The sequence below is a fragment of the Dicentrarchus labrax genome, unplaced genomic scaffold (assembly GCF_905237075.1).
Source record: "Dicentrarchus labrax unplaced genomic scaffold, dlabrax2021, whole genome shotgun sequence".
In the NCBI taxonomy this organism is placed as follows: domain Eukaryota; kingdom Metazoa; phylum Chordata; class Actinopteri; family Moronidae; genus Dicentrarchus; species Dicentrarchus labrax.
The window spans coordinates 12,132,133-12,236,761 of NW_026136703.1; the positions used below are offsets into that span (position 1 = coordinate 12,132,133).

General features: G+C 42.7%; 6 protein-coding genes across 9 annotated transcripts; 1 reads left to right on the forward strand and 5 right to left on the reverse strand.

The window, feature by feature from the left end:
• Positions 1-12,360: 12,360 nt before the first annotated feature.
• On the reverse strand, positions 12,361-37,797 carry tmem260 (transmembrane protein 260). Its single transcript, XM_051395698.1, has 16 exons — positions 37,201-37,797; positions 34,167-34,198; positions 32,452-32,603; positions 23,761-23,938; positions 23,520-23,633; positions 23,111-23,290; positions 22,937-22,977; positions 20,709-20,795; positions 19,493-19,601; positions 18,897-19,069; positions 17,498-17,669; positions 16,606-16,745; positions 15,814-15,990; positions 14,616-14,669; positions 14,261-14,345; positions 12,361-14,092 (listed from the first exon to the last, which is right to left on the reverse strand). Exons 1-16 carry the CDS (start codon positions 37,307-37,309, stop codon positions 13,832-13,834), a joined length of 2,064 nt encoding a protein of 687 aa, XP_051251658.1. The 5' UTR covers positions 37,310-37,797; the 3' UTR covers positions 12,361-13,831.
• A 6,422-nt stretch (positions 37,798-44,219) lies between these two features.
• Positions 44,220-56,692, reverse strand: peli2 (pellino E3 ubiquitin protein ligase family member 2). The gene is made up of 6 exons (XM_051392042.1): positions 56,378-56,692; positions 51,290-51,419; positions 48,798-48,899; positions 47,703-47,900; positions 47,341-47,529; positions 44,220-47,219 (listed from the first exon to the last, which is right to left on the reverse strand). Exons 1-6 carry the CDS (start codon positions 56,452-56,454, stop codon positions 46,641-46,643), a joined length of 1,275 nt encoding a protein of 424 aa, XP_051248002.1. The 5' UTR covers positions 56,455-56,692; the 3' UTR covers positions 44,220-46,640.
• Positions 56,693-59,991: 3,299 nt separating this feature from the next.
• On the reverse strand, positions 59,992-78,715 carry ktn1 (kinectin 1). Of its 4 annotated transcripts, none has more exons than XM_051388974.1 (36): positions 78,557-78,715; positions 73,192-73,886; positions 72,770-72,928; positions 72,544-72,657; positions 72,306-72,436; positions 72,086-72,190; positions 71,846-71,986; positions 71,567-71,673; positions 71,067-71,211; positions 70,320-70,416; positions 70,014-70,198; positions 69,807-69,875; positions 69,684-69,721; positions 69,473-69,563; positions 69,063-69,131; positions 68,920-68,957; positions 68,668-68,761; positions 68,397-68,465; positions 68,266-68,303; positions 67,763-67,853; positions 67,536-67,648; positions 67,335-67,431; positions 67,065-67,105; positions 66,882-66,972; positions 65,972-66,058; positions 64,320-64,409; positions 64,106-64,192; positions 63,907-63,996; positions 63,729-63,821; positions 63,543-63,611; positions 63,311-63,394; positions 62,787-62,870; positions 61,536-61,619; positions 61,324-61,419; positions 61,111-61,221; positions 59,992-61,018 (listed from the first exon to the last, which is right to left on the reverse strand). In XM_051388974.1, exons 2-36 carry the CDS (start codon positions 73,883-73,885, stop codon positions 60,989-60,991), a joined length of 3,822 nt encoding a protein of 1,273 aa, XP_051244934.1. In that variant the 5' UTR covers position 73,886; positions 78,557-78,715; the 3' UTR covers positions 59,992-60,988. The 4 variants fall into 4 exon arrangements, with proteins under 4 accessions (XP_051244934.1, XP_051244926.1, XP_051244950.1 ...); XM_051388966.1 differs by having other exon boundaries at positions 72,544-72,660; XM_051388990.1 differs by lacking the exon at positions 65,972-66,058 and having other exon boundaries at positions 72,544-72,660.
• Positions 78,716-79,099: 384 nt separating this feature from the next.
• msh4 (mutS homolog 4) lies at positions 79,100-86,187 on the reverse strand. The gene is made up of 20 exons (XM_051395936.1): positions 85,818-86,187; positions 85,373-85,528; positions 85,129-85,292; positions 84,905-85,015; positions 84,238-84,353; positions 83,978-84,151; positions 83,707-83,879; positions 83,544-83,611; positions 83,274-83,348; positions 83,050-83,114; positions 82,790-82,959; positions 82,560-82,696; positions 82,306-82,409; positions 81,623-81,747; positions 80,679-80,879; positions 80,452-80,570; positions 80,233-80,361; positions 79,845-80,019; positions 79,669-79,757; positions 79,100-79,413 (listed from the first exon to the last, which is right to left on the reverse strand). The coding sequence occupies exons 1-20, from the start codon at positions 86,026-86,028 to the stop codon at positions 79,216-79,218; spliced, it is 2,760 nt and encodes a 919-aa protein (XP_051251896.1). The 5' UTR covers positions 86,029-86,187; the 3' UTR covers positions 79,100-79,215.
• A 1,319-nt stretch (positions 86,188-87,506) lies between these two features.
• On the forward strand, positions 87,507-88,949 carry vcpkmt (valosin containing protein lysine (K) methyltransferase). The gene is made up of 5 exons (XM_051395937.1): positions 87,507-87,798; positions 87,997-88,110; positions 88,241-88,313; positions 88,413-88,532; positions 88,626-88,949. The coding sequence occupies exons 1-5, from the start codon at positions 87,542-87,544 to the stop codon at positions 88,728-88,730; spliced, it is 669 nt and encodes a 222-aa protein (XP_051251897.1). The 5' UTR covers positions 87,507-87,541; the 3' UTR covers positions 88,731-88,949.
• An 8,020-nt stretch (positions 88,950-96,969) lies between these two features.
• Positions 96,970-99,608, reverse strand: arf6b (ADP-ribosylation factor 6b). Its single transcript, XM_051393685.1, has 2 exons — positions 99,468-99,608; positions 96,970-99,217 (listed from the first exon to the last, which is right to left on the reverse strand). The coding sequence occupies exon 2, from the start codon at positions 98,540-98,542 to the stop codon at positions 98,015-98,017; it is 528 nt and encodes a 175-aa protein (XP_051249645.1). The 5' UTR covers positions 98,543-99,217; positions 99,468-99,608; the 3' UTR covers positions 96,970-98,014.
• Between the last annotated feature and the right edge of the window lie 5,021 nt (positions 99,609-104,629).

The window sequence follows — 104,629 nt, forward strand, 5'->3', positions numbered from 1 at the left end:
ATTAATTACACCTGTGTGCATCATGTTATGAGCCCCAATGTCTATTGCCAGTACTCACACTTCATGTCTTATCATTATAGCTCAGCCTACTTTGATTTCTGATGATTTATTTTATAAAGTGGACACTGCTGGCTACTCCGTTTACACCTGCGAGCCAGTGCTGCCATACGCAGCATCAGCATCTTTTTCATGGCAGACATTTTGGCTGGTCATAGCAGGAACAGCACAGGTGTAATTGACAACATTAAAAATGGATGCATTCCATTTAGGTGAGTTAGAAATGTTCCAGGGTCCTGGTACTGTGCATGCTGGTACTGTCATGACTTACTGGGACACTCGATGGTACCGAGCCATCGTAAAACTAAATTTGTATCCCATGTGCTATTCTAAGTCAAAATTTCTGCTGTGGTAATGTTTGATCATGTTTCTGCTGCACATTCACTGCATGCTTCCTGTGAATGCTGCTCAAAACAACTTTAAAAAGTAACTTTACCCTCTTCTGCTTCAACCGTTTTACTACAGGCTAGAGGGAAAACTACGAATATTCATATTCACAAAACTATAAAAAAAAAAATCACCTCACAGAAAAAAAAGCATTCTAATGGGGGAGCACTTTTATCCAGCCCCAGGCAATGATCCTATCCTGACGTGCATTTGTCTTATTGATAGTGGTTTCGTAGAAGAGGAAAAAGCCTGAAACTATGGTACAATATTGCTGAATTTTAAAAGCCAGGGCTTTCTAAAGATAAGACTGTCTGTCAGCAGATACCAACCCAGCTAAGGGTTTAAGCTAAGCGTGCTAGTTCACAGTACATAGAATGGAGTCCACTCATATCGGGGAGCCTGTAGAGGAACATCATTCCTTTTATACCATATATGAATATTGATTTACCATTAAATGTCCAAGAACATCTGATGGCCCAAAGATGATTCCCTGGTGTGTTTTTGTCTCCTGTGTTTTTTACTTAAATTCACTTATTAAAGAGAAAGCACATCAAATGAGGCTACCAGTGTAAGGCATTAGTAGTAATCATTTTACAGTAATAAAATTACTGTAGTGTAACTAATTACAAATACATTTCAGTAATAATATTACAGTGACCCCCCCCCAATATATTATAAATATTATATTAAATATAAATATTATATTTTTATATATTATTAATTATAAGCCCCTACTGATTTGAAATCAATCGTGGACATTACCAAGCAAAACTAGCTTACCAGGTGTGCTTTTCATCCGGACTGTAACTTTTATGGATTCAAAGGCTGTAGAAATAAAGTGCTAGTTTGAAACCGTAGCTGCGCCGCCTGAAATCTGAATTTTGGGGAGAAAGGGGGTGTAGCAGAAAAGTAATAGAACTAGTAGTGTAACTAATTATTGTTGGCAGGGAGTAAAGTACACAAATTACTTTTGAAAAGAGTAATGAGTTAATAAAATGTTTCGAGTAACAAGCCCAACACTGGAGGCTACTAACAAAGCACCATATTTTACAGTACAAATTAATTTCTGGCTCAAGAACAGAGCCAACTGCATGAACAAACAAACACAGCAACAGTTGCCTGCTGAAGAGTTGGTGCTCCAGGGCCTGAGAGCCAATATGGCCCTCAGGCAGAGACAAAAAAAGTGCTTCTCATAATGGAGGCCAAACATTTAATATGGCTTAAGGGTTAAGAATCTTTAAGAGAAATCTTCCGGGGATAGTCAAATCCTCCCTTCTTCATCTTATACAGCTAATTTGACAGTTTCAAAATCCCTCCATCCTGATCAATTTTACCTCTCTTAATCCCCCCCTTTCCCCCCCTCCACCTGTTAGTCTATGTTTGCATGCGTGCCTCCCGCTCTCCTGAGAGCATATGGGGCAGTGGCTGACCCAGGGAGTCGTTGAGTGTGGGGGACAGATGCAGCCTCTTCTCTCCCCTCCCCCTCCTCCTCGCCCCCTCCCTCTTCGTCCACCCGCCACGACCAGGCCTTCCCTTCTATCCACCTGTTTAGGTCACAGACCAGGGGGATGAGTGGCTGTGCGCGTGCCACACCAGCGGCTTGGCCAGTGCGTTATTATCCCACCCAAGACAAAAGGGTATTTAGGAAGGCCGGCTGCCTGCCCAAGGGGAACACAATGCCATGAGGCTGGCAGGCCTGAGGACTCGGGGCCGTCGATCATGTGCCCGCTTTATGTGAATGAGCGTCAGGGGGCATCTGTTGTGTGTGTGTGTGTGTGTGTGTGTGTGTGTGTGTGTGTGTGCGTCTAACCTGAGGTATTATGCCAGACAAGGGGGCAGGAGACAAAGAATATGACGTGTGCGTGCATTTTGTGTGTGTGCATGTGAGGCGAAGGGGGGCATTTAAAAACAATTGCATCTATTATAATTAAATGAGGTCTACACTTGAATACATTGTGGTCTAACAGGTCAACTTCTGCTGCTAGCCTGCTAATGAAATTCATACTGGAGCACTTATAAACTTCATAATGTATGCTTTTAACTGATTTTAATTAACTACCAACTGATTTTATTTTTTGAAAATATCTTGGTTGAGCTTTATAGTGAACAACGGTGCACTTGGGAGTAATTGTAATGTGTCAGTATAACTGAAATGTCACCCTTCTACAAGCTGATCCAAATCTGTGGTTGAATATTTATTTAATATATTTTTTAGAAAGCAAGTCAAAACATCCACCTCCTTTTATAGAGGCCTATGTGATGAAGTTTATACCAACTTCCACTGTTTACAATAAAGTCACTAGATGTAGTAAGATTCTGACTACATTTCATATCGGTCAGTGCTGGCTTCAGTCCTTGTAGTCACTCATATCACTTCACAGATCAATATAATTGATCAGTTCAAACAAGCAATGATTAGCTGCTCCCCTCTGTTCCCTCATGACTGTGCTGCTGTGTGGTTCATGAACTCCAGTAGAGAGCAACGTTTTAATCAATCCTACTTGACCTATTTGGATCTCTGTTCGATGTGTGATGTTGCTTTGAAACCTTTCTTATAAAACTGGTTAATAATAATAATAATATAATAATATAATAATATAATTAGCCCTCTTTAAAACTGACATATCATCAGCAGCAGTCAGTTGAGGTAAAATGTTCCTAATATCTGCATTCTAAGTCTTTATAATGTGGTATTCCTGTTATTTTATCCACTCCCTATATGCCGGCTCTGAAAGCCCATTTATTCATGTGTGTTTTTGTTTAGTCTAGACAATGTTACATCATTCTGGCAGACGTGTTTGTATGTTATTGTGTCTATTGTGGCTTACTACATCGTGTCATGCACTCTCGTCAGGCACGGTTACACATGGCTTGTGGCGCCCTGACCTACAACACCCCCCTCTTGTTTGTCAGCGGTTGTTTGGCCTACTTTCATAAAGACAAACACAGCCATTTGTTTTGTTTTGTATTTCCATGAAAATGGAATAAACAAATGGCAGGGAGGGGGACAGTTGGAGTTTTTTTGTAAGGGGGGGGGAGGTACATAACTGAAAAGAACAATTTCTGAACTCTCACTAATAAATAACATATAAAAATAAGCAACAACAAAACAAGGCAACAACTTGCTTGCTAAACGTTAACTGTAAATAATGAATAGATACTTATATTTATAGAATTGAAAACAAACTACAGTATAAGTTACGCAACATGTATTCTGACAATCAACAGGATAAATAAATAAATATAATTTTTACTTTATTTCTCATCTCGTGGGTCTTCCCTGAACTTCTGGGCACCAACTGAACCGCAGGCCACGAGACCAGCAGACCCTCAAACTGAACCAACCCCTTCCTCCCCCTTTTCTCTCACTCCATGGACAGTAAGGATGCTACAGTTCATTAATGAGTATGCTCCATAGCTCTTTAAGAGTCCTTAATTAGTGGCACACTGACACCAGCCAGCCATGCACCAGGAGGGGCATGCTGGGAAGATGGGGAGGCACACTGGGGGGAGGGGAGTTTATAAGCCCTCTGTTGGCCTCACTGTTATAAAAATACAACTTGTTAAAAAAATCACACTGGAATTATCAGTCCACGAAATGGATTCCTAAAGAAAATCAATTGTTTTGACACAAGGAACTTGATCAAACAAAATTGATTAGGTCTTTGAAAGGGTGTGACACAGATAGCACTCCAAGGCTAGGCAATGGACTGTAGCAAACACATGTGATTGAAAAGCTTTAAATGGGTGTCAAACAAGCGAGACATAATGTTTGACTTAAATTATCAGCAGTCCCACAGGACGCTCCTGGGACCGCTCCCCAGAGCAGGGTGTGTGTGTGGAATACAAACAGGGGATTCACCAGTGACCAGTGGGTCAGTGCTGGAAGAGGGACGGGTGCCGGTTGCTCCTGTGGGACTTGGCGACATTCCTGCAGCAGCTTTTTTAATTTGCTGGACATGACCCCCCCTAGCAAGCGCTAACAGGACAGACAACACTTCTAACATACAGCCACAGTCGCTTTGAGTGTGCGTGTGTGTGTGTGTGTGTGTGTGTGTGTGTGTGTGTGTGTATGTGTTTGCAGGGCAGGTGGGGGGTGGGCTGTTGTAGGGTCCCAGATGGGTTAATAGGGAGTTTAGCATCGGGATTACAATGCAACAGTGTGGTTTTGGATTGAGTAGTTATTTCCCCAAGCTCACTCTGGCTCCTAGTGCTCACCATTGCTAGGACAACAAGACAGCGTTGTGGTTAGATTTACAAATAAATAAGACATTAACAATATACTGACCAAAATGATCACAAAATACAATATTGCAATTTCACAGGCCAGTTTTAAACTAAAAAGTATTTATTTAACCAAAAATAATCTGTAGAAATCAGTGTTTATCCACAATACTAAAAGGTATTATCTGTTTATAATATACTAAAATAATTTTACCAAACCATTTTAGGCATCATTATCAGTCGCTAAGTCTATATAAGTGATAAAAAAAACAAGATTTGCTCCCTCTCATGGCCATAGCTGGTTATTACAATTTTTTAAGGTTAAGATGTAGGGTTATAATAATAACCAAAAGACAGTTGGTTATGTTGACAGCATGTTTTTCAGTCATTCTCTACTCCATCCTTCTCCTCCCCCCCACCAGGAACACTCCATCAGGGTGCTAGACTAATCTGTTTGTCAAAACGTGTCTTGCCTCTGCACCCTACACCCCCCTCTGCCTCCCTCCCTCCCCAGCTGCTGGCCATCACAGGTCCAGCTCCAGCACCGCCAGCCAGCCCAGGGAGATTGAAATGTTAGGGGCAGGTACGACAGCTCCACTAATTAAATTCCCCAGGTTAATCCCTGCCGATCCCCTCATCACACTCTCCCACCAGGCCCTGCAAGGAGACAGGGGGCAGAGACCGGGGGGAACAACAAACAAACATTCAACACTCACAATGGGCACGAAAAATGTAAAAACTAAATGTGAGGCTGAAAATGAAAATACGGAAACACTGCAAGAGGTGGGGGTGGTTTAAACAAGCAAATATGTGGACAAACATGTGTCTATGTGAGGTAGGAGACGCTCAACATCACCAAACAAACATGAGCAGACTAACGCATCCAAAGCATAAAACTCATGATGATAATCAAATTGAACCTAACCAACAATTTCCATGTTGCCAACCGGTGTGACTGTGCCCTCACATTCCCAGGACTAGCCTCAGACCTGTCATCATCTCAGCATGTAGAGTGGCCTTATGTCTGACCTGTGCCACTGTACCACAGAGGACAGCTGACATGCTGACCAACAACTAGCAAACTATGTGACCTTGGCAACATCAGAAGAGCTACATTCCACCTCCTCGCCATCTCACAAGTGCAGGGCGCAAAAGTGCAGAAATTACTTTCCATTTTTTATAGGCTTTTATTCTGAAAGAGACCATGAATTGGTCATAAAACCATCATGCAAATCAATACAAATGACCGTGAAGAGGTAAGGAAAGCTTAATTTGAAGGCGATCAATACTTCACACCACTTCTGGAGTACAGGAATTTAACAATGAACTTGGTGAGAGCACTGACCTTATCTTCCTTTCTACACACTAACAAAAATGTACTCTTACTAGACTGAAAAAATAAATAAAAATCTGTATTGCCTCAAAAACAGCACTACAGAAAACAATATTGTGTTTATTATTGCTCTTTGGTAGTGAATGGGTGTAGTGAGTACAGGAGAGTAGATTTAAAAGGTAATGAATAGATCAGGTGCTTCTGTACATAGTGGGTTGTGGTGTTGAAGACGTGGGTGTATTACACAGTGTGGGCGTGCTGCGTCACACACACCACGCGCCTGCGTTGTGGCTTCGCTCAGAGGTGTAATGCCTGATTAGGGGATTACAGGAAAGTGCTTCTTTGCAGTTCTGTGAGAAACAATTATTAACATGTTGGTGTCTCTAATCCTGGATAAACACAGCTTTTCAAGAACAACAGCGAGTCTTTCTTCCCCCCCATTTTTTTTTAAAATCCGTGTTTAAACCCCGTAGTCACTTGAACTCCAAAGCCTAACTAATACCAGCGGAGGAGACAGGCCAGTCGTGTGGAACACTGTCATTACAAAGGTTGTGCTCTTGGTGGAAGACATGGCTGGCCAGCAGGCCTTCACATCAGAGGGGAAATCCAAATTTAGCTTGGGGAGGGAAAAGCATTGTGCTGAGCACTGCTTGTTGAAAGGGCATTAGACTGAAACATGTTCACAGCCTGTAATCTTTTATTTGTTTGTACACTTTCCTCATGTAATCTGCTTTCTACTAATGCAGAGACGATTTCCTAAGTCAGGCTGCGGGACCGTGGATAACAGATCCAGGTGGGGTAGTATCACAAACACTTACAGCAGGTTGATGCTGCACGCTACTGAAATTTAACATGCACACGTTTTTATCTGCTAGCATGAAAATGTTGATTTGGGTTTGTTTAAAACACTTTCTACATATGAGAAGCAGCACAGGCTCTATAGGATGCTATCAGGTTTTTTAGTTATAACAACAATTATAACCATTAGCTAACCTGAAACAGTATATGGCAACAGGTTACGACAGTGACCTCAATAAGACATTCTTGCCATCAAAAAATCTTAAATTATTCCCCTGTTATAGTAAATGAAGTGTGATTGAACAAGATTAATTTCTTCCAGAGCTTGTAAATAAATTTATAAATAAACTAAGAAACAAATCTAGTGATTCATGAACTAAATTGGAGACAATTTAGTGCCAGTTATGTGTGATAAAAGTCAAGCAGGAAGCAATCAACACACTGCTGATTCCTGAGCAACCGATCTACCCCCACACACATATACCTGCACACACACACACACACACACACACTTTATCATTTCAGTGTTGCCTGTGGCTCTGAAATACAGCACATCAAAACAACCTGTAAGTTTCATTTCCGATACCCTTGAACCTGCTGACTGGCCAAACTGTCCACTAGCTGACACTTTGAAGAGTACCTCATCTCAGTTCGTCTCTCCTGCCACCATTCTGTGTAGTCCTGGGAAGAGATGATTGATGATACATTCACTAACATGGCTCCTATGAACAAACATTTAGTCTCCCAATCTATATAAATATTAAGCTAAGAAATAGGAATTATAAACTTTAATTAATGGTGGAAAGGATATTCTGTAAAAACAAAAAATTAAAGGACTAGTGGGTAGGACTAGCAGTGTAGCAGCAAATTATACCTAATTTAGAATTTATTGTGATCATGTCACTGCACTTTTATTGACCTGAGTGTCCACCATGGTTCCAGTCACCTCATTTCCACAGAAGAAAGGGGGCAGGACGAGTACAGTCCTAAGGGTGCTGGTGCTGGTGTGCGATGTTGGAGATGTGTTGTGCCCATCTGGCAGGGCAGGGTTTAGCCCTAATCCCAGAGCCCCTCGGCAGGGGAGCCCCAGTCTGTTGATCACTGCCCCCCTGCTGGCTCCTCTACACTCCTGACCTCCTCATCGCACAAACACACAGACCCCTGCAACAAGACAACAAGTCTACACACAACATCAGTGCATAAACTGCAGCAAGATTGGTTTACAAGACTGTCATATTCCACAAACATCTTTCTAGGCATGTGTCAATATTGGGGGAAATGTTTTGATGTCCAGTAGCGACATACAGGCTTAGGTAGCAGCTCCAATATACAAATACAAACAGACACTATGAAAGACACGAAGGAATATGACCCCAACCAAAAGGAAAACACAGAGAAAACATATAAACACACACAAGCAGAGGGCACAGAGACTTGTTTTTGTGAGGCAATGTAGAAAACACATTTATCATACACGCAAGTAGAGACCGAGTAAATATACACACACATAATTACAAAAACATAGACAGATAGGCAAACACACAAAGACACCCAGAAGCAGTCACCCAGCCATACACACCACACACCTAACCACTGATAATCCCCTAGACACAGGAACACACTCATACACAGACACACACATACAGAGCATCATTATGTTTATCACTGTGAACCAGCCCACCGACACCCATCACTCTAATTCCATTTGTCTGTTTAGATTCGTTTTGCTTTAATCCTCCCTTGTTTGTGCACATCTGCAAGCACTGCAATAGTACAGACACAGTGAGACTGGGAACAAGAGGGAAAGAGACAGACAGAGAGAGAGGGAGCTCACAGGGAGCACTCTTCCCCTCCTGACATCCTGGTCCCTGTAGCTCCAGCAGAAGGGGCAGACAGGCGTATCTCCTTGCCCAGGGAGAAGCTCCCTGTCCCAGCCACGGAGCCGCCGCCAGGCCCGCAGGCCCCTGTAATCACTGCAAACAGTCAAACATCCAGTCACACAGGCTCTTACACCAACACAACATTACAGGCTTTTTACACAGTATTACACCACATCTTATTATCCCATTCAAGTCCCTCTATTAGCTCAATTGGATGGTGGGATTTTCATTTGTAAATTGGGGGATTTTAGATTAGCTTGTCTGTCAGCGATGAAATGCCCCCTGAGACTGTGAATTATGTGACCAATCACATATGAATCAATGCTTACGCATGCTGTAGTGCATGAATGGATAGTGTCAACGAGAGGAAATGAAACAACTTTAACCTAGATTATGCACTGTATGCACACTACATCACAGATTAAATCAATGCGAGCATCACTGCTGTATGGTTGCATGGTCATAGATTAGATTCACTACAGTCTTAAAGTCATAATGCTAAATACAGACATATGAATTGGCCTTAATGTGTCAACAAAATATGAATGATACCATTTTTGTACAGCTGACAATAAGCAGTGTTAGCTTTTATACTGCAAATAATATTCCGGTCTAATAGAGAATTATTGAAGAGATAAATATTAGCTGCTATACACACCTAGCAGCAACATTATGCAGAACTGAAGCCGGTTGGTTGAAAGGAGGCGAATGAATTACCCCTCTTCCTCCCCAGGCCTTCCATTCAGACACGGAGTGAGAGAGAGAGGGAGGAGAGAGAGGGGAAAAAAAGGCACCCCGAGCTAGTCGAGAGACCCGGCAAATTATGAAAATGCCTCTCTGTGTCCTAAATGGAGGCCGAGCTCTTTAATGTGGCACAAAATTAGAACCTGGGGGAGGAAGTGTGGCCTGCTTGATTGGCGAAACCCCTCCTGGTCCACTACCCTCCTCCTCCCCCCTCTCAAAGCACACAGAGATATTATCCTGTGGCTGGTGGCACTCTCTTGTATTGGGGAAACTGAAGGACCCCAGAGAGAGCCCAGGGGCGTCCATAAAGGTGCCTAATTTGTCAGTTTACTCCTCAATTATTTAAATAGATCTAAGAAGGGAGCGGAGAATGGGGCTTTTTCTGCCTCTTCGCAGTCAAAGCAGAAAGAGACCTTTCTCCACGGTAGCCATTTTCAATTGCGCTTTGCACTGCTGTCTTTGATATACAGAAGTGCAGTAGTGGAGAGGGGCTGTATCAAATAAACAAATGTGTGTACACAAGATAACAACGGGAAGTTGGGGATAATATTCAGTTTGCTCTGAAGAACTCAAAGTTATTTCACATTTACAGATTAAAACAAACTTCACGAACATGTGCACACAAAGTACACAGACACGTTAACATTGTATGTGTCATACACACACACACGTGCATTTACACATCTATCAGTGAGGATTTAGGTGAGGTTTGAATATACAGCGAGGACCCTTTGTTACTCATCCCTCTGCTCCTCCGTCCATCCACACTATCAGTTTATAACCCCCCCCCATCCTATCAGTACCCCACACCCAGCAGGAGTACCAGCTCACACAGCCTGGCAATGCCAGCTCTCAGCCAGAGAGACCACTGGAGGTATGTGGGGCCCGGGGCCAGAGATTACCAAGCGGTTGAAGATTGAGCCTGGAAATGGAGATGTCGCATTCCACCAACCCTCTGACCTCTAATCCCTCACATATCTACCTCTATTGTTCGGTTTGTTTTACTAGAGGAGTGAGGCTATGCGGGCTGAGGAGGATGAGGATGCTGTGAAGGTGGAGGGGGTCCACACAGGGTCCTAAGGTGACCTTATCTCTCACATGCGTCTGGCGGAAGCAGGTAAAGGACCCTCTCTGTGTCTGAATGCTTTGCCACAAACGCCTATTGAGATGAACTCTCATCTGTGCAACAACAATCACTTTCAATAAGCTCTATATCAGCAGCGATGCCAGCACTGGGTCCAGTGGCAGCACAATAGTCTGGCTGCGCCTACACAAAGACGTGAGCACCAAGACAATGGCAGAGTCCTTTAAATTCAGGAAAGACACTTACAAACAGTGAACACTTTGTCCATTTGGACACAATAGCAACCCAAATACAAACAGGGAACACAATGGAGAGCACTACAAACACCTGGACAAATAAACTCAGTAAAACTGCAAACAAACTGTACCTGACATACAAACAGTGGCTAACACACACTGAGAAGCACACACATCAAGAGTGATAGCAAACAAAAACCTGAGACATGTCAATCATGACATGATGTCAACACAGACTGACCATAATGGGCCTAATTCTACCCAATACACATTGATGAGTCCATAGGAAAATAATTTATTTAGGCAAAAATAACAATAGCTTTAATTATGTTAAGAGATTTTTAAAATTACGGTTCCACTGTGTTGAAAATCTACAGTCAACCAACTGACAAGAGCTGCCATTTCAGATAAACCTGCAACTTAGTACACTAGAATAACAACAATCCCAAGCTATAAATACGTGTGGAGTTTGGTAGCAGGCATTGGCAACCCCAACAAAGATGGGTGGCACCTCGTAAACATCCTTGAAACAGGTTTCTCATGCTTAGGAAAGGGATCTGCGGGCAAAGTTTTTCCAGAGTGTGAGATTCTGCAAAATCTGTGGCCAGCTCAGTATATCATGCCTCTCACACCCTCCATTCTCTTCCCAAACACCAACCAACACACCCCGGCCCTCCGCCTCCCTCCACTCCAAGCTTCCATCCAGCCAGAGAGAGGAGAGGAGAGGAGATAGGCCCAGTTGCTAAAGCTGTCTTTTCAGCCCCTGCTCCCGCTCAGTCTATCTGAGATACACAGCAAGCGGAGGTGTCGCTTTTCCGCTGGCATTTCGGACAGTATCTACTTATAGACGGGAGAAAAAGAGAAAAGAAAAACAGAAGGGGTATTATCAGGGAGGGATGAGAGCAGCAAAGGCATTTTGTCTTTTTATTCCCCTCCTAAGCCCTGGGCTTTGCTCCCAATCCGATTGGTCGATACGGCCAGGGATGTAAATGAAATGCAAAGAGGAATAAGGCTGGCTTCCCATCTCCAGTGTGTGCCCCCCTAAGTCCTCCGCCCCTCTTTCTCTGTCTTGCTCTCTGGGCTGTTTATGGTGTTGTGTTTCTGTCTCCCCATTCACAGACTTGCTGCTCTCCCTGTTTCCGTCTCACCCTCCTCACTCTGCCTCGTCCTCCTCCTCCCCCCTCGCTCCTCTCTCGCTGCATCCCTCCCCTCTCCCTGGCTGGGCTCACAGCTCTTATCTCCTCAGACGCCCCACATTCCAGCGTTGCCGTGGCTCCCTGCCTGCATCCCTGGTCACGGCGATTCCATGGGTTCCCACAATCCTCGGCAGCTTGCTGATTTAGGGTGGGCAACTGACTCTCAGAGACAGGGGAAAGGAGAGGAACAGAGGGGTTAGGGAAAGACAGGGTGAGAGGGGATGAGAGGGTGGGAGACAAGAGAGGGATGACAAAGGGGAGGACAGGAAGAAAGTAAAGTAAAAAATAACAAGAGGGCATGAGACAAGAGACGGCAAATGATTGCGATGTAAACACAAAAACAAAAAACAAATGGTTGAACCGGTATGATCAAAATTTGTAACTCAAAAGGTCTACTTTACTGAGGAAAAAGGGTCCAAAATGTGTTAAAATAAACAGAATCTTTATTGAAATATTTTAATCTGTAGAAAGCAGAGTGACAGTTTTCTGTTTTTTTTTATGAGAAACCAAACCATCTGTGCTATAGCAGGTCGAATCTCATCATCCAGCCAGCTGACAACCGCTAACCAGAACTGCGAACAGAGAGGGCAGATTACATTCTGAGAAAACCACATATTCACTTACTGTCCTTCGCTTTCTAGTGGTATCTCAAACAGCAGGCTCCTTTAGCAGTGTTTTATAAAGCTTATGGCAATACACTGGTTTGACCTCTGTGCGACAAATTTCACAGCATAAGGTTCATTAACATCAGCACCGGCATTTACCAAAAAAAACAAACAGCGTGTTACTGAGGTTTTGGACCCTGACAACACGAGACAAGTGACTCTGGTACGCTCACAGTGTTTGCGTGCTACATCGTCTCTCCAGCAACCCTCACAGGGCTGAAAAGTCCATTTTCCTGTGAGCTGGGAGGCTGATGGTCTTGCGTGTCCCTGGAGTTTGCATGACTTTGTGCTTCTCTCTCTTTCCAGTGTGCTGATCTGTTTGACTGTATTGACTATGTTTGTATGTGGTTCTGGGCAGGGAAAAGGCTTGGGTGGAGATTTAAGCATGTTCACACACACATGTCGACATGCAAACATAAATCAACACACATACACACGTTGTACACAGAAACGCACCTCTAAAAGGGTCCCTGGCATTGTGACATTTCACATTTCATTTAAATCCATGAGGGATTACAGCCCTCCTGTTAGGAAGGAAGAGAGGGGGGAAAAAAACACTCATCGAATCCATTAGTTTTAAACATTTAAAGGACCATCTAAGATAGACTGATGGAAGGATAGGGGGTGGGTGGGTAGTGCTGGTTATGCGGAGTGAGGACTGTGTGGCACAGCACAAGTCTGTCCTAGATTAAACAGCCACTCTAATCCCCCATTTCTGCCCCCAAATTGGTTTTCCCTCAATCTCGGCCTTGCCATCCTAATGTGAGAAAAAGAGAACTAGAGCAGTGGCTGAGGCAAAAATAATCAGCACGTTAAAAACTGTGAGAGCAGAAGAGGAGAGAAAAAAAAAAAGAACGAGATGTAACGATAAAGCAATCGAATGGGTGAGTTTAAGGGGAGCACGCACAGCTTGATTGGGGTCAGTCAGGGCTTCCTGGAGTCAAGCTCTGTCCCTGGTCAACATTCATCAAATGAAGCATGGCCGAGTAGTCGCTCTCTGTCCTTTGTGAGACCAATACTTCTGCATCAGCCCTCCATGCAAAGTCCACACCAAGTCCATTCAGCCAAAAACCTTAACTAAACACCACTACATCATTCTATCCTCCTGGAACACCACCTTTAAACCACAACAAGAAGCACATTCAGACTTCATCCTCTGTGCCTTTCACTTTGGGCTGGGCTTGAGGCGCACTCTTATAGTGCCAGCTCCATGTAGGTCTATCGTTGTTACGGGGCCTGCCTCCGGCTCTGGCGGAGCCTGTCTCTCTCTTTGCGCAGGTTAGTAATGGCAGAGCGTATGGCGGGCGCCTGGGGGTCCGTGGGTTCCTTCTTCAAGTAGAGACTAAAGTGCTGGGTGCAGCAGGTCAGTAGGCTGTCTGGACTGTGGCCCCGGTGACCCGAGCGGAGCAGCCTCTCACAGGCGAGTGCCAAGTTCTTGTCCCAGTTTGGAGGGTAGTCTGAGTGGGCCTCCACAATCTCCTTATACAGCTGCCCAGCAAACACGACCATATACACAGACACGCACAGAAAAGCAGATGTTAAAGCAAATAACAAAAAAGCCACTGAATATGTCATACTTTGCCTTGTGTGGAACTTAAATCTGCCCCATTATTGTATTGTACAGTATTGTTGTATGTTTGTTGAGGTCAGACTCACAGTGTAAGACAGCTCAAAGAGGCGAGCTTTCCCCTCTCCCTGCATCCCTTCTGCCAGGTCAAACAGAAAGAAAGCCGTCTTCATCCTGAAACAAAGCACGCAGGCTCAGGGCTAAGTGCTGGATGGATGAGCCATGCAGATCCACACTCACAGACGCACCACTCCAATGGAGTGATTTATGTAGATGCCGATACCAAATAGAATGTACATGTAGATGCTCTACCACACAAGACTGGTTTATGGAGATGTTCTAGCAGGCTGGTATGAATCGTGACGCAGCTTTTTATCTGCACACTAAAGTATACAACCTCTCCAAAGAGGATACTGGTGTGTTTTGTAAAAAGGTTTACTGTACCTGGCTTGCCACATCTCCTCATTAGCGACATGCTCCCAGGACGCAGGATGGAAACTGTTCACACGTGGAAGAAAAAAAAAAAAGATTTCTTTATCTAAACAGCTTCAGGCGCTGGCTTGTGCACAGTTCCACTAACTATAAATGATTATTTATGTGAATATATTGTTCCACTCAACGGTGCAGGTTTTGATACACTAAACTCAATGTTTTCTGCATAAACATTAAATGACTGAGCAACAATACCAGCTAGCACATTAGACATGGAGTAAAACCACATCTCCCTTTTTCACTTTGTTGACTGTAAACACTTGACCTCTTCTTCAAAAGAATATTTTAGCAGGGTTCCCGAGCTAATATTTGGCTTGTGGGCATCGACGGACACGCTTGTCGTGAGGGTGCGGGAAATAATGTCACAGTATTCAGCCGTGGATATCTGAGTGAATGAAGGGCTGCTGGCAACAGCAACAGAATATGCAGCTTTGACTAATTCCACTTTTGACACAGTTATTGACAAAATGCAATAAGAAACTCATTATTTTTCATCTTCAGTCTCATTTCAAATGGCTGAGGGCCTAATGTCTTGCTTTGGTTGAATTCACAAAGGGCTGGATCACAGCATGAAGAACAGAGGACAACCTCACTGAGGGAAGCTCTGTGGAGTCTGTGGAAGGAGGACTGAAGACCACAGAGAGATGAGGGGGCGAGGAGATGTTGCTGATGAAAGACGCGGTGAGGAGACATTAGCTGAGGTTTATTATCTTTCTGAGTGACTATTTCTAGTTTGATCTACAGATTATGTGTTGTTTTAAACAATGTAACAATTATTCTAGTAGGCTTCACAGAAATTACATCCTGCTAATTCAACCCCATAAACCTCACTTACTTGCTACTGGGCCAGTCTTTACAAACTAATACTGTGGAGATAAACGTTGTTCAAACCCGCAGAACTTTATTTTAAATTCTAGTAGAGCTCCCAGCGCTTCCAAAGATAACAAATAAGGTTGAACTATGGGGAAATGTGTGTAAAATGATGCACAAGACATATACATAGATACAGAGTATCTATATTATTATCAAACAGTGTGGAATAAGTTTTCAACCTTAAAGCTATTTAAGAGGAGGAAAAGAGGTAAACTGTATCTTTAGGGGTTAAACACAATCCAGACACATTAATGATTCTGTATTATCGTGTATGCACCTGTTGTGTGGCTCACTCCAGTTGTAAAGGTTGCGAGTTCGATGGGCCCACTCTTGAGGGTGAAAGTGCCTCTGAACTGGCACCAAGTAGTCACACACACCCATGGGCCAACGAGAGAAAGTACGCTCCCAGCTTGGGTCCCCATCAGGCAGCCCAATACAGGCAAACACGTCCCACCTGCGGCAAAACAATCAAAAAGAAGCTTGCTCACGTCCTCAATCATTACCAGCCCCTCTATCTCCTCCCAGGTAACAACATGAAGAGGCCGATGAAGAGACACACATTTCCTCACATCCCAACACCTTCTAGCTTCCCTCCAGCCTCGTGTTGCTCACCAAAGGCTCCGGCCCTGAGGGTTAATCCCACAGGTCAATGTTGCCCCACTGAGAGAGAGGCATGTTGGCCTGGCAAACACTGCCCCCTGGTGGGCTTGGTATTAACAGGTCTCCAGCCAGTTTCTGGGTTTCAATTCCTCTTGGAGTGAGTGTGGAGAGCAGGGAGCAGCAGTGAGCAGCAGTGAGCCCTCCGGATAAAGTTTAACCAAATCAAGTAGATTAGTCGACTTCTGTAGATCATCAAGCTCCTTTTATGGCCTCAACAGTTCTACAGGCTTATCTTCTCCCAGCACTCAGCGCTGTGTCGACCATCCCACTGATCTCTGCCTCATTAGATCACCCACTTGTTCATTTGGACTATTGTTGCCCTCCTGATTCACTCTGTCTCGATTTTCCAGTCTTCTATTTATCTGTTCAGACCATCCTTTTATTCTCTCTCTGCCCCCCTGTGACTCACTGTGTGTTGTGGGACAGAAACTGCTCCAGACTGAAGGTGTCTTTCTCCTCAGTGTTGATCGGGTCCCACCAGCGGCCAGGGAAGCGGACCCCTGGGTGATGCTGTGCCAGCTTGGCCACATACCATGTGTATGTCATCATCTACAAAGAAGAAGAAGAAACCACCAAGTCTGTTCAATTCTTTATATCCAGAGTGATTAGCGGTAAAATTGCCACTCATACAATTCACTTAGAGAAATGGATTTATTGACTATTTTGAGGTTATCAAAGGGTTGTCTTTCCTTACTTGAGAGTATAAATTTGGAGGCTCTTGTTTTTGACTACTTTATTTTAATTACATTGCTGTCTTAATGGCCTTAAAGATTGTGATGTTGAAAACATATAGAAACTTGTGATTATAATAATGACTACGTACCCAACTAAAAAAGCATGCAAAAGGCTTTTGGACAGGTCAGGCTATAGTTTATGTGTTTTTATATTAATTTCAGTCATTTATCACACAGTCAATGTACACTGCCATTTTACAAAAAATAAACAAACAAATCTTACTTAAAAATAAAGAAATCCTGAATTTTCTCTTTCTTACTTGACAACCTAAAGAAATATTGTCATAAATACAATTTCTCAGCTTATAACATCAAAGACAAAGAAAATAACATTTACGCCATATAATAATGAAAGTATGTTTTTCTAGTGGGCCACTAAGAGTTTTTTTTTTTATACCTCCGTTTGTAATACTGCTTGAACTTAACTGTTTCCAGAGGGAACTTTAACTTTTTTGGTTCTTAAATTAAACTGTTCTTAATAATACTAAATTCTTGCTTTTGATTTGTATCCAATATAAAAACTAAGACCCAACAAAGACAAGACAGTGGAGAAATCATTGCTCTGACCTCCTGGTCGACCAGCCGTACATCGGGCCGTACACCCTGGCAGTAGTATAAGTAGCGCAGGGAGTTTCCAGGCAGATCTCCTCTGGTCAGGATGATTGAGTCTGTTGGGACAGAGGCCAGAAGCTCTCTGCCGAACCTCTCGACCACACTGTTTCTGCTCTGATCACACTCCCTAGGGACAGCACATATACCATCATACTGCATAACATCATCAAAAAACAAGTTGTGTTTACTTGAATTTAATAAGGGCTTGAGTACATCCTTACCCCTGCTTAGGAGTGTGAGTAGAGCTGTGTGTGTGTGTGTGTTTGTGTGTGTGTGTGTGTGTGTGTGTGTGTGTGTGTGTGTGTGTGTGTGTGTGAGAGTGAGTCCCTGTTTGTAGGTACGCTTTCAAGGTGCTCTGAGGGTAAGTTGTCAGTGCCCCCACCACTTCCCCTCTGCAGAGCGCTCTGGCTGCCTATCTAATCGTGGGGAGACAGGTGTGATGGGTCTGACAGCACAGGCCATGCTCTCCCCTTGATCAAAGCCGCTCAGTGATGGCTGTCTGGCAATCCCCAGCACTACGCTGGTGTAATCTGCCTTCTCGGACAGCTAACATCTCAGACTGAGCTCTCTGAGTGGAATCTATGTGCTAACCGTGCCTCTCTTTAGCCCCTACCATGGGGTGAGCAGAGAAAAAACCTGACATGTGGAGTTCAGACCTGCGGTATGAAGCGCAGAGGAGAAACAAATCAGGTTGACTCAGGAAAAACTTATGCATGGGGATTTTAGAAGGAACTAGAATGAGAGGGGAGTTGTTAATTTACTTTAACTTTGCTAAACAGAAGTATTTAAAAGTAACTTAGGACACATTTGGAGCCGGTGTAGCTACTGCAAAATAAATACTGTAAAGTAAAAATGATTCCACAGATAAATGCACACAGATTGTACAGAATCTGACAGCTTTTTGAGATCAGGAAACCAAAAGAAACTTAAGATCAAGTGTTACTTAACACAAAAACACTATTAGCTTGGAATTACTAAAAGCCCGTAAAATTACAATACAATGCAGCTGCAATAATTATGGAAGACAAGACATTTAACTGCAACTCTCCAGCAGTGGACGTGGAACTCTGAGTATATGGGAAGTGTGTTTTTGGCTCCATGCTATGCGATGAAATACTCATCCAAGGGCAAAAAGGACTACGAGTCCTACACTGTTCACCCAAAATGCATTGTTAACACCAACAAAACTTTTAAAACTTAAAGTCAGCATTTTAATCATATAGCCATTGTTTGAAACACAATCTGCTGTTGTGGACCCAAAAAATGATAAGCACGTAACAATATTGCTCTAATATTTCCATGTTTTTATCACACCCAACAGGAAGTTGTTATTGTAACTTAGTGCAATGCTCACCTGTGATTGGTGCTCACCATATGTGCCAGAAGAGCCATGGTGAGGACCCAGCCTGTGGTCTTCCATAACCCCCCACGGCCCAGCCTCCTCTCCAGCTCACTGTGTGTCCGGCTCAAGCCGAGGCCTGCCAGCACACACACTGCAGCATCACTCTGGAGCCAGAAACGCTCAACCTGCAGGGAGTGAGCGTACCCGTGTACACAGACAAACACACACACACACACACACACACACACACACACACACACACACACACACACACACACACACACACACACACACACACACACACACACACACACACACACACACACACACACACACACACACACACACACACACACACACACACACACGTGTCACCGTTTCCTGTAGTTTTTTGGGGGGATTCTCAGTCCAGTCCTAGATTTACTCATAAACCCATTCCAGGATCAGCACTAATATACACTGCTGTTTCAATGCTTTTATTTCAGGGTGTGTGTACTGCTTATACAAATTTCTCATATGTTTACATGTTTATGTCTTTTTAGATCACTGCAGGTAAATGAAAACAATAACAGGTTGGCTTCAAAGTCAGCTGTAAGCTCATAGCTTACCACTCCAAGCAGTAGGGGTTTGCTGATGTCCAGGTTGGCTCTCCAAGCAAAAAAAAGTGAGTAGACGACCAGCATGGCAGTCAACAGCCAGGAAACTGAGCGACATGTCCTAGGATAGCAAAGGCCACTAGTTATTCACACTTATTTTCATTATCTTCATCAATATTGTTCTATTTACTCCCGGACTGGCATTTCCCTATATCTAATCTAATGTATTATTTTGTCTGTTTACCCTGTAAAAATATACTTGTTTTGAAGACGTCCATAAAAATATTAATGCAGGGATGGAGATCACAAGCCCGGGAGCAAATGCACACGCCAGCCAGCTAAGAGGTGCATGATTGATTTTCTAATGCAGACTGAGTCATAATGAGCTGCTGCCAACTGCTGAATCACAAACTCATTACAGTACAGCTGTAAAATGTACTTATACACTAAAAAGAAAACATGTTACCCTTATGGCAATAATCATCATCTGAACCTGAAGAGACACTTTCAAGCCAGAGAAAATGACTTTTGGTTTTCCTGCCAACACATTGATCTGATGGGTTCCACTGACTGGCTACTACAGTAACACCTACTGACAAGTTTATGTTTTTGTTTGGGTTTTTCTTCACATTATGCACAATGGGTAAAAAACAAATGCTGATGTTTTAGTCATAATACTTTGTTTGCTTTATTTAAATAATAGCCACCACAAATTGTATCCCTTTGGCATTCTATTAAATGACCTTGCTCTTTTTCATCTGTGTGTGCATACAGCCAAGTTTATCAAAGTGAACCTCAGGAGAAGGGGGAAGCAGGGGGTAGTCGGTGCCCTACAGAGCCCCCAGGCTTCACTTGGCTTTATCAGCTCCACCCCACAGATCCCAGAAAAGGCACTGCTGTAATGAATTGCTGGATCCCACCGCCACACTGCTACATGCAGATACATACAAGCAGTGATTTACTTGTACACACAAACAAAGCAAATTTTGGATTTGAAAATCCAAAATACACATCAGCCTCTCTTGATTTGAATGTGGAGCGTCGCGACAGCTTGACAGTTAGGTGTCTCAGTGTTTTTTTGTATTCTTTTTTTCGAAGATCAGCATTTTGTCAGCGGTTTTGTTCCTTGTCTTTTACTCCAGGGGGATTAGGTTTTTGGTTGAAGTGGCTGCTGAGATGTGTGTGACAGAGTTTGGTGTTTTGTATGCCGCCGCTTCGCTCATCCTACCTGTCCCATGTGGAGAGGAAGAGGCCGGTTCCTGCCAGCACCAGAACGGGAAGCGAAAGGTCTGCAAGGCAGTGGTCCATCTGAGCCCTGCACACACACACACAAACACACATGTAACACATATGATGGACACCAAAGACAAGCTCAATTACCCTCCCTGCTACTGAACTCAAGGACAGCAATTATTAAATGCCCTCCATCCCCTATCAAAACAAACTCCTTGGACTGTGCACTCCTCCTTTCAATTGGACTGACAGATACGAATGACTGTGTCATCCACCCCCCCGCTGCCCCATCCTCTCCTCACAGCGCCTGTCAGTCACAGAGCGCTTGCTCAGAGCAGAGAGATAGTTTCCTGCCTCTTCCTTAATACCCATCTCTATTTGACAGCTTATTGAGTCTCTATATCTCCCAATGTACACTATGTGCGATGGTGCTCACGAGCGTGTGTTTGCGGGTGTGTGTGTGTGTCAGCTTCTCCAGTGGGTTTACGTCTCCAGTGCGACATGCCTGTCATGTTCGCCTCTCTTCCCCATCTTGAAGGTGTGCTTGTCCATCAAACAGCAGGGGTGATGGGAAGGGGTGGGTGCATGGCAGAGGGGGGGCTGGTAGAGGGGGGTCTTAAGACGCACATGCACCCCCCATCCCGTCAGCTGTAGAAAGATACCACGAGTGGGATGACTGCGGTGGTGGTGGTGGCAGGGAGAAAAGGAGGGAATCGAGTGTGTGTGGGGGGGGGGGTGCTGGAGTGGAAAAATACAATTTCTCCAGCTCTATTGCAGTGTCTGTCATCACAGCTTGTCACGCTTAAACACCAGAGCTGAGTGATCATTTCAAACTGCTGGAGAAACAGAACACAGCGATTTGGCCCTCTAAGCAGGTTCAGTTCTGCTTTGATGGGAGAGAGTGGAATGGGAAGAACAAAAGCTGCTGGGGAGAAGAGAGACGGAGAGAGAGATGGGCTGTAGAAATGACTCTGGGCTCTCAGAACAGATTGGAGAGTCTGTGCTTAAACCTGTGTAAAACACCAGAGCCAGAGCAAGAAGTGGCCGGGTCCTCCATCTCTAGAATATAGTGTACCCTCATTTTGCCTTAGATCAAAGCTTTTCTCTATTGTTGCTTTCCTACTCCATCTTAGATTCTACTGTCTACTTATACACATAGATTCTAAGAAGAAACAGCACACCAAGGTTATATGGACGCGGAGTAAACGGGACAGTATACTCCGTCAGAACTGCTCGTCAGATGGTCCAAAAAGTTTCATAAACATCCTCCACCCACACATTCCCGATGTCTGACCATTTTGGAGGACGTCCGGCTCTGGAAGACTATGACGGGCATTATGTTTTGACATTTCTCTAGACTAAATGATTAATTCACAAATTACTAAAACAAATAGTCACTGAAATAAAATGTGGCGTTTGCAGACGATATGCCACCAAAGATGTCAACATGTCACTTAATTTTAAAGAGCTGTGATTAACCAGTACATACTGTGGATATGTATGAACTCGGTACATACAGTAAACCAGTTCAATTCAATTCAGTTCAGTTCAAGTATTTAAATCAGGGGTCTCAAACTGCCGGCCCGGGGGCTATTTTGCAGCCCTCCTTCTCCCTCCCTCCAGCCTGTGTCATGTCAAAAATATAATATAATTTGGGCGCCCAGTTGGCTCGCCTGGTAGAGCTGGCGACCATGTACCGAGTCCTTGCTGCAGCTGCCCAGGGTTCGAATGTGACCTGTGGCCCTTTGCTGCATGTCATCCCCTCTCTACCCCCCTTTCCTGTCTATCTTCAGCTGTCGCTATCAATTAAAGGCAATAAAAGACCAAAAAAAATAGAATAGAATATAATATTATTTGTTCTGCAAGATTATTATTATTTTTAATATTTTTTCTAGTTTTTTCATTTAAACTACCCCTCCATATGCAATCAAAATAAAAACACAATTCTATTTTTTTTTATTATTATTTCATTTGGTGCAAAACAATGACCAAGGTCAAAGGCTTAAGCATGAGTTTAGCAATGTAAATATTTTCAGAAACACTGCACTTTGCTGTAGTATTTGAATTTAAGTGGCCCTCCTTTTAGATGACAATACCAGCAGTGGCCCAAGCAAATTGAGTTTGAGACCTCTCATTTAAATAATAGTTGTGTTCAGTATTTCAAATGTGTGAACAATTAAGTCAAAAAAGGAATACAAAAAGCTGAAAACTTTGAAAACCTACTTTAGCATTGTCTTCAGGTTTACAGCGCTCTCCGACTTTGCCTGCAAACATTACAATACAATGGATCGATATAAAAGGTTAAAATGTCAAAAGAGAACATATACTGACTATTGGTACATGATAAAAAACATCTAGAGTAATGCGTTTTATTATAGAGGAGCAAGCAACATGTACCAGACTGAAGGTGCCATATTCAGCCCTCAGCAGGTGGGTCAGCAGGCCCGACAGGGTGGTCTGATCCCCCCAGCTCCAGCGGGCGGTGTTGAGGTAGGAAGAGATGGGCAGGTAGATGTACGGCAGAAAGCCAGCGAGGAAACACACTCCCAGAGACACAAAGCGACGCAAAGACAGTTCCTGACAAGAACATTTAGAAAAGAGATGTTCTGATTTTTTTTGCTCCCAGTTAGGATAAACCATTTCCATTTATATAGTGTTTCTTTACTTTCTGTGGTACTATGGGATCTATAATTGTTGACTGCCCACATCTGTACATACAGCAATTTTCTTGCCTGTCTTGAGCTTTCTTAAACACACATTTAGAATCTCTTCTGTGAACTTTTATAAATAAGACCCCAGAACTTACCCTGTGACAGTGAAGTCGGTGAAGGACCCAGGGAATGATGACCACTACATACAGCACCAGGGTGTGCTGGTTACAGAGCCCCAAGCCACAGAACAGCGCTCCCCAATGTGCAATCTGATAAGGTCAAGCAGTGTGGCACTGTGAGTTCAATTTGAAGCTATCTTAAAAAGGTATCTAATGAGTGATCAGGGGAAAGACACAGGTCCCCTTATGTGGGTGGGAGTGTGCCTCACTGAGTTACCTTCCCCCTCTGGGTGGCGTTTTCAGCACAGTGGAAGCTGGCAGTCAAGAAGAAGAGCAGACCAACAAAAAGGTTGTTGAGGGTGAAGACCTCCGCCACCATGGACCACTGCCAGCTCAGCCTGGACACAGCGAACAGCCCCCCAGCTAGTACTGCTCCAGGACCAGGACCTGCCAACCTGACAGTGAGGGAGGAGAGGCCTTCATTTTACTTTGATGACATTTCCTTTTTCACTAAGTGGTTGCTGGAATCATCAAAAAAACCTCTTATAAATATTCAAATATCAATCTTAGCCCTACTTTATGTTCGTAGTCAGTTTTAAAGGCAACAGAACTTCATGTTGTTTTTATTGTAATTTGACCTAAGTTACATTGCACTGACACAAAAAAAAGGCAAAACAACAAAGTCAGCAGCTTCACACAAAATTAAAAAATTGCTGTCAAAGAAGCCACCACTTTCCCCAAACTAATTTAGGGACCCATTATAATCTTCCTTCAACCCAAGTTTGCTTCTCGGACAAGACCTTGAAAAACATTCAGTGAATTGGGCCATTCACATATCATGAGAACTCCTTCCCAAGCAGCCGGTTGATCTCGAGCAGACTGGCATAGAAACCACCGTGGTAGAGATAGCACTTTATCCTCAGCTTCTTAAATATAATGTGTGCACAAAAGTTTCCCCTTCCTCCTCTCCTGTACTGTCTCCATCTCCTTTGCGGTAATTGAAGCAAACTTGGGATAATCTGTCATACGCTAAGACCCACCACTTACTAAAATGAGAGACAGAGGGGGAGAGAGAGAGGCGACAAATGATTGGGAGAGATGGGAAAGAAAAGAAAAATAGTGCAGAGAAGTGTGCGTTAAAGGGGTGAGACAGTGTGCGGGATAAAGGATGAAATAAAGAAAAAGGAAGAAAAAAGTTCAAGAAGAGAGAGGGGAAAAAAGAGAAAGGAAAAAAAAAAACGCAGCCCAGTCCCCGGCATGCTGGCTCTGAAATATGAGCAGGCTCGACAATTAGGGAAGTCAGGCAGTATGGCCCTTTCCACCATTGTGTGGAGTGGCTTAGAGTCCTCATCAGCCTATCAGCTAACTGACAGGCAGAGAGCTGCTCTATTCAGCACCGCAGATACAAGCTGCAGGCCAAACGGCTGCCAGGTCCCTTATGACCCCACAATCCCTTGCCGGTGACAGCTTCAAGCTCCATAGCAAATTAGGCGCTCTCACATTACAATCGCAGAAGACAGATTCCATTAACGGTATCTGAAATTGAGTAGAGAGCAGGCCCGTTATCAGACCTGACTCATAAGCACCGCCATTAATCACAAGGCATGATACCATTTATACATTTCCAGCTCTCTGCCTGCCGCTGTGATAGTCAGCCACAAAAGGCCTGATGAGACTTAGGCTAGGGGAACAATGGAGCTTTCTGAGGAAAGCGCGGTAAATCAGGAAAAAAAGGAGAGGGAGAGCGAGAGGATGGTAGGGAAAAAAAACTCTTGCTTGCTGACTACTTCCCCTTTTTTTCTTGGGTTTTCTCTTTCCTTCTCTACACTATTTTTCCTCTGTGTTCACTGTAAGGCGAGCTTGATGAATGAGTATGTATATGTGTGTGCGTGCACTTAAAAGTGTGGGGGGGGGGGCTGTGTTGGTGGGGCGTCTAGGAGTGGGTCTTAATAAGAGATAGCAGCGTCTTTCTTGCTGCACCGCTCCAGGAATTAGTTGTAACTTGAAGGAAGGATGAAGAACGGTGGGGTGGGGGGCAGATGGGGACTTTTGTTGAGGTGCAGAGACCCCCCGCACCCATAATTTTACCTCCCTGCATGACAATTAACCCATAGCTTATACACCAAGCAGGGGGGCTGCTTTTGGGGTATAACTGGGTGCAGAACAGTCGTGGGGGTCCGCGGACGAGGTTATTACACCAAGTACGTTCCTGCCTCTGAAGCCTCGTCTGATAGACACACGCGCAAACATGGGCACACACACACATTCTTGTTCTTCAACTTCTTTATTCTCCCCGAGTGCCTGACAAATCTCTCTGTTAGAGCTTGTCAGTCCGTAAGAGCCCAGTGATGTGTGTACACTGTAGGCTGTAAATGACCTGTCTGTCTGCGCGGGACCACCTGGGTCCCAGTCAGCCTTCTCAGCCTCTCCACAGCTCATTCACCAGGCTGGCTGCTCCCAGGGCGCAGAGATAAAGCAGGACACATTCTGACACCAGTGTGGCCGTGTTCCCTGTTATCACAACTCAATGCGGTGCAGGATGCCGCTGCTGTGCTGAAATGCTGTGGCTCAGTGACAATGGCCTGGCTGAGACGTGGCAGGAGAATAACACAGCTGACAACGAGACTATTCCACCCTGAACTGATCCACCCTGCCAAAATGTCTGTGTCATCACTTGGGTAATTAACTGAATGACAAATATATGCATATGGCCTGGAATGAAGCACAAACTTGGAAATGGGTAGAAAAGAAAATTACAAATAATTCATGAAAATTGTACAAATAAAGAATGAAAATGATGAAATAGGAAAAATTAGAAAATAATGCAAAACACTTCTGAACACATTTTCAAATGGAAAGATCAAAGGTAAATAAAAAAACAATTAAATGACAATGGCAATGTCCCCTTCAAGGACACAACAAAAGCTCAGTAAAATCACTTTGAAGTGTCAAAATGGGACCTGCCTCATTTACCCCCTCAGTATTTGCCAGAGACGTGCCAGCATCAGTCGTCTGTGCTAAATAACGGCATACAAAAAGCCTACACCAGCACTCTGAACTGAATGAGGCTTCACAATGGAGCTGGCCAAGGGAGCCACTGTCACACACCACCCCGGGGAACAAACAATACCACAGCTGTGCCATCGCGGATCAGCAATGCACTGTTCTCTAACCGAGTGGTGGTTTGGGGAAGCAGCGCTGGAAAAGAATCACACATTCCTGAAGAGGGTAGAGAGCCCAAGAGAGGAGGTGGCCTGCTCGGGCTGAGGCTGAGGTTTCCAGCTGGCCCTTCCTGAGACCCCAGGGCTCTCCTCTGGCCAGGACACTAGGGTACTTAGTAGCTATTATATGACAGTGGTAAGTGTCTGATGCACTGGTTTGAAATTTCAAAGCCAAACAGCAATTGACATATACAAATTTAAGCTTTTAAATGATGAACATAACGTATATGTGTCAGGAAGTCAAATACTCTTCTGTATGGTGTTTTAAAGGCACTTCAATTTATGGATTAGGGCTGAGCAATATTTCAGTTAAATTGTGTTATTACAATATGATCATATCGTGTTATCATTTTAGAAAATGTAGTTGTTTTAATAAACGACACTCCTCCAATTTTACACATCAAGCTTACTTTACCTATCAGAGTACTATTAGCCTGTGAAAAGAGATGCATAATGTATTTTGTTTGTGTTTCGTTTATGAAGAAAAAAATGTTTTTTTAAAGATTATTTACGTGGACTTTTATTGCCTTTATTTAAAAGTAGCAGCTGTAGAGAGACAAGAACAGGACAGGCCGAATAGGGCTGCAGGTTGGAATCGAACCCGGGCAGCATCGGTGAGGACTCATCAGGTGAGCTACCAGGCAACCCGAGATCATCATTATTTTGTCTTGCAATTGGAAACTGAAGCTGGAAAGACATGTAGGGTTAAACAAAAGATGATGTTGAGTTGCATTATGGGAAATGTTGGATCCAGTGTTTTGGTGTCTTGACCTATATTGGACTCTATATATCACAATATCTCAGCCTCTGCTGCTTTGATTTTGACTGTTCTTTTTTTTATGAATCTCTTGTAAGTCCCCGAACTTTATGGAAGTGAAAAACTAATTCCCCGGAGTGCCCCTTTAAATTAATAATTACAAGCAAATTGTAATTAAAGACTTACAAAATGACATTATAATGTTTTTTATAAAAGGTTATTTAAGAGCATAACAGTGCTACATATTTAATTGCACTTGCATTTTATATGTATTTTGCATGAATTATATACTATTGTGCCATCGTTTGCCTATATCATAATATTGATTTCAACAGTCCTTTTTATAGATAAATTATCATTATATCTTGATATATGATATTATGAACTTATTAAGTTGTTCTATCTGAGTGAAATACCCTATGAATGATTGCAGTTCTTTCATATCTTTTTAATTTTTAAAAAGTATCTGGAGTGAAATTAAAACCAATAATAATCACCAAAATATCACATCAATTGTCAATTATCACATTAAGTAATTTTGAGGTAAAAACAAATGTATCCTTTCAGATTTGCCCAGCCCTGATCCTTTTTTCGAACCGACTTTCAAAACAGTATATTTAAATATGGGATGCCGCAACCTAATTTTCAGCCAGTCACCAAACCAGGCACTTCCCTGTCTTTCCTTCCTCATCCGTTGTGCGAAGAGGAGGCTGTCTGCTCGCACAGACAGGAGGGTAAATAAGGGTCCCGGCTCTGCCGCTCAGAAACCCCTCCTCTAGGAGAGCGCTCCAGTGCTCCAAGTGCGTGTAAAATTAATCACCACAATTCTGCTCAAACAATGCAGCCACTGACATGACAATTTCTCCCAGAATGCCATCTTAATCTCCACCCAACACACAAAAATTACAGGAAGAGGGGGGAAAAAAAACAATTTACAAAAATCCTGTGTTTATGCAATTCACTGAATGCCATTTTTATTGCCGCTTTTTCCAACAAAGTCATTAGGCACACACCAGTGATACATAAATGTTGCTGTATAGATTCCATTAACTAATTCTGGGTGAATTGTAATTGCCGAGTCTGATCCGTCTCCGTGCCTGGTGCCTTATTAAGACCGCCTGTGGTGGGTGAGGAATGTAATATTGACGTCCGAGGCAGACACAATCTCGGGCCCACGGGCGAAAGGAATATTAAACTGGTACTGTATTCTGCTGTCTATCTAGCCCTCCTCCCTCCTCCTCTCTATCCCCATCCCATAGCCAGTAATGAGGAAATAACATCTTCATTAGACATCTGTTTAACTGTATTAGAGGATGAGTCCTGAGGGAACCATTGGTCATGCTGAGGATGGGGGGGAGTAAAAGAGGTCTGTTGGACTACAATATGACGGATGAGATACTGCAGAAATGGAACAAAAGGTCCAGAGATTGGGGCCTTTTAAATAGACAAACCTAAAATTGTCTTCTGCATTTTCTGAAGAAAACCGGTATGGCTGGATTCTCTATTGCCAGTTGGGATGAAGATTTTATCCAACTATAGCAGATGTGAGAGGGAGGGGTAGCCTTGCCACCTGCCGGGAGAGGTGAGAACATTATCCAACAAAACAACTCTATTCAGCTGTTTCCAAGACACTACAACTCACACTCAAGATGCTACGCAAATGGCTGCAAAACAACAATACCCACACACATTGCTCCTGACATGACCCCAACAAGATACACGCAACCCCACCCCTGTGGAAAAACAACCCACCTGAGTGAGGAGGGAAAGCGCCATCAGGACCATATGGTGGAGGTCCTTATAAGGAGCTGGGGATGCAGCACAAGGCAGGGGATGGCACCACGCCCACCCTCCGGTCCACTGAGGTATCAGCTGTGCCACATGGGCCAGTTCTTGGCGGGGGAGCCTCTCGCAGGTGTGCATTTTGTTTCTAGGGCCGCCAGGGAAAGGGTAGGCCAAATACGTTTGGTGTGCTTCAACAATCCCGTTACGTAATCATGTGATCAAACAAAAAGTGCTGATGACTGAGTGTTGGGAGGTTGTTTTTCTACTCTGATGGCTGTCAGCGCACTAACGTGTCTGCTCCTGGTCGCTCAGGATAAGCTCGGAAACGGAGAGATATTCCTCCCAGGTAGCAGAGATTCAGAGCAGCTTTAGCAGATAAACTGTGAAACGAGAGAGCACAGAATACCGAGCTGTCTGGATTATCCCGCTATGAAGGGTGCATTCCTCTAGAGACTCATGGCTAAGGCCTTTAGCATTCCATGGGCCAAACATTTCTTTCTGTGAACCTCCGAGTGCAATCGATCGTAATTATCATTACGTCCAGCATCCTCAAAGGCTTGTCAGGCCATGGTGTGAAAACATAAAAAGACATGCAATTTGGCCATCAAACCATATGATCAAGCCAAGAGAAGTGTAATTGACAAATCAAAGGGAGGCTAAGTGTTACATTTAAACTTATGCAAGAGAGAGAAGTGGCTTCCAAGCCTATCAACTTACATTCCCCCACATTAAACACAGCAATCTGGCCGACTAATTTAAATTGATACATCAAAGGCTCGCCATGTTGGGTATACTCCAGATGAATTTCAAGGTCTTACAATTTACTATTTGAGAGAAACTGCCTTCAAGTACCCATATTAACTCCAATATATTTTGCCATGTGAAAATAATCACACAAAGCGATGATTTGTTTGGGGGGGGGGGAAACTTGTCAGCTGATACAAACCTAAAAATAAGAAGCGGTAAAAAAAGTTTATAAGGGGAAAGGGCCAAGAAAAGAAACAAAAGACATTTCAGAACTTAATTATGTTGGGGAAAAGACACAGCAAACTAGTGTCACGGCAAGGACAGAGCAGGTATGAACGGGTGTCAACTGGTAAGTTTTGGCATTTCATCTGAAGGAAAGGCCTGGCCAGAGGATCCCCGCAGGGATGTGGCATGACATCTATGCCAATCTTCTTGGTATGGTCAAAGCACCCAATGCCCTCCATGCCAGAACAGAGAGGGAGGTCCTGACCATCCAGAAACCCTCTCCCCGCCTTTCACCCTCCTCATCTTTTGCCCTCTCCAGTAACCCCTCACCAGGCAGAGTTTGCCAACTGATCCATAGCCACAAGCTCATCCCAAACTGGGCCCTGAGCAGATAATGACTAAAACCTTTTATGCTTATTTTTCAAATTGAAAGCGTAGATTATACGTTCATACTTAAGAGCTTATCTGGTGTGACTATGTGCTCTGGCTGAAGTCCTCACCACCCATCATCCCCTTTTTGGGGCGGTGGGTGGGGTTGGAGGTCCTCATAATGACTTTTAACTTGACCATAATCCAAAATTGGATCTAAATCCCCAGAGATTACAAACAGGGCTACAGTTAACATGCCCACTGTGAGCCAAATATCACCCAGACTGCATGGATATTTTTTGGCCCCAAAATAACTGTCTCTAAATGTCTGGCCAAGAGCTGAGTCTAATTGTCCAATTGACTGGTAACTCATCGAATGCAGTGAGACTAGGGGGACAGTAGGGATACAAATTCAGAAAGCCTCAGAGAAGCACAATGTTCTTTCTATCTATTTTTGTCCTCTCTTTATTCCCTTCCTCTCCCTTGCCCTGTCCGGTCCAAGGCAGAGTGGCTGAAACTGGCAGATTTTGATTCACCTCTGAGAAGCAGAAAGGCGGGGCAGGGTCTAAGGCTGATGCAGTCTGGGCTTAGGGCCAGTCCCCTGGGGAGCACTTCCTCCCCAGCCTGTGCCCTACTGCAGCAGGGATGACCCTGTACCCTGACCTACTCCAGACCACCTGCCACCTAGCACGCACTGGCCAAGCACAGGAAGTAGACTCGTTACTGAGCATCTGGGAACACACACAACTTCCTTTTCACCTGCTTTCCCCCCACAATTACTGGGTCCTCAAAACCTGCCAAGGTGTACAGCAAGAAGAAATTACATCATATTCAACAATTCTCATCCTGAAAGAGTAAATTAGAAGTATATGACATGCTTGGAAATGCCCCAGTATGCATAAACAGTTACAAAAAGGAAAAATGTTGACACTAAGCTGCCACCAACAATGCAATGTGGAAAATTACTAAGATCAGCAAATGGGTGATGTAAGGTAGTGCGGCCAACCATGGGAGATAATCACACACAAAAAGGAAAGGGGTAAAATACTCCTTACATGACAGGGTCGGCAGCAGGCGAAACTGCAGGGTGGTAGATGGCAATGCATAGACCATAAACTGTGCTCACGACTGAGCGAAAGGAGAGATGGTTGAAGAGAGGGGAGAGGGAGGAGCGCAGTTAGTGATCCTCTCCCTCTCAGACCCAGGAGGCAAGAAGGGGGAGATAAGAAATCGTGCCATGTCAGGATTGGGAGCATGCTGGGCAGTGGGAGGGCAGGAGAACAGGGAAGTCAAGGTGGGGGTTGGAGGGCGCGATAATTGTGATATACATACACACGCACACTCACAACGGGTGGCTGATGGGTAAACAGGCAGGGCAGGGTGGTGGAAGGGAGGAGGGCGGCTGGGCTCAGCTCCTGAATACTGAACAGGGGATAAGGGACGACACTGCCAGTCTGTCAGGACCCAAAAATACCATTCTCTGTTCCAGATAGCATGAAGAGGCAAAAAGTCAGTAGGGGAATGTTGAAGACGCCCTCCACTCAAAAAATGCCAAAAACTGTTATTGTTACTCTCCTCGTGTTTGACTTTTGCTATACAGATTAATGGATGTGTAGAGTTTGTCACTAAAAGGCGGTTGTCAGCTTCCTCTGCTTTCCTGTAATCTGAGTTTACACATACAAGCACAAATGTGTGACATCACATCTTGTGTAGATGCCAATTATGAGAGAGAACTAAAAAACCCCTGTGTAGGCATTATTTTTACTTATACACATTCTTTAAAATCAAAGCACAGTAAACACAGAACAGAGGAAAAACACAAACACACCGACAAATGACATAATAAACTATTTAATGTGCCTACCTGCAAACAGAAATGCAGAGGGCACCACAGGCTGCAGCCCCCAGCAGACTACTCATAAGGTTGATGCTGTGGGCTGCAGAGAGCGAGGGCAGAAGACACATAGCCAGGCGAGCTAGTAGGGTGAAGAGAGGGTATCCTGGAGGATGGGCCACCTAAGAACAAAATGACAAAGTATGAAATCCAAATCCAGAGATGCAATGAGAGATAAAGTCACAGCTTCAAGAAAACAGCACTTGAGCAAGTTAATGCTTCAGTGCTTGAGTGAACAGCAGGCTAGGATGGTGAGAGTGCAGATGTTGTACTAGAGATAAACATAAGAATACAAAGCTAGAATGAGAATATAGGAGGTAACAAATAAGGAAGAGTGGAGCAGATGGTGTTAAGGAGCAGTAGGATGTGTTATTTTTACTAGCCCCTTCTGACGGAGTGTCAAATCTAGTGGCTCTGCCCTCAGTAGATGCCAGTAGTGGTCTGCTGTAGAGCTGCAGTAATGGAGGAGAGGCAGACACGCCCCGCCTGGCATGACCGCAAAATAACTCTGCTATGATACCAGAGCCCTCCTCTGCCTCTTTTCACTTCTTTTCCTCTGGCCTCTTCCCAAGGACAGTGCAGCTCCCTAGAGCCCATGGTAGAGCACGTGGTGCTCACCAGCCCCAGCCCCCAAACCACCTCCGAGCCGCAGTCATTCTCGCCTGGGGGATCTCGGCAATCACAGCAATTAGCCGCTAAGTCTCCTCCACCCAGATAAGGGCTCAGTCATTAAAAACAGACTCATTCTCTGGCGCTGATAACACAAGTCATGCAAGTAGGGAGAAGGGGCAGCTCTTCAATTGAACACAGAGCTGAAAGGTGAGAGTGTGACTATCTCACCGGTCACCTCAGACAGGTTTAAGGCACCTTGGTTACATTCAAACAGAGAAACAACTTCGCCAAAATCAGAGGGACAGGCTGGGTATAGAGCGTGTAGGTCAGGAGAAGTCAAGGAGCGAAAGAGAACAAGTAATGTGGAGAATAAGTAAAAGAAAAAAGATAGCAACTCAGCAGACAGCTTGGTGTTGGTGTCAGACCGGTAGGTAACTCCACCAAAATAAGCATCAGTTAAGAGCATGTGGCTGACAGGAGTGGACAGATGTGCAGCAAAAGCTGAGAGACAAAGGCCCGGGGAGCATGGGGAAGCAGAATTCTGGAGCTCTAGGGATCAGAAGGGGGGGCCAGCAGCCTGGGTCCCAGGGATGGCCTGCGAGGCCCTGGGGAGGCCTGAAAGGCAGACAGGCAGGCCACACGGACTGCAGCACTAACGGCAGGATTACTGGCATAGTGACACCGACACAGCCTCCCTAAAAGGATCACAGCGGCGTAATAAACTTTATTAAATAATAAAACTTATTATAACTGTTAACCCGATTTAGTTCATTCTTCGCGGCTTACACACACACAAAAAAAGAGGGGTGGATATAATAAGCCTTATACCGTACATAAGGCAAAGCCTACAAAAGCCATCGCCTTACCATTGACTTTAATTGGATTTGAAAAACGGGTTGCAAATTATAGCATTCTCTACTTGCAACTTAGTAAAATAAGTGTATAGAAAAGAAGGGGAAAAACCTGTGGACTGAAAGTAAATTAATCTGCTTTCTGCCCATGCTTAATTAAACTTCCTTAATGCTTATAAGAGTTAATGAGTGAATTGATTAAACAATACAGCTAATACTTACCCCCAGCTCACAAGCAGTGGTGATCAGCTCTCCTGTGGAAGAGAATAGGGGAGGAAATTAATGTAAACCCAATAATTATTATTAAGAGACAAGTCTGCTCCCAAAGTTTTCCCAAATCAAATACTTGCACTGGGGTTTTGCATTAATTTGCCAGGATCAAAACCTACAAATCTTCCCAGTGTGACATTTCCTAAGCGGCACGCTCATTCTCTTCATCTCTCGCTTCTCCCCTGATGCCTCCCTCCCTTCCTCCAGCACATACACACAGATATAAACACACGCACAAACCATTAGACTCCCTCTCCAATGCTCTGTCACACAAAGACACACATATGCTGATCTGAGAATAATGCTCCCAGTCCCATCCTCCCCATGCATCGGGGTCCTTTCCCTTCCTCTTTCTTCTGCCGCTCTACGTGCCTCTCTTCTGCTCCCACACTCCCAATGTCTCAGTGTCTCGTTGAGTCCGTTGGGCACAAACAGAAAGGCAACGTTGGTGACAGTCACAAAATGAGGTAAGCTGTAAAAATAAGAGCCGGTTGCACAATTTTTTGACAAGCTCTGTGTGAGGCACAGCACAAAGTGAAAAGAAAACCCCTAAAAGCTATTTGAGGAAGCTTTAATGTATCTGGGCACAAACCCATTTGTGCCAGAATACACCCAGAGCGTTTCAAATTATACTGATTTCTCACCCAATGTTTGCATCTCCCACTCATGAAAATTGAAATTTGGTTCAGATTAAATGACATTGATAAATGTTTAGGCTCAAGACAGCTCCCTCTACTGGTACTAGATGGGTAGTCATCTCCTTCGTTCCATAAAACAGTGGCCTTGATTCCTCTGTTTCTTCAACTGCATACAAGCTATGTGGGATAGATTCATATAGCCTTGGAAACAAATTATATTAAAAAGGTAAATTATTTTCAATGATTATAACCAGAAATTAAAAACAGCAACAGAGTATAGCTGGTTATTTTTCATCAATGCATCTGTTAAGTGTTTTTACATTTTCAAAATAAACATCTGAAGAGCAAGAACATGAGCCCCGATGCAGCACGATTATAGAACAGAAATGATGGCATTGGCTGCATCACGTATTTTGCAACCTTGCCGATACAGTGAATTATTATGCCTAAATTTCTGCCACACGAGGAGCCCTAACTCTTATCAGTCTAATGGACCATGAAGTCAGAACTTCTCCACCTGCACAGCTTAAATGTTTTCACAGCTCCATTTCACCTGGCATGAGCCGCCAGCTACCTGCCATCATTTTACATCACGCTTTCGCATCCCTCATCGGTTTCTCAATTTCACTCATTTTCTCTCAGTAGTGGTGGCACACTTACGTACCATTCAACACAGGAAAAACTCAAACTAATATTGAGCCAAAACATCCATCTCAGTGCCACAGAGATGCAGTTCTGCAGCCCCAATACTAAAAAGGGAAAATATTGACTCAACGGGGTAGCAGCATGGGTGCCAAGAGTCTTTGTGATAGTGGAGCATGGGCACCCACACCAGTCTTCCCATAATCCCCATCATTTCCACACTCCACATTCCTAGACAACAGCGTACCCGCGGGGCTGTGCTCAAGCCTCTCCAGGGCACATCACACCTAAAGAGATTAGGACACAGAGACGGAGACCTGGAGAATTCGGAAGGGTGTTCAGCTGGCACTATCAGAGCGGGCATCCTGCACCGTCCCTAAACACTGTGGAGAAGGGGCTGGCCATTTTTTCAAAGGCCCCGTTCGCTATACAGCAGCACAACCAGCCGGGCTACTCAGCGCTCCAATTGCCTGCTCTCTTCCTCGTCTCTGCTCACTTATATCTGGCCGAGCTTTTCATATGCTTTCATTTTGCAAAATGTGCATTCCCCTCCACAGCAGCTTGTATGCCAGAGCAGTGCAAACAAGCAGAGCCTTCATGCCCTCAAGTCCACATTTACAAGTTTGTAACCTAGCTATCACTTCCAAACACTGTAATTGTGCAAGGCAGTTCTTCATAAACTGCATTACAGGAATGTTGGAAAACACGCTGGTCTACCACATAGAAAGGTGCTGAGTGAAATACATTTTGAGTCCACTGTTAAGCCCCGTCACAGAAGAGTGTAAATTAAATGTATGCATACTCACATAACCTTCAATTCAAACAAACAACCACATATTATTTCATAAGTCAAGGGTTGTCAAAAATACTTTGTCATTACAAATGGTGTCTATATTACCCACCATGGTAGTGCGGTCAGTAATATTTTGAGGCTTCTGAAGAAAAAAAACTAAAGTTTAATGATTGTATGCTTTTGATAATTTCACTAATTTCAGGCACCTGTCCTTAAACAAAACATTTGTTATTCATAAACTCATCTTAATTCATTGGGGCCGATCTGTTTTTGATCCAGATTCAGAGAGTAATTTATAGATTTCAAATAAACCAGAAGATTTGAAGAAGAAGAAACGCTGAAAGCATTAACTACACACAAATAAAATGAAATGTACTCCAGGCAACTTCAAGAACCTTTCAAAACCCATTTATAGAATAGACTAAGTAAACTTAATTATCTTACCATGGCAGTTAAAACACAATAAAAAACAATAGAAATGTGTGCAAAACTTCATAGAACTTGATACAAGATATTCACCCAAAGGGCATTATCTCAACCACGTCTATACTACATATAAACATATTTATAATCAACTCTGCCTTCAACATTCAATCACTAGTGTAGGGTCGTCTGTTAAAACTGTGCTAGTGTGAACTGTGTATATAATTCAGGTAAATTTAAAGTCATTAATGATGAACATTTTGAAGATTTCTTGTGTATTTCACAACATGTTTTAATATATTAGTGTTTAGGTTATTTTCAAGCAAGACTGGTTTTTCCAGCTGCACCTGTACCTGCAGTACCACGGACAGCACCCGCTCAGCTGCTGCGGCTACACACACAGGGCGCCACGCGATTGGCTGCCTGGCAACACAACAAAGCCACATGACCGGAGCAGCATTAGCTAACTTAGATTGCTACTAGCACCAACCTGAGTCTCCACCGGGGACGGTCCTCTGGACACAGGGTACATACAGAGCGGTGACACAAGCGACCGTAGCGCCTGTCAGTATCCAGCTTGTCTTCTGCTCCGCAGACATTTTTCTTTCTGGATAAACACCGACAGTTTTCAAACTACTGCTACCGTTGGCTGACTAGCGAGCTAACTTAGCTAACGTTAGCAGCCATACATTCCGGGCGCTGAGGACTGTAAATAGAGCAGTTACCTAAAACCAGATGTTAGTCTGGAGCTGAAGTAAAGTTAATGTCATAGTAAAGACATAGCTTTGCGGTTTTATTTGTGCAGACCTGACTGTTAGCTGAATTGATACGTTTCTGTTCCCGGGAAGTTGCAGCCCGATTCTCGCCAACGAGTCAAACTCGCGATATTACCAGACGCGCCATTCCTAAAAGTTACAGCAGTCATCGAAGAAGTTGTGATTTGTATTGTAGCTGGATACTATAACGTTGTATAACAATGAACGTCCGTTGCGGGGTTGTAAGACGAGTGTTTTATCCTCGGACGTGTTGCCTGTGAACAGCTAGTTACAGTAGTTCCTGGTTCACAGACTGAGTGTGAAGAACTGAGACCTCTCAACGCTTCAGTTCACATGGCTGAATGAGGGAGGGTCTGCAACTCTACATGAGCACAACCACTGCTGTGTGTACGATCATATGAAAACAACTCACATAATAAATAAAGTTTATTTGTTCCATGTTTGTGTTTCTTTTTCTTTATTCCCATGCACTTGTTTGTGTTTCTTGAGTGTTTTAAATATAATATGGATGTGTGCATCTACAGAGAAATAGGTAATTATTAAGTATGAGTACTTTTTTTCAAACTGCTTATTCAAACTCAAAAATGCACTCTAGACCTAACTGGACCGTGTGGTGAAATTGCTATTATGTTATGTGTATACCTTGTGTATGTCCACATATAAAACTGTGTAAGTGGTTTGCAGTCTTTGACCATTGCACAATAGGTTTACTCAAGTTTACAGCCCACACTAACTCCACATTTGTCTCCAACTAAATGTGTGCTTCATTCTGTGCACTATTGTTCTGTTGTTGCAGAAACCTGTTTTCTCAGTGGACTGTGTCAGGTGAGTGATGCTCAATGCATCACAAGGGGTTCAATACAGAGGGCCAGCTTAAGAGTGTTGACATTCCAGGTAAACCCAAATTCAAACATAGCTGCCTGTCTTATCCGATATGGAGCTTTTAAAAAAAGAAAAAGCTCCACGCCATAGTCCCCGTGGCCCTCTTTAAACTGCCGGGAGTTGAAATATGATGGATTTGTCTGAAATTCCGAAAATATGTTTTATTGTGACCAGCAGTTTTTTGGTGGTGCACTGACAGCAAGCAGACACTTTGAATTCTCTCTGAAAAATTGAGTGACACTACCTCATTTAAACATTATCATACTACTTTCAGCTGCTAATACACAATTAATTGTAGCAGAAAAGCACCAGATTATAACTGAAACAAGATACATGCACCCATAAATGTCTCACAAGTGTCCATATTTCACAGGTTGAAGGGTGACTGTAATAAAGAAATTGCCCTATTGAACTGATAATAATCCCAGCCCACCATAAATGAGTCTGATCCCTCAGTAAATTGAGCCCTTGGTGAGGTGGAGTGGTGTCAGCACCTAGCCAACTCTCAGATGGCTCTCTAATCCTCGCTTCCCTCTCACCACCACCCTCATCGTCTAATCAGTCTTGAACACACACACAACGCTCACACCCATCTGACACACACACACACCCCAGTACTCACCCTTCCTCACACTCGGGCTCAGCCATCTCTTCAGTGTGATGTCACTGCTAATCCACGCTTGGTTATCCGCTGGGCTGCAGTGCTGCCAGAGGGATATGGGGAGGAGATGGAGTGAATTTTGGGGAGGTGGAGAGGAGGGGAGTGTTGGTGGTGGTGGTGGTGGCTGGGGAGTAATCAGGCACGTCATAAAGTCTCCTCTCTAAAACCACCACTTATTAGCCCCCTGCACACATTGAAAACCTTGCAGCCAGCCAAACTGAACAGTACATGCACAAATTCTCAGTGGAGTGTTAATATGAACACATATTTCAGCTCTGATAGGAAAGACAAAAAAAGAAAACCCAGCTGCGAGTACATTCACAGAGGCCTGTAGCTCCTATTCCAGGCACAGAGGAATCATTAGAGAGTCTGCTGGATTAAGCACATCCTCCAGCCTCCCCTCCTCTATCCCATGCATCCAGAAAATGCAAGGCCTTTTTTTTATTGACAGCTTGTCCAAACAGAGGAATTATCCACATGGTTGAGGCCCTCATTCCATATGGCACCAAGCTATTAACAAACATTAGTTGACTGTAATAGCGGTGGTATTAAATTCATTATCTTTTCAGATTCGATGTGAGGTGTGTGATTTTCTGTGTGTGTGTGTGTGTGTGTGTGTGTGTGTGTGTGTGTGTGTGTGTGTGTGTGTGTGTGTGTGCGTAAGAGTGCATGCACACGCACTCAATGTGTGCCAGTGTGTGTGATTAGAGACTTCTAATGTTCCAGCTCTGGGGATTTGTAGCATGAGATAAGAAAGGGCATTAATGGTGAATTGTGACGGTCCAATAGAGCAAAATTGTTGTTTGAAATGTGCGTATGTTTCCTCCGCTGAATCCTTTTTACACTAACAATCTACATATTGTCTCATCTGATTGTGGCAGATTTTTTCAACTCTGTGTCAAAAACACACAGGGCAGCCACGCATGAGCAAGTGGCTTACAAGACCACTGAGTGAAATTCAATCTATTTGATTTTGTATTTTCCTCACTTACCACATATCTGTTTTAATCTTACCTTAAGCATCCTTGAAATGAGGTGTAATCCAGTTAAGCCCTTTTGAATCTGCTTCACAGCCATATTACACCCATTCATCGTCCCATAAACAGTCTCACTACTAAACAGTTGCTCACTGAGTGTCCACAAGCCAAAATCCACATACTGTAGACATTAAAAGATCAAAAACAGTGGTATTTGCCTTGATGCAAGTGTGACACAGGCACTGCAAAGAGAAACTGAGCTTAGCTGACTTTCCCTAGGTTAGAAATATAACAAAACATCACACATTTGATACAGTAGACAGTGAAAGATAATAATTTATAGGCACTAATGACCATTGTAGCCTATAATAGGTAATAAAGTTAGTTTTCAGAGCAAAACCAAGTCACTCTGGAGACATACTACCTCCTATCATGCAAAACTGCCACTCTCTCCTTTTACTCAAAAAACCGTGCAGCCATATTCTGGACAAAAACTGTCAAGCGAAAGCTGCAAGACACATGACGCAAGTTCACAGATGTTTGTATTAATATTCCAAACCTTGGATCAAATGCTGGGCCAACAAAAAAAACAAAACAAGTCAATTTTCCTGCATTTTCTCTAAAACCAGTCTCTTGAACCAGTGAATAAGTCTTCAGAGAGATTAATTCTCCTCTGTGATCCTGTTCTCATTACAAGAAGCAGGGGACTCAAACACACATAATAACGGGGTGCGCTGCTGTTCCTTTGTAACATGTGGCTACCTAAATGATCCTAAATAAGATAGATGACAAGGATAAAGAAAATCATAATCGGCATTTTGCACAATGGAACATAATAGTCTGAAGAGAACAAGGGGACAACATACAGAGCTCCTGTTCCCGTCGCCTGGAGCAGCACACCTAGTCGAGAGCAATTAAAATGAGAGGATTCAATTTTGTCAAACACCAGGAACCTAAGATAAATCTTGTATCTCATTTTCCAGCGGAGGACACTCCCTCACGCCGGTGCTATCATGTTTGTTATGGTACTTTTAAGAAACAGCTGGCTACTGACAGAGATGGTAAAACAACCCCCCCTTCCACGAATGACACTAATCCCAATCATTTCAGTGTGAGACCCAGGGGTGAGAGAGAGGGAGAGTCGGGTGAGAGTGAGAATAAAAGATGGTTTCAGACTGTGGTGTCGGTGGAAAAATTTAGACAGAGAGGAGGGGTGGGGGGAGTGGGGGGGTGCAAGACAGCACGTCTCTGCATGGTTTCCATGTGGGAGAAATCCACTTACTTGAACTGATAAAGATTTAATTAACACAAGACTCTGCAATTACTCCATAATTAAAGTAATTTGTCCCCTTGTTTGGATGAGTAGGCAAGACGCCACATGTGCTTCTGTAGGAGCAAATGAGAGAAAGAGGGCATCAGAGGCTCAACGAGGTAGACTCTTGAATTTAATGCTTGATTTTCCAAACCTATTCTCCCCTCATATGTTCTAATAAAATATTTGTATCAGCTTCTCTTTAGCCTGTGTTTATTTGCCTTTTATTTGACAACTCATTCGTTATTCATTGAGAAAGTAATAAGCTGAGTAGCTGAGTACAAAGTATCATCAAGAGCCACATGAAATAGTAAATAGGCCTGATATAATCATAATCCTCTTGAAACTGCACTGCATACAGCTTGAATTGTGTAATGTTGCCCCTGCAAAGCTCGCTGAAAGCCAAAGCAGAAAAAAATACTCCCAAAATGTGAGGGTTTTTGTTTGACGAGATAAAATTGTATGAATCAAAAGTGGGAGTCCCGTATGAGGTGTTTGACCTTGGGTGAGGATAAAGAAAGGTGAACCCAACTTACAGCAAAATATCAGTGCAGTGTCAGTGACTGAAAACAGTCTGTGTAACAAATAGTGACTAACCACACAAGACAGAAATAGTGAGGAATTAACAACATCGTCCAATATGTGCCACCGTGCCATGGCAGTCCAATTTGCCGAGAGATAAAAAAAAAATATTTTAAAAAATGTCTGCCAAGTTTACTATATTAAAAACCGGGGAGACAAATGTGTCTTGTGTTTGCTTCTGAGGGTTGTATGTGCCGTTACTTAATTTACGCGAGGGGAAGAAGCACTATCTCTTATTTACAGATGATGATCTGCATATAATTTGCCTCAGTTGCATGCTGGGTAATTGAGGTAAATATCACAGCCTTCAACTTGCCAGCTAAGGTGTCCTGCTGATAGCTTGGCGCACAGCCCGCAGCCACCTGTGGCATTTCACATGTTAGGTCTGGGGGCAGATGGGATGCATAGAACTGAGGCTGAACCCTTTAAAACAGTTAGTTGAAGCTGTCTTTCTGCTATGTGACACTCAGCCATTGCACAATGTATTCAACTTACATATTGCTGGCTGTTGTCAGGCGAAAACCCAATCTAAAAAATGTCTACTTAAGGAAATAACTTAAGCGTTCTATTGCATTTTGATGTTTTGTGGTGGTTTTATCACACAAGTCTAACAGATTTTCTCCACAGACAGACTGGAGTCAGAATGGACTAGATAGCAACAATATATTCCAAAAGTATAATATTATTGCATTATTATCACAATGCAGGTTCTTTATGCTCTTAATTTGGTGAAAGACTCATTCCTTCTTCTATTCTGTGGCTCTAGAGGAATATCTCAGAAAGAGAAAAACAACTAATGATGGTATCAGGGGAGAGGGTCTAATGAAAGACACCATTAAGTTGCATTATGGGAAATGTAGGATTCAGCGTTTTTGGAGATTCACCTATTCTAAAGGAACTAAAAGTCAGGATATCTGTCTGAGTTGTGTGTCTGTGAAAAGTGTTAGAAGTTAATTAGGTTTAACAAGGGTGATGATAGATGTACTAAGGTTTGTGTCAGTCTTTTACGACGTCAGTATAGCACATGAACCCTACTGCCTCATCCAGGAAGCCAGTTCAATAAAAAAAAAAAATGGTATCATTCCATATTATTTGCATAACCCTGCCCTGCTTAAGGCAGGGGAGCCACCAAGTGATCCCAAAATTAGCATGCTGTCACCTTCAGTGTCTCTTCTGTCATTCAGAAAAACAGGCAAGTGTGCAGACATATGAACCCATCTCACATCTACTGCAGAAATGTTAATTAGGAAGCAAGGCATCCCACGGCTCCATTCCTCTCCAAACGCCTAACTGACATGTTATGTATTTAAATCCCTTTCATGTGCCCTTATTATAGAGGAGATGAAGTCACATGCGAATGATGGAAAATGTCATCATCATACAATATTTCTGCATGCAAATAAAAATAAAAGCTAAAAACTGCTCACAACTATGCATATTTGTCAGCCATGTCTTATGTATGATGCTGGGATTTAAATCTGAAATAAATCTATGAACTGTATAATTAATTTGGAGAAAAAATGCAAAAGCAAATACATATGGAATTGTAAAGATTAATCAGTGAATGTACAACTTAATATACAGTCGACATACATTTCATCATGGTAGCGTAATTGCACATTGCACAAGATTTTAAGACATCTATAGGCAAGCTAATTTAGTTAATTTGATTTCTCTTGTTTCAAATGTATTTGTGATGTATTAATACAGAGTCTTTTTCATAATAAACATCAAACTTCCATTTCTTTGCTGTGTGTTTGTGGCCATTGGATGCCGCAGGCTCAGTGGTTTGGTGGGCTTAGTGCCAACATCTCCATTGTTGAGGAAATAGTGCCCTCTTGTGGCCTCAGAGGGAAGCTGCACCCAGCAATGAGCACCAGGGAATGTTGATCATGCAGTCATTTTCTATGGTAAATATTAAGATGAGGCCGATAAGATAGAACATGAAATGTGAATAAAATAGACTTCAAGAAAAATGTGTCCCTTATCTAAAAAAAATTTAAAAAATACTGTGTTTGATGGAGCTATCAAAACCCAGAGCCATTTTGGCGACCAAGATAGCAGGGAAATGCTCATACTGAGGAATGATGAAACACACATGTAACTGTGATTAAACATTACTGCTGCATTGTTCATACACAGCTGAGACCTCTGGAGTTCAAAGGCAGCAGCTTCACAAAAGGAACAAATCCTCATCAAACTGCACGTACCTTTTTAAAAATCACTGAATCATTGTCACACCTAGGAGGATGACATTTTTACATAAGTCAGATTTAAAGAAGGTCTAAAATTAGAGAGACAACCCACTCACTTTAAAAGTTATTTTTAAAAAATATTTTATTCTTTGCAAAGGAGGCATTGGGAGCATCAGTGCGTTCTATGGCTTTTGTACAGAGTTCCTGTAGGAGACAAAATCATAGAACAAGCCCTTGGGTGAACTGAGGGCCCCACCCATGTTTACCAAGGAGGAATGTTTGAGGCAGCTACTCTGCAGCTGTTACAGAACACGGTCTTAAGCAATGGGCACAGTGTGTTTGAGCAGAAAGTGTTGGAAAGGAATGCTACTGTACAGTATGTGGCTAAGTACTCGACCCAGTTTGGCAGTTACATAAAATCTGAAGAAATCAAGCCATTCAGAAAATTCTCTGTGGTATGAGTGAAGTGTAATGCTGCTGATGCTTTTCAGAATGCTAGCCATGTTTCTCTCAGGAGGGAACCAAATAAAAGAAAAATACGACCAGCACTACACCGCTGCTGTTGAGATTGGAGCTTTTCTAGTGAAGTCCAGAAGCCCTTTACCAAGGTGGATTCTAACCCTCGATGATACCTCTGAATTTTACTCATTATAATGCAACCTGGAAATAAATTTTAAAACATTAGGAACGCTACCCTTCAACATCTCATCATTTTAATGCTCAATCTCGTATATTGATAAGCTAGTGGCAGAATTAATGCCTTCATCTACACTACATATGGGCACAGTCTGGTGAGCTAACATCACAGAAGAATGCACAGATTCGTCCCAGATTCTTTAGCTTCGATTCATCTGCTACTTTGTTTTGGACAACTCGACTCATCCACACACAATAGAACTTACCAAATTTGGCATAGTGTGCGATAATATCATTATTCCCATGGAGCTGGTTTGCAACTGAACAGCCTTGACTGCAATCCAGAGCTGTCAACATTCCACCATAGCAGCAGTTTGGGTTCAGGATTGTTTACAGAAACACTTTGGATCGAGAGAGTGGTCGTCACATCTTGCATGTGGAGAGAAAACAGCTCCTCCTTATATTTGGTATAATCTCTGGATGCTGCTGAGACTGTGCCCAGGTTTGACAGCGTATAGATCATTGGATCAGACCCAGCATGGGATAAAGCTAACAACAGTGCAGACTGAATACAGTACGTGTGTGTGGGGCAGGGACACGGCTAGCTAACGGGCTGGCAAGCAGGTGTGGTCGATGCATATGGTAGTACAGCTCCGATGATGGTCTTACCTATAACCTTTTAACAGCGCAGCCATTGAGAAAGCAAGTTGTGTAATTGAAGCACCACCAGCGAGGAGAGTCAATGTATTTCAGTACATTCATTGTCAAACCCTGCGAGGTCGGTTTGATTCCTGTGTTCTCTCTGGTAGCGGTTTGGGTGGTAGGCGAAATCATAGAAAAGGGGATTGGGGTGAAATGATGCAGGGCGATTTAAACAAAGCCCAAGGGCACCCACACAGTCCAACCCACACGCACACACACAATCACACATGCATGCACACAATCTCCAACATTCTCAGACATTAATTATGCAGGAGAAAAATATATTAACATTTGCATTACAAAACAGTACAAGGGCCTCAGTGTAGTAAAATACCTCTTCTGTCAGATAAAAATGTGGAGAAGAATCTGTGCCGGTTGTCATTTCCTTATGTCTTCTGTATGCAAAACTATCTCTCCCTTTGCCATCAACAAAATATCTTTTCTCATTTATGAAAAATACTCCCACAGTTCAATGGGATTTGAGGCACTGGATTACATCTCTATACACAAAAAGTCTTTTTACCCCCTCCTAAAAGTTTGTTCAGCAAATGGAAGCCAAATCCGTTGAGCTACATGATCTAGATGCCATTAAGGGTTCAGGGCTGATGGGCAATGGGGAGCACTTAACTCTTTAGACCCCAAGTTCCTCCTGGCTTTTCTCTCAGCCAACAGTCCAGCTGTCTGGCTCGGTAAAAACTTTGTCTCAGACCCACCAGGAATTGAACTATAAAACCTCCCCCCATTTTTTATTCCCAACAGACCCAACCACACCACTGATATCTCGTTCGGTCTGATTCATGAGTAAAAGCAATTCATCACTTCTACAACCTTAATTCTATGGCCCTCTGATGGAATACCAGCAGCCATTGTAGTTTAAAAACAGCCCAGTGCTGGAGCCTTGTTTAAAGCGGGTGGTTGGCAGGACAGTTCAACAGTATTTCATTGTGGAGGAACCAGGCATCTGTGGTCCAGTGTGCTCCACATCTGTGTCCCACCATGGCCATACAAACAGCCACAAGAGGCTCTGAAATATCTGTAATGGTTCTCTGTTGTGCAGAATCCACAGTATATGACCAGAACTTGAGAAGACTTACTCCTTTCCACAGCTGGCTTACACGAACAAAAGAAAGCACAAAATAATCGGAACAGTTTCACAGCATGTTGGCATTCCTGTCTAATCTTCTCTGCCAGAGCAGGACCCTTGAGCTCAGTCCACCGGGCCCTGGAAGATTAGCTTGGAACAGCCCTGACTGAAACTGAGCTGGGTGGCACAGAAGGGGCAGGCGGCGTGGAAGGCGTGGGTGCCGTGGGGCAGAGGGATCTCCGCCCAGTACTTGACTGACTTCTCTGAACACACGTGTCCACATGGCACGAAGGCATGTGTGGGCGCACCTGTGTCCACGTAGAAGGCCGCCTCACAGCCCAGCCAAAGCGGCACATAGGGCCCGACCACCCGGCACATTGGACACTCTCGCTGAGTGTTGGGCTCCTGCTCTGAACGGTGGCCCCAGTTGTGGTAACCGTGCACATGGCCACAGGCCAGGTAGACCCAAGGCTGCTTGTCCTCCAGAGAAGAAAGGGCGCGGCTGCGTTGCATGCTGGGAAAGGCAAGTGTGTTGAGACCTACAGGGCACTGGGGCCTCGCTGCGTTGATCTCCTGCCTGAGAGCCTCCAGATGCTTTTGGGTGGGAGTGTGAAAGAGGCCTTCTGCAGTACGCCACAGCAAAGTGGCTCCACACAGATCCACCAGGGAGCCGTCCTGCAGTATATTACTCTCATTCTCCACCTTCAGAGGGTGACGCAGCAGACACACAGATAGTTTCAGAAAGAATGCTTCAGCCTTGCATGTAACCATCATAATTGTATTCTATTTGTGAACTAAGTTCAGTATGTATGAGGCTACTGACCAGTTTGCCCGGGGTCTGTGCTGAGCGGGTCTCTCTCAGTGTGTAAACATCCCCACAAACAGAAATCTCTCTCCAGATGCCAGGCTTTGACTCTTCCGTGAACCCACCCTTAGGATGCATTACCAGAACGCCATTGGTCGTTAGTCCGTCCATGTGACCATCGGGGTTCTTCCATTTCGCTGCTTTTTCCTGTAGGTGAGACAGAAAATAGATGATGATGCAAACTGGTGTGCTGTGTGGCACAACACTGCCAAAGAAAGAAATTGTTCATCTAGTTAGAACTTATGGATTTAAGGATGGACATCCAACCTTCCATTAGGACAGCAGATAACCATATATCTGCCATGATAAATAGTAATTACCCCGAGGAAGATGTTTTTGGAAGAATCAAAACCAGCAGCGTAGATGCGAGCAGTGAAGGGCGGGTTACGCTCGCAGACCACTCGGCAGGCAAAACGGGAGATGGTGCTCTGTGTGATGGGAGTCTCCTCTCCCTCCTGGCCTCCTGCTATTGTGTCAGTCACCACAAAGTCTATAGGACTTTCGGTGGAACGCCCAATCTACAAAACAACACAGTCATTAATCAATATCATGCTATATTATTATAGTTTCTTGTGATCTCATGTCAGTATATTGGCATGGATGTAAAGAGGTCTCTTTTTAATTCCTTGCAGATATACGAACTGTTCTGCTTCCCGGCAGTTCAGTCATTTGCCAGTTTGTGGTGGCTTGATATTTGAATGATGGGGCACAAGTTCATGTTGCTGTGTGTGTGGTACAAATACTGAGACATGACACACTTCGGTACACAAAGTTTCATACAGCAGCATGTTATTATATTAGTGTATCTCTGAAAAGGGTTCAAGTTTCTATTTCCCCCCAAAAAATAATATCTCAGCCTTATTTTTAAAACAGACCGCAGAGCTCAACACTGAAAAATGTCCAAACATTTGTCAAGCTGAACAAGCAGAGGTAAATTTAGCATTTCCCCTTTTTCATTTCCTCATTTTTTTCCCCGGCTCAAATTGCCCTAAAGTCCTGTTTTTTGAATAGTTTCCCCCTCTCTGCTGTGTCTGTCTCTATTTATTCAGTGTTGTTTTCGCAGACACATGGAGACAATACAGGGCTGAATGTGAAGCACGTGTCTGCAGTGCTGACTTCCCTCTGGTCATCATCTACTTGCTGTACATTCAGATTAATGCTACAGTTGACAGTAAACAAGTCACATGCACTCTACACGGAGTGTAAAGTTCAAGAAGGGAAAAAACGACAAACTGTGCATAGGTTTTGAAGGGATAGCTGTGAATACTCTTAATTAAATGTAGAGCTGAAAAGTAAATCAAGCAATCAACTAACAGAGAAAAAACACCTAGTATTTTGATAATCAAATGTAAGGGTTTGATGCTTTTATAGAAAAGCATGGTAGCAGGTAACATTGGCATTTAATGGGTTTTTACCTGAAACATATCTGTGTCTTTGTCATGGCAGTACTCCACCACCACCGTCTGGTTTCTGGACAGCGTGTAGGAGATGCTATGTTGGCCTTTACAGTTCACAGCCTGAAATATAAAAAAACAACTTATTACACATTGTGATCCCATATTAAAAACACAACAGATACATATTTTAACAGTTTACACACACTAATAACAAAAGAAGTGTTTTATTGTTAAATACTATATGCCATATGCAATAATTGCATCGTCGCTGAGGTTAAATTATAGATGAGGAAAAAACGACAAAAATTCAACAACAACTATATTGCTTGTTGGAAGAGAATATATATTGTCCTCATTTTCACTCTGCTATTTACAACTAAAACAATTTGCAAGCTTTTGATTACAAACGATTATTAATATGCGTTTAAAACAGACATTCCTTTATTATATGACCTAAATACAAAGATCGGTTGCAGGAAATTCTGGTAGAGGAACAGACAAGAGCATGTAAAGTCACACTCCCATGACAGTGATCATAAACTGGCCTGAGTTAACACAAGCTTGCCCACCAGCTGAGCTGCCTCAGTCAGTGTAGTGACAGAGGGTGGGTTAAAGCCATTCAGGCCCAGCTCCCATCAACACTTTACCACATGCCACTATCATCCTGCTCTAATCTGCAAATTCCATTTCCAAAACAACCTCCCCCCCTTTGTCACGTGCAAGAGGGAAAGAGGGAGAGAGAAAGTGGGTCATCAGCGCTCTGCTGTAACCTCAGAGACAGACGGGGACAAATGTCATCATCACATGCAGTCTTGTCTCGACTGCGCTGCTACAAACAAATGGTGCTCCACCTGTTAGGAGGAGCTCGTACACACTCCAAACAGAAGCGTATATTTTTATAAGGACAACACCACAGACCCAAAATGTCACACAACCAATCCGTCAGGCGGAGGGGAAATTAAAAACAGAGCCACAGGCCATCCAACCTCTGAAGAAAGGCGAATGCAACAATCACACAAAACACAAATGCAGTAATTGAGATCAAGTGGGGAGATGAGAAAGCAGGAGCAGGCTTGAATATGAGGCTGGCAGTGGCATCATGGGAGCTCCTCATTAACTGTCATGAACACCAGAGTGTGCACAGACACGTGAGCTTTCCTTTTCAGCTTCTAAGCCACAAAGCACTCTCCGTTCATTTGTACAAGACTGCTACACTGTCAGGGAGCTGGAGCAGGTTTGGGGACTGTTGTAGAAAAGAAAATAATAGAAAAAGAGGGGAGATGGCTTGGTTCACTTTACTACGTACTCAAAAAGAAAGCTCTCCTCAAATTAAGCTCACCACACTGCTGGTCTCTCTAAGGAATGGCTATTTTTGACCTTGTGTACAGCTGGGACTGCAAGGTCAGGCAACTGCAACAACTTCCTCCTCACTTCACCCTACTAATCCCAGGCCTGGTAACGGTGGCAAAGAGGAAGAGTGGTAAAAGGGGAAGAAGCTCACAGCAGTTCCCATCTCCAAAACAATTTTTGACCAACTGTGCAAATGGCACTCTCAGCTGAACTGCGCAGTGAAAAAAACAAAACACACACACACACACACACACACACACACACACACACACACACACACACACACACACACACACACACACACACACACACACACACACACACACACACACACACACACACACACACACACAGGTTCAATGCAACATGGTTTTCGGAGCAAATTGCCTGAGTAACAACTTCTAGTGTGGAGCAGCAAAAACATTAAGCCATATTTCATAAACCACTGCGGCAAAAAATTCAGCTGAGACTCGAATGGAATGATGCACAATCTCTGCAATGAAAAAGCCTCTGTCACAGAAAAACCTCTAAGCAGATATCAGGAGTCAGGTTCCACAAGGTGAGAGTAACCTGAACCAGAGGGCCTTTGGCTGGCGAGTTAAACTCCCAACAATGTATGGAATATTGGCCTCCAAGAGGTGCAGAGGTAAGCAGGTCCTCTGGCTTGCTTTAGCAGTTTTTTGCTTGGGAACCAAAGGCAGGAATGCAGGAAGGCAGACACGTTATACTCGACGGGACAGTTTCTGGCAAGCACTCTGATGCAAAGAAAAGCTATGAGAACCAGCTAGGAACTAGAGTTATTGTACTGGAAATGTCAACATTAAGGTCTGCCAACACTAATGTAAAGGAGTTTACTGCACGTTCCACAAGCTACTGAAATGACTGAAAAAGCCTTCTGCTGCTCTGAAAATGTCTGTTTTTTTGTTTTTGTTTTGTTCAATCACAATATGAATTGAAAACAAAAAAGTATATTGACAAAATTACTCATCTCCCTATACAAAAATGTATACAAGCATGCAAATTAAAAACAGAGCTGTCTCTGTTATTAATTTGCATGCTTGTATACATTTTTGTCTAAAATATACATCAAAGGACAGAAAGACAATTGCCCGTGGACTGTACAATAAATCACTTAATTCATCCTCTGATCTGTTCTGTACCTTGCTTGCCTGGGGTGTGTTGAGGATGTGCACAGTGCTTGGCTTAACACCATTGGCTTTGGTCCTCTTGTATAGCGCAAATCTGCTTTTCCGTCTACCCCGATCTCCATTGGGCAGAGAGCCATTGTACCTGTCACAGAGGGGGGTGGGGGGTGGGGGGAAAGGACAGCAAATTCACAGTTAATTTTTTTTTTTTATTAAATCGCAATAATTTTCTAGCTGCAAAAAAGATGTGTCTAAAGAGACTTACAGGCACAATTCTTGTAATCATATAACAAGTAAACACAGGAAATTAGAAACATTCATGCGTTTTGAAAGGGAGCTTTGCCATGCATTACATCACTGGCAATCTAATGCACCCTATTAGCAAACTAAGCATTACCTTGGATAATGTCTCTCATTACATAATGCACTATGGTGCTTGTGATTTCAGTGAGACAACTCTGTGTAAACTGCAGCTGTTCTTTTGCTCTGTGTCCCAGGCAGGAGTAGGTTTTAAGATGCACGTCAGGTTTGCTATCACTTTGGGAACACACAGCCTGGGTGGAGGACTGGCTCACACAACTGAAACCTGTTTTCTCATAGCTGAATTTTATACACTGATACAGGAAACTCTAAGATTGCAATATCAAAGCCTCAGCATGACCAGAAGAGCATCTGAGAGTTCTCGGTTTTCACTTCTTAATACCAGATCCTGTTTTGCCCTTCAGTCTGCTGTGAGGCACCTAGCCTAGGCAGCTCCTTGTGAATGAAGAAGCCCCTTCCGGTAGGACTGGTCCTCTCCCCATCCACCAGCTGGTTCCTACAGCTGGGACACCCCATGCTCTACTCCCATCCAAAACACAGACCTTCTGTCACACACTTGCATGTAACCGCGGTGTGCTGAACAGGCACTTTGCACAACGGAAATATCTCTATCTAAGGCCTCATGTTTGCATAGCAATGCATATCATTCGGGAATGAACTCCACCTTCCACGACACAATCTGACATTCCTCCTCTTTGTTGCAACACAAATGCAACAGTAGCAACAAGGGCCTCTTCCTGCTCCTCCCTACCGCCCTCCAAAGCTAGTCCACCTGTCCCATGTCTCCACACGGCTGGCCAGGCATGGAAACACATGGTCCCAGTCAGCACAGTGCACAAAGCTGGCCTGTAGGACAAGCCACCCACAGAGAGCTAGAGAGGCACTGGTTGATACTGTGGACAAAACTATAACTAATACACTGACAGCAGAATAATGGTGGATATATAATTGTATTAGTGCTGTTTATAATGTTTAAACTCTTCACTGTCACAAAGACAATTTTTTGCCTTTACTAATGTTTACTAATGTTGATGATTGTCTACTAGCGTGGTCCCTTTACGTGTTGCTTTAGAAAGACATCCATTCTGGTAATGATGTATTGGACAGAAAAGAAAGAAGAAAAAAAATGTTAAATGTTAAAATTGCTTCTATGGTGTGTTTATTAATCAGAGACTACAAACATACTGATCCTATTTGGTCTTGATCCTATAGAAAATCCTTACAGGATATAAATACAGATGATCTCTCATCAATAAACACACTTTTGAAGCTAATTTTACACTCCAATTTCATCAGACCTGTCCTAGAAACTTCCCACCTAAATAAAGAGCAGCTAGGCCTATATATTATTCAGATTTCTTTTTTGTGGGGGGGGGGGGCTATCTGCCTGGATGTCTCACATACAACACACAATAAGATGATATGCAGCTTAGCATTTTCGCCTTGATGAATTCCAAATGCAGAATATGCGCCACACATGCCTCTATTCATCATTACATTGAGGAACAATATTCTGTCATCTAGGAACTGCCACCGTCACATTAGCTAGGACAGGCTCTTTAAAGCTGCGCTCCAACTAATTGTGATCGCTTTCCCTTTTGACCTGTGCCAGACGAGACAGCGGATTTACCTTCCAATACTTAGGAGCAGGGATTATAAGACTCTGGCGTATCACCTATCCTCCAGGGTTGCACTAAAGGAGCCAACAGCACCTCCCACCTCTTATGCTAACATGAAAAAGCTAGTGTTCGCAGAATGAGGAGGAGATGTGCTGAGTTGTTAGAATGACATAAAGACAGGGTGGCCTTAAAGGGTCACAGAAGATGGCACGGAGGTTAGATGATGCAGCAAATTGAGACTATGAGCTATTAGTGCTTCTGATCTAAATAAAATAATACAAAATTTGGTAAATGGGAGGCAGCCATCAGTCAACTCTTCTGCTTCTTGGATGAATTCGATTTTCTAAAACGGCATCACATCTCAACAATCAGTGCCAGTTTGTACCAAAGATGTCCTCAGTCTGATTTGTACACTTCCTTTACCGAGCGGTTGGTTCAGGAGAAATGTTCAAAGTTCAATCAATAGGCCCAGTCTCCCATCTACAATGGACAGAGGAAGCTGAGGAGAGGCAAAGGCTGGGTCCTGATCAATCCATCCTTTCATTTCCAGGATACCCACGCAGCGCCCCCTCTTCCTCCCCCACCCCTTCATCCCCCTCCTCACTGACCAGCACCAAGCCAATCCACCCAGGCAGAGATAGGGGGGTAGCCATGCAAGTAATAAGAGCCACCACGGTCATAGCAACAAACCACTAAGGGAACTGCTGCTCAAACAAGCTTTGTTCCATGCTGTCAGCTATCTTGTCTACCATCAGTTTTATCAATGGGATGTGATGTCATGGTAGTGATTATACACCCGTCACATCTGATTCAAATATGCGTCTTTATGTCAAGAGAGAGAACAAAAGTATCAGCTTCAAACATGCCACATGCTAAGCCTGGGGTAATAAGCAGTCAGCACTTTTTGTCCCTTATAATAAGCAGTGTGGCTGAGTGTATGGGTGGAGGGCAAGGGACAAAGCCACACTCAACACGCTCTGTGTATATAACCTTTATAAGCTTCTCATTTCAAGTGCTTTAAACAACTGCTATACATATATTATTCCCACTGCCTAAACACCTAAAAATGTTAATTTTAAGTTTTAAGAACTTTCAAGTGAGTTGCAGTGCGGGCGAAACTCCAATCACTGATGACAAAGCAGGTGTTTTCCATCATCTGTGGCAGCTGTTGCCCTTGACAGCTTATAAATATAAACATGATTGTTGAGAATGATAACTGGCTGCAGTTTCTCTTGAACAAATCCTGAAAAAGAAAAAAAAAACAGTAGGGGTTTTGAAATCGTTCAGACAAACAAAGAAAAAGCCAGACCAGGTTTATTCGGTTGCAGGATGAGACACGTATACTAATGCCACTCACTGTCATGTGTGTTTTTACATCAACAGATATAGGCTGAGTATTAAATATTGCAATACCAGTTCCAATATGACAGCCTGGGGATAAAAGCCAAAAGTATTAAAACCTCATTGAAAAGAATACGAAGCCTTTTTCATTTAACAAAAGAAGCCCAAGTGCTCACATGTTTACTGCCGTATAAACACAATGCAAGAACTTTCCTTTAATAAACTAGTCTAAACTGAAGAAAGTTTTTGATCTATCTGACATAGTAAAGGCAAGCAAACAAGATCTCACTAGACATGTGAGGCAGCAAATATTCTGATAATTTTAGTCATTTTTTTCTAGTATACTTCTATTCATTGGTTCCAGCGTCTCAGTTGTTATGATTATCTGCTTTTCCGTGTTATATCTCATTAAAACCGGAATATCTTTGGATTTATGACCGTTTTGAAGACGTCGTTCTGGCCTTCAGGAGAATTTTAACAGGCTTTTTCAGACCAAACGATGAATCAAGATAATAAACGACAGACTAATCGATAAAAAAAACAGTGAAGTTGACTGATAGAAACAAAGACATACTGAGATAAACATAACTAACTTGTCCACAAGTGCTCATTGACTAAAAAAGCCTATGAAAGAACACTGAACCCACAGAGAGTTTGGGGTCTCTGGCAAAGGCCGTATATACAATGAGACAATATAAATGTGTCCACAGAGACGTCGCCATACCATTCATTCTGTGGTAGCTTTCCTTTTTCTGGCTCAGACTGTATCAGGCCACTGTGGGAAATGTGAGCAGGGCTGTTTTATGGCGTTATTTTGATATGATTTTAACATCAATGTGACAAAGTACCCTTGAGTGTTACATTTCCCAAGAACAGATATATCCTGTCTGGCAATTTCCTCCATTCTTTTCCATGAAATGTTTTAAACCACGATACATGGATATCGCAATATAAATTTGATTCATCTTGATAAAAGGAATTTATCCATATCCCTCACTCCTATGCTGGTGTTAAATCTTCAGTGGTTGCATAACCTGGTAACAAGTTATGGTCTCCTTCCTGACCATGTGAACAGCAGACATTAGAGAATGTAGAAGAAATCAACTTCCTGTGTAAGCAAGGTGTGTGATTTCATGATCCTGTATATAACACAAACCGTGGCCTTGTAGTGTTTCAGTGCTACAGATGTAAAGTTGTACGTTGTCTGAGCTACAGATAGTATTGAAAATAGGAAGAAACCCTGGGGACTGGGGGAGGGGACCATCACCACTTCCGAATTCCTAAAACCCCATGAATCCAGATTTAAGGTAGGAAGGAGCGCCCTGATCAAAGTCACTGAGTGTGGGATTCATTTCACCCGGGTTTCTAAAGTTGTCCCGAACGTTGTATCTGCTTAGTGGCCGTCGGTCGGTTCAAATGTAGCACGACTGTTGTGTCTTTACCGGTTATCGGGGAAGAAAACATCGCCACCAACTCGGTAAAAACTAAAAAATGTACACATTTCTGATTGCGCACGTGTCTGATTAGTGGAGTAACGTGAGCGCGTGAAATGTCTTAGGGGACTTGACGTTTTTCCTGATCATAATCTAAAGAGTTAACTTAACTGTGTAAAAAAAAAAAAGAAAATCGACGTTAGGTACGATTAAAACCCCGTTAAAAGTCTGTATCCCCTTCTCAAAACTTACAGTCGCGTCGCTGAGTTAGCTAGGTGAGTGCCCTCTTGTGAAACTTCCTCAAGATAAACACCCGCTTACACGTTAACAAACAGGAGTCTATAAAGTGAAAATATACTAAAATAAGATATCAGCAAGGCTTAACTTACCCCAACACCACCAGCTCCCCGTATTTCACTGGGTCTTTGGACGGGGCGCAGTGCTCCTCTTGGCTTGACGAAAACATGAGGCTTCTGGCTTCACTGTGTAACGTTAGCTATACAGTAATAACAGCGGCTCAAAAATCTCCAGGAATTCCCTTCAAAAAACACGACAGGGTCTCATTTCAGATCATATATCCAGCGGTATATGTCTCTGTGCCCACACCGATCCAGTTTTCAATAAATAAACTGGTTTCAAACTTCTTTAGCGTGACATGGCAAAATGTAACTTACTTGGCGGTTGAATCCGCTCTGAAGCAGATACAAAAACAGCGAGGAGCAGGGCCGGAATGTACCATTCTCTTGTTCTTTACTTTCTGTAGGGGGGGACGCAATACCAAAACTAGGTTTAAACTAGTGTCTTTGACCTAAATATGCTACATGTAGTTACTAAAAGTCATGAATTACAATAGAGAGAAGTAGTTTGCCTTTATTTTATTCTTGGGTAAACAACATTATCGTACTTGGTGTAAAAACCCCTACCTTTGCCACCTCGCATGGCCCATGGTTCGCACCCTGTGTTATGTAAACAAAGAGTACAATCTGGGAATTCTTAAAGGGATCATACTTTTCCTGATATGTTTGCAAAGTTTCCAGTTTCCCATATCTGACGAGAATACGGGCTTACGCACTTTTCGTCATAATATCCTGCAAGTGTTGGCATCATAGTACCCCCTTCTGCTTTAGCACGAATCTATCAAGGATCACATAATGTCATGAGATATGACCACTCTGTATAAAGTTACACGGGCCTAAGTGAGCCTGCAGAAGGTGGGGCCGTGAAAATAATCATCCTGTTACATTTCCTGACTGAGATAACATGTAGCGAATGAAAGGATGGTGAAATTAGATTTGCTTATTTTATTGGTGAGCCCCTGGGCCCTTTCAAGAACTTTATTTGATTATGACTTTATTGCAGTGGGGAAATGCATGTGACTGATTATGCAACCTAATGACATCACTATTTATCTGCATGCCTGGAAGTTTTATTTTTACATTACCATTGCTCATTCCATTTAGTTGTCTAGCTTCCTATTTCATCTTTCCTTTATTGGTTGCAAGCCTACAGGTATGTGCCTATTTCTTTCTGTAATATCTTTTTAGTCACCTGGCTCCATGTGTCTAATAATAACACCAAGGCCTTGTCATTTGCTTAATTGCTTCTTCTGAGAATGACAGTTGTAACCAAATGTCCTCACCTTATGTGAGGATGTCAAGAACTTTCTTAACCTCCAACTTGCAATATCCCACATGTCCAGTTGTTCTCACGCCTTTCTGATGAATGTGCCACTCCTCCACTTTTGTCTGGCAGTCTCATCAGCATTTTACTGCCCTTGTCTTGTTTTCACAAGAATCTCCGTGGTTGAAGGCACCGTTACTGCTTCAGGCCCCTTCAGTGGTCCTGTTGCCTTTGCAATTATGGCCTTCTGTTTGAACTGGTGTTCAGTTTCAAAGTGTAATAACACTTGACAGAAAAACAAAAGGTAGTAGGGGGTCACTGGGGCCCATGAAGGTGCTTGCCTCAACCATCCCTATGTGCTACAACTTTAAGTCTCCGGTACAATAAGTTACAACAATGATGTGTTATTCCATTTCAAAGCAGCACGACTCAGATTAATCCATGACATTTGTTCTGTTCTGTTCATAGCTGCACATACTGGGCCATTAATAGTACGGAGCACTCCTGTGTACTATCTAGCTACTAACTTCAGCTTCTTCAGCAGTTGTGCACAAGGATCAAGCTGCATTAGGCCTTTAACTACAGGCCTAGGGGCTGGCCTTAAAGCCGTGGTATAATGAATGTTTACTGCTCTTTTGTGTCACTGTCTCTTTCCGCTTGCTTTCATCCACTGGGCATTGTCTGTGTAAAAGAGCACTACAGTCTTTTCTATGTCTGTCTGACTCACCCTCTCGCATGCACGCACACACACACACACAGTTGAGTTGGGGGGGGTGGGGATCAAAGGCTCTCTAGCACATACCACACTGATGGAGAGCAGATGCAGGGAGTGGGTTGCTTCCCTGAAGTTGTGCTGGCGTAGTGTGAGTGCAAATCTATGTTTAGGAGGAGTCGTCAAATGTTACCAGGCAAGTAGCATGCAAAGCAGAGGTCTACTGCGGCAAGCTCAATTGTGCAATTGAGACTAACAGTGTGAGCAATGATGACATAGGAAAGACAAAGCCCCCATTAACTTCCTCACAGCTCTTCGGCAGGCTTTACACGTCAGACTTTCAATGGGAGTCATGAGACTATCTAAGTGTCTGACAAAGTGTAACCTCAGGCAGATTCATTGCTGGTTTCTCCCACAATTTAACATTTGTTTGTCATTTACCAACACAAGGGTGACATGTCAGGGTTTTCCAAGAACTTTGAGACACATTATATGAAATTAAAGTGACGGAACTGTAGAAAATATCACAAGTCATGATAAATTTGTCAGTTTAAGAGCTCATCATATAATTACATGTAAACAGCTTGTTCATTTTATTAAAAGGACAATTTAACCCATGACTGTATATTAGTAACCAGCCAAGTCATAGGAGACTGTGTACGTAGGGCACAGCGACTTTCAGCAGCAAGCTGAGAAAGCCGCTCCCTGTATGATCCCGTTGATGACGAGTATGTTGAAGATACAGCAGTGCCTGCACTGTTTCGTCGCGTGGTTTCCATGAAGGTAAAAGCCAGATCTCCAATCAGCTGACTGCAGCATGACAGTGTGGGAGAATGTGAGGAATGTGCTGATCCCATGTTGCTCGCGCCCCTGACCTGACCCCCCCCACCCCACCCCCCAGCCAGCACAACAGTCCTGTTGTTTTAAAGGCCTTTTTAACATGCAAAAGATGAGAGCAAGAGCTTTCTGTGCAGATACCCAAAGTCAAGTCAGGTCCAGTCACACAGAACCTGTATTTATCCTTTCAATAAACTAGAAAGCTGGTAGTGCTTAAGAAAAAAAAAATCACAACCATGCCACATCTGGGCTTACAATACACTTTCATACTCGGCCACTCACAGCATCAACAAGTGACCACAACAGTGATTTTTGTTCTTCCTCCCTACAGCCAAGGGAGACATTGTTCCTGGTAAGCTTTTGATTATTTCAGCTACCAGTGGCATTCTTACTTCTTTTCCCATCTCTGTACTGATGGGAAACTTTTTGTAAAACCTCATGCAGGAGCTGAGAAAACAGTCTTCTGTTCTGGGGGATTATACAGCGTGTTACCATCAACGGGGAAGTGGTCACACCCCAAACGTTCCATAATTGAGGCTGCACAACATCAGTCTCTCCACTGTCATACAAAACACTTGCATAAAAATAACACCACCGCATGATAAACATGTTTATTGTGTACAGGAAAGTCAGATGAATATTTCATCAAGCAGAAAATACTTGACAGCTAAAGCTTCATGAGCAGGAGCTTTGTCATTTCCCTGTGCACACTCATGTTTTTCAAAGCTATGAATCAAATCAACTTGAATATTTCAAGTAAAGTTGTGTGCTGCCCCGCTGTGGTAGGGAGAAAGAAGTGCAGAGGAAGAAAAGGAAGCAACACAGGACACTGGACAGATTTATCAAGCATCCCTTTTATTAACATCACCTGTTACAAAAAGAACAAAATCTTCAGTGTTAATGAACTTAGCAACAATATAGCGAGTGTTGATTACAGATGATATGGGACGCTTATTCCTAGAGTAGTTGCTGTAGGATTAAAAACCTCTAACACTGTTGACCTGGCCTTCTCTTTCCACAGCCAGGGTCACAGACTCCCTTCTCTCTGGAGCTGCAGTACAGACTACAGTTTGTCTATGCATCTCCATAGTTACAGTCACGTAGTGACCCTTCGGATATTCCCGAGACCCCTTCTGATCTCCCTTTTCCCACCCAATACTGAGCCAAGGTATGCATGGTGCTATGAATTTATGAATGCACGATGCACAGTTTGTGATAGTTTTCTGGTCATGAGGCAAACAGATCAACAACAGTGTATTTCAGCAGGTCCTAACTGGTACATTTAAACAATACAGGTCTTTAAGTTAAGAAAGAAAAAGGACCGAAAACCCAAAGTTTGTTTCATCAAGTTGGAAATTTGTATCACTGCCCTCTTTTGACAAATAAACAACAAACTACTGCAGTATTCAAAAGGATTCCACTGAAAAATACAGGTGTTTTAAACAAAGGGAATGGTTGCCACACAGTTTAAATTATGCTGGATGTCATTTTTAAGTTTAGAATAAAAATTTAATGGCGATGCTGCTGAAGAAGAGGAATGTGGTGGGAGCGGAGTAGTGTGTTTTGGTACAGTGTCTGGAGTGTTTGGAATTAACAGTAACCTCTGCCTGCTCCCTCACGGCCAACAGTGAGACTGGGAGTGGTTTGCCAGTGCCTCAACCACAGTCAGTTGGAGGCTGCCTACAGTACAGGCGAAGTGATGGAGGTTGGGGAAAGGGGGGTGGCTGTGTGTGAGAGTATGGTTTGACGGTGGTAGTGATGAGACCGAAAGGTCAAAGGTGGTCTCTGTAGTGCAGTCAGAGTGGCTGCGTGGCGGTCCGTCCTCCTCTCACTATACCTTGGGCAGATCTTTGTCAGCCTCCTGGAGGAAAACACAAATGTAGAATGCTCCGACTCAGAAATGCAGGACTATGATAATGATGATAAATAATAATATATAGTAACAGGCCTTACCCCTTCCTGTCCCTTGGTGAGTTGCCGGCTGACGGCTTGTAGCAGCTGCTGCAGTTCTCTGACTGTTTGGTTCAGTCCTGCAGTCATTTTCTCCTTTCTGTCAATCTCTTCCTGTCAGAGATAGAATAACTGGTTTAGAGCACAATGTAACCACCTAAATACCACACATACAAAGACAACCGTTACAACACACAAACGGTCCCAGACTCTTACTCTCTGTGACGTCAGACTGCTATTCTCTATCAGGTCATCAGCGTTGTCTGTCACTTGTGAGAGCTCCCCCTGAATCAGATCAAGAGACTGCTGGGCCTGGGTGAAAGACCAAAAAATTCCACTTGTTAACAACGTGGTTTGGAGTTGGAGCCATATCACTGTATGAGCACTGTAATAAAACTTCATATGTGACATATAATGAGCCTTCCTACCTTATACAGGTCGTCAGCCACCTTTTGTCTCTCGTTCTCCTCCGTCTCCAGCTTGGACAGAGTCTCGGTGAGCTGGGTTTTCAACTGGAATCAAAACAGAGACTCAGTACTTGTTCTACAGTATATTATAGCTTCCTGATGACACCTGTGAATCCCATTTATAATTCAGTTTTGCATTTACACAAAGAGCAGTTAACCAGAGCCAACAATAAATGGGAATGTTACAGTGCTCATCGTTTGCACAGATTTAACAGTTTTTGCTTGTCCAACATAGGCCATGTTCAAACCAAAAATAGCACTGTGTAAGAGTTCAAGGGGCTGCGTTGGTGTGGGCATGTTGCTACAGGTATTGGCAAGAAGATGAATCACGATCCAGAAAGTCCCATTTGAGAAATAGTCATGTTTTAAGGCTTATCATGTTATACTACAGGTTTATGATACTAAATAGGATTTTACAACTCTGGAAAGTTATTGCCGCTGCAGTCATTCTTTCCTGTTTCTCAACGATTGCAAGATAATAAGTACAATTACGTCATTCACCTGACAAAGTAACCTAGCAGGAATATTCACTCGTGCATGTAACCGATTGGCCAATGCATTGTTGCTGAACAATGTAGGAATGCAGTGCAGCAAAACTCTTCATTGTAATTAATCAAGAGGCTACATTTTTGTGAGTGCTACTGCTGGTCTGAACGCACCCAATATATGGTTAAAACACTGCCAACACTTCACAAAGACCACAGAAAATTGTCCAGTAACATTAGGGCAAGACAAAGACAACAAGACAGAACAGACAGACAAGATTCGTAAGAAGGCTTAAGAGGAAATAATAGTGTGCAGTTGAAGGTGTAGAGAAGAATTCTAGCTGAAGATGGACAAAATGGAGCATATTTTTAGGCTCTACAGAGGATAGGCAAGTTGACTAGTAAGCCATTTGTTAGGTGCCTGACACGGTTAAGTGCCAGTGTACTGAAGGAAGAGTTAGCCTTGTAAGTATCACTGAGTGTGAAGGTGAATCATCATTCTCAACCTCTATTTTTTGCTGACTTTACTTTGCTAGGTTCCTTGCACCTAAAATTATTTTAAGTTAAAGACTGAGAGTGCACGTTCACTGAGGTTATGGATGATGACCCACAGCAGCAGAAGATGCAAGAATCCCCGTCCCATGGCAGTCAGTGTAGACCCACCGCTGAGTGCCATAAGGGATAGGTTTTAAAAAGGAGCTCTAGCTAGAGGTCGAGCAACGCTTACCAAATTCAGCTCCTCATTCTGTCTGATAGCCTCTGTATATGAGCCATCAAGTCTGGTCTGCAATTCAGTCAACAGATCTTTGAGCTGAAATTAAGTTTGAGATGATGTGTTTAATGGAAGTCTGTGGGAGTCAGGTTCAGGACAGCACTACACGGTCTACACAGTGACATGAGCTGATAGCTAGCAGAGCCATGTTGTGATAAATAAAGCTCAGGATCCTGTTGTGCATGACTGTAAATTACCAAAGGCAATCTCTTAAGTTAGTCTGGTAAGTGGTGTAACTAAGTGATTGCTAGAGCTGACTATGTGACGTGTGTGTACTTTTAATTTCAATATTTAAATGTCTGTGTTGTGTGGATTCCATATGCTCCAAATAAACAAAGTAATGGATGTCACAAAAACACCCAAACAGGAAAAAAAAACAACCCATGAACATGAAATGACACTACAGGGCTCAGGCTTTTGCCACAGGGGGATAACCGAGGATCACAAGGCTGACTGAAGACAGCATGTTTCTGGCTTACCTCTCTGACCTCCGTCACATAGGTGGCACTCTCACGCTCCGCCCTCTCCAACTCAGACTCCAAATGCTGCTTTTCTCTTCTCAGCTACAGAGCACAACAGAGGTTCAGAAATATTTACAACAGAGACAAAAACAAAAGTTAAAATGGCAGAACATTTAAAGTTTGAACTACAATAAGTCTTAGAAGAAATACAAGAGTGTGAACTTAAGATGTGTGTTTCAAGAGGACTGACATTTTCCAACTCGGCCGGATCAGTTAGTCTTTCAATCTCTTGCTCCAGACTTGTGACTTTCTGGCTCATCTAAGGTAAGAGACACGAGAATGATGCAATGAAAAGCGAACAAAGTGCAATAATATACCACCTCAGTGATTCGAAATTCAATCTGGGAGTTGTTTCCTACAAAACTTGAACACATACCTCTCTGAGCTCTCCTTGAGATAGCTCGAGCTTCACCCTCCAGCGAGACTCCTCCTGCTCCACACTGTTCTGGAGGCGCTGCAGGATGCCCTCCTGTGGATGCAACAGGGAATGACAGCTCAGTTTGTGAAGAGATGTCTCTACAGAACAGGTAAAGAAACGGTAAACATTATCTCACCGTCTCTGCCAAGACCTTCTTGTATGTCTCACAGTCTTTCTGTAGAATCTTTTGGGTTTCCTCAGCTTCTTTCAGCTTCTCAGCCAGTGCCTATTGAGAGAGAGAAAGTAAGTATTTTTTTTAGCTAAAGATATCTTCAGATTAAGAGGAAATTTCTTTTTTTTTTTCTTTCTTTTTTTTACATTTCCACTTGATTTACCATAGAGTCCCCTGATGCAGGGGTGGATTGTGTAGCTGAGCTTTCAGCTACTGCCTTCTCAAATGTGTGGAGCCACTCCTGATGGTTCTAGTAGAGAGAGGAGATGAAGAGAAAAGGGAAACATCACTAAAAGTTTAAGACACAAGTGCAATTGAGTAAGAAACGGAATTCAAACACAATTTAAAGGGAGGTAAAAATCCAGTATTATCCATACCTGCTCATTGGGCAGAGGCACATTGGGCAGAAGTCTGTGCAGAACATCTCGACACTCTGCCTGAGACATTGCCAGTGCTGCCTGGTTCTCCTACAAGGTGATAAGGAGGGAGCAATGAGGAAAAGGACAAAAAGAAGAGAGAAGATTGAGCACTGACTGTTGCAATAGTTCAGTCATTTCGAAGATAAGGTCCAGCGGTCATTCACAGCAGATATGACAGCCACCTTTCCTTCTTCGTCATTCTACTCAGTTTAAACCAGCCATCATCGGGTCATCCATCGAGATGCTCCAATCAATGTCACAGAAATGATTCATTTAGCATAACACAAACAGAGAATTAGGATAATCGCTGTCTCGCTCGAGAAAACATCTTTCAACTGGCCACACCTACACACCTAAGTGTCAGCAACCTCAGATTCAGAGCACATCACAAGCTTCAGTCTTCCTGCAACCGCAAGCACATCAATCGGCTTCCATGAAAATTCTACAAAAGTACCTTGAAACTCTTCAATAAATAAATTCAATAAATGAAAAAGGTAGCTATCAGTCCTCCCACAATAGGCTAGCATCATGCACTGTCACTCTGAGGCCTGAAGGGAGAACGTATGCCAAGCACTAGCCAGCTGGCACTCTAACCGCTATTCACATTAACTCACTGTGTCACACAAGGCAGCTCTGAGACGAGCGTAGTTGAATACAACCAACATGCACTGACAGTAAACAACAGCTGCCAAGGAACTCCCTGGCTCAGCGAAGAGAAGGTGCTTTCTACTGTACTCGGATGGCAAGAGAGCAGCTGCTGTGCTCAGGGTTCAGCATGTACCCTTCCCTAAAGTAGGGGGAGGACGGCAAAAATATACATACTTACTGTAACTGTTAATAGAACAGCTATCTGGTAGCTCACTCTATGTCTACACGAAGAGACCTGCAGCTATAAAGACATACACTGTAGATTTTGCTTGACATTTAGTTACATTTGCTCATCCTGATGGAGACAGTTTCAGTTGTGAGTAAAGAGTACTGAGAAAGATAAGGGCACTGTGGCATATTCATTAAAAGTTTTAAATGATAATTTTTAAAAAGGAATACACTGCATTAAAATTGACGTAAATTAAACAGATCATCATAATTAAATTGCAATATTGACAGTACGGATGTCACAAAGCAGAATGAGAGGAAAACATGCTAGAAATGAGTCACATGACAGAAAGACAGGAAGCTGCAAAATGATTACCATGAATCTCAATCTAATGACATCTAGTGAAATCATTTCTAGGTTACTGCACACTCATTTCCAAGCATCAGCCTGAGCTTTGGGCAGGGAGTAATCTTTTATACATTTCAGAGCTTAAAGCAAAAATATATCCGCTAAAAGAAACCAATATTTGTTAAGTTAGTTACATCTGAGATTCTGAAAGGGCGTAGCGTAGTTCAACAGCTCGACGCACAAAGCCAATTGAAAACTTGAGGCCAGACAACAGAGGGGAGGGGCGAGAGTGAGGTAAATGAGTATGCAGCTTTGTTATGGATGAAGGTGGAAAAAGAAATCTCACTGGGACAATTATGGCAAAAAAAAAACAGCATTTTTTGTGGGAGGGGGGGATGCATCAGATTGGAACTAGAGTGAAGCATACTGAGGTGGGGTGTCGAACCTTGACAGTTTTGCTGAGTTTCCCTTGAAGCATGGACTCGGTGGCTGACAGAGCTTCCATTGCACTCCAGTTTTTCTCCCGAAGCTCCTGTTTTGGTCAGTTCCAGAGAGATACTACTTTCAGTTCAGCCTCAAGGAAAATGCATTCAGTGACCCTCAAATACAGACTGGTAGAGTAACATAACAAACCGAACGCATTTCTCATCTTAAAATGACTACATTCTGCTTTTCAACCATGCTCCAACCGCTAAAAATAAGCATGAACAAACAGCCTCGAGAGTCCCAGTCTCGCACCTCGTGTGGGTAAAAGCAACATGCACAGTACGCAAGATATGTATAGTAACAATGTTCTGTGAGTGCTTTCTATTCTATTCAAATTAAGGCAATAATATCTACAAATCATACAGTAGATATAAAAATGAAATAAAGCCCATATAAATACATCAAATATGCCTCTCAAAATAAAAGGTAGGCAAGTTTTTGGATGCTCTGAATCACCCACAAGCTCAGACAAGCTAGCTGAAATAGTCCTGGCCAACGGCGAGCATAACAAGAGTAGGCTGGAAGCCCTGTTATGCAACACTCAGCTTAAGCAAGACAAATCAAAATAGACATCTGTACTGATGTGTATAATCATGTTGAGAACACAACCGTAGCTATGGAACGCTTTCTATTTGGTGTTTAAAAAGATCTGTTTAAAAGAACAAAAAGCAAACCAGGTGAGACTAATTGGCAGAGGACAACAGGAAGTATGGATGTATGCTGTGTGCAACTGTGTGCATCATATCCAGTGTGAAGGGGGTATTTTGGGGTACCACACAAGGGGAGGGGGGGTGCAATGTCTGGCAGGGCTTTAGACCAAAGCAGTTACTGGTGTATATAGGTTCAGGTCATCGCTGTAGAGAACCTACGTTGTTCTTCTTCCTATGAAGCTCCAGGGAGTCCCGCAGCTCAGCCAGCTCACTCTGCAGATCTGAGACCTGCTTCTCCTTCTCTGACAACCTGATAGACAACATCATAACCACTCATTACAAACGTCATTATGTAGTTAAGCAACCTTGAAAATAAAAATGCACGTGAAAAACATTACTCACGCTGTAAGGAGCTCTGGGCTTGGCACTGGTGTTTCGGACTGCTGTTTGAAAAGAGGGGGAAAAAAAAGACTCAATTAAAATTATGACTGAATTAGAAGTTTATCTCTTATGATCAAACACCAGAGAACAGTTCAAAGTTCAGTTCAAACTTTTTGAAAGTTTTATCTGTTCTGAATCACACACCCACTTCCTCCAACATAATTTGTTCTTCAAGGCTAAAATATGTCACATTTGTACAGTAATGAGCATTTTTTTAAGATCGTTCCATACCTGTTGTTGCACCTGCTCCAGCTTGTCACTCAGCTCCTTAGTCCTTGCCTCCAGTTCAGCCTGCAGCATCAGGATCTCCTGGTCCTTCACCACTAGCCTGCAGGTCAGGTATGTTTATTATTGGTCTGATTCGTAAGGGGCTTTGCTGGAAGACTTTGTGGTGAAATGTGTGCGTGGGTGCGTGTGGTGGGGTTAACTCACTGAGCCTGGAGTTCTTGGAGCTCGGCGACAGAACTGGTCGGCTCTTCTGGCATCTCCTTCTGTCTCAGCTGCTCCATCTCTGCCTGCAGGGCGGCCAACTGCTGCTCTAGAGCCTGTGAGAAAAAAACTGCTTCAGCCAAGAGCTCAAAATAGGACCATACCAAACAATATAAGGGACATTTGACATAGGAAAATGCTGCATTTCATTGATACAGAAAAGTCCACACCTCAGCTGCCTTCTCTTTGGCTGAGCTACCGTCTTGTGCTGCCTGTAGACTCTCCTCCATTGAATTTAGCTTCAAATCCCTCTCTTGGATCCTACAAAGCAAAGTAAAACAAGTGTTCATCATACAGACCTGTTTGAAGTCACACAGAATCTGCTGATCCAGTACAATACACAGCCTCTCGTTCCAGCGGAAATGTTAAAAGAACTACTATGAGGGATGTGTCCAGGGAATGGCCTGGAGTGCCACAAGGAATTACTTTTGATATGCTCACAGTAGAGAAAGTAGTAGCCTTTGGTTTCATAACAGTGATTACAGTTTGCTTCATGTCAACTAGTTGGAAAAGCTAGCTGAGACTAGTGTTGCCGAAATTAAAGTTAGATATTTTATCCATCTGTGTGTCTTTGTGTGTTGTGGACGGGGGTAGGTGAAGATAAGACTATGGTATTTAGGGATCACAACAGTTTAGTAGTACAAAGCCTTGATTGAAATTTGATTGATCTTACTTGCTCTGGAGTTCTTCCACTGTCGACTCTGATGATGCCTACGATTAGGTGAAGAAACAATTTAAAACAAATGAATAGGGTGGAGAAAACACAGCAACTCCTTTTTAAAAAGAAGATTTTAGACAGCTCACCTGTTCTTCTGACTTCCTCTTAATCGCCTCGATTTCTTGTTTTAGTGCCTCGTTCTCTTCTCTTACAGCCTGCATCAGGGAAAGACATTACGTAAAGATTTTTTTACTCATTAGGGATAGTGATTACAAAGCAAACAGCGAAATGCAGAGTCACTTCAAAGTATGCTGATGTGAGTCAAATGTGGGTGTATGCGTGAGGCAGCATGTTTTCAGATGTTTGAGGCTTTTGCTACCCGTGGCCGTCCCTTTCTAGACTAGACAAAACACACACCTTCAGCTCTTCTTCCTTGTTGGCCACTTCAATCAGCCCCTTCTCCAGCAGTCCCTCTACGGTTTTCATGTTCTCCTCCTTCTCCCGGACAACACTGGGTGAGAAGCAATGTTTTATTAGGTCATTCAGTAAATGTTTATGGCTTATTACATGTTTAACCAACTGATGCAATCAAAATATGTTCCAGTATACACACAGACACAGAGACAGAAACACAGAGACAGAGACACAGAGACACACAGACACACACACCTCTTCTGGAACTGGTCCAAAGCCAGTTGGGAGGCAGTCTGCATGGGGAGAGAGATAAGAGAGGGAGTGTCAAACAGAAGACCAAACAAACACATAGGGCGCTTTTAAATTAGGAAAAGACTGTAAAAAGGTACATAGCTGACCTGATCAGAAATCTGTGCCTGCAGATTCTGAATCTCTGCCTTCAGTGACACGTTCTCATTGTGCAAGGCCTGCAGAGGAATCGGCAGGAAAGAGAGACAGCAACACTTATTAGGTTAAGACAATTCAAATTCTGACAGACAAGATCTTGAACAATGACATAGTACACATAATTCTGTCTTAAATTCTTAAAACCATGAAATAAATGATCCATTTAGAATGTAAATCTAAAATATCTAAAATGTGAACTGTGACTTCTTTCTGGCCGTTTGGTGTACCTGGTCTTCAATCCATATTCCCTCTCAACACAATGAGAGGGCCTAGAACATGTTTACCAAATTCCTGCAGACTAATGAACCAATGCAATGTTAGTATAAGAATCTGTAGATGAAGCGCTCTTTTGTGACTATACCTGCATGTTGGTTTCTCTACTGGCCCCACTGCTCCTCTCAGCATTTAGAGAATCCTCCAGACTCTTCCTCTGCAACTCCTTGTCAGCCAATCTGAACACAACATGGGGAATAGTTGGGGGAGCACATGAAGAATGGCTCGACAGTATCACTTTTAATGCAATCAGTATGTCTGAAAAAGGTAAAAAGGAAAAAAAAAATAATAATTCTTACAGCTTCTGTATCTCCTCAATGTGGGAAACATGGGTGGCCTAAATGAGAAGAAAATAAATCTTATTAGCCTTCATACATTATACATTCTGACAAAACATAAGTAAATGAGCTTGATAAATATACCTGTGAAGAGATCTGGGCCTGCAGGTTTTCATTCTGGACCTGAAGACTTTTGTTTTCATTTATAAGTTCCTGTTAAACACAGACTGCATTAGTGTAAACAAACACTGTGTTCTGCCCTGAATCTCTCTGCATTTCAATGTAGAATCAACATGCAAAGACGTGTTGTAAAATAGTTTGTTTTGAGTGTGCAATGTTGTGGTGGCTCACCTGAACCCGGGCCTGCAGCGAATCGTCAGGCATGCTGTGCTGGGACATCTCCATGAGCTCCATCACTCTCTGCTCCAGCCGATCCTTGGAGACCATGGCTTCAGTCAGGCTGCTGTGTAGGGTCTGGATCTCCTTGTTCTTATTGTTCATCTCCGTCTCCGCTGCCAGCAGCTTGTTGTGGAGCTCTGCGCCCACACACACACATATAAGACATTCAATGGCTGAACGTAACCTGAAGATTCAACTGGATGTAGCAGAAGCGACAAGTAAAAAGGGATACTTTTGTATGATGTTATATTTTATCACCTTGCTTTGAGGCGTGAAGATTCTCTCTCTCATCATTGACATTGTGAAGGAATTTCTGCAATTCTTCCCAACGCCGCTTAGCATCCTGCAGTTGGGCCTGGGGATGGAGAGATGTATCCAATTTGGTGAACACTTTCCTCCCACACAAAACAATACTAAACAATACACTTATAACAGTTTATTCGGGGTGGGAATCATAGATCCTACACTTAGGAGTGTACAGCTACAAAATACTACAACTCAATGACAGAGGTTGATTTGCATTGAGGCCACCTGAATTTCTACAAGGCTGTGATCCTCTAGTCTCTTTTTCTGTCTCTGGATCTGTCAAACTAAGTTAATAGTTTAAACTACAAAAATATCTTATGGGCTTTGTTTCATTGATTTTTGTAGCCTGTGCCATAAAGAAAGGCAGTTTTCTGTCATGAAAGTTTCAGGAAAGACAGGAAAGGCTGATCAAGGTGTCTAGCAGGAAACGTGTTGTTTATACACAGCACAAAGCCTCAAACATTCCAGCTTCCAAAGCTAACACAATCCTCCCTACCCAGGTTCTATTTCCCACACCCCTCCCCAGGACTTCCACTACAACCTCCTCCCATTTCCTTGATAATGCAACCACACCCGGTAACTAGATTTGAAGCTGTGCAGCGTTGCCCAGGTTTTGTACAGCTCAGTTCATTTTTGTCTCGGCTGGGGGAAACTGAAGCATAGGCTAAATAAACACATCGTGCATCTGGATAAGTGTACCTCCAGCTGGGACACGTTCTGCTTGTAGCTGACCTCCAGTGACTTCCTCTGGTGCTCCTCCTGCTGCAGCTTGCCGTTGTTGTCTGCCAGCTCTTTCATCAGACTGGCGTACTCAGAACGCAGCTTGTTCAACTCTGCTGAATTCCTAGCAAGCCACACACATACACACACGCACAAATGAGTAATGTGGAAATGGTTAATGGGGCATTATCATGGGATGCTGTCGATGAACCAAACTACAAAAAGGCCTGAGTGATGCATTTCACAATGTGTAACTGTGAATGAGGAGGGATCTGTGACCTAATGTGAACAATGCAGGAAGAAGAAATGTTGAGACGGGAAGGTTTGCAAATGCAACTGCGATGGAAAGACAATGAGCTGAAATTCAAATATGAACTGGATCACTAGGAGTGTTTCACCAAGCTGAGCAGATGAGACGTGTATGAAGCTCCAGAGAGCATGATCAGTAGGGTTCTTATCTATTGTAGTGTAACACTGACTTGCTCTCCATCTGGTTGGTGGCCGAGCTGACTGCGTCCCTCAGGATGCCGTTCTCCTGCTGCAGTCGAGTGATCTGGCTTTCCAGCTGCTCCCTCACCTGCTGGAACTACACATGGACACGATAGGATATCAGACAATAGGATTCGATCTCCATGCAGCCTTGAGAAAAATGCCAAAAAGTTTGGGTTCCTTCACATTTTTCACAGTACTGATGACATGGACAAATGGAAAAATAGCAAATGAATCTCAATAATTCTGCAAGAAATCAAAGCCCTCACCTTTATCTGCATGGTCTGGAGCTCCTGGTAGCTGCCCTGTGCTTTGGCCTGCATACTCCCCAGTTCTTTCTCCATGGCTGCAAGTCGCTCTCTCATCATGGCCTCCACCCGGCCCGTCTTTTGCTTCTCAACCTGCAACTCCTAAAGCACAAAAGCAAAAGGGTATATGAAGCTCTTCGCTGAAACAAATGGAATTATTCCTGCAATACAAATAATAAACCATTAATCTAGAATATAGACCTGGCTGAGTTGTTTCACTTTGTCCTTGGCAATGGAGGACTCCTCCTGCAGAGTTGTGAGAAGTCTTTCTCGTTCCTGTACAGCTGGATCAGGCCTTGCTGCAGACTAGTAGAAAGACACATAATGTTAAAAAAGTACCAGGTCTCCTGGCAAATGCAAATAATGTAATGTGTCACTTGTAAAGAACACATTCAAAGTTATCTCTTAATAAATCTCTCACCTTGTGCCAGGCATCCATGGCATTGGGGCTTTTCTCTCGGAGAAGAGCCATCACACTGACGGCCTCAGCTTCTGACAGAGCCAGGCTGGACAGACCAGACAGCAGCTCCTTCAGCTTCACCTCTGTGTTCTCTGTTAGAAGGGATGCAAATTAGGAAGTGTGTATATGAATCAGCAGTAGATGTGGGATAGAAAAAACACAACCAAAGACTGGATCAGACTTGTTGTTTTACTCTTACCTTTGTCGGTCTCGTTCTTCTGTTTCTTGCCGCTTCCTTTGGATGGTACATCATCATTATGAGCTGCCTGGTGGTTGGCAGGAGCTGCTGAGTCAGCCAGAACATGGGCTTCATCTACTGGATTTGAGAAAAACTGGTTGATTACTTACAATTTCAGGCTTCAGTCTGAGTACATGTCCTTTTATTTTAGATAATTTTGCATGTGTGACAATTGTATCATCGTTACCGGGCTCTGTCTTCTGCTTCTTGGCAGAGTTCTTCTTCTTGCCACTGGTAGCACTCGGGGCTGCACCGTCAAGAACTTTGGTCTCAGCCACAATGGGAGCCTCCTTCTTGACTGGAGCTGGCGCTTGCTCGGCCTTAACCTCTGGCAGCTGGTCATCCACTGGAAAGGGACAGGTATGGAAGAATACTGTCAATCTCAGATAGTATGTCTCGAGACAGACAGATAGAGGGTGTCCAATTATCATTACAGCTATTGGACTAAATCTCTAAACTTGAAGATGTGCAAAACTATGGCTTCTCAGCTTACATTTGTCTACCAATAACCAGTGTTACTTAGGAGGAATATATTGAATGAAAGAGTTAGCAATTTCCATGTTTTCAAAGAGAAACTAAATGACACACCCACTTATAATGGTTACTCACCAGGCTCTGCTTTCTGTTTCTTTTTCTCCTTCTTCTTCCCAGAGACCTGGGGAGGCGTCTGAGCCTGAACAGGAGCCTGAGCGGCTTGGACCGGGACCTGGACCTCAATCTGGGGAGGGGGAGGGCTGTACTGTTTGCTTAGAGGTGCCTCTGTCTTGCGGCTGATCGGCTTTGAGCCATTTACTTCTGGCTCCTCAGAAGAGAGAGCCGAAGCAGCGGCGGCGGCAGCAGCAGCAGCAGCAGCTGCAGCAGCCTTGGCAGCCTTTTTCTCCTTCTTCTTTCTCTCCCTCAGACCAGCAGGAGCCTCTGGTGACACTGATACAGGCACATAGGCAGTAGGTGTTAGTGGGGCAGGATCTGGTGTAGCCACAGGTGCAGGTTCCTCCTCCACCTCCAGAGTGGAGCTGTTGGCACCATCGGCTACGTCAAAATCACGAAGATCCTCTTCCGACTCCCCTCCACCTCCGCTACCTCCACCGCTGGCACTCTCCTTCTTCTTGCTCTTCTTCTTTTCGTTCTTCTTACGGGTGTCTGGCCTGGATGGCGGCAGCTTGAGGTCGCGTTTCTGCCTGGCCAGCACCTCATCATAGGAGGTTTCCTTCATGAAGAGCCAGAAGAAGAGGAACATGAGGGCAATGACCAGGGAAGGGGCCAGGATGAGCAGGTACTGAGAGTCATAGATATCCACCGCCATTCTGAAGAGGAGAAATACATGGGAAAAAACATGAGTATTCAACATCATGATATGTATCTGCCAATATTTCACACATAGACTGTATGTGTGACATTAAGGTAATAGATTTATACCAACAAACAACTGGTCAAAGCTGCAAAGCAGGTTCTGGTACACCAATAGTGCCGAGAGGGTGGGAGTGAGAGGGCTCTTACCGACACTTTGTCCTGTCTAGGTGATATGATCCAATTAGATAACACTACCCCAGCTAGACAGCTTAACATCCTCCCAACACCTTTATATAGGTTCATAGAGAATGAGGTATATCTACTTGAAACATGGCCTGGAAATCATAGAATGTTACTAGAGACAATAAAGGCCACCAACTTCAGTCACATTGGCTTAAAAGGGGATAAAATAGGTCAAGAACATCAGAGAGACAACTAGGCTAAAAAGAAGATGGCTCACTCACTGTCTCATTTAGTCACTTCCCTCCTTCAGCCCCCACAAGGACGACATGGCGGTATTCTAAACTCATATCAGGATGGATTTGCAAGAGGCAAAAATACACCCACATGCAAGTGTCACCCCTGTGAGGTCTGCTGCAGCTGTGGTTTGGCCCCTGCCTACTTCAAGCCTAGGGAGAAGAGGTTCCTCTTCCATCATAGGCAAAGTTTACAGAGTCAAGAGGTCTTGAGATTTAACCAGTTGAGTATATGCCAAAGATATTCTTAGGAACTATGTGTTGTCTCCCCAAGGCTATGCAGAGAGAAAGAACTGGGGTGGAATCAACGCAGATAAAGCAATAATAATTTGAGACATAATGCGCACTAGAAGCCCCTAAAACGAAACTGTAAGCATTATTGTAATTTTTCCGTATAAATGACACTGAGGAAATGGCTGCAAATGGCTGTTAAGATGAGGTGGACTTATTTGGCAACAGTTACTCATAGTTTACACATATGAATATCAATCAATGCAGTTTCTCAGCCAAATAAGCTGATTAGAAGAAATGTCCAACAACACTGGAAATTTTAACAAAACACTATCAAAAAATATATAATATATTTGTAGCTGTAGGGGTAGGCAGTTTTCCCTGATTTTCCTCTTTTATGCTCTTATATCTATCTTTTTTATATTAAATACATTTTCGAGCACATGTTTTTTTCTGTTTAATCAACTTGATTACATCCTAGATGGCACTTTTGATGTGAGAATCCCTGAGGTAGTGCTGCAATTTTGTCAATAATAGCGCTACCAATTCTGATAAAGTAAATAGACTCTTTCCAAACATAGGACAGTACGTCTCGCAAACCAACACAGCAATACCTTGTGCAAACTTAAAAAAACAGTGACAAGTTAAGCCCTGGGTGATGACAGCAGCATTGTGTTGTCATTCGACAATGAGCGACATGACCTGGTGTGCAACACAATCCCATCCTATACCCAAGATCTGTGGCAGTAATATAGCGTAGGAGTCAGCGTCGTAGAGCAGACCTCTTTAGTAATTTGGATTAAGCAGATTACCCATGATAATACATTTAAGAATAACTTTCCACGGCAGGGCTTCCTGAGGACTGGCAGGCTTAGTCCTGTAGTGTACCGCTGACCCTGTTTCAGTCATACCTTGAAAACCTCTCAACATATATTCCACAACACGCACAAAAAGTACCAGGCCTGTTATAATGTTTAAACTGTTTAAGTATTCTCAGTGTAATACTGATGCCTCTACATGACCTACAAACAAGAATGAGAAGCTGACAATTTCTATATAGTTATTCTTCATGCCTGCCACCAGGTCGGAGTCGGTCGGATTACACACAAAATCAGACGAAACAAGGCTCTGGAAACACTACTACTTTTGTCCACAGGGGCCAACAGAATCAACACAAAATTAAAGTTCCTTGTAGCTGCTTTAATATTTGACTCATTCTGAAAAATTATTTTGCCTCTCAAGCGCCAAACTTTTCCTCCAAACATAGAGCATAAACCAAAAAAAAGTATTATATAAGATTTTTGCTTAACCGTTTGTTAACAGTTTTCATTATATAACATAAAGGCATGTTTGCCTTATACTTTTATATTACTACTAACCATTATATTCTTATTATGTGTCTGAGTGGAATCTGTGCCAAAGAGCATGCATTCCTCCAGACTCTCAATAGACTACAGCTGAGGACAAACCCATAAAAAATATGTTGCTGAACTAAAACCCATACCATCATCTGAACATATTAGCCTTTACTTTTTTTTTTTAAACCACAAACTCAGGCTAATAAGCAAGATACAAATAAAGCCTTTCAGTGGCCTGGAGATTATGCAAAAAATAAATAAGACGAAGGACATAAAGAAGCCATAGTACAGAATGTACTAGATAAACACCATGGGTGAACTGGGTAACAAGGTTTTAACTCCTAACATTCAGTGGCTACAAATCCGGAAATTGTTTTTCATTTCACATTCATTGCATGTTCCAGGACACTCCCACGTCAGAAAAAAACAAAAGTGTGAAATAAGTCTTAAAGCAACATTGGTTTTTGGCATATTAAGAATGGGTGGAGTAAGTGGTGTAAGAGTTTGAAGCCTGCTTGCTTTCTTTCAGTCCCAGGCCTCAGAGTGGAAGGTGCATGAGTTTCCTTATACAGCCCGAGCCTTGTACCAGCATCAAAATGAGCCCCGAGGACAAAGCCCTCTCGGGCTGTTGGCTCCCCGGAATCTAGCCACTTGGCTGGCCAGGCCTCCTGATTTGGCAGGCCTGGACAGAGAGGGAACTCCTGATAAATATCCGGCCCCAAAAGCAGTGCAGACGGTACTTGAAAACCAGGCCATGCTGCACTCTACTCTTAGCATCTTTCAGATGGCAACAATTTCCTAAGAAGCACAATAATGACCGAGCTCTTCAGGTGAACAATTTCTATATTCCGCATCGAACTCAAGTGTAATTTACAACAAATGTAACCAGTGTTTTCCTTGAGTGAGTGCTAGTGCTGGTGCTTGGCAAAATGGCTGAAAATGTTAGAATGATACAACATTTATATCAAGTGATACTATTTGTTTATAACTAACTGTATAAGCTATATAAGTGCAAAGGTTACTAAACTTGAAGATTGTTTAACAGCTGTGTGACACATTAACTTTAGACACACAAATTAAGAAAAATAAAAGCTATACTAGCAGTCTTCCCTTGTATTACATTGGGACCACTTTTAGATTATATAACTATTTACTCTCTAATGAGGGTACCTATTAACCAGAAAGTTTCAGTGATTACACGTAATTAAAAATAATCTACCTTAGCATGATAAGTAGGACAATTGGAAGATGGTTGTGTCTGAATGGTTAAACTGTACTGATAACAAACTGATAATTCACCACTAGCTCATTATCAGAACTCCGGTAATAAACTACACAGAAAGTAGCAAAGTACACAGTGGGGCCTCTGACTATACTGGAAAACATTAACAAATAGGTTAAAAAAAAATAATTAGTGCTCTTCTTGATCAGGTTGTAGCAAGGGAACCTGAGAGCACAGTACATATTGAATCAAGACACCCTAGATTAGAGTTTATCTACAGATAGACCTCCAGGAAAACTGTCAAAGATGCAACCAAGATAGAACTGACACAATACCACAAGAGAGGGGGGAAACTCAGGAATATATTAATGTACTATAAGCCTTACTTTCTAAAAGTGGGGCCAGTTACAGTCATACATAATCATGTCTTCAGTCACCACCTCATTGCAAATGTAGTAGGGTTACAAACACATGTCGTTTTTATATACCAAAATAAGTTACAACAGATCGACTTGTCTTTAAAGGTGATATCCAGTAAGTCACCTAACCATTCAACAAGAGCAGCTGACTATGGTTGAGTACCAAATGTCCCAGCATGCTAGGTCATGTCTGATCGTCGGCCTTGTTCAGACTACTGAACCAAGATACGCAATGGCAGCTGTTCTCACACCAAGTAAAGACGACACAGCCAGCCTTGATGATACAGCCTGTAATCAAAGAAAAAGCAGAACTGATCCGGCGTCAATCGCTCTTGCTAACTTAGCTCATAAGCCACACGTTATATTAAAATAAGCCATAAAAAGAGAAAGAAGAGGGACACATGTCGACGTCCAGCTCACTTCATCAACATGACTAGCAAGAAAAAAGTGTTTATTTTAACAGTGGGGGCTCACTAGTACCCTGACCGTGGCTACAAGTAGTTCCTTTAATAGTTAAATCCAAACAAGAAGAGGCTTGTCGCCACTCAAGTTCGCCCCGCTGAGTGCTCGAGCTCAGCTCTATGAATGAGCTAGCTAACATTAACGCTAGCCAACTAACGTGAGGCAGGTACTAACTACCGTTGGCCGGCCAACACAATTATTAGTACAGAGTAAGTATTCAACAATAAAAGTCACTGGCTAAAGTGCTAACAGGAACACCAAAGTTTGTTTCTGTTTCACACTCAACGCGTCTGGAGGCGTGGACCTCTGCCCCCACGGGCCTAGTGTTGCTGGTGACCCAGCCTCCCTCTCTCCTGAAATCTCTGACCCGGTCTGCTGCCTCATTCTTCCGTTAGAGTCCTGAGGGCCGTTCCCAGGCCTGGGTAAAGAGCTTAGCTGTGCTAAGACCGGGACTAGCGGCTTTTTTTTGACAATAAATAAACACAGTATCGCCGAAAACAGCTGCTCACAGCATACCTGTAGCTTCAGTGTGTTGTTGCCTTAGCAAGTGGTGAAATGGCGTTGTTCTGCGTTGACTCTGGCAGACTCCTGACTTCCCGGAGCAGCTCCAGCCTGGCTTTCTTCTGCGCTATCCGTCAGACTATCTCCTGTTTCTGGTTAGCGGGGGGCGGGTCATAGGCAGACTGCTGGGACGCTTGTTTTGTTACTCGCCGCACACCGTCCGGAGCCGTTATTAAATAGTGAGACAAGAGTGCCCCGCCTTTTTGAGACAGCCCTGCGACATAAACCTCACCATCGACAAAAGCAAGGAGGGGAGTGGTCATTGCACTTCCCCCAAGTCCATAAGACACATGAGTACAAGAAGTACTTTCATATTTCTATTAGGACTTCCTGTATATATGTGGTATTCAGTTATTTAAACACATTTATTTTATTTTCATTTCTAATGGTGTCAAGAGAGTGTTTCTTCAGGGATTTATCACATATTTTGACTCATTATTTACATGCCATTTCCAAAGTTAAGATATTGTGTCAAAAAGAAACCAATGGACTCTGGAATTCAAATAAATCAATTTATTGTCAAATAAACTAAGGTAGAAATAACAATATGCCCAGTAATGCTCATCAGACACTGATCAGTATATCACTGCCCCTCCCCACTAAGGCTGAGTCAGTCATTCCTCCTCTGTATCAATGGACGCTGGCTGCCCTGCTGCCTGCAGCTCTGCCTCATACTGCTTCTTCAGGCCCTTCAGATACATACGCAAGCTGTCTGGGTCCAGTCTGGAGTTCCTGGCAGCCTGGAGGAGGCGGGTAGCAAGGTGGTACACAGCTCTCTGCCTCTGTGTTTCTGGATCACTGTGATGTTTGGCCTAGAGCAATAATAAACCACACCATGGGTCTTGTCTCTTCTTCCAGCACTTCTCTGATATAAACCAAGATTATTTATGGGAGACAACGAGATTTGTGCTATTTGTTATGAGAGGCCACGGCACAGCATTTGACTCTCCGAGGGTCTAATATTGGTCTCTTGTAAACAAGTTTGTTTTACTGTTGCACACAATATGGGACCAGCTAAAATGTTCTGTTCTGACTAAAGGCAAAAATCTGATGTTCATGAACCATACCAAAAGGTGCTGGCTAACTTTGGAGGCCATTTTCTTTGCCTCTTGGATTATGTTTGAAGGAAGTGCAGTCATTTCTGCTGCTCTCAGACCTAGAGGAGCAAAAACAAGCTCTGCAACAATTTTCATGCCCAATTTCAACAGGATTGTATTCACGTCAGATTCCACAGACTCCGTACCATAGTGACTTTCTTCAGAGCATCCTCGATTCAGCACGTATGTGTACACCACACCCTCAGCACCTGTGTCACTGCTGCGTGTGTGCTGTACCTCCATGTGCTGGTTCTCCACATTAGGATAAAGAGACTCTAGTTGGCACAGCTCAAGAAAGTGTGTGGCAAACAGGGTGAACGCCTACAGAAAGCAAAGGTAACAACACACACCAACACCTAACCACTGGAAAACGTACGCTGTTCCTGTATTTATTTTACTACTTTACTGTTGACCTAAGAGGTGTACCATAATTACAAGGTAAATGATTAATACAAACCATAAGAATCTGATTAATCTGGTTTTCACTGAACAGAAAGGAGTGGTAGTGCAGGACTGTATTGGAGCATACTCTACCTTGAGGCTAAGGAGCACCTCACAAACTGAGTGACAGATGCCGATGCCTTCCTCAGCACTGGTACCACGCCCCAACTCATCTATTATGATCAGGGACCTGTCACTTACGTTGTGGATTATGTAAGAGATCTTTGGGGAGAAAATATACAGTCATGATATTTCAATGTTTGTTTTCCCCTCATAAATGTAACGAATGTGGGCAGCCCCTGATGTACATACTTCTTTCATTTCCAACATGAAAGTGGAAGAGTTAGTTTCAAAATCATCATCCACACCAATTCTGGTGAAAATCTGATCAGCAACACAAACAGAGGCATACTCCGCAGGGACAAAGGAGCCTGGAACAATAATGCAAGGGCTTAACTCAAAATATCAAGTCAAATCAAAGCATAGCACTGCACAGCTTTGGACTCCAAATTCATGTGATGCTGAACAGTTTTGCTGACCTATCTGAGCCATGATCTGACACAGTGCCACCTGTTTGAGGTAGGTGGATTTGCCGCTCATGTTGGGTCCAGTGATGATGACAAAGTTGCTGCCCTCGGAGATGTAGCTATTGTTCGATACAGGCCGCTGTCCAGCCATTCGCTCTAGAATGGGGTGACGACCCTGCTTGATGGCCAGTGTGTCTGTGAACTCTGGGCGCACTGGCAGACACAGCAGAAAAAAAGCGACATTTAAAAATACCTCAGTTTGTTGGTATTTCGTTTGTATGGTAACTCACTTTCATGCATTTCCATGGGATGACGCATTTAAATACAGCTACACTGTAGGAGTTAGTATTTGCCTATTTTGTTACAAACCTACATAGCCAGTAAACCATCACTCAGTGATTACCAATACTGTGTACATTTCATAACAAAAGATAGGTATATGACTTTTAATTAAATTCTTAGGTAATAAATTGCTGATAGGTGAACTGAAAGGTGTATTACAATATAATTAAAAAACAGATTTCTGAGAGAAGTGTGTGCAGTGGTTATAGCCAGCTAGCTCCTCTGCTGGGAAGATTTGTCTCGGTAAATGCAGCGCACCAGTGCACACTTATGTAACAAGGGTAATCTGAGTACAAGCTGGCTGGGATATAAGGGGGCAGGCACTCAGCACATGTCTATGGAGCTACGCTTTCAGACAGCTGAGCGCCAGCGCTCACCACCCACGTGGCTGACCAGGCTGCCGCTGCCCACAACCCTCGCAAAAAAAAAGAAAAGAAAAAAAGATGAGGCAAACAGAGCTGACAGCTCAGAGGGACAGTTTCTTGCTGTGATGTGTGACGTTGGCTGGGTGCTGCCTTATGTCCACACAGCCCTCTCTCAGACAACATCAGACTTTTCCAGATTAATTTGACAGTCTGACATGAGATTATATATCAACCGTGATTCATACTTACCATAGTCTGAGATGGTGCATGCATTGGCCAGTGACAGCAACATGTCCAGCATGGATACAGCATCAGAGAGCTTGTAAAGGCAGTGAATGTGCTCATGGACAGTGCTCAGCAGTTGACATATCACCCTGTGTGGAAACAGGTTAGATGCTGCAAAGCACTGGAGGAAAAAAATATCTAACAAACAGCAACCTCTAGTGGACATGACGTAGCACAAAATACATTGATCTAAATCAACTGTTAATGAGATGAAAACTTGCTTAGATGGAGAAATGTACAAACTTGCAGTGCCCCCCTTTTAATGAATGAGTTGACTAATTGGTTGTTAAAGTCTTTGTCAGCTAAGACATTATTTTTGTGGCCTTTTATCTGGGAATTCAGTCATTACAGTAAAATAGTAGTCACATCTTTGGTATCAAAACAATATTTTAAGATAAGCTTTGAAGGCACACTTTTGCATAATCATATTCATCTGTGGAATGAAAAGAATTCCAAAGAAACAATTCGACAGATTAAATCAACTAATTACCCAAAGAAATCCCATGATTACTCAGCAAAAAACCTCTTTAGTCAAGGACAGCCCTTGTACAAAGCAACCTTTTTTTCAGTATTTAGTACTGTGTAATCAAGTGCATAAAACACATTGCTATGCATGTTTGTAAGTCATAGGATTGTTATTTCCTCACACATAGGACATGTGAAAGATCTCCCTCAGGGCCTCATCACAGCGGTCATTCATCTTCATCAAGTCTGCAGTAGTGAAGCCATAGTTGTTCCTGTGCTTGGTTACCTGAGGAGGAAGATATTGAAATCCAGCTTTCATTTTAACTTTATTTAACTTCCTTCATTCATAGCTGATGTTGAGTTATCCTGTTTTCTTTTCTTAATTAGTCTGATAGCTTGCAATGTTCTTACCACCCCTGCCTTTAGTGGACTATACCTTGATAAACTCTGAGGGGAGTTTCCCTTCAGGCAAGACCACTCCTTCAAGCCTCATCTGGATGAAGAAACCTCGAGCTGAGTTGAAGCTGGTACGTATTGGCAAACCATATTTCTCCCCCATCTGGTTCACTAGCCCTGTGAAACAGAATGCCACTCAGCTTTGTGGTATAAATATTTAATGCAAACATTGTAAACCGAAGTTATGAACTGAACAGCCAGAACAAACACCTGCAATGTCGTCCACTATCTCGGTGTAAGCTCTGCGTGCAATGTCGAGGAACTCATTGATGTTGGGGCGGACAGCATAACACTTCTGGGTGCGCATGTTGAGACTCCCCTTCAGGTAGGTGGTGTCATCATTAATCACTGTCTTGATCTGCTCGAGGATCATGTCAAACCTGAGGGGGACACAAATATATACTGTACAGTGGAAGAAGTCTGTAGACAGCACACAACAGTACATCTTACACAAGCATAAGGCTAAGTACCTGTTGTCTTCCAGTGAGGTGCTATAGGCCTTGAGCAGAGCTGTCTTGCAGTTCTTCAACACCATCTGTTCATCAAGTATAATGCTTAAATGATTTACTATATGACTTGTTACTAAATAGCAATACTTAGTGTTTTTTGTGGGGTTAAAAGCTTAATTATAATTCCAACACAAAAGTTGTAGGAGTCATTTAAACTCATTTTATGCATATAAACAAACACAGACCCTTAAGCGTGGCACCAGATCCAATGTGTGTTTCAGTTGAATGACATGTGTAATTTTTGCTTCAGCAACTTGAACCTGTAGAAACACAGTAACAGTACTGAAAACTGCATGAAAAGACAAAGACATACCAACATTTCACATGTGTATGTGCAATTTCTGGCATTTAGTTAAGCATTTTAAAACACACACAAGAATCCACTTCATGAAAAGACATTCCATTGCAGTGTAACCTTCCAATACAATCATGGGCAATGAAAGTACTGAACGTACCGTTTCTTGTTTTGGGATTTGGACCAGAACAGAGAGCAGCTGGTCAATGTCAAGGAAGTGGCCTATGGCTGAAGAGTGCAAAAGAACATATATTCAATTACTGTGCTACACTCTCAGTATGTACAATATGTAACATGAGTTTAAAAACGTTCTTATTGCTGACCATTCTTCAGGCCAAAGAAGAGCTCCTCATCCTGCAGCAGCTCTTGTATGGTGTCCAAGCGTATGTTAATGGTGTCCACATCAACCAGAGGCTCCAGAATATTGGAGCGCAACCTTCTAGCACCACCAGGTGTTTTAGTGTGGTTAAGTACACCTAAAAGACTATGTTCGCTCCTATACTCAGATAAGCAGAGACAGACAGACTTAATACCTGTGATTATACAAGCACTACAACATACAAAGATATTACTATTATAGTCTGGCCCTCTTACCTGTGGTCTCTATTATTGACCACCAACTCCAAGTTAGAAGCAGATGCTGAGTCAATCATTGCCGTCTGTTCGCTCCCTTTAAAGCTCACTTTGAGAGACTTGGCAGCATAGACAGAGTTCTGGATGAACTCTAAATATTTCAGCAAAGCAGCTGCTGCTGCTAGGCAGTAGTACCTGAACAAATCACAACATTTGGTGATAAAAAAAATATAGTGTTATAGTATAGCAATTTCTATACATTATTGTACTCAGTGGCGTACTTAGCTTGCACTTCCATGATGACAGTGCCAAATTCTGGAGCACACAGCTGCTGAATGTACTCCAGTCCTTTCCTCTCATTAAAGTACTTCCTTTGGATAGCAGTGAAAGCTACTCCCTGACCAATAATAATAAAATGCACATATTACTTCACTCTAATAGTTAACAAGAACACAGTGTGCCATAGGTGAGACACCACATACTGTATAAAGTTCATAGTAGTGCTAACCAAGATTGAATGAATCAGCTACTCTCTGCTTTAAAGGTCCAGTGTGTAGGATTTAGTGGCATCTAGCTGTGCAGTTGCAGATCACGGCTCACTTGCTTCACCGTCCCCTTCCAAGCATGAGGTAGAAACTACGGAGGCTGCAGAACACACAAAACCTAGAGACAGTTTTGCGTTAAACTGTTCTGGGCTACTGTAGAAAATGGCAGTTCAACATGGTGGTCCCACAGGAGGTGACCTAAATAAAAATGGCTCATTCTAAAGTAACAAAAACACAACAGTTCTTATTTTCCAGTAATATAATGTACGCACACTAATGAAAACATAACGATATAATTTCTGCCAATAGAATCTCCTAAATGTTACACACTGGACCTTTGAAAGTGGTTATTTGTTTGTATGCATTGTGTGTTTTACTTATAACATCTATTCTGCATTGGTACCGGGAAGTTCTCTGTGATGAGGTTGAACAATTTTGTCCCTTTCCCCTTCTCACTGGACGTGTCTGGCATCAGTATTTCCAGCGGCACCAAGATGTGAATCTTGGTTATGACCTTCAGAACAATAATACATGATTGAGACAGAAGTTCCCCCTATTTCAGAGTGTGGCTATGATTAACAGTCAATCAAGCATGAAGATTATAGCTTTAGACAATGCGCGGGTTACCTTGGCATATGTCCCAGTGTCTGCAAACTGAGAGAGTACAAGCTCTGGACATTTCAAGTTGAGACTAGCCATGCCAATCTCTCCCCTGGCCAAACCGCGGCCCTCAACTACTGCCACAATCACAGATGCACCGGAGGTTGTGGTCGCAGAGGAGCAACTTGTTGCTGCAAAAACAGAGAAATCAGAATGAGAAACACAGCTTAAGCCATGTTGATACACACTAGAACAGTTAGGGCTGGAGTACCGCTGTGATCATTCAGCAGTGTCGATGCAGGATGTGACCCCACAGTTCTCCTGAGTACTGGTGTTCCTCCGTGGCTGCGGATGGAGGAGCTGTCCGTGGTAGTCATGAGGAGTGATGTATTTGTCCTGCCCAACCTGACGCTGTGATGGAGCTGAGCTATGCCAAGACAAAATATGAAGAAATGGTCCGTGTCAAAAGACAAGGTTTATAGTCTTACAAATGTGGCCCCACAGTGCTTCTATGACCCACTATTCAAATAGACAATTTAATATCGAAAATGTTATTTTTATAATAGTTACTGTCTCTAACTTCATTGTGTGTAGCCCCACCATTGACTCTATATATAAGGGCCCCACCTTATACATACTGTCACTGGGCCCCACCCCTGCTGGAGAAGGTCAAAGATAACGTTACTAGTGTTAGCTTAAACTATCCCTAAGATTACCAGAGGCCATTGGGGGGTGTGATGGACCATGGCTGGAGCTCGTACTGCCTTCATCTAAACTTTGGTAGGATGAATTGGAGGAAGCTGATGCGGGACCGTACGAGGTAGTTTCATTGGGTCCGCTCCTGTCCATTGGGGACACCCCCCCGAGCTGTCCGCCTTCTGGGGTGTCACCGCCGGTTGTTACCTCCTCCGTGCTGCTGCGGAACATTTTAAAACCTCGCAAAGGCAGGTTAATGGACGTATACTACCAAACGTATGTGTCCATCTGTAAAAGTCCGTGAATATGTTAACGTTAGTTAGTTAAAGCTGAGAAGGGCCTCGGTGAAATGTAAAGGAGTCGCACAGGAAGCTAACGTTAGCTACAGAAAACCGCCACACAGAACGAGTGAAATTTGCGCGCGACTATGAGAACGTCGATCCTTACGTCCGCAGCAATCATCTGCGCATGTCTGTCACACTTGTATGTTAAAATATTGGTTTTATAGTCGTAGTCGTTAATAAGAAAACAATTGTGGTTCCAAGCAGAAAAATGGAGGTGCTGGGCGATAAATGGTGCGTAGATTTATTGATTGGTTGATTCTGGGCCCCCAACAACCCCCTTTGTCTATGGTGCATGTAATAATTACCCCTTTCCCTCAAGTAGGGAGCTGCACCTTACTGCTCATTTTGAAAATCTTGGAGATCCTACATAACACTATAAAAGGTAAAAAAGATATTTAGATAACATAATTGCTAAAGACTAAAGGTGTGTTTGTGCCCTTTCCATAGATAATGAGCTTATATGCTTTATAAATAAGAAGCTTTACGCCTGAATAACATAATGTCAGACTAGTCTCAGGAGACTCATATTAATAACCATATGTTAACCCTGTTTTTTTGTATTTGCCAGATTGGGGTCCCTGTTTGACAAACAGAGACCATGGATGAAATTAAAAAAAACTTACTGGTGATAAATGCCTGAAGGAGGCACAGAGACAGAGACAGGGGAATGTTGAAAAGAATAATGAATACAGTGAAAATTTGTGTGTAGTGTATGATTCAATTTGGATGATTGATGTAGTTACCTTTTGGGATGTATGAGTAGACAAAATAATGAAATAGCTTAAACAGTTGGTAGATTTATGAAGCAAACTTCAAACCACCAATAAAACTGTATCAGTTGACATAATGCAATGCTTATGTCAGAAAGAAATACACAATATCCAGTCATATAACAATTGACCAAAGGCTAAACTAATTGAATGTACTGAATGTATCCTCAGTAAAACAATTGCCATGTTTTTTTTTTTTTGTGATTGTTTAGATGTCTTTATTATTTGTAGTTGCCAGTACAACATAATATTAGAATGTAAGCTATTTTAAATTGTATTGTAGAAGCTATCTTTGCTCCTTTACTTTCATCTGTCAAGGAAAAATCAGACATTTAACCCAGAGTTTGTTTTGTCCAGAAGAGGAACTAACAAGAGTATATAAGCATCATGTTTTATTCTGAAGAAGTGTAGCCTCTGGCAGACTTTTTTCTGAAAATACTTTATGAATTGTTGATTTGACAAAAAATAATGTACATCTAATTGCTGTTTTACAGTACAGCTAAAGGCCTGGCCATGTCAATGAATAACTGAATTCTTAAATATTATTATTTTCAAGTTTTCTACTCAATCTGTCTTTTATTCTGGAAAAACCATCCCGGAAGTTCTCTCCTTGTTCCTGCCGCGGCCAACATGGCGGCCGACGCTGATGACAGTCGTTATTTTGTGAGAGAAATTGAAAAAAACGACGGTTGCACCTTAAAAGTGAAACAGTGCTATCTGGGAGATGTTGGCTGTGTTGTCTGGGATGCAGCCATCGTCCTAGCAAAATATTTAGAGACGAAACAGTTTTATGATCCGTCCTCGGGAGTGAACCTGTGGGCTGGCAGGAGTGTGCTGGAGTTAGGAGCTGGGACCGGAGTTGTTGGTCTCATGGCTGCAACACTGGGGTGAGATCACTGGTTAGTTTGTCACATATTACTCTGTCGTTTAAACATTAATATACATGTTCTTGTATCACCAAACGGGTTCCAGTTTAACGACTGGTTAGCTTGTACTCCTTTGCTTTGTAGTGGCTGGCATTGACACCCTTTTGTTGATTAAAACTAATAACATAACGCTAAAAATATGTGTATTAAATCCCATAGAGCTCAAGTTACTGTGACAGACCTGGAGGACTTGCAGACCCTCCTGTTGGTGAACGTCCAGGACAACCGGGCACTTATCAGTAGTGGCTCAATTACTGTCAAGGTACTGAAATGGTTTGTACTTATATTTTGTTTTTTATACATGCTATTATTGGATTGGATTATCATATATCCAAGCTGCATGTTCAAGGTATTTTAAGACATGTCCACATGCTAACAGTTTGATTTTCTTCTCTCCTTAAAGGGGTGAAGATGTGTCTGAGTTCATGCCTCACCCACATTATGTCCTTATGGCAGACTGCATCTATTATGAGCAGGTAATTTACTATAGTGCTCTGCTTAGGCCTTTCAGTCGAAACATGACCGTTTGCAGGAATTGACTTGACCCTGTGTGACTTATCATTTCTTTCCCACAGTCTATTGTTCCACTGGTGGAGAGCCTGAAGCTGCTCTCTGGACCGGAGACCTGCATTATTTGCTGCTACGAGCAACGCACCGAGGGCGTCAACCCAAAAGTGGAACAGCAGTTTTTTGAGGTAAGAACCCAATTGTACGTTCCATTTGTAAATGCTAAAAAAAAACAAAAAAACAAAAAACTGTGAGTCATGGTGGTCTTCTGTGTCTTTTAGTTGCTGCAACAAAACTTCAGCTGTGAGAAGATCCCATCAGACAAGCAAGACCCAGAGTTCAGTAGTCCAGACATCCACATCCTGCATATTCGAAGAAAAGTCTGAGTTTGTGTCGTGCAGTTGCGCACGCAGTAATCAGAGTTCCACCCTTATGTCGCATGAAAATCGGACTGTGAAACAGAAAATGTAAAGTCTGTACCTGTATGTGTGGAATATCCATGTATCTTCATTTCTGCACTTTTTACACTTTTTTTATGAAAAATATTTTCTCACACAACATTGTCCTGGTGTGTGATTGGAGTATAAAAATATTTAAAAAGTGAACCCGTGTGTGTGTGTGTGTGTGTGTGTGTGTGGGTTTTTTTAAAATGCACTCTATATCAAGGTTAGTTAATATCAGCAGTTTAATTCTGTGTAATTGTAGGGCTGGGAAGGTAGATGGCAGACGAGCGCAAGCACAGACATGACAGACTGCTAATCTTCAACAACACTGGTTGTTTAAGCTAAAGAGGTGACAGACAAAGACAAGAGAAGGTACTGAACCATTGTGTACATTTGGATGTTTCAGTTTGAGGATTAGCCTTGCAAATGTTTGTGTTTGTATGCAAAACACTGAACGTTTTTAGCTCAGAAAACTGCAAGCAACATGAGACTTGATTTTACTTTTGCTTTTGCTCATGAGAACTGCCCTATTTTCTGCGGTGCTTGATTAGACAGACAGTGTGGTTAGTTGTTACACAAGGATAATACGTGCAATCATATACATGTAGGTAGGTCACATGTATGTATTTCCTGAGACCCCCCCCCACAGAACTGAGCACCTATTGATGGCCATAAGTAGCTGTCAAGAGGTTGTTTTTTTTTTTTACAGTTTAAAGTCATTTCTAGGATTTATTTTAAATTGTGAATGAATGTAAATTCAGTCATTGCCCATTTAGAGCAGTAGGGGGCAATAGTTGCTTAAAATCCACAACAAAACATTCTACATTAGTAGAACTTGAGAGAGGTGGGGAAATAAATCAGGACTAAATTATTATTAAGTCACATGTTTTATCTTTATGTAGCTTGCCCATTTTTTAAAACAGAAGCCAACACAGTGTATGTCAGCTCCCCTGAAAGCTTTTTCCCTCCATGCAAGGGGAATTCCACACCAAGCCCCAGATAAGCAGGAAGATTACGGCTCTTTTTCAAGCATAAACCATGAAGTACGCCCTGTACTCCCACAGGCATGCAGGGGCCCCTCACAGCCTTTCATGCTGCTCTCTGTTTACACAGTGGAGCTGTAGTGTAATGAGCAGGGTGGCCTCCAACGCTCAAACCAAATAAAAATGTTAATGCTCAAGTTGACAGGGTGGGGTTCACGCCGAAGGTCCCATTAAGTAATCAGATCACTTTATAGAATAATACAATGAACCAAGTATGATTATGCATTAATAAGAGGCTCCTCATGCTCATCCTTGTATTTCTCTTGGGATCCAGGAGTGCAAAGCTAACCTGTTTTCCTGGAATTCGCTGATACTGTAAGGCAGGAACATCTGTGATGGCACAGACCCGTGAATATTCCCGAATGTAATGGTTAGATTAGAATAATACAGTTTTCAGCAGATGTTTTAGCTTTGTGTAGTGAGTGAGTTAATTCACACTAAATCACCACTTAGATACACTGTTAACAACTGTTTGTGCTCTTCTGAAAATGCACATACATGTAGAAACCCAACCCTTCCTGTTCCAAGTAATAATTCTTTATTAACCAGTAACCCAGCTGTTATTGTGCAATGATTAAAATGTGTTTACGATGGAGAAAAAACGGAGGTGTGGTTGGGTTGAATCATAGTTTGACAATTTGACCTCTGAATCCCTGTAGGCCTGGTCGATGATACAGGCCCATCACAAGAGGAATAGAGTGAGATTAATTGCCTCCTATTTTTTTTTTTACAGTTACTATAAATTACTACAGCAGATCATTTAAGTTAATCACTCCCTGTGGCCTTCTACTGCCCTCACATATCTGCTTGGGGCAGCTGGACTGCTACAATCAGAATCAGGCTACTATTGAGGTCTCCTTTGGCTTTGACCAGGGTATGTTCAGCTAATTAATTTGACTCACAGCTGGTATTAAGTCCATGTCCCCGCAGTGCGCCGGGGACAGGACCCAGAGGGGTTATTGGGAAGATTAGAGGGGTAGAGGGGAGCTTCACTATTCTGTGTCAACATTTCATCCCCCTGCCCACCCATAGCTCTCTCTGTCAAATCATTTAGAATCTATTTTCCAGTCTCTCTAGTGTTCTCTCCTCCTTAAATGTTAACCGAAAATGATTAAAATAATGTAGTTAGAGTCTTCTTGTGGTTGGCTAATTAGGCTGGCACTACAGGGGAATACAGGGAGGCTCACAGTAAATGAGGACAGCCCACAGTGAAGCAGTGGTGTCTCTAATGTGTTGGTATCATATACACATTACAGTTGATTCTGGTGACCGTACACATTCATTACTGAACATGTGGACTATAGGCTGCATGCACCAGGACAGAATGGGGGCATTTTCTGCCAACAGATGGTGCTATTAGAAGAAATAACTCTTACCTGTGTGAAAAACCTGCAGTAAGAACAACACACTCCTGACAAATAGCTGAATAGGCTGCACTGTGTGGCTGCTTTATAACACTGTCAGGTTATTAATTATGGCATGATGATGCAATTCGTTGTGGCGATTTTGTCTTTTCGTTTTACTGAGGTTCACAGGCAATTCAATTTCAGGTCTATTTCCGCTTTTTACATAGTGAGAAATACCTGCATGGACTCCATAATCCACATGCATCCTCTCTGATTGTTTTATAACAAGAAGACATGAGGGCGCAGCACAGCGCCCCTCCAAACCAGATGGGTGGAGGAGAGTCTGACTCCATGCAACCCATGTGGCGCGCTCCACTCTGCTGCATCACAGCCAAGTGACACAGAAGATCCTTTGTGTCACCATCATCACGCTGCCTGGAGCCAAGAGACACTGTTCCAGAAAGGAAGACTCATTTTCTCACTATTAGGGAGTGGCTCAAGAATAGACATCAAACTGGGCTGATTAAAAATAGAAGAAGGCTGCATAAATGTGTGACTCCTCTGATCCTGTAAATGTGACCCCCCACACACACACACATATCCCACCCCCACCCGTCTCTCTTTCACATGACAAACTGTCTACTGAACTTAATGCTGCACAAAGACACAACAGGCCAGAGTTCCAAAATAGAGCATGTGATTTGTGTTGTTTTGCTGCTCTGTATCTCCAATAATGAGGTGCAGCAATGCCAATAATGTATGCCACTCTTATTCAGTGGATTTAAAATCCAGAGGTGGTACGGTGCCAGTGGCAGGACAACTAGCTTATAGAAACACAATGCTGACTCCACCTCCCTCACCACTACTGCCCCCCCCCGCAGGGGAACAAGAGGAGGGCGGGGGTGCTGTTAAGACAGCTGTGCTGCAGTTGAGAGGGGACACAAATCCAGTACTGTGAGAATATTGTGCACTCTTGCCCCCCTTCTTCCACTGCTGTTAATACAGTAATATTAGCACCAGGGATTGTATATATATTGGAATTAAAAGAGCTAAGTTAGAAAAACAATTTGAGTATTGATAATCAAATTACACGGACATGTATGTATGTATGTATGTATGTATGTATGTATGTATGTATGTATGTATGTATGTATGTATACCTTCTATTAGTCTTAATATGACGTTATAATTAACTGTGTGTATATACATAGGTTCAGTGTGCTGGTCAATGAGGGATTTACTCCAACATGGTATCAGTAAAAATGTAATAGTGTATTGATCCCTTGCCTGAAATACTACAGGTTTCATGGAGACTTGACTGCCTGTGACTGCTGTCCCTACAGCATTCTAGTCCAATGATGTATTTGTCATTATTAGGATGTGTGGTGGCCCAGCACCGAGGGGAGAGTTGCAGAAGGGAGGGAAGAAGCGTGTGTGTGCGTATGTAGCGTTTCCCTGAGTCATTACCTCTCAGTAGTCTGAATCTGGACTGTGTGTGAGTGTGTGTGTGTGTGTGTGTGTGTGTGTGTGTGGAGAGAGCAGCAGTGCCTGACTTGCCAAAGATCTGAGATTTCCTCCCAAGCCTCAAACTGTTGTCTAATCCAGACGCACTGTCACTCGAAACACTGACTCCTCTGTAATTACAGCGATCGTGTCAGCTATACAGATGTAGTCAGTCATGGAGTGTGACAGTGGTGGTGGCAAGCTGCTGAAGGAAGCCTTTGAGGTTGCTTTGCGTGGATCTTCATCATTCTGTCAGTCGGTGTGTATGGAGGTTGTGAGTGAATACATGTGGCTGGTGGATACCAATACTGGTTGAATGACTCCTGTCTATGTTACTGCACACTTAAAGTGTTTCTGTGAGTGCTGAGGAGATTGTGTCAAGCCAAATTACCGACACCACATGGCAGAGGTCAGTGCTCTGTGTAGTGTATGAATAAGCCTTGGGGCAACCTCAAAAACAATTGAATTCATTTTGCTTCAGAAACAGAGGCACTTAGATTTCCGTTCCTTGCAGCCAAGAGACTGCAGCACCATCTATAACAGCTGCCCCCCCCCCCATACTGTGATGTTGCTTACATCTGAAGGAAAGATGGTCAACACTCTAGCTATGATCCTCTTTACACTCTGTGTGTTACAGCTGGAAAAACACAGCACACGAGTCCAGGGACAAACTGGTCCACACTCTCACACAGCTGTGTTAAACATCCTGCAATTCTCAAGAGGAGCCATGTGAACAAATTTCAGGTTTTCACATAATAGAGTATAAATAGAAGCCCTGAGGCTTCGAAAATGTAATGGGACTTAGATTGGATGGTTTTTAAAGTGGAAAAGCAAACATGATTATAGGCCAGTGAAATTGTACCAACATAGCTGTATGGTTAGTGACTTAAATTATGTAGTTAATGCTTGTATGAGCTCTTGATCTATCCATTAAAAAACAAATTGGTTATGTCATGTGGACTTCCAACACTTCATAATAATTTTCTGGTTCTCTGAATTTGTAATTTCACCACAGCAAGTAACCTTCAGCTGCAGATATGAATGGAATGTATTTTGGACCGATGCCCAGGGTGCACCTTGGACTTCACAGCCTCACATTTTCAGCCTTACTTAGCTGGCCTATACCACAGCATTGCCCCTATTAAAACCATAACAATTATGAGTAGAACCTGCACCGAGACACCTCCAGTTTAAACAAACCAAAATCACACCTACAGTATAGACAGAAAAGGCAACCAAGGGGTTTGCATTTAGCATGGCATTCAAGAACGTTAACCTCAGCAGGAAACCTGAAATAACTTTCAGCCACTTCCGGACCTGTTTTCTGAGCTCTGCGTGAGTTCATTATTCAACAGCTCACTCTAGAAGACTACAGAAGGTGAGGACTTAACCAGAGGACAGAGAAAAGTTTCATAACCAAAGAGGCTGTTTTGCTGTCCTTGAGGATAAGCAGCCACTGAACCAAGCTGTGTGAACTGTGGCTTAGCGTAGGTGTTCCCTCCTACCATTTGGCAGATAAATAAACTGTTTTAATAACGGTGTTCGCCTTTGTGCACGGGAATATCTGCGTCTGCATGCATCACAAATCATACAGTGATTATTCAGCAGGGTGTGGCTGTTGAGCTGTGGGCCAGTATTAAGCCAGCTATGACTATATTCACAACACACGGTCAGAAATGAGCGTCATATTGGTGCTACCTGCGCAAATGTTACCCTGCAGCTGGAGTTAAGAGGAAGTGAAGACAAGTGAGGAAGACAAACCACACCCCTGAAAACCACAAACATAATTCAGGCTATAGGCGTGTCAGGAGTGCAAGCTGCTATTCCTGAGCTGTTTTAAACCTTTTCTCAAGTTGACTAATGAAGGGCGAGGTGTCGGTGCAGCGAGCAGGTAACAAGGGGGAAAAAAGGTGTGGGTTCCAATATTGCAGAACTTTGATTACAGAGAGTGGGGTCTCTTTCGATTTCTTCCCACTCTTCCTCTTTCCATGTAGAATAGAGGAACTAACAGGAAACTTGCAGAGCAGTCAGTGACCTATTCGATACCAAAAACACCAGGCCACACTGGCAGTGATCCCATCAGGCTGTTGTCATAGGAACGGCCCCAACAAACAGGCCTGGCCTAGACAAGTCACACACATTCTTGAGTAAAACCAGTGGAAATATTTAAGTCATTTGCCTAATTTTGTGAATTATGACACCAACAAGTTATGAATCAAGTGTCAGGAATGCTAAAATAACCTGTCGTGCTGTAGATAACACACTGACATTCAGGCCCACCTTTGCAAAAGCTGACTTCATAATCAAGAAGAATTACACCTATTACTACACAGCAAGTAATAACAAATTCCTTTCTATGACAAAAAACCCATTCCTATCCTTTCCTCTCAGGAAGTGTAAGGAATTCCAGCTGAGCACAGAGGGAGTTGACACAAAGGCCAGGAGGTCTCATGTTTACAGAGAGGTCATAAAAACCTTGCTTACAGTCCCTGTCCTTGCCCCGGGGGCTCCAGTGTTACCAATAAAGCTGTGAGGATCATATGGTTGTAATGAAGTGGCGGGAACCAAAGTGGCCATTACAGCCCAATTAAACTGCCATCAGCGTCTAATGGAGGCCCTTGACCGAGCCCTTACTGAAAGCAAGTATTTACAAATACCCTCAGAAACTCGGGTACTTCCTCGACTTACAGAATTTAATTTACTGATCTTTTTTTTTTTTTTAAACGAGCATTCAAAATCACAATCTGCAGGAGGTGTGTGGGTTGTGTGAAACATCTTCTGTAGCAGTGTAGTCATATTTGTCTGTGTCACCTGACCTGTCTGACGGAAACCTCTGTGGTGCTAAAGCAAACATCCTGAGGCCTGTACAGCAAACTTGCTAAGCGCCAGATTTTCCACACAGCAAATGCCACCATGATCATACAGCCAAAACGTCTATGGATGCACATGTGCACCCAAGGATACAGTGTCTGATTGTCAGTGAAGGCTGCAAATACTTTACTTGTAGGCTTGAGAGAGTGTGCATCCTATTCTTGTAAAAAAAAAAAAAGCAACCTCTGTGTTTTTGAGCGACCAGTTTTTATGTGGATGTGTAAAACACTGGCAAAGACACAGTGCCCTTCAGTGTGCTGAGTGGAAAAATCCTTCAAAATCTGCAGAATAATACTAAGTAATCTTTTGTAGCCCTAAACACAGCGGTCAGACCATTTGTCACCATCAATCCTGTCTTTGTCAGGACTGAAAACACTCTTGTTAATCAGCTTTAATGAAAACTAAAACATTCCTCCACCACTGTGTCTCAGTGGTGTCGGTCTCAGAATTTGAACTGACAAATTCAACTTTTAAAGGAATATTTTACTAAAAATATCTTTAGTTTTTCTTTGCAATGAAAATGTGACACAGACACGAGCTAGGAAGAAATAACTATACAGCAGCAGCAAGAATGAAATGCATTTTAGCAGAGTAGGAAAGAGGAATAGTACAGAAACCAAAAGGATGTGGGCCTCATCTTCCTATTTTGAGATAGAGACAACAGTCACTTTCAAAATACTACACAATTATATAAATATACTGTAGTATTGTTATTACACAATACAACAGCCACTTTCCTTATTCAGAAAAGTGTCTCTTTAGCATCCGTTATCTCTTTAGAGGTTATTTACATGACCTAGTGGTAAACTGTCATTACACTCAGGAAATCACAGAATAGCATTACTCGCAAGGATTTTTTTTTTTAACCAATACACATTTCCTGTTTAACACCAGTCCTGCATCAGACATCATTCTCACTGAATAAAAAATAACAGAGTCTCGCTTTTTAATACAAGTCCCAACCAAAAGCAAACTCAGGAAGTTGCAGCTGACAGCTCAGCATCAACTCAACTATGGCTCACAACCAACACGCAGCATTCAAAAAGAATTCACAGTTCAGCTGTATATCTCCACTGCCCCTCCGACTCTCATGCAAACTATCATGTGGCTCTGTTTTTGTTCCAGAAAGACCAGCAGTTGGACTTCCTGTTTTGTACATTTTCTCATTTACTGGCAAGGGAACTAAGGCCAGCAACTTAGTCTGAGGGTGGACATAAACCCTTATGAAGAATTTGTCCAATAGCACTAAAACCAGGAGACTTTTAAAACTACAGACTTCCACTTTGAACTAGGAGCATTCTTGAAACTTTCCCATAGTCTTTTTAAACCACTGGTTATATATTAAGCTGTGCTACTTACAAATAAATACATAACTTTCTCTTTCTTGAAACCCCTCCCCCAAAAATCAGACATAACAGATTTAAAATCACTTTTTTAATAAGACATTACAATGACATTGTTCTGTACATGGTTCCCCCAGTCAAAATAGGAGTAAGAGCTGCACCACAGGGTGTCTTCAACATTTCACCGGTAAACAGCTCCCTCTGACTGCACGACAGATGGACTCTGATGTAGGGTTACTGTACTTCCGTACTCATGCTACAGATATAGGCTATCATATAATGTCCCAATACTGAGACTAATCAACTGTGGTATCAGATTGAGAGAGCTCAGAGCTGAATGACATTCCTTTGGAAAGATTGAGTCGATTGACTACATGTTACCCAAAATTAAAGATGCATCCCAACAAGCATGTTTAAGAGTTACTGGAGGCCTATCTGTTGTATATTCAGCACAATTAGGTATCAAGACGTGACACAAAAGGTCAATCAGTAAACTATATAGCCCACATAGGGGGATAGGGAGGGGAAACAAAACATGTCTGAAGTAATTTTTTTTTCTCTGATGCCAAGACTGATGACAATGAAATGTAAGCAATGCTGAAAGTTTTCAGTCAATACCGTTGAGGAGAAATACTTTTCATCACAGAACTGTGTTGAAACAAATGCCAAAGTCCTTCACGTAGGCTACATGAAATTAAAGATCTCACCTTCGACGGGGAAAAAAAAGAAGATCCAATGCAACAGTGAGTGAAGAATCTCGAAACAAGCGTGAGTCCAAGAATGAAGATTAAAAACTTCAGCTTCATTAGAAAAATAATATAAAATAGGGAAAAGAATAGGCAAAGATGGTGATCTTTGTGGCTTTAACATTAGGACCAATTAATTCAATATTCATCAAGCACGCCCCCAAAAATAATGAATGTGATAAAGGCCTGCTACAGAGTACAAGCAAACTTTAAGCCAGCAAACCCAGTTTAAGATGAATTAGTCATGGGGTAAACGTAGTATTAAAAATAAATGGGAGATAATCAACTTTTTCCTTAACCATACTCATTTTGAGAAGTTATTTGTTACTTGCAACGTTATTATAGTTTCGACCTAAAACAGTCTGCACTCAATCATTAAGATTTGTAATTTGAGGTTAGCCATGTCAAGCCCTCATACAGTCCATCACCTGTGGTCGCACAGGAGGGCTGAACATACCAATTCCTATCTCTGATGCGGGTCAATCCGAGCTTCTCTTGGATTTCATGCGGCTTCATGGCGTCCGGAAGGTCTTGCTTATTGGCGAATATCAAGATGATGGCATCCCTCATCTCCCGGTCATTGATGATGCGGTGGAGTTCCTGCCTCGCTTCGTCGATGCGATCCCTGTCCGCGCAATCCACCACGAAAATTAACCCTTGAGTGCCCGTGTAGTAGTGTCGCCACAGAGGACGAATCTTGTCTTGGCCTCCAACATCCCAGACGTTGAACTTGACATTTTTGTAGGTGACAGTCTCCACATTGAAGCCGACTGTGGGGATTGTGGTGACAGACTGTCCGAGTTTCAGTTTGTAAAGGATTGTTGTCTTTCCAGCAGCATCAAGTCCAAGCATCAATATTCTCATCTCCTTGTTGCCAAATATTTTTGATAGCACTTTCCCCATTTTGAACTCTTGTGCATAAATACTTTGTTCCTAACGGGGGAAAAAATGTCTGATACTGTGCTGATGATTATTCACTCCAACTATATCTTCAGTTTATGGTCTTACTTGTGAAAACATGACTCAGTAAAGAGCATATGTGGAAGGGGGGGGGAAGAGAGAGAGAGAGAGTCAAAAATGCACTCTCATGTTAAAATCTAACACAGTACGTTTGGACTTTTTACTTGTGAGTCTGTGCGTCCTGTTAAGTGCTGGGACATCTATCTTCAGAGTATCACAATGTTTGCAGGGCCTGTACACAACATGGCACGGTTACACTAAGAACTTGGCAGCAGCTGTTGCAGGTCGTTCATTTTGTTGCCCAAATCAACATTAAGCTGCGTGTCAGACAGGCCGTGGCGATTAAAAACTGCAGAGAACAAACGCGGAGTGTACATAAGGCCCCGAAAGAGCTGCGGTACTTGTGAATTCCTTCTGGCGTTTGTGTCTGGCGGTCCTCCTCATCGGGTGCGCCCTTGTTCTCTTCACGGCTACCGGAGGAGAAAATCAGCTTTCTGCGGCTAGTCCATCAAGCGTCGAGCCGGGTAGCTTCACCGTGCTGAAAGGAACTTCGTAAAAACCCCCCTCGGTGACTCAGCAACACATGTATCCACTCATGAAACTCCACTTCTTGTCCCCCTGAAAAGAGATTTAGGAGGAGGGTCAGACATGCCAAATTAGCAAGCTACCGCTCATGGCTGCTAAAGTAGGCTAGCACGCTAACATTAGCTAGCTTGTTGCCTAGCAAGCTAGCCTTGAGCTAACTGGATATCGGTAGTTAGCTGTTGAAAACTACTCGTATCTGGATATAAAATACGCGAGACTGTGACAAAATGATTAGCTCACATCTTTCTGAGTTGAACACTTAGTTGAAATGTAAGTATTTTACCTCCTATCTCCCCCTCCTGTCTCGATAAATACACCCAGCTCTCGTCTTTCTCCTTTAAGTCGAGCTGGTCGCAGAGCTCGCTGCTACACCGGAAAGGTGTGGAACTGCATTAACCGCCACTTCCTCCCGTCTACTTCATTCAGCTGCTGCTGCTAGTACAGCTCTCACTGTCTGGGGCATCCACGACCCACAGGAGAAACAATGAAATGCCGAAGACTGACATTAAAATAAAGTGCAGACTTAACGTTACTTGTTTGAACACCTTGTATTTATTTATTTATTAGTTACACATTAACAGCATTTAGCGTTAGTATTGTGATGCTTGAGTCAAAACTGTGCCCGATAACGACGGTTTCTTTTTAGGTTTCTTTGAAACAACTACATTAAATATGAAAAGTGTTATTTACATATTAATGGGAATCCACGTTATGGGTAACATTTTCAGAATTTACTGTTTTCATTTGATTATTGCCTCTCTATGTAGCCTATATGTAAAGGACAATATCTCCCCCTTGTGGCAGCTATTTCTTACCTAAAGTCAGTCAGGCTCATGTATACTGCACTATTACACTTGCATTATTCTCAATAGCTCACTATTATTTCCTCCACAGAATCCTATTTTCATTAATAATCAACCAAGTGAAATTGTATATAACACACAACTAATCAACTCTAATTACATCATTATTACACACATCATTATGTCATAGGCATACATAAGCATGAATCATTTACAGAAAAGATACTCAAATGAGTCTAAAGTCTTATCAGAATATGTCAGCTATGCTTAAGTTATAAAATATCATTACTTTAGCCTCCCCCATGCTTCCTTTACCCACGCAAGCAGTGAATACATCTATTTCAGGTAATGTTGTAGAATCTTTATTCAAGAGGCCAAACGTACATTTTCTGTGCTTTTCAGGAATGGGAATCTACAATGGGTAACCAGAATGGTAAAAGAGAATGGCTTCTTTCACAGCAGACATTTTGACTTGTCATAGCAGGAAGGCAGCACAGGTGAAACTCCTACTGTTAACGATAGCTCTGTTCCATTTAATGTGTACACACCCACACAGTTTGTAGAACATATGTATTCAGGCAAAACAGGTAAAAGCACATGTGCTGGGTGCATGGAGCAGGGGTTTGTAGGTCCTTTAATATATTGTTTTTTGTATTCAATCTTAGGTCAATATATTATTCTATTGTTCAGCCACAGCCAGGGCCCTAATATATACAGTATGTCTTGTAAGAACTATGAATGTCGGCACATTTGTTCATTTCTTTGTAGCTTTTCTCTTTAAAATGGCCTTTTTAAGTTGAGTTACTGAGACATTTGAACATTTTTGAGACATACTGTAGGCGCTTTAGTATTAAGTAGTTGATAGATAGATAGAGTTGATAGATATTCATGTTTGTCTACTTTTTTAACTAAGTAAGTTAAGGTGTACCTTCTAACCACGAGGTGATGTATTTGTATGTAATGCTGTTCTTAGATTGACAAGGAAGTGTGGTAAAAATATGATACAATCAATTCATTGGAGCTTAATGTGCAGCCCTCCTCTCTTCAAAATATATCATATCATGTCATAATTTAGGCATTAAAATGTATTAGGTTAGTTGAAACTTTAGGGTTTGATTCCAATAGACAGGTTCATATTAGCAGGGGCTTTGGCCTGTGGTATGTCCCAAGAACAGGCTTATTATACAGACTGAACAGGATTCTGCTTTGGTAGCATGTTTTTGCCCCATGATGCCACTGTGAAAACAGTAATCTACATTCCTTGCATAAATGAGGATTACAAGTTCGTTGAATTTAGAAATATAAATTACAAGGATTTAAAGTAAAATTAAAAACCAAGCTAATTTCTTGCTTTGGCACAAGCGAGAGAGTCATTTCAAAGTGAGAAAGTTCTTTAACTTCTCTCTGTTATTGTAATACAAAAAACCCCCAAAACTTTCAGATTTCACTCCATATTTGATACCAGATGCCTTTAAACTGTATAATGCTGAAGACTTTGTGTCAATTTCAATCTCAACTCGAGGAGCCTCAGATGTCCTTAGTTTGATACAACATAAATCTGTTAACAGAGAAGTTCTTGGTAAGCATGTACGCATGGGTACAGTCATACTGATAATCTGAAAAACAAAGTTTAACACAGTCTTATACCATCTAGGGAGGAACAAAACAATTCTGGGTACAGAATCAACGTCAAAGTGTCTCTCTGCTCATTATTATCGAAGGAGTCTGGAACCTGTCCAAGGCACATCTTATCTGTAGCACTGGACAGGCTGGCACCTTCCTACGTAAAAGTGTGAAGGCGTCTGTACCCTCTTTACGTCAACAGCATGTCCTGCATAACATTAATAGGATTTTTTAACTAAATTTTCTGCAATTTCCCAGCTTGGGATCAATAAAGTATATCCATCTATCTATAAATGTAATTAGAACGGACTAATTAAAATAAAATGACCAGAACTAATAATCATGAAACTCATTGTTTGTTTGTTAGCATACTTCCCAGCATACATTGTATAGGTTAAAATTTCATAGTCTTCTCTCTGATAAAATATAATAATGTGGGGTGCCCTAGTGGCCTATGGGTAGAGGGCTGCTGATCATTAACCGCCTCGACACAGGCCTTTGTTGCTTGTTGTTCAATCTCTCTCCTCATTGATGTCCTATCATCTCTCTAGGTACAATAAAGGCATTACAATGCCCCCAAAAGTCATAACAATAAAAAAATAACTTAAAGTAAAAAAAATCCAAACCATGGTGAAGATATATATACACACACATCGACTCCCCTCACTCTTTCTGCATCTACCACTTACATCATGGGTGTTGTGCACGAGGCTGCATGCTAAAACTGAACTTAAGACAAACTTTGTGACTATTTAAAGAGAGACTAAATGTAATATTTAAAAAAAAGATTTTTAATTTAACACAGCTGGAAGTCAGACTAAATTATAATCTGAAATTTTCAAAAGGTTCAAAATATAAAAAGCATTCTGTAATTTGATTAAGAAAAAAAAATTGTATAGATTTGAGTTTTTAAGTGTATTGTTATATCCCGAATTCCTCATAATGATGAACCTACAGAGAATTATCACCTGAATCTACAGCTTTATGCTTTATAGTTGCGAGCTGCGAGTCTGCTCATAACTTTACTGTTCTGGTTTACTCTCACAGCATTGTTTTCAGTCACAGCAGGCAGATGTTGTCAGTGAAAATACTTTAAAAACCCACTGTGCACTTACCACTCTGTGCCAAACAGCAGATAGACACAGTTAGAGACTATAGCTGGTGATCATGGTGGAGCATTTAGCAGTTAATATTTCCTACAGGAGTTAGTAGAGACCAAAACAGAGCTAAAAAGGAGAATGAATATTGGACTTTCATCAGAAACATGACTCCAAATCCAAATGAATGGTTTCCCTGGGATTTGATTATTTAAAAGTTCTATTCACTTTGACCATATTACAGATTGTTTTTTTAGCTTCTGTTCCATTTAAAAACTTGATGTGTACAGTGGGTACGGAAAGTATTCAGACCCCTTTAAATTTCTCACTGTTTCATTGCAGCCATTTGCTAAAACCAAAAAATTTCATTTTATTTCTCATTAATGTACACTCAGCACCCCATCTTGACAGAAAAAAAACACAAATGTAGAAATTTTTGCAAATTTATTAAAAAAGAAAAACTGAAATATCACATGGTCATAAGTATTCAGACCCTTTGCTCAGTATTGAGTAGAAGCACCCTTTTGAGCTAGTACAGCCATGAGTCTTCTTAGGAATGATGCAACAAGTTTTTCACACCTGGATTTGGGGATCCTCTGCCAGTCTTCCTTGCAGAGCCTCTCCAGTTCTGTCAGGTTGGATGGTGAACATTGGTGGACAGCCATTTTCAGGTCTCTCCAGAGATGCTCAATTGGGTTTAGGTCAGGGCTCTGGCTGGGCCAGTCAAGAATGGTCACAGAGTTGTTCCGAAGCCACTCCTTTATTATTTTAGCTGTGTGCTTAGGGTTATTGTCCTGTTGGAAGGTGAACCTTCGGCCCAGTCTGAGGTCCTGAGCACTCTGGAAGAGGTTTTCTTCCAGGATATCTCTGTACTTGGCCGCATTCATCTTTCCTTCGATTGCAACCAGTCGTCCTGTCCCTGCAGCTGAAAAACATCCCCATAGCCTGATGCTACCACCACCATGTTTCACTGTTGGGATTGTATTGGGCAGGTGATGAGCAGTGCCTGGTTTTCTCCATACATACCACTTAGAATTAACGCCAAAAAGTTCAATCTTGGTCTCATCAGACCAGAGAATCTTATTTCTCATAGTCTGGGAGTCCTCCATGTGTTTTTTGGCAAACTCTATGCGGGCTTTCATATGTCTTGCACTGAGGAGAGGCTTCCGTCGGGCCACTCTGCCATAAAGCCCCGACTGATGCAGGGCTGCAGTGATAGTTGACTTTGTGAAACTTTCTCCCATCTCCCTACTGCATCTCTGGAGCTCAGCCACAGTGATCTTTGGGTTCTTCTTTACCTCTCTCACCAAGGCTCTTCTCCCACGATTGCTCAGTTTGGCTGGACGGCCAGGTCTAGGAAGAGTTCTGGTGTCCCAAACTTCTTCCATTTAAGGATTATGGAGGCCACTGTGCTCTTAGGAACCTTGAGTGCTGCAGAAATTTTTGTAACCTTGGCCAGATCTGTGCCTTGCCACAATTCTGTCTCTGAGCTCCTTGGGCAGTTCCTTCGACCTCATGATTCTCATTTGCTCTGACATGCACTGTGAGCTGTAGGTCTTTATAGACAGGTGTGTGCCTTTCCTAAACAAGTCCAATCAGTTTATTAAACACAGCTGGACTCCAATGAAGGAGCAGAACCATCTCAGGAGGATCGAAGAAATGGACAGCATGTGGTTAAATTTGAGTGTCACGCAAAGGGTCTGAATACTTATGACCATGTGATATTTCAGTTTTTCTTTTTAATAAATTTGCAAAAATTTCTACATTTCTGTTTTTTTCTTTCAAGATGGGGTGCTGAGTGTACATTAATGAGAAATAAAATGAACTTTTTTGATTTTAGCAAATGGCTGCAATGAAACAAAGAGTGAAAAATTTAAAGGGGTCTGAATACTTTCCGTACCCACTGTATATTAGTTTCATCA

What these genes read in the sequence shown, in the direction of transcription:
- msh4 (XM_051395936.1), bottom strand. Translation starts at nt 86,028, where the DNA reads ATGTTCCGCAGCAGCACGGAGGAGGTAACAACCGGCGGTGACACCCCA. An exon ending in CTTCTTTGGCCTGAAGAATG is followed by an intron (nt 83,612 to 83,706) that starts GTCAGCAATAAG and finishes TGCACTCTTCAG; the next exon opens with CCATAGGCCACTTCCTTGAC. An exon ending in TCCCCTCAGAGTTTATCAAG is followed by an intron (nt 82,410 to 82,559) that starts GTATAGTCCACT and finishes CTTCCTCCTCAG; the next exon opens with GTAACCAAGCACAGGAACAA.
- ktn1 (XM_051388966.1), bottom strand. Translation starts at nt 73,885, where the DNA reads ATGGCGGTGGATATCTATGACTCTCAGTACCTGCTCATCCTGGCCCCT. An exon ending in AGCCCAGAGCTCCTTACAGC is followed by an intron (nt 66,973 to 67,064) that starts GTGAGTAATGTT and finishes GTTGTCTATCAG; the next exon opens with GTTGTCAGAGAAGGAGAAGC. An exon ending in TGCCTCTGCCCAATGAGCAG is followed by an intron (nt 64,193 to 64,319) that starts GTATGGATAATA and finishes TCTCTCTACTAG; the next exon opens with AACCATCAGGAGTGGCTCCA.
- tmem260 (XM_051395698.1), bottom strand. Translation starts at nt 37,309, where the DNA reads ATGTCTGCGGAGCAGAAGACAAGCTGGATACTGACAGGCGCTACGGTC. An exon ending in CCACTGCTTGTGAGCTGGGG is followed by an intron (nt 32,604 to 34,166) that starts GTAAGTATTAGC and finishes TTTTGTTCTTAG; the next exon opens with GTGGCCCATCCTCCAGGATA. An exon ending in TTCCTCTCCACATGGGACAG is followed by an intron (nt 19,602 to 20,708) that starts GTAGGATGAGCG and finishes TTGCTATCCTAG; the next exon opens with GACATGTCGCTCAGTTTCCT.
- vcpkmt (XM_051395937.1), top strand. Translation starts at nt 87,542, where the DNA reads ATGGCGGCCGACGCTGATGACAGTCGTTATTTTGTGAGAGAAATTGAA. An exon ending in CTCATGGCTGCAACACTGGG is followed by an intron (nt 87,799 to 87,996) that starts GTGAGATCACTG and finishes TAAATCCCATAG; the next exon opens with AGCTCAAGTTACTGTGACAG. An exon ending in ACTGTCAAGGTACTGAAATG is followed by an intron (nt 88,111 to 88,240) that starts GTTTGTACTTAT and finishes CTCTCCTTAAAG; the next exon opens with GGGTGAAGATGTGTCTGAGT.
- arf6b (XM_051393685.1), bottom strand. Translation starts at nt 98,542, where the DNA reads ATGGGGAAAGTGCTATCAAAAATATTTGGCAACAAGGAGATGAGAATA.
- peli2 (XM_051392042.1), bottom strand. Translation starts at nt 56,454, where the DNA reads ATGTTTTCGTCAAGCCAAGAGGAGCACTGCGCCCCGTCCAAAGACCCA. An exon ending in GGGGAGCTGGTGGTGTTGGG is followed by an intron (nt 51,420 to 56,377) that starts GTAAGTTAAGCC and finishes CCTCTGTGACAG; the next exon opens with GTACAATGGCTCTCTGCCCA. An exon ending in AAGACACAGATATGTTTCAG is followed by an intron (nt 47,901 to 48,797) that starts GTAAAAACCCAT and finishes GTTGTTTTGTAG; the next exon opens with ATTGGGCGTTCCACCGAAAG.